Genomic DNA, 144,179 nt, shown 5'->3' on the forward strand with positions numbered 1-144,179 from the left:
AAGAGCTATAGGTGTGGACTGGGAGAAGAGTTTGCACACTGGAACATAAAAGGGAGCTGAAGACACTGGGGTAGAGCACCAAATCCCAAGATAGAACTAGCGAGGAACAACATGCAGGTGGGCATGGATACAAATCCTGTTTCTTCCTTTTCCTAGCTAACCAGACATGGATACTTGATTGAGAATCTCTGACTATCTGTTTCACCATTTGAGGAGATGGATGGTGCTATATACTTCAAAGAGTAACTTCAAAGAGAGAAAAGGGAAGTTCACATAAACTGACTCTCCAAGAACTGTTAGTCCCAGGCTGAGTTCAGCAAATATTTGTTCTCTCTAATCCTTGCAAGGTACACAAAGAATGCACTGTATGAACAGAAGTTAGCCGCTCTTCAGACAAGCCCTACTTAAGGCAAGTTTGTTCTAAGGGTAGATCTTAGCGTCTTTTCATTCTCCCAATTATATGAAAAGATTTTAAGAGTCATTAGCAACCACTGAGTTTACAGCGTCTAAGAAGAAATGGGCCCCCAGTGCTCAAGGGACAGCAGCAGAGAAGCCAGGGAGGGTCTGGGGAAGTGAAGACCTGATAGTCAACAACAACAAAAACATAAAACGGGGTCCCCCTGGGATAAAAGGCAGGGTCTCCAATCTGCTTCATCACTAAGTCAACCATGGCTCTTTGCACATCAGTGTTCTCAACTACAAATCAGTTATAGTTGTACTACCTGCTCTCTAAGGAGCTTTCCAGCACTACCTTTTTGCTGCGTGCATCTCCAGCCTCATTCAAATCCTTTTTGCTGGTATGGGAAAAACAAGCAAACCTCCCTTTCTCATACAAAGGGTAGAGAAATACAGAGAAGAAAAATGGCAGGCTGGTTGCTCAGGAAAGGTTTCACAACAACACAGAACCTATATCAGAAGTAAATGAGAAAACCATTAAAGAAATGAATGTGTTCAGGGCTGAAGAGGTGGCTCAGCAGTTAGGCAAACTAGCTCATCTTGTGGAGGACCTAGGTTCAGTGCCCAGGCCTCACACAGACATTCACAGCCATCTGCAATCTCTATTTCAGGAGATCCAACAGCCTTCTCTGACCCCTGCAGGAGTCAGGCATACATACACATTCAAGCAAAACATTCGTACACATAAAATAAAAATAAGTAATTCGTTTTCGAAGTGCATTTAAGGGAATAATAATGACAAAAGCTACTTTTCATAAAATGTAAATAAACTATTTCAACAGGAAGAAACTTTTTCTTATTGGCAATATTAGGGAATAAGACTAGACATTGTGAGACTAGAACCAGACTGCAACGAGTTCAGAGTATGTGCATGTGCCAAGCCAAACTGAAGAGAAGCTCTTGATGAAAGAGAAAGAAAAAATGATACTCTAAAAAGGTAACTTATTAAAGGGTAGGACCAAAAGATATGCCACCCCACCTAATTATATACACGAAAAAGACCTTGCAGATTGTGTGTGTGTGTGTGTGTGCATGTGCGTGTGTATGTGCATGTGTGTGTGCCACTCCACTGACACACTGCAGAAAACAGTTGACCGGCGCACAGAGCTTTAACAGGAAGAGACGATGCAATCACCTCCAGCACTCCATCCTCTCTCAGACTTGTAGGAACCGAGTTTCCCTGTGCTGGCATCAGACTCCAGAGCTCCAGACACGCGTCCCCTTCACCTTGGTGGAACTGAGTTTGAATGAAGTGTGGGTTTGAATGAAAGATCAAGAGAGAAGTTCCGTACTGCCTCATAGCAGAGAAAATCCTTGGTGTTTCAGGAACTTGAAAATTCAACAAAGAGAGAGGAGATGAGGAGAAAGTGAAGAGGGGGGGTCAGTCTGGATGTTACATAAAAGGAGGGAGCAGCATTTTCATGTTAACTTCTTAGTGAGGAAGGTAAGCCTCCCACAATAAAGCCCCACCTATTTATGGCCCAAATTATGAGTTAATATGATTAAGTAATGATAACTGAAAAAAAAAATGTCTCCCAGGAAATAAAAATGAAACCAAGAGACCTAACCTATAATTCAAAATCTCTGTTCACACACACACACACACACACACAAAAGAAATTGCTGTTACTCTTTACTTCTTTATTCATTCATTCATACATTCATTCATTCACTTTACAACTTGATCAAAGTCCCCCACCCTCCTCTCCAGCCTCACCCTTACACCCTCTCCCCATTCCCCCATCCCATTATCCTCAGAGAAGGGGAGGGCACACATGCACACCAACCCACCCTGGTGCATAAAATCACAGCAGGACGAGGAGCATCCTCTCCTACTCAGGCCAGACAAGGCAGCTAAGTGAAAGGAATCCAAAGGCAAACAACAGAGTCAGAACCAGCCCCCTCACTAACTGAAGAACATTTATTTGACCCACATAAAGAACAAGCAGCTCATCTGCTATACATGTGTAGGGGGCCTGGGTCCAACCCAGTCTAATGACTGTCCAACCTGAGACCCAGCTCTTAAGAGAGAGCCAACCCTTGACACTGTTAATGATAGTCTGCTATACGTGCAGACAGGAGCCTAGCATAACTTTCTTCTGAGAAGCTTCATCCAGCAGCTAACAGACACAGATGCAGAGATGCTCAGCCAAACAATAGGAGGAGCTCGAGGTGTCTTGTAAAAGAGAGGGGAGAAGGATTGAGAGAGCCAGAGGGATTGAAGACACCACAGGAAGACCTACAGAGTAAACTAAGGTGGGTCCATGGGAGCTCACAGAGACTGAACCACTAACCAAAGAGCTGTTACTTTTTTATTTTTGTATTTATTAATCTTTAAATTTAATTTTATTTATGTATTTATTTATTACAGTTTATTCACTTTGTATCCCCTCTGCAGCCCCTTTCCTCGTCTCTTCCCAGTCCCACCCACCCACCTCCTTCTCCCCCTATGATCTTTCCCCAGTCCACTGATGGGGGGGGACCTCCTCCCTTACTATCTGACCCTATCTTATCAGGTCTAATCAAGGCTGGTTGCATCATCTTTCCTCTGTGGCCTGGCAAGGCTGCATCCCCCCAGGGGGAGGTGATCAAAGAGCTGGCCACTGAGTTCATGTCAGAGACAGCCCATGTACCCCTTACTAGGAATTCCATTTGGAAACTAAGTAGCCAACGGGCTTCCTTTGAACAGGGGGTCTAGGTCCTCTTCATGCATGGTCCTTAGTTGAAGTAGCAGTCTCTGTCAGCCCCCTTGGGCCTGGGTTTTTTGGCTTTTTTTGTTCTTGTGGAGTTCCTGGCCCTTATAGGTCTTTCTATCCCCCTCTTGTTCCATAAGGATTCCAGCACTCTGCCCAAAGTTTGACTATGAGTCTCAATATCTCCTTCAATACCATGCTGGGTGTATTCTTTCAGAAGTCCTCTGTGGAAGGCTCCTTTCCTATTCCTTGTCTTCTCCTACTTCCAATGTCTATCTTGTTTGCCCTTCTGAATAAAGATTAAGCATCTTCCCTAGATTAGCATCTTCCCTTGTTGTTTAGCTTCTTTAGGACTATAGATACATACTAATATATATAGGACTATAGATACATACATACTATAGAACATATCAGTGTTCATACTATATTAAATAGCTAATATCCACTTATAAGTGAATATATATCATATGTGTCTTTCTGCTTCTGGGTTACTTCACTCAGGATGATCTTTTCTAGTTCCCACCATTTGCCTGCAAATTTCATTATTTCCTTGTTTTTAATTTTTGAGTAGAACATTTGCTCAGCTGTGTTCATAGCAGCTTTATTTGTAATCACCAGAATGTGGAAACAACCAAAGAGTTGTTACTTTCTTTAAGATGTGACTAACCTTTTAGCTTTAAAAGTCCACGAGGGACATTCTCTACACAAACACGGCAATCAGCAATTCTGTGTATCCCTCAAGAATTCCAAGTTAACAAAAAATACCAAACTGTAACAAACAGACAAACACACACATACACACATACATGCACACAAGAACAGGCACACGCCCTTACGATCTGTTTTGGGTGTTGAGCAAGTTTGTTTTGATTTTCATGTTTTGAGAGAGTGAGAGAAAGAGAGAGAACATAAAGTTGGTGGGGGAGGAAGTGAGGAGAATCTGGGAGAAATTGGGGGAGGGAGAAGAATATGACCAAATATACTGTATAAAGTAAATTTTATGAAAAAATAGGTAGAACTTGACATTGCTCACCTGAAGTACCAATGAAAAACCTAAAATGGAATGTTAAAAAAAAATTTTTAAGACTTATACCCTATTGTATTGTTAAACCTACAAACTGCAAGGAGAAAGACCAAATCCACCATTGTCCAATTAAAGCAAGCTTTATTTAATACTAGCCATAAAGATGGGCACTGCCCAGATCCCTACCCAGGATTCCCAGAGAATGGTACTGAATTATGTTAGTCAGGTGCTCATAAGGTCAGAACCACAAAGCTAAGGCACTTCCTGCTGTTGTCCAGTTGGGGTGCACATACATCCTGATATCTTCTTGCCTGTCTGCCTCCCACCTTCATGCGATCAAGCATTTCCTGTGCAGTTGGGATGACCAACCTTGCTTACTGAAGTGAAAATACATGCCTTGATATCTTACACAAACAACAGCATTCCAGGAAGTTATCTGTCCTTGAACAAGACAGGTTTAGGGGTTAAACTTAACTCTCACGTTATGTTCCTGGCTTTTTTTTTTCTATAAGGAAGACATAAGGAAATTTTAAGATAAAATAGACATGGGAAAGTACAAATCCGTTTCTTTTATGGTTTCTTCAAAGAAAATTATTATTGATCCAATAAAATGTCTGAGATACAAATGAGCAGAAAAGAAAATTTTTAACAAAGTAAAGATAAGCTGTTTATGTAAATTGGCATAGCATCAAGCTGCCTTCTAACTATCCACGCATGCCTATGGACAAAGGCTGCTCTGAGCATTAGTCAGAGAAGCCCCCGCTTGCAGCGAATGGAAAGAATGCAGGGCTCATGGCTCCTTAATGTGCTGACCATACACAGTGGTTGAGGAGTCACATGCAAATAAGATATTTATGCTGTCCCCACAAAGGGTCAAGGAACATCACAAGAGGGAACAAAAGGAATGAAACAGTGGGAAGATAGGGAAACTAGCTAAGAAATAATACCTTCAGAGTATAACACAGCCATTGCAACCACGATCTAATAGCATACGTAGCTGCCTGCATGGTACCATACAAGAATAGTCCTGCCAATCAGGGAGGGGTTCAAGTAGCCCTAAACTTCCTGGCCTAACTACAGTGCTGTGCTAGTGCTGCATTCCCAGGGAGGGGCAACTGTTGTCTTCCGCTGTATTCCACAGATGAGCTCACCAGCCCTAGTTTCAAAGCCATAGATGGCCCTGATTAAATTTAGCAAGTCACAAAACAACAAAAACCACGCATGTGGCAAAGACACTTGTGGGGAGATGGGGAGGAAGGGTTGACAGGAATGGAGGAGAGATAAATGAAGACACAGTGAGAGTAAACGAAATATATTATGAACATGTGTGAAAATTTCAAAGAAAAAATTTAATTAATTAAAAATTTGTAGTTTATTCTTCCTCAACAGTGACCAGTAGCAAAATATGATGCGGAAAAACAATTTTTATTCTTTTTTTTTTTTTTTTTACTAGGAATGGTTTTTTACTCTAATAACTTGACTTCATCAAATCTTCTTAAATGTATCAATCTCATTACAGTCTTGAGTTTCAAGCTCATTTTACCTAGCCTTTCATTTGTGCCATTATTGTTTAGATGATAGTATGGATAATGATTAAGTCACCCTTTAAAGTGCAGGGAGAGCTTTAGCCCTCCTGTTCACTTTCTTATGGCTTTATTTTCTGACCCTATTCTATAAGAAGCACAAAGTCTATGTGTATATTTAGGAAACTGACCAAAAATGGGAAGCAATATATTATGTCTCAAGAAAGGATGCTGTGTATTTCTTAATACTTCTAATCACTTTAACCATTACCAAACAATAAAACTATTCTATAGCCTGGCTTGTGTTTTCCCTGACGTGAACATTGACCTTTAGACAGTTAGCAACTCTCATTCAGCCAGCAGGTGATTTTAGGAGTATATATAGACCTTGTAAATGACATAGGGAAAGAAGGTCTTTGAGTGAGCAGATGGGAGTGATGGCATCCTCCAGGGGCTTTGTTTTCTTCCTACTCCTGTACCTGCTCCAGGGGTCAGAATCGTCCTTGGTGAAGCTGAGTGAGAATGGTTATGAAGACGTAATTATTGCCATTGATCCTGCTGTGCCAGAAAATGAAATAATAATCGAAAGAATAAAGGTATGAAAAGTAGGGCCTTCTTCTGTTTTGAGTTATGAAGACAAATGGTTAACAGTAATAGTAAGAGTTACTATGGGAACCTCTGAATGTTTGAAAATAAAAGTGGACAGTTTGGGAAGTTTAAAAACACAGTGGACAATTCTAAAATGCACAGATGGAGATGAAAGCTCTAAAACATGCTAGCTGGCAGTTCTAGAGGTTCTAGAAGGTATGGTACCTTCCAACCTTAAGGTCAAAAGCAAAGCGGAGGGCCTCTCTGGTCTTCAGGTTCCTTGTCTGTGATTTGGAAGTTGGACTTGTTCTGTTTGGGTAATTTCTTTATTTATTGTGAGTGCATCCACATGCTCTTGTGGTACCCTTGAGGAGAGAGTAGTAAATTGAAAGAGAATTTTTAGGGAATGTGTGCTTTTTCAGAGTCATCGCCAATGTCAAAGTGCGTGGGTAGCAGATGCGATGTTGGTAGGTAGCTGTGGAACATGCTGAGTCAGGAAAGGGAGACAGCAGAGGACGGCTGTATTGGGCAGCAGCAAGTCATTGTCTCCTGCACGGAAGCCCTCAGAGAAAGCCCCACTCATGATGTGACATCTGAGCGGACAAAAGCCTCATGGGGGTGATAGCCGCTCATGTAGTCAAGGGATCAGGGAACAAGCCAGAGGAAGGCGACTTAAACCGAAGCTGGGAGGTCACATGCCGTGGCAGAGCTCAGACCACTGGATGGGTCACTTTTACTCTCCTTCTGAGTGATAGGAGACTCCATGAAAGACATCTTAGCAGAGGTTATGCACACTTTGGTCTCTAGTCTAGGACCACTCTGACCACCTAACACTATAGAAAGCTTGCAATTAGCACATCCACTGTATGAATGTAGCATATGGTGCAGGAGGACCCAGTCTGTAGTTAATGAACGTTAGGACAAGGAGGTGGCAGTGGTGTTTTAAATCATTAAAGTGATTCTGAATATATTTTGAAAGTATCGGAAACCACATTTTTGTTGATTTAAATGTGTGTGGGCAAAGGCAGGTAGGGAGGAAATGTTAAGAGGCAAAGCAAACTTCACAACTTCGGCTTAAATGCTTGGGTAGAGCTTTCATCATCTGGGAAGGGAACTGTAAGTAAGAAAGAGCTGGACCTGGGCAGGAGGAGTGTTAGCTCATTGTAGTTTTCAGGGAGAAGAGACAGAAACCTGAATCCAGAGTGAAGGGTAAAATGTGTACCTAGATAAAAAATCAGAGTCGATCAGTGAGGATATGAGTCCACCAGATGCCTGCAAACAGAGGAAAGGCCCAGTCACTAAACCTAGGACTTCAGTTTGCTAGTTTCTTCCAACTCCAACGTTCCATGTAAAGAATGACATTACAGCAAAAATTGGCATTACAGACAAAAAAGAATTCTCAGCATGGTCTTCTACTGAACATTACAAACAGAATTCATCCTTTGCCATCATGTCTGCAGTTTAGTGGGCTTTTTTGACACTTAATCTTTTACAAAGCCCTATATCATCAGTCACTTTTGTGACCTGCTATCATCTACTTTATACACAATGGTTATGCAAAACTGTCATAATTCATGGCCTGATAGTCTCCATTTTCAAGTATTCTTTGTAGTCTGTATTCATGTTTCTTCTATGTTTGAAACTTGACCACTTTTCACTTTTTACTTTTTTATTATATATATATATATATTTTTTACAATTTATTCACTTTATATTTCAGCTGTAGCCCCCTGTCATCTCCTCCCAGTCCCATCCTCCCTCCCTCTTCCTCTCCTCTCCCTTTTCCCTAGTCCTCTGATAGAGAAGTTCTCAATTTCACTTTTTTTTAAATCTAAAACTTTATAGGAATTCTGGGGAGACTCTTATAAAGAATACTATAGGACTTCTGCTGAGAAAACTTTGAGGAACTAATATTAGGCACCTGGAGCATCCCTGGAGACGATAGCTACCTGCAGGATCTCTGACACCTCTCCATGGCCTAAGAACCGCTGCTGTTGAAGACAGATGGTTGGGCCATGGAGACTCTCAAGGAAATGCAGTCCCTTGGAGTTACACAATACACAACCTACACAGCTGTACACAGCAAGCTCAACTTCAACCACCAAAACATTCATTGTTGTCACGCATGTACAGAGAGCCCTCTCTTCCCGAAGAACATGACAGCCAAATATCTCTCATTTTGGAAAAAACAAGGGTATCCAGGTAAAAAGAGAATTCCTTTATCCTCCCCCCTTGTGGGCTGAACAACTTCCAACCTGCTTTAGACTTCTTCAAAGCCTTCCTACACTGGATCTTCGTTTCTCTGGACTCTGACATTCTGACAAATCTCATGACTACTCACTAATCAGTTTGCTGACTCTTTGAAATACATGTGAGTCAGAACACATGACTCAGAGTGGAGGCGAGGGGGAGACCGAGGCCTTGAGGAGAAGTTCCAATGCGGGCTTATGTTATAGCACCAGAAGGGTCTGCCCTGATAGACACAGCTAGTCAGATAGCACCTGTGAAATAAAAGTGCTTTCTTCGTTTGCTTCTTTTCTTTTATATTTATTCATAAAATATGTTATAAATATATTAGATATTACCTCTGATATCTAATATGTCATATATAGAATATATTATATGACATATAATGTAACACATATTACTTACCTCTGAGAGACCTGGGTGTAAGGAACAGGTTGCCTTAAGTGCTTTTCACCCATTGTTTCCATTTATTAGACAGTAACTCTGTAGAGTGATAAATTCTCTTATAAATCACAGTAACTTTGGATTCAAGATACTGGAAAAAATGGGTATTTTCACACTGACAGCAGAACAATGGTTCTGTGGTCAAATTTTTACCTGCTATGGATTTTTTCATTGCACTACCCACGAACCTTCCCACCTCTTCCAGGAGGATGGGAAGAAAGCCCCATCCGGACACTGGCTCCTGAGGGCTCTTCTCCTTAGCTTGCACCTGCTAACCCTGTTTTGACTCATTTCTTGAAACCAGGGCTGATGTCAGTCTTAGAATACTTCCTAGTTCACTCCAGCTTTATGTCCATTAAGTGGTGAGGTAACTGGGCTTCCGATAGTCCATAAGTCAACCAAAAAGTGTTAATAGCTATTAGAAACAAATAAATGATTCTAAAGTCCAAATATACAGTCATATAAGTCAATTACCATAATCACCAAGTACAAGCGGTCTTTTGAGGTAAGACGATAGAGCTCTCCAGGTGCAGAGTGAAGCACGTTTTGGATTGATGGAGGCCAGGTTAGAAGTGTGGGCAAAGACCACCTAGGAATAGTCTTGATGAATGGTTCTGTTTGTGGTGACAACTTAAGGGGGGCTGCCTGAGACACGACAGCACGTCATGGCCATTTTTGCATTATTCTTTTTCCCTTTAATGACAGGAAATGGTGACTACAGCCTCTACATACCTGTTTGAAGCTACAGAAAAAAGATTTTTCTTCAAAAATGTATCTATATTAATTCCTGAGAGCTGGGAAAACAGACCACAGTACAGGAAGCCAAAACAAGAGAGCTACAAACACGTAAGTATCGTTCTTATCTCTCACAACAGAGCGAGCAAGAGTGAGAGAGAGAGAATGGTTTCTGGTGCTTGCTAGTTTTACCACAGATTGATTGATTCGGAGCTTTTCTAACTGTTGTCTTTTCTGTTCTTCAAACTTTAATGATCTTTTTAAATTTAATTTAATTTTATTTTTAATTACACTTTATTTACTTTGTATCCCCCCTCTAGTTCCCTCCCTCCTCCCCTCCCAACCCCTCCCTTCCTCCCCTTTCTCCACGCATGCCCCTCCCCAAGTCCACTGGTAGGGGAAGATTTCTTTTTCTTCCTTCTGATCCTAGTCTATTAGGCCTCATCAGGAGTGGCTACATTGTCTTCCTTTGTGGCCTGGTAAGGCTGCTCCCCCCTCAGGGAGAGGTGATCAAAGAGCAGGCCAATCAGTTCTTGTCAGAGACAGTCCCTGTTCCCATTACTATGGAACCCACTTGGACACTGAACTGCCATGGGCTACATCTGCACAGGGGTTCTAGGTTATCTCCCTGCATGGTACTTGGTTGAAGTATGAGTCTCAGGAAAGACCCTTGTGTTTTAATTTTTTGGTTCTGTTGCTCTCCTTGTGGACCTCCTGTCCTCTCCAGATCTTACTATTTCCCACTTCTTTCATAAGATTCCCTGCATTCTACCCAAAGTTTGGCCATAAGTCTCAGCATCTGCTTTGACAGTCTGCAGGGCAGAGCCTTTCAGAGGCCCTCTGTGGGAGGCTCCTAACTTGTTTCCTGTTTTCTTCTTCTTCTTCTGAGCAACAATCAATAAATGGGACCTCATGAAACTGAAAAGTTTCTGTAAAGCAATGGACACCGTCATCAAAACAAAACGAATGCCTACAGATTGGGAAAAAAATCTTCACCAACCCTTTATCTGACAGAGGGCTAATATCAAGTGTATATAAAGAACTAAAGAAGTTGAAAAGCAGCAAATCAAGTAATTCAATTAAAAATTGGGGAACAGAGCTAAACAGAGAATTCTCGACAGAGGAATATCGAATGGCAGAGAGACACTTAAAGAAATGCTCAACGGCATTAGCCATCAGGGAAATGCAAATCAAAACGACCCCGAGATTTAATGATCTTTTTAAACATCCTCAGGCAGATGTGAAAGTCGCGCCTCCTGCTCTGCCGGGCAGCGATGAGCCTTACACCCGGCAGTTCACGAAGTGCGGAGAGAAGGCCGAGTACATCCATCTCACCCCTGACTTTGTCCTGGGGAAAAAGCAGACCGAGTACGGAGATTCAGGTGGGGAATTTGTTAAAATACTACCTGTTTGCAACAAGCAACTCTGTGCTCGGATTACATAAGCAGACTGTCAGAGAAGTTCTTGGACCCAAGCCTTGATTCCTCTGTTATCCCTGTGTGACATTAAACAAGAAACCTACTGTGTGCTTATTGTAAACCCTAACAGTTCCAGAAAAGCTAGGCCTAAATGTAAAATCTCTCTCTCTCTCTCTCTCTCTCTCTCTCTCTCTCTCTCTCTCTCTCTCTCTCTCGGAGGGGGAAGAATACCTTGTGAGTCAGTTCTCCCCCCCACCACCACATGGAGTCCAAGGACTGACTGAACTTGCATGGTGGCAAGCACCTTCACACCCTGAGCCATCTCAGTGGCCTAGAAATTTGCCATTTGAATTATGATTATGATTATGTATTTGAAAAATATTTCTTGCAGGAAGACTGTTTGTCCATGAGTGGGCCCATCTTCGCTGGGGCGTATTCGATGAGTACAGCAAAGACCAGCCATTCTACAGCGGCTCATCAAAGAAAATTGAAGCTACAAGGCATGGCTCTTAAGGACCTTCAAGTGACCTAAGGCTTTTAACTGCCTTCTGCTACTTTCCAATGCCAAGTGTTCATTTCTGTCTCAATGCAGATAACAGATGCACTAGCACAAGCCTGTTTTATGCTTATTTTAGATGGTGACAGTCTGTGTAAAGTATACATAGCTTCAATACCAAGCCTTTGTTTGGCAATCTAACAGGTTTTGTTTACATGTCTCTCCCATAGATGCCAGCACTCATTCAGGGTAGGTAGATGTTGAGCAACAAGGCTATTCACATAGCGTAATGAGTGGAGGTGGCTAAGCACTGTTAAATGAAGGCTGGTAAGAAACCAGGCGGCCGAAAGGAGTCAACTCAGAACTTCTTGAGGTTTATAAAGATCACTTTAAAATATCAGCGGAGCATTGTAGTTAGTAACAGACCAGTATCTTGATTCTGAAATTGAGAGATCAGAATAGTTCAGAGAAATTAATTTAAAAACTTGGTGTCAGCAGCCTCCTCAGTGTTCAATCCCACTGATTTAGGGTACTTGTCGCTGGGGGGGAGGGGTGAAGTCAATGCTACAGAGAGCCACACAAGCCTCACTGCCAAGTTTCAAAATGTAATATGTGCATTCTATTTTTTTTTTTACATGCTGCTGCTAAATTTCATTTTTGGTACAGAAAATCATTGCGACTGATTGGATAGATAACATCATTATGTTCATCAAGTCTGGAAATACAGAGTCATGGATGCATTCACGAGCTTCCTTAAATGACTAGATCACATCTAGAATTCCCTTGCTGAATCTGAACTGCAAGCCGATGAGGCGAGTTATGGCTAAAGCCTGGTGTATCTGTTATAATCACTGCCACCTATGCCAGGCTCATACAATAACGCAAATATCTGCCATTCCCTACTCCATCGCCTTTCTCGGCAGCCTCTCACTCTCTGATTCTAGTCACACTTTCCTCTGGATAAAAAGATGCTCCTTCAATAATCAAAGCACATGTAGCTAATGTGATGCCATGCTCTACAGAGGATGTCTTCTTGGAGAAGAAGTCTATATAGAACACCAAGGATAAATGGTTCACAGGTTCTCGCATCCAGGTGCCTACAGAGCAGTCAGTACAAGGCCTGCGGGGAAATGTCTCCGAAAAGACCCGCACCTGCTGAGAACCCCCTGTGTATAATGGAGTTCCCCCTTACTTTTTTTTTTTTTCATCACAATTTCTTGAACAACAAATGATTGCCTTAATTGGTCCCCTTAGCCTTTGCCATCAGCCCGGGAAGGTTGTGGCTTGTATACAAGAAACACCAAGCCACAAAGCTCACTTTCAAATGAATGACTAACTTGCCTCTTAGATTCACTTCTGTGTTTTCAGGTGCTCCACAGGCATCACCGGTATGAATAGAGTATATGCATGCCAAGGAGGCAGCTGTACAACCAGAAGGTGCAGAACTAACTCCACTACGAAATTATATGAGAAAGATTGCCAATTCTTCCCCGATAAGGTTCAATCAGAAAAGGCATCCATAATGTTCATGCAAAGTATCGATTCTGTAAGTATGCCAGTCACTGTGTCCAGAATCTATCATCAAAGGATTTGTCTAATATCATTAATTTTAAAATGATGATGATGATGATAATGATGGAGATGAAAGCAATGCACTACACAGTGCTAGGTGCCTAAGCACTCTAGCACCTGAGACATCTCATCTTAAATATGACATGAGGATTAAATATGTTAATGTAGTTCATTGAACACTGACAGACAGTAAATACTAATCTACTATTATATATTATTAACACTGTTGTATTTAATAACTAGATAATTATTGTTAACTGTTATAATAAAAATGAATCCACTTTAGTATTAATTATATTTCACTTAAGCAATGCATATTTGCTAAATACAATATATCTCTCCCTTCAGTTTTTTTAAAATAGGTTTTTAATTGAAATTGAACCCTCCCAGTTAACCTCCTTCAGACCACTCCCATGTCCTCCACTCTCTTTTTTTTTTTCTTTTTTATTTTATTTTTTTTATCAGTTACATTTTATTAACTCTGTATCCCAGCCGTGTCCCGATCCCTCATTCCCTCCCAGTCCCTCCCTCCCTCCCTCCCTCATCTCCAACAGCCCCCTTTCCTCTTATTACCATATTACCATACATGCATATGTGAGTATGCATTATATTTAAATTTATTTAAATTTATTTAAATTATATTTAAATTTAACCTGCTGAATCTGTTTTCATTGGTGATATGTATATGGTTCAAGGAGGCCAATTCTGCATTGAAAAACCAATTATGTGTTTCATCTCAAGGAGAGGCTAATTTCTCTTCTCCCAGCAATCATTGGTTGCCTGTGGTTCTTTGTCTAGGGGTAGGACCCCTTGAAAGTCTACTCTTCCGCGTTACCATGTCCATTGACAATGCCACTGTTTAAGTCTATGCAGCCATTTCTCATACAGAATATGTCACAGAAGACTTCCTGGTATTCTGGCTCTTAGATTCTTTCCACCCCCTCTGAATGATGGTCCCTAAGTCATAGATATAGGAACTATAATGTAGAGGTATCTGTTGGGGCTAGGCTCCACATGGTCTGTTGATCTCTGCACTGTATCTAGTTGTGGTTTTCTGCGATGGCCCCCATTTGCGATAAACAGAGGCTTCTTGGATGAGGGTGATAGTTACACTTATCTGAAGATGTAAGGAAGAGGGACAAGGCACAAATAACATCAAGGTGGTTTAATCAAGCCTCAAGAAATTATATTATTTTATATTTTATTTGCATAAGATTTAACACAGAGAGAGAAGGGCGAAGGGAGACAGAAAAAGAGAGAGAGAAAGAAAGAGAGAAAGAGAGAGAGAGGAGAGACATTAAGACACTTGAGCTAATAGTGTCCCCACACAAGAACCATATATACATATATATATATGTATGTATGTATGTATGTATGTATGTATTTGGTGTAGCCCTCGATTGCCTTTCAGGGCTTGAGAGTTAGCCCCTACTGCTGAATACACTGCACATTTAGGACATGGGACTCACATGACTCAAGCATGTGATCTGATCTGAAAGCCTCCTTTCTGAGGTCTAGCTTCCATGGTTCCAGAAAATATCATGCACGTGCTAAGGGAGAAAAGCAATTAAGCATCTCTCCAGCTGCCACACATATAAGCCATGACAATGACCAGCATGGCAAAGGTATTCATAAAAGTGCCATTTATGGCACTCGCACATTGGTGGCTATCAATGCCTGTGTAATTAAACTTCAGGTCCACTCAAAAGGAGGAAAACTGAGCCTGGTACTGTCAACCGAGCCAGAATCCATGGCTAGTGAGGTCATGGACCTTCTCAAAAAATCAACTATGGCCGCTTTGCTAGACCAGCATAATGACTTTTACATTCCGATACCGGACATATTTTGGCTCTGTTTTTCAGATCATTTTAAATACCTGGAATAGTAATTTTCTACGTTTTACTACACTTCAGGTGACCGGCTTCTGTAAAGAAGAAAACCATAATCGAGAGGCTCCCACTCCCCATAATCTGCAGTGCGATTACAGAAGCACGTGGGAAGTAATCAGCAGCTCTGAGGATTTTAGAGACAGTGTGCCCATGGGGATACTACCCTCCCCACCCATCTTCTCGTTGCTGAAGATCAGTGAAAGAATCGTGTGCCTGGTTCTTGATGTGTCTGGGAGTATGTCTGTAAGTTCATGGGCGGTTTTTCTATTTGATTTTGTTTTTATTTTGAGTATAGAAATAGGAATAACTGAACCGTGAAAATGCATCCTAAGCAGGACTTGTTATGTGGATTTTTTTTAATTCCATGAGGTCATAAAGTACTACTACTTCCTGAGACCATGACCTGAAACATACTGAAAAGATATATTGTACTTAGAGAAAGATATCTCAGAACAGCTAAACTAAGGGTATCCACTTTGTTCCAGAAACTGTGTAGCTGAATGAGGAGAACTTTGATAGCCTTTAGCCAGAAAAAGATATTGAAATGAAATCCTTTTAACCATGGACCTTCCACATGAAATGCTTAAGAGAATGAGAGTGGGACATTCTATCAGCGAGTACATGCGCTCCATTTTAACTCAGGCAGCAGGACCAATTAGCAGAATGCCTACATGATGTTATCTTATTTCTCAAGTGTTCAAGTGCTCTCAAACATAAAAAGAAAAGCATCACCACGAGGAACAAATGGCTGCATGTGGTCATTCCTTCCTTCTAGCACCATGCAGTGAGTGGCAGGTGTTGTGCTAGACTTTGAAAACAGAGCTGTATGAGTTTGAGGAGTTTGGAGTTCATTTAGGCTGAGCCATGGAAGCATGTTCTTGTAATCCCAGCGTTTGGGAGACAAAGCAAGTTCACAGCCAGCTGGGTTGCATGGCGAGACCTTCTCTCCTAAAACAAAAGAAAAAAAAGGAGATATTTTTATAGTTCAGTAATGTTTTCTTTCCTTCTGAGCCTTGCCTACTTGCCCAAGTCATTCCTGTCCTCCACAGTCTAGAAGAGATGCTTATTTCCACCAAGAGAAGGGCTGGACTCCTGAGGTGCTGTTTAGGTTCTAATCCTTTTGCCAATTCCAAAACTGCCCTCTGCACACCCCTGCTTCTGTGTATTTTTTTATACTGCCTGTGCTCCTCCCGACAAGATTAAGAGTTCCACTGGGAACCAGAACCTCATCAGATTCAGAGTTCATAACATATGTGTGACCAATCGGTAGCTGTTGAAATGAATATGAGCTGCAAACAAGCAGGTGTAGTATAATAAAGCACTCAGAACAGCTGCTCAGTGAGGGTGAGACAGACAGGCCAAAGCAGAAATTAAAGTGTCAGCAAATGAGGGAAGGTGATTAGTGAAAGGGCAAAGAATGATAGACTGATGCAGTAAACCACAACAACACAAGATCCCATAGAAGACAGGAGAACGCTCAAAATTTCTACCCACAAGTAGCCTGAGAAATGTCACTGAGGAGCAAAGGGACTGTTGATTCAGAGATGAACAGCCTACCCCAGACAGGGTACGGGTAGATCCATGCTTAAAGGCAAAGCAGGGCTGGTGAGGTGGCTCAACACCTCAATCATTTGCCACACTAACCGAACAACATGAGTTCAATTATCAGAAGAAAATGGACTCTACAGAACTATCTTCTGACTGCCCTATGGACACCATGGCATACACACACACTAGATGATTCAAACTCCAGAATTCAAATAGTGGAAGGCAAGAACTGACTCCCATAGTTGTCCTCTCACGTCTACACGTATGCCATGACATGTGTTCTGTGGAACAAGTATCCTTGCATACCCACAAACTCAACACACAAAAGAGATGTAATAAAAATCAGAACAGAGGATGAAAGACAAGCAGACAAAGTAAAATTGTAGATACATGGGAGTTTCTGTTGTGACTTGGTTCAAGAAGTTCACGAGCAAATTTGGGTATGGGTTGCAGGGAGGAGCTAGAGAAAGTAAATGTATAAAGGGGACTTTCCTAGCGCGCATCTAGTTAAGACAGACATGCTTGCTGGTGAACTACCAAAAGGCAATCAGTCAGCCCAGTGATGGAGAAGTGGGGGAAGGCTAGAAGTAGAAGGGGCTGGGTAGGCTGTTCTTCTCAGGTACTTAACTGTACCTCAGCAAGTGTCACTCCTCCTTACTGAATTCCTCTGCTATGTTTGGAGACCAAGGGAGTCTGGTTGGGTTTTGAACCTTGGGTTATGAGTTTATCTTAACAGGAGTGATTAGGATGTGAATTGTGTTACAAAGGTGTGAAGCCTTAGCTTCAATGCAAGCTCCGCTCTTAACTTGGGCACTTAGCAACTGGGAATTGGCTCTAGTGGAAAGCTATGAGTTTCTTCATATGTGTCCCATATTGCATATAACCACACTTATTAATTTACCAGTAAAAAATTATAATTGCTTTCTTTAAAGTACAAAGTAATAGTCGTACAATTCTTGCTAATAAACTTCATGCACTTCTTTTATGAGATCTGCTCTTATCTTCCAGTTGAAAATCGCTCAGGTTTTTGTTTTTTGTTTTCCTTATCCATTTTCACACAGCTGTATGACCGTCTCAATCGAATGAACCAAGCAGCAAAGTACTTTCTGGTGCAGATCATTGAAAATGGCTCCTGGGTAGGGATGGTACACTTTAATAGCCAGGCCACAATTAGAAGTGAGCTGATCCAAATGAAGAGTGACACCGAGAGAAAGCAGCTTGTGGAAACCTTACCTACAGTTGCCAGTGGAGGGACTTCCATCTGCTCTGGAATCAAAGCTGCATTTCAGGTGAAAATCCTACTCCACATGTATCTTGTTCTTTGTTTGCTTTTAGGGCATTTTAACATGAAGGGCTACTGCTCTTACTTGCCTCATAGTTTTAACATAATCTCCAAAGACTCAGGACAAAACACACAGGAAAACAAACCTTTGATACATGCTATCTTAGCACTTGGGAGATAAAGCTACAAGGATTCAAAATGTCAAGATCATCTATGGTTAGACATCTGAGCGAGCATGTCTCATCTCTATCTTCAACACGCTTAGACCATTAGCCCCCGTTATTTCAGTATTTAAGGGTTTTCTACTTTGGAGTTCATTACCTTTTAATGCTGTCACGGATGCTTACTGCATCTGGCTGTCTATACAACTGATTTTGTGTCCTGTAGGCTTGTCAGAGGATAACAGGGGAAGAAAATGCATTCCATACTTTAAGTATCTATTTGTTTGGGCTTTTCAGGGTCAGATGTCACTGTCATTTAGTCCATGTGAGTTTTTTCTAATTCCTGATCACACCTATCTTTCATTTGAACAAATAGCCCCTGCATTTAGCGGACAGAAAAATAATACATTTATGTTCTTCAAAAATTATTGAGCATAAACTATCTTGTAGAACAGAAATTATCTCTGTCCTACACATTTTCTATATAGTTTCTTTTTCTAATTTTCTATCAGGATAGCTGATCTAGTATGATAATGAAATTCTGAATTATGCTTGCAGGTATTTGAAAGAAAAGGTTTTCAAGCAGATGGAACTGACATCCTGCTGTTGAGTGATGGGGAGGACAACACTGCCAAAACCTGTATTAATGACGTGAAAAACAGTGGGTCCATAATTCATTTCATTGCGTTGGGACCAGTTGCTGATATGGCTGTAGTAAACATGAGCGCATTAACAGGTGAAAAATGATCACTATATGACAGACTTTCAATCGCTGTGTCTAAATGTAGGGCTGACACTCAAGTACTTCTCCCTAGCTCCATCCTGCAAAATCCAGGCCAGAAATTGAAGGACAAAAGCAAACAGACCCAACCTCTTTGTCCAATTGGCTGGAAAAGACACATAAAATGGTCAGTCTAAACACCAAACACATAGATTACATTCCTTCATATCAGGAAGAGTCTAGACAGTAATTTAATTGAAACAGAGAAGCCTTCCATGCTCCCAAAATGTTGTAGCAGGAAAGAGAAAGGAGGTATATGAAATCAAGTGGCTCCTGAGATGGGCCTTGAACAAAGTCTGGGTTTCTGCAGGAGTAAAAGACAATGAAAAAAACACAAAATTTATTAATATGCATTAACTACAGTAACTTATTTTAGTATACAGATATGATGAAAAGTGATTTCACATTTCTAGTATCTTCTTAAACATTGCAGAGAATACAGAGCCAATAACCCAAGTATCAATTATTATACTAATTTGGCTTTCATGGTACAAGATATATATACTTGCTTTTTTGTGGCTGGCTAGACAAACTCCTATAATTTCAAACTCCTTTATGGCCATTTGTACAATTTACTTTTGTCTTGAATATTCTAACCGATATTTAGTTATTGTCAAGATACCTCAATAGAGCAGTTCTTTCAAATTTCCAATTTCTGCTTCTAATCTAAGTTAAATAATTCCCCTAAAGGGCTGTACAAAACCTGTGAACTTAAATATGTAGAATCATAATACCTTTCATATCTATGACCAAATGACACACCTCGTGCCACTGGGGTTTCTATGCTGAGGTAATAAGGCAGTTTTTGCTTCACAGTTATGATGTATTAAACTATCATTTCAGCGATGATCTTAACAGCTTTCTGACCATTTAATTTAACCCACATGGAGATTTTGACTTTATTTGAACTGTTACCTTGTTAATCATTAAAATACGATAAGTACTCCTTCCTGTTCTACAAAACAACGTGGCCTGCTTATTCACATCCTAGGTGGAAAGCATCTCTTCGTTTCAGATGAAGCCCAGAACAATGGTCTCATTGACGCTTTTGGGGCCCTTACTTCAGAAAATGCCGACATCACCCAGAAGCCACTTCAGGTCAGCAGTTTTCCATCTCTGTAGGTTTTGTGGTTACTGTTGCTATAACCAAGAAAAGGAATAAGGGAAGCATAAATGAAATCAGACCAAAAGGAGACATTTATGTGTAAGAGACGTTCGAGACCTTAGGTTGGTTTGGTTTCTTTTGTTTTAATGTGTGGAAAGAGTAGAAATAAAATTCTGTTTTTCTCGTTTAAGATACATGTGGTAAGGTCTAAAATAGAGAAAAAAAAAACAAAACAAAAGAAAGCACAAATTTTCAAAGTTGATCTGTTTTCATATTCATGATGGATGGAAATTATGGAGGTAAATAGTGACCAGTTAGAGGCATGGCACAATAATCTGAGCTGATAAGGAATGGGGCTTAGGGGTAGCATCTGGAATTCAAAGGAAAAGCTGTACCCCACATTTATTTCTCCTTCTACCATTGTGGGACCAAAGTGACCTTGTTTCCTGAGACTCTGCTGGTGAAGAGACAAAAAGTGTGGGTGGCATTCTCATTCAGGCTTACTCTGCACCCATTTAAAGACTTGCCAGCTTATCTGGGACCAAGATTTTAGACAACAGAGAGAGACTCTTTAAATAATTGTGTTGCTCCTATCAGGGTGGAAATTGTTGGGGTTGGAGTAGAAACGGTACATTCTATTGTTCCTAGAGTGGCACCGCTAGGAAACACCCTCATGGATAAAGCTGGGCATCCTAGGGCTTCCTGTTAAGTGAAATAAATCAAGCACACAAAGATGATCTCATGTACACATGAAATCCTAAAGAGCTGAATTCACATGGTAAAAAATAGAACCATAATCAGCATCTGTCCAGATGTGAGGGGTGGGGGATGCTGGGAAATAAACACAAGTGTTCAGTTAAATAATATGTGAGTTCAAGAGATGTATGTCATAAACATAGTAATGACTATAATCAATAGCGTGTGTACCATATTTGGGGCAATTGATTAGAAAGTAGATTTAATTATCTTTGTCGTAAAATAAGAAGATGGGTAGTGTAGAAATGCTTATATTACTTAGCTTAATTTAGCCCATTTATAATGTTTCAAAACAGGGGCTGGAGAGGTGGCTCAGCAGCTAAGAGCATTCTCTGCTCTTCCAAATGTCCGGAGTTCAATTCCCAGAACCCACATGGTGGCTCATAGCCATAATGTTTCAAAACAACATGTTTTCAGATAAACATGCAACTTTGTAACTTTCAAAAAATAATTTAATATGCTGGCTCTTCTCAACTAAGAACTACCCACAAAGATGAATAGTTCCTCTACTGCTCCTCTCAGAGAAGGCCCTATATTTTGTTTTCTTTCTTTTCAGGAGTCTAGTCTCCACAATCAGTTTTTCCTCTTTTAAGACAGACTCCATTTCTAAAGCTTCACTTTCAATCCTGTGTGAAAAATTACTTAAAGATTCCTCATTAGCAATCTCCTCGAGGATGCTTGTCTCAGTTCTTTCCTGTGTTCATAGGGACTGAGCCTAGAGCCTCCGAATGCTAGGCAAGTGTCCTACTGCTGAGCTGAGTCCCAGCTCAGCTTTGTTTTACTATGGAAGCTTTTGCCTCTGCCTCAATTAAACTACCCTAATCACCCCAAGTTTTACCTTTTAGGTCATCAGCAAGATGAGTATGTCACATACACACATACCCTCTACTAATTCTCTGTGGGTTTTAGCATCCTTTAATGCCAACACTCAGATCCAGCATTTTCCCAGAAAACTAAGAATGTAGAGCAGGATCAGTCTCAGTTTTCAACTGATGTCTCTATTTTAAATCTCCTGTTATGCCCTACCCTTTCTTAAGACTGTGTATTGCCAACCTTGCCACTGTCATATTGCAAGAAGTCTTCAGAAAGATAGCAAATCTCTTGGTAGGGAGAGGCAGGAAGATTGCCAGGAGTTTGAAGCCACTCCAGAGTACATAAGCAGGAGACCAGACCAACCACGACTGCATAACAAGAACCCTGTACAGGACAGAGGGAGGGAGAAAGGGGAGAGAGGGGGTGGGGAATCTAAGGTAGTTCAACATATGTAAGACTATTTCAGATCAAATATAAAGAATTGTCTTTATAAGTTAAAAAAAATTTCTTCTATGTTTGTTTGTTTTACATTTAAACAGCTTGAAAGTAAGGGTGCCATACTGAGCCAAGATCTCTGGCTGAATGACACTGTAGTCATTGACAGCACAGTGGGAAAGGACACGTTCTTTCTTATTACCTGGATAAATCAAGCTCCTGACATTTATCTCAGGGATCCCAAAGGAACACAAATCACAAATTTCACAGTGGACACACCTTCTAAAATGGCCTATCTCACTATCCCAGGGACAGCTCAGGTAAGCCACTAGCCTTTTCATTTCCCCGAAAAGAATTATTTTTTCCAAAAAGGCTCTAAAGTCATCATGAATGTGAGTGCCAATGATTTTACCATCTCCAAAATGAAAGCAAAATATATGTACTTTCATTACCTGTGTGTTCCTGAACTATGAAGTCTGGGTAAAGGTAAAAAGAGTTTATGGATTGATGGAAAAGAGAAGGTGTCTGAGAACACTAAGGAAGAAACATGAAGAGTCTGTGTGGCTTAGGGTGCCATCTTTTCTCATTGTTCCAGCCAGAGTCACAATATATGAGACTGAGGCCAAAGAATAAGGCCAAAGCAAAGGCATGCTTATCAAAACAATATTTTCCAATTGAGATATCACAAAATGTAAATATCATGCATAACACTAGCCATGCTCCCTGCCCGTCTCCACTTCAGTGCCTAAAGAATTAAGACCTTTCAAAGAGCACACAAAACTCAAGTTGTTTTTGTTGTTGTTGTTGTTTTGTTTTGTTTTGTTTTTACTTCTATGCTCTATTTTTAAATTACATCATGGAAAACGATGGAGTTGGACTCTAAATACTTGCTGTATGTTTCAATTGAAAATTTTAGGTGGGCATTTGGACTTACAACCTTGAAGCCAAAGTAAAGCAAGAAATACTAACAATTACAGTAACCTCTCGGGCAGCAAATTCTTCTGTGCCACCAATCACTATAAATGCTAAAATGGACAAAGACACAGGCAGCTTCCCCAACCCAATGATCATTTATGCAGAAGTTCTACAAGGGTACACTCCCATCATTGGAGCCCATGTGACAGCTATTATAGAATCAAATAGTGGAAAAACAACAGAGCTACAACTGCTGGATAATGGTGCAGGTAACTCACAGACATTTATGGATAAGCCTATGTTCTTATATTCAAAATGTGCCATGGTTTCCTGGGGCCATGGGTACAGCAAGATGGGTACCTGAAGAATTAACACAGATTATGAAGGAATAGCAAGAGCAGAAGAAAATTGAATCAGGTAAGTTAGGTAAATCCCAAGTGCTTAGCAAGCATCTTGTACATGGTAAGCATTCTGTCTGTGCCACCTACTGCCAAAATCATGTCTGTAATCTTGAAAGGCAGTTCCTGTCTCCAGCTAAGACAGGCTCAGTCAGAAGAATGAGAACATAAGCAAGAATTCTTGAAACGTGCTTCTTAGGGGAGCATCACCAAGAAAACATGGTCAAAACAGGTGATTCACAAATTGTCAGATGGGAGAGGGTAGCAGAACCTGGGACCCTGACAGAAAAAGAGAGAGAAGCAAGAGTGATTCCCCACAGCTGAAACCAAGCACAAAGAGAGCCCCGAGGCTGGGACCCAGAAGATGCTACAGATGCCACAGAGAGGAGGGACCAGGAGTGCAGCCTCAGGTGCCAGGTCTGACTGGCAGGAAGCTAGCTGTACTGGCTGCTCTCTGCCCCTGCTCTATAAGGTGTGTGGAGTATGCGGCCCTTCCACTGCACTCTCTGTTACTCTGTGCCTGCAATCTTCGGCTGAAGTCAGTGAATAAAATAACATGCGGATAAGTAAAGGAGCATATCAGTGCATTTTACAATGTCATGTTACATCATTCTACAAACTTGTCTTCAGCTATATTTGGCTGTTCTTGGATTGACTTCCATGTTTTCTTTAATTGCAAAGATAATTCCACAACTACCCTTTGCCTCTTCTCAGGACCACACCCCATCTACACTGCATATAACTTCATGCTTCTCGCTTCATTTCTTGGTGTTTTACCAGATAAGCATTTAGTTCTTTGAAGGGAATAAACTAATTTGAAATGCCTTTACTGGAAAAAGAAAGAAAGAAAGAGAGAGGGGGGGAGGAAAGGAAGGAAAGGAAAAAGGCAAGGCAAGGCAAGGCAAAGCAAGGCAAGGCAAGGCAAAAGGGAAAAAAGGAAAAGGAAAGGGAAAGGGAAAGGAAAGGAAAGGAAAGGAAAGGAAAGGAAAGGAAAGGAAAGGAAAGGAAAGGAAAGGAAAGGAAAGGAAAGGAAAGGAAAGGAAAGGAAAAAGGGAAAAAAGGAAAAGAAAGGAAAAGGAAATGAAATGAAAGGAAAGGAAAGGAAAGAAAAGAAAAGAAAAGAAAAGAAAAGAAAAGAAAAGAAAAGAAAAGAAAAGAAAATGACTGATAAAACTGGCTGAGGCAGACATCTTTCTTTTGTGTACAGAGGCATCCCCTGGAGGACTTGATAAAGCTAGAGTGCTGAGCCACTTTCCTAGTTAGTCTGAGAAATTTCCATGTCTAGAAGTCCCCAGACTTTTAGAGGAAGACAGATACAGCTAAGCCAGAACCATGGCCTTCTCTTCTGAGCAGAATGGGAATACATTTTTGCAACTTATCAGGTGACTCCAGTGTTCCTGATTTCAAGAGTGGAGTTGCAATACAGCATCCTGAGATCCCCCAAGCAATACTAAATTGGGCTTTTCTCTGTGGGACTAGAGAGATAACTGAATGGGAGAACAATAACAAAACCAACAAAAAACAAAAAAAGAAATGAAAGAAGCAGAAGTTGTTAACTATAAAGCAAAATAAGTTAATTTAGTTGTTAATGGTGAATGGATGATTAAATCTTACCTAAAGATACATCTATCATAATAGAGACCTTACTTATATAAACAGAAGATACCACAATAAGATTAATTTAGAGAACTGAAAGTCAACAAATTGGCAGAAAAATGATAAGAAGAGTCTTTTGACCTCTGAATAAATCAGTAGGACACAGAGGGATCAAGTGTTAAAGAATGTATGATACATGTGCAATTATCAGTGTGGTTAAAACTGTGCTATATGAATGCAGATACATACCAAAGTGAGTTGAGGGTACATGGCTCAATAATGTATTATTTTGGCAGAACGTAATGGAAATGTACTCCATTCAAGTGTGAAACAGTAAACACAGGTAGAGAGTGTGTGTAGAGAAGGCGATGCCTGTGTTAGAAAGCACACCACCTTCTCATTTGTTACAATGATTGTAACAATTGTAATTTGTTCCTTGTGTTTTTAACAAGGGGCTGATGCTTCCAAGGACGATGGGGTCTACTCCAGGTACTTCATAGCTTATTCAGAAAATGGCAGATACAGCTTGAAAGTACGTGCTAATGGAGGAACAAACTCAACCAGGCGAAGTTTGCGGCGTCCGTCGAGCAGAGCCGCATACATTCCAGGCTGGGTGGTGGACGGTGAGTGGCTCCCAGTATCAGAGACACAGGGAATAATGTTTGTGATTGGATATGAGGGAGGCTGCAAACATTTTTATAATTCAAAATAAAGCCGTCCCCATTTCTAGACTCAGATCGTTATATAATTGTCTCTAAATTAAACCAGTCTAAGCCTGGCATCCAGGAGACCCTGAAAAGCGATCAGCTGGTGTTACCTTAGTGTAGCACGCCCTTACACTATGAGCAACAACTCAGGACAAAGGAAAGAGCCCCCTGTGCTACGAACACAAGCGCGAGCCAGAGGGGGAATCTGTGCTCTGAGCTACATGTGTTTTGGTGATTTTAAGCCTTCCTTTCCTTGCTCAAGAGTTATTCCTTACCACTTTCGGCCTGGAGGGAAGAATGTCTTCTGAGTGTTAAGGAGAGAACTGGCATAGAACACTCTGAGTGTTAAGGATAGACGCATTTCTAGTCAGAAATAACGAGAAATAAAGCAATACTTTTCTTAAGGCCTATAATAGTGAGGAGTGGTGACACACACCTGTGATCCCAGCACTTAGGGGACAGAATCAGGAGGATATCCTTGGCTACATAAGTGTATTTGAGGCCAGCCTAGCCTCAAATAGGCCACCATGTTTGATTTTGGATTTGTTTTGTTTCGTTTTGTTAATTCATATAACAAATCACATAACATTCTCATTCAGTGCAGCTTTCATTTCAAAGCAAGCTGCTGTCCAATTTGATTTGATAACATCCTGGAAATGATTCTGGAAGAATAATTTTCCAACAAATTGAATGCTTATAATTGTAGCACATAACAAGAATGAAACTGTTGTAAAGGAAAAGAGAAAAAAGAAAGGAAAAACGAGTAGGGTTAGGAAGCTGAGGAACTGAGTTCCAAAAACAGTCATACAGTTTCATCCAGTTTAAACTAGAGAATTTTGAATGCAGGAGAAATTGAAGCGAACCCACCCAGACCAGAAATGACTGAGGCTGCTCAGCCAATCCTGGAGAACTTCAGCAGGACAGCATCTGGAGATGCATTTGTGGTGTCCGGTGTTCCAAATGTTCCATTGCCTGACGTGTACCCGCCAGGTCAAATCACCGACCTTCAGGCCACACTCGATGGAGAAGAGATCAGTCTAACATGGACAGCCCCTGGAGAGGATTTCGATGTCGGGAGAGGTAAGAACAAAGAACCGTGAGAAACGTGTGGCTCTCACTTAAGTGAGAGATGGTCACTGTGAGGCAAGAGCAGATGGGTGAGCTGGAGGGAAGGGTTTTTAACTGAGAACTCAGCCAAGTAGGAATTTAATGATCTCGTGTTTTAGAATTTATCAAACAGGTCATGCTTTTCATGCAAACCTTGTAGCATTTGGCTGCGTTTAAGAGTCAGAACTCAGTTTATATTGAGAAACGAATAAGACTTTAGAGATTGCATGAGTAAACGTTTTTGAAAATAACTAGGAAGAGATTTACTGTGGTATGATGCAGTAACTAACCATCACGTAACATTTTTCTCAGTTCAACAGTATATCATAAGAACAAGTGAAAATATCACTGACTTAAGAGACAACTTTGATGGGGCTCTTCAAGTTAATACGACTAACCTGATACCGAAAGAAGCCAACTCCAAGGAAATCTTTGCCTTTAAACCAGAAAACATCTCAGAAGAAAATGCAACCCACATATTCATTGCCATTAAAAGTGTTGATAAAGACAATTTGAGATCAGGACTGTCCAACATTGCACAAGCAGCGCTGTTTACCCCTCAGGCAGAGCCGGGGCCTGATGGGCCTGCCGGGCCTGATGGGCCTGCCGGGCCTGATGGGCCTGATGGGCCTGATGGGCCTGCCGGGCCTGATGGGCCTGCCGGAAGTTCACATTCTGGAGTTAATGTTTCTACCATTGTGCTGTCCGTGGTGGGTTCTGTTGTTCTTGTTTGTATTATTGCAAGTGCCACTATTTGTATCTTAAAAGGAAGAAGGTCCTCACCAAATCCTATAACAACATTTTGAAAAGCAACATGGATAAAAGGGTATTTCTGAGTTTTTAAGTATATCCCATGTGATCATGAACACAAAAATAGTTTCAAGAAGGTCTAAAAGAATACCTCAAGCACACCAATTCAGTGAAAAGCTACCAATATTAATGTCTGTCATTTTACTCACTTATAAATAATGATAAATAAAGCTGTTTTTTTATATTGATCTCTAGTTTAACTTTTTTTGTGATGCCAAAGTTTTCTGAAATGATACTTCACATTTCCTGAAGAAATTAAAAGTGTCTATTTAAGTAGCCAAGATATAATATAAAAGGGTAAATCAAAAATATTTAGAGGGGAAAAAAAAGGAATGTGGTTTTGCTGTTATCAATATAAGTTAATGACATTACAGCAACTCAAAATCCCCAAATGCACATTATCATAGTGAAAGTCATACTTACTGTAACTTGTGGGTATGGAAGATACTATTTTGATTATTTTACTTCCATTTTTTTGTGTGTGCGCATGTGTATGTGTGTATATATACATACGTATGAGTATGTGTGTGTGTATGTATATGTGCATTGTGCATGTACGTGTGTGAGCATGTGCATGTAGAGATCAGAAGACAGTTTGTGGGAGTGGGTTCTCTCCTTCTGTCATGTGGGTTCTGGGGCCCAAACTCAGGTTGTCACGCTTGGCAGCAAGAGTCTTTACTCTCAGCCATCACACTAGGCTCAGGAAGGTAATATTTTTTTGAAGATCAGATACCACCTGTTCATCTTTCAATTCAATCTAAACACCTCTTTTCTCTTGAAAGCCCACCTACCTATGTACTTTTTCATTCATATTAAGAAAGAATTGTTAAAGCTACAGTCTACTGACTTTTTTTTTCCAGAGAAAAGAAAGCAAATATATGTTAAATGTTGCTTTAAACCATCACTCAGAGGCAAAACCTAGGGTGGATAAGAGATAGGGGAGAAAGAAAGTAGGTTGAGAAGAGTAAATTCGCATTTACAGGCAGTATTTACAAACCTTTCATGAGACTGAGTTAACACAAATATGGCTAACCTCATACAAGAACAAGGGCAGTTGAGGATGTGAAGAAAGGAACCCTTATCATGCTTGGTGGGTATGAAAATTGGTGAATTTAAAGCAAAAAGTGCTATGTGACCCAGCTGAATCTTTTCTGGGCGTACACTTAAAAGCCTACATCCCATCACGGAAGCACTTGCACATCCACAGCGCTATTTGCAGCGCTATTCACAATGGCTAAGAAATGGAATAGCCTAGCAGTCCATCCACAGGAAACCCGGCAAGAAAAATGTGTGCGTGTACACTTCACATGTTATATAACCAGCCATGAGGAAAAAGAAAATCATGACATCTTAGGAGAATGGATAAAAATGGAAAGGACCATGTAAGGAAAAACCCCAGACTCATAGAGATAAATCTCTACCGTTTTTTCTCATGTCAATTCCATGTTTTAATATGTATTTTAATATATATATGTGTGTTTCTATAATACTTCTTGCCTCTTCAAATTAAATTTCCTTTAACCATATTTTACTTTAAATCTCTACTAGTTTATCCTGTGTTTCACTGAAATGATTTAAACAATTACGTGTACATATTTTCTGCTTGCTTATTCTTCATTCTTTCTTTCTTAAAATGAATCCTGTTAAAGTCGTTAACAAAGATGTTGTTATGTTCAGAGGCCATCTTTGCTTCTGAAGCACAGGTTTGTGAGAAATATAGACAAAATATAGAAACCTGGTAGGGACTACAGTTTCTAAATAACAAGTTAGTAATTCCAGCTCTAGCCATTCTCCTAAGCATGTCATGATTTTATTTTTCTTATGGCTGGTTATATAAAATTTGATGTGCATTTGCACCACATTTTTCTTGCCTGTTTGTCTGTCGACAGGCATCTGGGCTCTGAATGACAGGTGAATGTCATAAGACCCATCCTGTCCAGTCAGTGCTACCTGATTTTATAAAGCTAGGGCAGGATGCCAAGCTTCATAGAGCAGTCCCTTGCTATGACTTGGTGAGTCACCTTTGCATGTTTCCACAGCTGTGGTGCCCTCTTCCGTGCAATTACATAAAGTCGGAACTACATCTCCCAGAAACAGTATAACCAGGTCATTTGATTGGAGGTTGGTCAAATGATTGATTAGCATAATCACTTTTTAACAAAAGTAGATATATAAATTTAGGGACACAGTCCAGAAAGTTGTTTGGATGTCACCTTGGTTTGGCTTAGTTTTGTCAGTGTTGGTGGCAAAATAATATAATTCTAAAACAATAAATTTGCTGTGTTCGTTCATACCTTGCAAATGTCTGTCTCGCTATGAGAGAAGCATCTCACACACCACGATCACCATCACCACCACCACCACCCAAGTCAGAGACCACAAGCCAATCCTTTTCTCTGCCAATTTCTTCACCACTTACATTCAGTCACTGAACAACTGGTACCCTCACATCCCCTTCCACTGGCTCCTGCACACACGTGATGCTCATATATACACTCAAGCACACACTTCCTCATGAAATGAATAAGTTTTTTAAAAAATGATACCTGTTCTCCTCTTTTCTTCCTACTGTCTCAATAACCTGCTAATAGAAACTGTTGTCCCTGCCTGGTCTTTCTATATTTCATCTAACCTCCTCGTCTATACCCCTCACTGATCTGAATATGTGATACACCCCATACTACTCCTAGATACAAATCTAAGGGTGTCAATGTGCCTCTGTGGCAGCAAGGATGCCTGTCTCATTCATCCCTTCTTTGTGTGTGTACCCAGCACAGGAGCACATGGCTGGCAAATAAAGGAGCCTCCTTTCACTGGGCCTTGCCTCATCCTCTTACAGAGCTCTTCTCTGTGGTACCACAGGAAGCCAGATATTTCCACTTCTGCCCAAAGTCTGCACTGTTCTGTTTTTAAGCTCCAGGCCTATGTTACAAACATCATATTCTCTGCTTCTTCCTAAGTCCTTAATCATTTTCAAACTTCCTATTCTGCCCTCTGACCACATGCCCCTCCTGTTTTCCTCAGCACACTCCCAAAAAGAATGGACCAGTCTCTTTCTGAGTCTTCATATAGTGTTCTAACATGCAAGAACATTTTATTTTTTTACTACCCAACAGATGCTGTCCTGGGCCTCCTCAACTGTAGAGTGAGTTCTTTGGAGGAGAAAGGGTTGCATCATTAGAAAGAGTTAAAGAAAAAGAGGACAGACGACTGAACAGGTAAAACACTCACAAAAATGGAGAATCCTATTCTTCCTTCCTTTCCCCATGGATCTTGTAAACCACCAAGCCCTACAAATGCTTACTAGCTCAATGAGCCTCCAACCAGCTTCCCTGGACTGCAGCCCCAGCATTTCCATAGTCACTGCAAAAACTCTTCTCCAAAGAGAAGCTTTGTGAACCACTGCACGAGTACAAAGAGTGGGAGCTGAATCCAATCCAGCTCCTAGGATAAGGCTGAGGGAGCACGATTCCATCACTTCTGTGAGGAGCAGTGGCATATTTTCTAATTTCCAAGTGGTTTTTCCTAATTCACCCAAGACAGACATTGGCACCAGCTACTAGACCTGTTGACAATGGAACTGACTGACACAGCCCTTTCTAAAACTGGACTCCATAGCCAAACTTGGAGCAGAGTGCAGGGAATCTTATCAAAGAAGTGGGAGATAGAAAGGCCTGTAGGGGACAGGAGCTCCACAAGGAAAGCAACAGAACCAAAATATCTGGGCACAGGGGTCTTTTCTGAGACTGACACTCCAACCAAGGACCATGCATGGAGATAACCAAAACCCCATCAGAGATGTAGCCCATGGCAGCTCAATATCCAAGTGGGGTTCCTAGTAAGGGAAATAGGGACTGTCTCTGACATGAACTGATTGGCCTGCTCTTTGATCACCTCCCCCTGAGGGGGGGAGCAGCCTTACCAGGCCACAGAGGAGGACAATGCAGCAGTCCTGATGAGACCTGATAGGCTAGGGTCAGACGGAAGGGGAGGAAGACCTCCTCTATTAGTGGACTTGGGGATGGGCATGGGAGGAGATGAGGGAGGTAGGGTCTGGTTGGAAGGGAATGAAGAAGGGAGCTACAGCTTGGACACAAAGTGAATAAACAGTAATTAATATAAAAATAATTTAAAAATTAAAGCAAAAAAAATAAAAATAAAACCAGACTCCCTGCTGCACTAAGAATAAGAGACCTGCTCCTGTAACTGATGATGCCTGCCTTTTAATCTCTGTTCTCATAGTTCCTCTTGCCTTGCAGAGGGCTCTAACCTCCAGCTCCATGGACTGCTGTTAATTCTCTATGTCGCAGTTACTGTCACCGGAACCTGAGCTTCATTTGTCATGAACTTTCCTTCCATTATCCCCAATTCCAAATCCTATATTCACCTGGTACGCCATGTTCGCTTTTATGTCTAAAGGTAAGCACTAAATTTCCTGGGAAGAATGCTCTACCTCTTCCAACCTCCCTTCCCAAAGGAGGTAACTTCATGCTGGCCTCAGGTTCACTCTAGCTCTGACTGTATCTGCTATTCATGTGTGCTTGTTTCTCTCCAGATGGCGAGGTCCTTAAAGGCAGGAGAGAATCCCTTATTCATCGTTGTAGCTGCAATACCTATCACCATGCTCACTAAATATTTGTTCATCTTTCTCTTGGGTATCAGTTGAAATGAGTCAGTCCCTGGGCTGACAAAAGGACAACAAAGGAACCAGTATTCACCTGATGCTTGGTGCATAAGCTACAAGGAGGAAATACAAATTCCTCTGGAGGGAAATGTTGAATCACCCCACTTAAATAAGGAAAAACAACAGATAACTGAACTATGTCCTCAATGTTTCTGCAATAACACACTTGGACCTATTTCCTCTTAGTTGTCCAATAAGCCTTCATCTGGTATTTAGGCTGATTCAAATCTTACATGAATCTCCTTCTGCCTAACGTAGTGTTTCAAATGTGTTTATGGCACCACACACCACATAGTTTGAAGTCACTTTGGGGGAAAAACACCCTTACTTCACACCTGAGAAATGCAGCCCCAGCCCCCTTACCCTGTTGTACCCTGTGCAAACAAGAGCACTGGGATGCTTGGCAGCTGCTGCTCGATCTACTTTTCTAACCCTGGGGAGGCCTTTCCTAACACCCCAGTTTTAAGCAACAGCAAAGTCACCATGATACTTTAATTATAAAATTATCTAGCTGATATTTTAGAATATTTATTGTTTCTCTTTTCCACTCAACATTAGTTACATGAGCGTGGTGGTCAGGCATAACTCACGAGGAAGAATTGAATCTATGATAAATGCTCAGCAGCCAACTGTCAAATGAGTGAGGACATAAGGACAGTCTGGACATTTTTCATCTATGGGGGCACAGAACCAGGCCAGGGAGGGTAACTAAAAATATTTATGCTATGTGATACTTTGTTCACTCGTTTTTCTATTCTCTCCTTTGGAACTTACTAAATGGAAACCTTGACCCTGGTTATATATGATATGTTTTCATACCAATGTCAAGACCAATATGAAAAGAAGATTGTTCAACAGCATTCCAGACACCACATTCATGGCCTCTTCAGGGTTGCCTTCCTATCCAATAGCATGGAGTAATCATTGTTCATGTGTTTCGCCCATGTGAAGCCATCCACTAGCTTCACTTTGGTGACGGGCTTCTCTCAAATAGATATGTGAGGTGCGGCTACGTTGTTGTAGAGGGTCAGATGTGATAGTCATTTCAGTAGGTTACAAACTTTCAAAACTGGACACTGTCATTAACCTTGAAAGTTGTTTTTGTTTACAGTAAGTGCTACTGGCAAAGTTCATGTTATAAGAGTTTTCAAATAAATACCTGTGTACCAATGAGTGAGTTCACAAGAAGCAATGATCCATGCATCCACTCACAGAACATGTGATCACTTCCATTTAATTTGTAATCAGAAATGTCAATTTGAATCTTGGAGAGAATATGTCAGGATTGCACAGCAAAGTTACACGGTGGTTTCACAGGTTTCACAAATCACAACACACGACTGCTTCCACATGGGAGGTTTATTAAGAGAAGGGAGAGGGGGTCACAGAGACCATTTCCGGGTAGGGCCAGAGAGAGGGGTGCGAGTTCTCTTATGAGATGACCCAGAGCAGGTGGTTTCAGGTGGTTTCTGTGAGTAGGTGGACTCACAGATGCCTGATGTCCCATTTGTCAGGTCCCTCAGGGCTGGCCGTAGAGATGCCTGCTCCAGATCCCAACATTCCTCCCTTTTTGTTTTATTAAAAAGTGAGGAGGAGCCAGAAAAGGGGTGATGGTGGGGAGGGCATGGGGCAATCTTTGTTCTTCAAGCTACTTCCTGCTGATTAGGAAGGCATAGCTGGTCCCCACCATCAGGGTAGATTGGAAGGTCATTGTCATCTGGTTCCATGGGCAGAGGTTGATAATCCTGTAAGAGTAATTGATTAATGGTTTGGTTAGAGAATTTTTGCATTTGTTGTTGGAAGAATGTAGAGAGGAAGTTAATAAAGAAAGGTGCAAAAAGCAAAAGCAGAATGATGAACAGAAGAGGTATGAGGAAGGGCAGAATCCATTCCCATATGGGGTTCTCGAAGGCCCAAGAGCTAGAGGCCTTGAGTTGTTCCCTTTGTTTTTGTAGAATTGTCTGGAGTTGTTGGATTTTGTCTTTTACTATACCTGACTGGTTCACATAAAAGCAGCATTCCTCCTGGAGGAAGATGCAAAAGCCACCTTCTTTAGCTGTTAGGAGATCTAATCCACATCGGTTTTGAAATACTACTGCTGCCAGGGAGTCAATCTGTCCTTGGAGAGTTAGTATTGTCTGAGCCACTTGCCAGAGGTCCTGGATGAACTGGGAAGAAAGCTGATAATACAAAGTCAGTGAAGTGGCTAGTCCTGTTGTCCCGGTCCTGACAGCTGCTGTGATTCTTGCAACAGCCAAGAGGGGCAAGATTAGAATTGCCCTCTCATCCTGTTGGGCAGCTATTGAGTCCACACCTGGGCTTGTTAGTGGCTCTTTTTTATTTATCACCCCCAGCTCGGGGAAGAGGAGCATCAGCATGCAAACTCCTGACCAACCAGCAAGCAGAAAATGGTAGACCTGAGTGCCACAAAGAATCGAGATATTATTAGCAGTAGGGCCTTGGGGTTGAGATGAGGTATCAAGGTTTTAGTTTTATTACAGTCTAAGGAACTTAGTATTCCTACAGAGTGTGTCCCAGATGTCTTGAAACAGCTTGCCATGCCAAAGAGGGTGATACGAGAAAGGTAGGGGGTTGTGGCAACATCAGAGTCAGGGCAGTTAGTGAGTAGTGAAATAAGGTTACTTGACAGGGTCACCCAAGAAGCTGTCGGCAGTAGTTCTGAGTTGGTCCCAGGTGGGACACACAGCCAGCAAGCTTTAAAAAGGTCCGGTTGGGTCACATTAAGGAGCTTGTAGGCCAAGGTCAGAGTCTGAAGTAAGAGATGAAATGACAGGTTTGTATTATTTAGAAGGGGGGATGTCAGAGAGGCAATGACCTTAGAGGAATGTTTAGTTACCTTCTCTATTTCTCCCATCCCCAGGAATTGGGTAATCTACCAGGTGGAATCCTGAAGCTGAATGATCACAGGGGAATGGTGCCTAGTGACAGAGGGGTTTTGGACATCCCAGACTTGGGAGTCCAGTTGAGAAGCTAGTAAAGGAAGAGAGGAGTCATAACTGGTAGGTAGAGTAGTTAGGAGAAGGAGGAGAAAGGACGCTGGAGAGCTTGGGGTCAGGGGAATGGGTGGAGTAAAGGAGATAGAGGTTCCCAATTTGGTTAAAAAGATTCTTCCCAGTAAGGGAACTGGACAGGTTGGCATTACTAAAAAGGAATGAGTCAAGGGAACACCCCTGAAAATACAATTAAGTGGTAGAGTCTTGCAAGGCTGGCAAGGCTGGCTCCCTACCGCAACAATAGGGGAACCAGAAGGAGAGGTTGGTCCCCAATACTCAATCAGGACTGAGTAAGTGGCTCTGGTGTCCACAAGAAGGAGATGGGCAGGCCCGATACCATGATAATTACCTGTGGCTCCCTGCTAGTGATGGCAGTGGTAGGGTCAAGGGAACCTGAGTACCTTCAGTCATCTGTAGCCAGGCCTAGAATATTGGCCAGAGGGTGATCTGGGAGTGGTGTCCCCATATCATGGAAGAAATGGTGGCAGTCAACACCCCAATGTCTCTCTTGGTGTCATTTTGGACATGGCCCTGGTGCCTTGAAGGGGTTAGGACAAAACCAGGCCCAGTAACCTTCTTGACCACATTTGAAATAGGAACCCCGTGATCCTGTGCGTTAGGCAGCAAGGGAGCCTGGGTAGTCGCTGAGGCCAGTTAGATGGCCTTGGCCAGCATTTGATATTTTTGCTTGTGGGCTGTCTCATCTCTCCCAAGGTATACCTTGGGGGCCAGCACTAAGACTTCTGCCTGTGAAATCAGAGGTTCTCTCTCCAGGCATTTAAGCTTAGCTCTGATGTTGGGGTAAGTCTGGGATTAAAAATAGGTCATCAGGAGTTGCCTACCCTCTGTACTTTCACGGTCTAGATTAGTATGTTGTAAGGGGGCCTTTGTAATGCATAGGAGTTGAGTCAGGTTTTCATTCTTATTCTGAATGATCTCCTAGAGTTTCTCATAATTAACTGACTTAAGGGAAGCCTTGAGGAGACCAGCCAGGAGGCAGGTCATGAACTGATCTCTAGCTAAAATGCCTTCCGGGGTATTATAATCCCATTATGGATCCTGGTCGGGCACCACCTCAGCCCCAACCAGGTGTGCTGCATTTGTTTCGTGAACCTCATCTGCTTGTGTTCTAGCTTGTTCCTAAACTCACCTGCACTCCTCAGGTAATAGGTTGTTGGTAAGAATCATATATATATCATGGAAGGTAAGACTATGAAATTGAGTGAGATATTGAAATTCTTTAATGAAAGTAGAAGGATTAGAGGTATGGGATCCTAGTCTCTTTGCTATTTGAGAAAGTTCAGTTAACAAGGAGGGAACATGCACCCTATCTAAGCCATTCACACCAGCCACCTCCTGCAAGGGAAGAATGAAGGTTGGTTTATGCTGAGTAGAAGAAGGGGACTTTGCTATAGAGCAAGAGTGGGTGGCAGGGGGGCTAATAGCTGTTGGTGGGGTGAAAGTAGGTGCCAAAGTAGGATGACTAGGGCAGCCCATTGCTGGGGAGGGGGCTGGAAAGGTGGGTGAGGAGAAACCAAAGAGGAAGAGGAAGAAGCAGAGGAGGAGGGGGAAGATGGAGGTTGAGAAGAAGCCAGAGGTTGAGAAGAAGCCGGAGGTTGAGAACAGCAAGGTGGAGGTTCATCTACAGGGTCAAAGACAGAGAACTCTTGAGGTTGAGACTTTATAACTAGAAGAAGTTGGATAGGAGAACAAGAAGAACAGAAAGAAGGTTTAGAATGGAGAAGAGAGAAAACATGAACATAAGATACCTCCTTCCATTTACCAGATTGCTGACAATAATTAAAAAGATCCCATAATATATACTCACTTTTAAGTGGATACTAGACCTATAAGATAGGATAAACATACTAAAATTTGTACACCTAAAGAAGATAAACAAGAAAGAGGACCCTGGGTAAGAAGATCAATCCTCACTTAGAAAGACAAATGGAATGGACAATGGAAGTAGGAGAAAACAAGTTAACAGGACAGGAGCCTACCATAGAGGGCCTCTGAAAGACTCTACCTAGCAGTGTATTAAAGCAGGTGCTGAGACTCATAACCAAACCTTCAGCAGAGTGCAGGGAATCATATGAAAGAAAGGGAAGTTAGACCTGGAGAAGACAGGAGCATCACAAGGACCAAATATATCTGGGCACAGGGGTCCTTTATGAGACTGTATCTCCAACCAAGGACCATGAATAGATATAACCTAGAACCCCTGCTTGGATATAGCCCATGGCATTTCAGTATCCAAGTGTGTTCTCCAGTAAGGGGAACAGGGACTATTTCTGACATGAACTCAATGGCTGGCTCTTTGACCTCCCTCTCCCCCGAGGAAGGAGGAGCCTTGCTAGGCCACAGAAGTGAACATTGCAGCCAGTCCTGAAGATACCTGATAAGCTAGGGTCAGATGGAAGGGGAGGAGGACCTCCCCTAGCAGTGGACTTAGAAAGGGACAGGGAGGAGATAAGGGAGGGAGGTTGAGATTGGGAGGGAATGAGGGAGCAGGCTACAGCTGGGATACAAAGTTAATAAACTGTAACTAATATTTAAAAAATAAAAATTTAAAAAAAGAATATATTGGGATTTAATGTGCCATTAAATCCCAGTTTGAACCATTAACTAAGGAATTTGTAGGACAAGTTTTATTACAGAGGTGTGTGAGCTAAGAGGACTTTAATTCAGGCTTCATGCATAGGGTTTTAAAATTCTCAAGAAGACATCCCAGTGAGGATGCTAGGGGAACGGATAAATGGGCAGTTTCTATTGAAGCGGGGGTAGGAGTCAGTGACCTGCCAGAGGCATCCCAAAGGCAAGGATTGACTCAGTAGAGTAGTATGGCCCTACCTGATCCAACAGCTCATCAGTGTTGGCCAGAGACCAAAGGCACAGCTGCCTGTAGGAGACATGGTTTACCTAGCACTAGGATTTTCATAGACAAGCAAGAGCAGAGGAAACCATACAGGTAGTGGGGGGCGGGAGAGGGAACTCACAGGAAGCCCTAAATGGAGATCAGCAAAAAGGGTCAACTGTAGCCAGTGAAGACCATGGTTGGGGGTTCCTCAATCTCAAAAGATACCAGGAAGTTGCCGGACTCTCAACGGTCAATCTTCCCCTACCAAGAGAGGCATTTATACTGACCAATGAGGGGAAATCACCAATCCAGCTAGTGTTGCATGCAGGAGCTAGCAATCTGGTTGCCAGAAAGTGGGTCTCGGGAGGATTTGAAATGAAATAGGTTTCCAGCAGCTCTGGTGGGGTGCTGGCACCAAAAGCAACCACCACGTGGTGGTGTGGCTGCTGGAAGTGCCTATTCCCTGCCAAGCGCACCAATGTTAGGATTGTGCAGCAAAATTACAAGGTGGTTTCACAAATCACACCACGCAACTGGTTCCGCATGGGAGGTTCATTAGGAGAAGGTGCATGGGGTCACAGAGACCATCTCTGGGTAGGGCAAGAGAGAGGGGGGCATGCAAGTTCTCTTATAAGGTGATCCAGAGCATGCGTAGATGGTTTCAGGTGGTCTGCAGGTGGTCCATAGGTGGACTCACAGATGCCTGATGTCCCATTTGTCAGGTCCCTCGAGGCTGGCCATAGAGATGCCTGCTTATAGATCCCAACACAATAAACATTAAGTATATGCCAGCTTTTTTCTTCTTAGTTTATAAGGTAAGAATAAAATCACTTATTTTATGTTATCTGAGGATTTATAGATACAATGTATACAAACTTCCTAACATTGGGTCCAGCAGATGCTAAATATTCAAGCATGTAAGCTGTGTTTTCCAGTGTTCTTAACTTAACATTACAATAGTATATTTCCTTCAGAGTTGTGCTGAGCAATAAGTGTGGAACAGCTACTGTAATATAGAGATGTCTATCAACTGCCAGCATTCCAGGGATGCAGAGAGCGCTCCGCAGTTTAAGGCATCAAATGCTCTTCTGGAAGACCCAAGTTCAGTCCTCAGCACCCATGTCAGAAGCTACAACCTTCCTGGAACTCCCGCTCCAAAAGATCCCATGCTGTCTTCAAGTTCTGGGGGCAGCCATGCATGTAACATACTCACACAGAAACACATAAATTAAAATAACAAAAATACATCTTTTTTAAAAAAAAAATCTAGTATCAGTCATTCTTTCCTAACTGTGGGCCGTAAGTTGACGTTCCATAAGTCAAATGTTGTCCCTTTCCTTAAATACAACAGTCGCTTGACATGGTCAAGAAACTGGAAAGAAAAGAAGAGTGAAAGCAGGTAAGTTTGACAGCCTGTAAAACCATATGCAAGTTAACCTCAAAACTGGCTAAATACTAAAATTACCTAATAAATAATGAATAAATAAATATTTCCTAGAAGGCCTAACAACATTACTACAGACATTCACTTAAAATAATGCTGACTTATTTATTCAGAACACTCTTGCCTCTTTCATTTCTGATTCAACTGGAGATTCTGGCAGCATCTAAACCAATACGAGGGAACAGGAGGAGTAGAACATTGTAAACAGCATACTTATCTGTGTAAAAAGAATCTAACCAACAAAACTGTGAAAATTGACATGCGAGTTTGAAAATGCTGAAGTTTTCAAGAGTAATGTGCAAAAATACTAGCTCCACTTCTATATGGAAGCAAAACGAAGTGGGAAATTAAAATTTTCAAATATTATTTACAATAACATCAGAAAAAATTTCATAAGAGGTTGGGTAGATAGCTTAGTCAGCAGTTTGTCTTACAAGCTTGTCAACCTGAGTTTGATTCTCCAGAAACTCATGTTTTAAAAAAGAAACAGCTGGGAATGATTTTTTCAGCTCTTTTCATGTATCTGTGAATTTCACAATTCATAATTCCATATCTTGACTGTATAGATTATCCATTCATCAGTTGACAGATGTGTAAGCCATTTACATGGCTATTATGACTAAACCACAAACCAAAGAGCATGCATGGGGCTGGACCTAGACCCCTACTCATATGTAGTAGATGTGAAGCTTGGTCATCATGTGGGTCTCCTAACATTTGGAGATAGATAGATAGATAAATAAATAAATGGGAAAACATATTTGACACTAGATATGAATTCAAACTGCATAGAGCTGAAACTTGTCCCTGACACAGCCTGACTTTTGACACAGTCATTTTTTTCTAGAGATTTGTTTATTTGGTTTATTTGATTGTATGTGCGTGCTGATGTGTGTGTGTGTGTGTGTGTGTGTGTGTGTGTATGTGTTCTGTGTATGGTGCCTGTGGAGATAAAGGCATCAGATCCCCTGACGCTGGAGTCACACTCAGCTGCCAGCTCCTGGTGGGAGCTGGGAACTGAACATGTGAACCCCTGGAAGAGCAGCAAATGCTTTACATCGCTTAATTCTTTCCCCAGCACCACAAAGCTCAACCACTGAGACACACTGAGCAGAGAGCATTTAACGGTGCACCCTTCCCTACCTTTTGTATTTCTTCTGTTCAAAAAAAGCTATTCCTGTGTCATCCAGAAACGTGATTAACAGGTATAACAAGTTTCCTGGCTACTGAGAAACGCCTATCTACAACACAAACAAAATTTACTCTCTGCCAATAGTTTCTTCCGTGAGTTTTAATGGGAAGTTATTTGGGTGGCCTATTTTCACATTAAATTTTTTCAAATTAAATTAAATTTTTATTTTATGCTGTTACGGTTTGAATATGAAATGCTTCCTCTCCAGGCTCCTGAAGTAGAGCTAGATCTCCAGCTGCTGGCACTCTTTTGTGATGACCTGAAAGTCAGGAAGTTGAGCCTCGCTGGAGGAAATAGTGTCTCAGAGGCTGCCATTCTGGCCTTTTCCAGTCTCCTCTCGGTTTCTATCTGCCCCCTCACCCCCACACTTGATGTTCTGCTCTGACACATGGACAAAGCGATCACACATTAAACCCTAAAAGCCGTGTGCCAGAGTGACTATTCTCCTTTAGGTTGTTTCCCCAGGTATCTGGGTCCCAGAGTCGCAAACACTGTCACTAATACAGAGGTGTAGATAAAACTCTAGAATAGATGTCCGGGTGCCATAGCAGATGAACCTATAAAGAAAATGAGGCAGTGTAGAATATCACTAGACCATTATAAAAAAAAAAAAAAAAGAAAAGAGAAAGAACGATATTTTCGGGGAAACTGAGAGCGTTAGAGATCACCATGTTAAAAAGCAAGCCAGATTCGGAAAGACAAGTATTACACACATGGAGCCAAAGGATAATTATCTGAAAACAGACTGGGCACAACAGACAAATAGAAATGGAACCAACAGTGGAGAAGAGGGATAAGTGTGGGTAATAGGAATAATATGGCCTTATTGTCTTACACACATGTGTGAAAATGTCATGTCATGCTAAATGCACTATTTTATACAGCCAATACACACTGATTAACATTCCTGTTCTAACATAGAAAAAAAGAGACATTTTAAACATTCGCTAGTTACAATCTCTTCAATAAATAGTCTCAGGTCTACCCTGAACTTTGAAGAATAACTTATTTATAAATATTTTAAAACATCAATGCTTTGATTATTTCAAACTATTGCTTCTCTGAGGTATGTAGTTTTCCAAAGCTTGGCATTTTTAAATACACAATGCCAAAAATACAATGAACTCAGCAATTGCATCAGAAAAGTGTTGGAAGTATATCACACTTACAGTGAAAGAAAAAAGTATTGATTTTTATTTGTACCCGTGTGCTCATGTGTACGCCGTTGCTCTTGCTTGTGCGTGCACCCGTTGAGGTCAGAGGCCTGCTTCGATGTCTTTCTCTGTCACTGTCCACCACATTTTTTGACACAAGGTGTCTTATTTGAAACTGCCACTCACAGCTTTAACTACGCTGACGGCCAGGTAGCCCCTGGCATTCATCCACTGCTGGGATTAGAGGCAGTCACACTCCACTTGGACGGTGCTGGGGATATGAACTCGGGTCCTCATGCTTGCACGGCAACGACCTTACCCTCTCTGCCATGTCCCCGGCTCGGTTATCATTTTTGACAAGATCACCCTCTTCCCTCCACTTCGAGACAATCCCTGCCAGGAACCTCAGCCTGAGGAGTCATAACCTGCTGGTCAATAGTTCATTTAGGTAGGGGTGGCACTCATGAAAAAAAGTGTGACTCATTCAGCTCACACCCTTAACCAGGTGGTTTTCCTTAGTTCAGACAGCACACAGTGAGGCGAGCATGTCCTTGGCTCACAGAGGACATCAAAATAACATATAATAAAATCGGTTGTTATCACTTCACCGTGACATGTTTACATGCGAAAGGCATTATGTCGTATTTTAAGCACTTGTCAGTTAACAACACCCTTAGGCACGGTTTCCTTCCACGGCTTAGATTTGTGCTCATTTGTCAGTGTTCCATATGCTACTCTCCTGTATCGTTATCAGACGGCAAATACTAAATGTAAATGACTTTTAAGGCAGGATCCCATTTATCCCGAACTACCTAGCAGAGAATGACCTCTAACTGCTGAGGCTTCTGCCTCCCCATCTCAACTGCTGACATTAGAGACAGGCCTGAGCATTCCTCTGGGAACCAAGCCTAGGGCTCATGCATGCGAGGCTACTTACTGTGCTATATCCCCAGCCATGAATAACTACATAATTCTCAAAGTAGTTTTAATTTTGCAGATCCTCAGACAGGATCTTGGAGACCTTCAATGAGCAATAAACTACATTTTGAGGACCATGATTCCAGGAGAAGCTAGGTTTACCAGTGAGCTTGGGCTAGCAGCAACTTTCTTTTGAGTCATAGTAAAGTTGAAGATGTCAGAAAAAAAGATTTTCTGAAGTATAAATAGCCAGAGGCAACTTACAGGCTATGACATTGAATGTAAAAGTTAACAAAGTTGGTTTCAGATAATGCTGACTATAAAAATCACAGCATTCATTTACACAATGATCAAGTAGAATGTTCTCATTGAAATAAAGTCCAGTCGTGTATTAAGATGAACAGAGAAAAAGGGAGAAATAGAAAGATCTGGAGGGGTCGGAAGCTCCACAAGGAGAGAAAAAAAAAATCTGGACACAGTGGTCCTTTCTGAGACTCATACTCCAACCAAGGACCATGCATGGAGATAACCTAGAACCCCTGCACAGATGTAGCCCATAACAGGTCAGTGTCCAAGAAGATACCCTAGTAAGGGGAACAGGGACTGTCTCTAACATGAATTCACTGGCTGGGTCTTTGATCACCTCCTCCTGAGGGGGGAGCAGCCTTACCAGGCCACAGAAGAAGACAATGCAGCCAGTCCTGATGAGAACTGATAGGCTAGGGTCAGATGGAGGGGGAGGAGGACCTCCTCTATCAGTGGACTTGGGGAGGGGCATGGGAGGAGATGAGAAAGGAAAGGTGGGGTTAGGAGGGGACTAAGGAGGGGCTACAGCTTGGATACAAAGTGAACAAATTGTAATTAATAAAACAATAAATAATTTTTTTAAAGATAAACAGAAAAGCAACCTGCTACACCCACGCCAGTGTCACCATAATAGCATAAGCTACAGGGCGGGGGGATATGATTTCCCCGGAAATAAGCCCCCTGGAAGGTCCCTGGAAAACTCATCCCACTTGGAAAAGAGACGTGTTCTGAGATTTCTACGCTTCTTCAGTTGTGGCTCTGGGGCTGGAATAGTGAATTCTTTGATCTTTCTCTGTGACACCTAAAACAGCACAACTAACTTTATAAAGAAATTTATTATTAGTAGATTGTTAAAGGCTTTAATAAAAATAATAAGTTAAAGAAAAGTAATAAATTAGATTTAGGATTAATAAACATTAAAAATAGTAAAATAATAATAGGCTCCTTCTTAAGAAATAATAGCATGAGAGGTGCAGCTGGTGAAAGTTTCCCCCTCCCTTCAGTGCCTTGTTCCTAAGGAAGATCATAAATCTTGGGCTGGACATATGGGAGGAGGGTTAACAAAGGTGTAGTTAGATTTTGATATAGAGAGGGACTTTGGCAGGCATCTGACTTAGCTCCTGACTTTCCTCTTCATTGGTTAGCAATAATGAAACTATATTTGAGGTTTCTTTTCCTTTGTTTACTCTGATCAAAAAGTTTTTAGGCCAAGATTACTTGTGGGTACTGCTTTATGTTTGACTGCATTTTGAGTTAAAATGTAAACTTTGTATTCTTGGTAAAAGTCTAAATGTTCTGGAAAGCATGCCAATTTTAAGGTGCTTCCTTGTGAGATCACTATAAAAATATTAGCTTGATTTCAGTAAAGTTGCAACAGAGTCAAAACCATCAAGGTGTCTCTGTCTGTCAATTCTTCGCCGAAACCGTGTCTTCCTGTCTAAAGCCTTGTTCTCTCCTGGACGACAGGAGCCCGACTGGGCCGGTCCGTGGCACAACCAAAAATAATTATCAGTGGCTAAGACCCCATACAGGATCCTAAGTAGTTGAAAAAGACAAAGACCATAACTTCATAGTATTGTATGCCCTGTGTCAAATGTGTTTGCTATACTGTAAGTGCCCGTTAAACTGAAATTAAATTGAATAAGTGGGTAAATATTCTTGAATTCATGACAATTGGCAGCAAACAGTAAAAATAAATTAACAACAACATAAACAAAAGAAATAGCAAAAAAAAAAAAAAAAACAATAAAAGAAATAGCAAAGGAGGAAAAGCTAATGCACAGACTTCAGGAGCTGTCCACATGGAAACCAAAATGACAAACTCACGGCATTCTTCAGTTTCCTGGTTGTGAGAAGGTGATTCCAGCACCAAGAGAATGGGCGTTAACTATAGCATCTGAGAATGATGATATTGGCACATCTGTGGGTGTGTGGTGCCGTGTGGTCTCACAGACCTCCGAACCTGTGTGCCGTATCCGTGGCTGAAATAGTACTATCTCCTTCTTTAGACTTCACATCACAAAGACTACACCTCATATTACAAAACCTAGCATTGACTTTTAATCATTTTTACTTGCCTCTTTGAAGGACAGCAGGGGCCAGGTGTGCACACCTGTAAATCCATCCCTTGGGAGGCAGCAGGAGCAGCAGGAATTCAAAGGCAGCCTGGGATGCATAGCAAGTTAGAGAGCAACCTAGGCTATAGGAGGCTTATCACATAAGTGAATGAATGAGGGTGGGGAAAGAGGAAGGGAAAGAGGGAAGAAAGGAGGAACAAAAAGAGGGAGGGACGGAAGGAAGGTGGAAAGGAGGAAGGGACCATTTTTAAAATCTGGTTTACTGTTACTCAGTACTTAGACTCTTAGGACTTTGAGGAAGAGCCAGGATAAAAAGAAAAAGAACACAGAGACCATTTTAATAAAGACCACCTAAAGAAATAGCGAAATGATGGTTCTAGAATTTTCTAACAATGATCTTTATTGTTGTCCACTTTAATTTCAGATCCAGTTGAAAGAGGCATGGGAAGAATTTTCTGCCTTGCATTTGTCAAAAACAAGTAAATAAGTACTGAAGGAATCCTAAGCTTAAGTTTTTAGGTTAATCTGCCTACGGAAATTCTATTGCACAGCCTGAGACTATGCAAAGTTAAGCATAGTACTCCACAGTCTCTTGACTCTTCTACTGACAAGTACTGTTTATAACACAAGCAAATAAACTCTCAAAAAATAATGCAGATGAATTCCTTTCCAGCCATCCTTCCAAAAATAGCTTATGTCTCATATTTTTTCAAACTATAGACTATAGGCTAATGGCCAAGATTAGAGACCACAGTTGTCCCTTTCTGAAACTGTAACCTAGGTGACTGAGCTTCTCCATGCTTCTTCTGTTTTGTGAAGAATGACTCACAACAAGTGCTTTTGTGATTACTTTCATCGTAAGAGGCCATTCCCAATTTCGCTTCCGTGTGCTCAGCAATGTTCCCTCTGTCTTGCGTTTGCATTGTCTATTAGTCCAATCTGATTCAAGCAACAAGTTCTTTGGACAGAGTTTTCTCACTTCGGTACTTGAAGACAGACAGTGGACGAGGCACACGAAGCAGTCACTTTTCTCACATGAATTAAAAAGTAAGGAAAATCAGGGAATACACATGAATTTATTGAGGGTTACTATGTACCAGCATAGGTTGACAGTCTTTCATAGATTTTTTTTCTTTTATCAATTTTTTTTATTTGCCTGCTTGCAACAGGACTTACTAAATAAGGCAGAGTGCCTGCCCTAAACCCTGCTCCACACATTGTCTCATTTAACAGTCACAGAATTCCTTTTACAGGGATTACTGTTCTCACATTCCAGGTAAGAAAACTGAGGCTGAGAGATAAAAAAAAAAAAAAAAAAAAAAACTCTTACCTCCAAGCCAATTTACAATCTAGGAAGGAAAAAATACTATGTATATCAAATAGCAAAAGCAATGCTGATAGTACATAATAACAATGATTCAAGTAAGCTCAAAGAAAAGAAAAATATTTCTTTAGGAAGATTTTACAGCTGACCCCACATCTTGGCTGGACTAACAAGGGTAAGATAATGACAATAGTTAAAGATAAATAGTTAAAGATAAATGCACTACAAGAAGCTATAACTTTTACTCTGACACCCACAGTTTTTTTCTCTAGTGTTAGGCAGGCTCTTCATTCCCTCACTTCAACCCTATATATCTACAGTAAATTTTACAAAATTTACTCATGAAAACAGAGAAGCTGATTAGCACAACAGCCTATACTGTGTAATGTATCCTATTAACGTTATTAGGGGTCAGGACACTTGAATGAAATATTTTCCATGGATTAGTTCATTTAGCATGTCCAACATCTCATAATAATTTGGCCATTTCAGAAATGACAAAGCTTAAAAAGAAGAGTCACACAACCCTAAAAAAGAACTCTGTGACTGCTAAGTGGCCAAGACAAGAAGGAGCAGGGTTCACATTCAGATGTCTCCCGAGCCAACTCACAGTGACCTTGTACAACTGTTTCAAGCTATAAGGCACTTTAATCAATTAAAAAAAAAAGAAATCTTAGGTGAAGTATATTAAGCTCTCAAGTTACAAAGGGACTTGGAACATTCAATACCATTTGAAAGCTCAAACAAACAGGTAGCTATCACAGACAGTAATAAAAGAAAATTTTCACTTGATCCACCGCTGTTTTTGAAGCATTGTGCTTCCAGCTTACCTATCTCAAGAACGATTACAAAGTCATAAATCACTGCCACTCCCACTTTAATCCTCTTTCTTATTTGCTCTTCAATACGAGTCATTTCTTCTGCTCTTTCCTGGTGCTTTTTTTTTTTTTTTCTTCAGCTGCTTACTTCTCCCTATAAACAGACCCTGAAGATTTAGCCCTCCACCGCTATAGGATGATGGTGGTGGTGGTGATGATGATAAAGGTGCTGGCAGTGTTAAATACCCACAACTGTGAGGATGACTACACAAGCAACCCGAAAGGATAGCTCACTTCAGTAAATACTTGTGGCCTTAGCTGTCTTAGAAAGTATGATGAATGCATTTAATATAATCCCTATTGAAATTTACCCTCTAAGTCTGTAGAATGAATGCAATACGGAAGGTCACCAAGAAATATGAGTGTTTCACTCTACAACTATATGCAAATATTCTGGTCGTGATTCAAATCGCTGAGTGGAGCAGACACATAAATACCCTTCTTGTGTTGCCATTATCTCACTGTCACATGCGCAAACATGGTGCTGGCTCTGAAGGTCCTTCTGCTCCTCACCCTGAATCTCTTGTGGGATGTGAAAAGTTCCAGGGTCCATCTGAACAACAATGGGTACGAGGGTGTGGTCATTGCAATTAACCCCAGTGTACCAGAAGATGAAAGACTCATCCAAAGCATAAAGGTAAAGAAGGATTTCCATTATCTGCATATTTCATGTCCATAATTCTTTTTACCTAGGTATCTAAACTGTATACACACACACACACACACACACACACACACAGAGTTACATTTTCCCAGAGCTACTTTGACTGTATTCATCATATATATATGGATTATCTACAGTCAAAATGAGTATCTGCTTATCATCATATTTTTATTGTACATTAAAACGTATAATAAATGTATAGTGTTCAAGCTCTTAAATTATTACCTAGCTAAGGTAATAGACTTCGGAGCAAATGGAGAAATGTTCTCATATTTTGTCCTAATGATGTTGCTTTTACAAAGCCTAAAAAGCAAATGGGCACTGGAGCTCAGGCAGCTTGTGGTCTTACACACTCCTGGACAACCTGAGAACCTTACCTATCTTACCCTAAAGAAACACTACACATTTTTGAAGTTGATTTGTTTCTAATTGTACTTGTAGCAGTATAATAAGAGTTTAGCATATAGCACTTTAGTATGTACTCTAGCCTTGGGTCCACTCCGTATCACTAAAATGTAACTAAAAGCAAGGACTTTCTTCTGCAAATGTGAAATGAAGTGATTTTAGTCATACAATAAAAGACAAAACTGAAATGTAACTGGAGGCTTAAAAAATCTGAGCTTCAGAAAGTGAGAATATTTTGTCACTCCTGCAAAACATTCTATGCACGATACGTTAGCTCCCAGGGCACTAGGGGAACCAAAACATAAAGAATAAATCTCCATAGCTTAACTTTCCCCCATTGTCTTGAGTACTAACCCAGGCCACCTTTGCCCACTTGCAGAGGTGTCTTTTCCTCTTTATTCTCAGTATCTGCACTTGCTCCTCGGTCACCAGCAGCAGCCTTGCTCACCAGGACCCTCTGTCCTGATCACAGGCTGAAGTGTGTCTTGGGCATTTGTGGATACTCTTGAAGTGCAGAGAAGCATGACTTGCCTTCAGCTGCTCTCTGCGGGGGCTGGTAAGGTGGATTCAGTGCTGCTCCTCATAATGGTGTTTAGCATCTGAACGCGGGGCAGCGCCGCCTGCTCACATCATGACAGACATCCCAGCTTGCTCGTCAAAGCTGCACAAAAGACGGCGTGCAGCCATTTTGATAGACGGCATTCACTTACTCATCTTTTCTCCAAAGACTTTTAATATTACCCAGGCCAAGAGAAGCAGCAACCTGAGGCAAACAACCAACTTCCTATTTATCGTTCATTGGTACTCCAAGCTGCAGCAAGAATTCATAATTTCTGCATGTGGAGCTTGAGAATGCCCAGTGCCGTGCAGATCTGCTGTCCTGGTCAGCTGTAGGAGCCAGGGATGTTAGCCATGATGCTTTTTACTCAACTCCTCCCTTCCACTGTAGGCGAGGCTACCGACTGATAAGTTAGACTCGGCACCCTCCATCTCATTTTCCCAGTATCTTCCACAGACTTCCAGTTTGAATTATTGTTATAACTGACCCAGTGTTTCCATTCCTGTCTCCAACCTAAACTCCTGAATACATGAGTCTGCAGGTAAAAACACGCATGAAAAGAAACTTGCAGATTTAAGAGACTTTGGTAAACTTATTCTATCTGAAGGAAAGGAGCTTTGATTTGCTTGTAGTTTGTGTTCGTGTTTTAATGCTAATTTTGTTGCGTGACATTGTTACCTCAATGCACTTTTAATTCTCTCAGGAAATGGTAACTCAAGCCTCTACTTACCTGTTTGAAGCCACCAAAAGAAGATTTTATTTCAGGAGCGTAAGCATTCTAGTTCCCATGACCTGGAAGTCAAAATCCAAGTACTTAACACCAAAACAAGAATCATATGACCAAGTAGGTGCCACCTGCATCTCCTAACCTTCTCCCTGTGCCTTTTACAGAGGGATACTTGTACATGATTTACTTGTAAATCATTTACTTTTGGTAAATGATAATCCTGTTGGGAATGAAACTAGTAATATCGCTTTCAAAAGTGTAAAGGAGACAGTCCTTGTAGAATCTCTTGTTTCTAACGCTCCTGGATTCTGACTGGGTTTGTTCTTCTGCATTTTAGGCAGATGTCATAGTTGCTGAGCCACATCTGAAATACGGAGATGATCCCTACACACTTCAATATGGACAATGCGGAGACAGAGGACAGTACATCCATTTTACACCAAACTTCCTACTAACTGATAATTTGTCTATCTATGGACCCCGCGGTAAAAATACCTATTATACAGCTCTTATTTTCAGTGGGGAGGAGCAAACCACTACCATCAATGTGGTTTTTTAAAACTCAGAAAAGTAAGCGTTAAATAATGCCTTCATTTAGAAATTTGCACACTGTAATTTGTACACCTGTTATTGTACAAATCTAATAATTAAGTGAGCCACATGTTGGTTTCATTCCATTTCACCTTTTCTGAGCTAACGAAAAATGTTGATTTCTAGAGTTGTCTAGCTCAGGCTAGCAGATGAGCAAGAAGTTTAAAGTAGAAGGGAACCGTATTAAATTATTTCAACTCCAGCTTTATAGATGACAATCTTCTCTTGCAGGCAGGGTCTTTGTCCACGAGTGGGCCCATCTCCGGTGGGGAGTATTTGATGAGTATAACACAGACCGGCCCTTCTACATGTCCACAAAGAACACGATTGAAGCAACAAGGTACGTCCGTGTGAACTAATCTGATTCTACAATTTCTTACTTGTTTTTCATCTCTCTCTATTGGGAAGTGCAAAGACAACCTAGAGGCTAGATCTACTAAAAGCCTATGTATCAACTGATAGGATGTTTCATTTGACTTTTAGATTAAAAGTAGAAAACACTTAGAATATTGGAAACGTATTAAGAACACTAGGAGTCTGTGTCTTGAGAAAATAATTCTATGAAAGAATGTCAGTTGGGTGAAGGAGGGGCTAGAGAAATGTCTGCTCCAATCCTCTGTGATGTGCGATCTGCAGAGCCGCCTGGAGCCTGGCACACAGCCTGAGCTGCCTGGAGCCTGGCACATGAGCTGGTACATGGGCAGAGCTGCCTGGAGCCTGGCACACAGGCTCAGCAGCTCCCAGCACTGGCCTCCTCCAACGTTCCACCACACAACCTTCCCTTGCCCAGACAACGTGTATTCAACCTTTAGTTGTTTCTCCTCTCGATCTTTCCACTCCTCCCATTTGAGGTTAGAGGCCCTGACAGGAGTCCCAGAGAGCCTGTGTGCGCCTCTCTCAAACTAACCAGCGTTAACTATCCGGGTGTCTTGTTTTCTTCCAATAGAATTTAAGATCCTTAAAGACTGTGGGTTGTTTGGTTGGTTGGTTGGTTGTTTTTTTTTTTTTTTTTTTTCAGTTTTTTGTGTTTTTTTTTTTGTTTTTAGTGTTTTGTTTTAATAATTCTCTAACAAAAAAAAATCAAACAAAAAATATCAAATGATAAATATTTAAAGCATTAAACAAGTGAATGAGTTTTGTTATGATCTTCATAAAAAGATATATAGTGGTGAAGACAAATCTCTAAAACCCCATTCATTGAGTTCCTATACTGTGCTCAGAAACTTTGAGTTTCATTGCCTGTAAGTTTTGGGGCCAACCCTAGAGCTACCTCTCTTAAAAGATGTTACAGTCTCCATTGTCCTTGCAATACAAATAAATTTATGAAATGAACTAATGTCATGAAGTATTAATAGGAAGGATATATATATATATTCTAAAAGCACATATATATGTTATTCTAAAAGTATATGGATATATATATATATATATCCATATGCTTTTAGAATCCCTTTTCAAAGGATTTTATCCCACTCCCAATTCTCTGACCAGGATTTGGCAATTATTTTTGTCATGAAGCTCAATGGTTTAATGCATGTGTTTTTCTGATTCTTCCTTTAGTCTAGCTCATTGGTCATAAAAATGTAAGCTGCAAATTACTATACATTTAAAACCATGTAATTTAAAACCATGGAAATTAAAGAGGATTTTAAACATATCTTGATCTTCTTCTCCTCATTAAAAATCCAATTCATCTGTAACTCAGCTAATTTAATCTTATAACATCCATGTAAGTTTGAAATTACTATCTTTAGCCCATAACCACAGAGAAAATAGATGTATTGATTAGATAAGGAAGCTAATGGATGTTTAAAAGTGTGCATTAAAAATACAGCTTTTTACTAAAGCCAAGCTTATGTAGAGGTAAACATTATGTCTACTCTTGTCAAAATGAAATGTTTAGTGCGTGAGCAAAGGAGTTGTCACTGAGAAAAAGATTTCAGGGCATTGGTCTTTATTCCTAACTTGCCTAGGTTCGATGTAAAAGCATGAGACAGAGAGTGTGGGAGCTTGAGAACGGAGGCTGAGAGTGTAGTGGGGAGGGGTGCTTGCCTGTCATTGGCTGGCCCACAAAACCAACCCAGTTCTTTTACCGCAGATGCTCCACTGGCATCACTGGCGTAAATGTGGTCCACAAATGTCAAGGAGGCAGCTGTATAACAAGGAAATGTCGGCGAGATTCAAAGACAGGATTGCATGAACCCAAATGTACATTCATCCCAAACAAATCCCAGACTGCCAGGGACTCCATAATGTTCATGCAAAGTCTTGATTCTGTAAGTACTCGCCGTTTCTCTCACAAAGGAATCCTTGCAGAGAGTTACGCAGTGAAGCTTTGTTTCAACTGTGATACCATATGCATTCACAAAGGGGAAGAAAATGACTCATTCCACTGATTGAGCCTACTTTCTCCGGACAATGCGGGATGCTATTCCTTCTTATTAACCTTTCATTATCTTCAGGTGTAGCGCTGGGCCCTTCTTAGCAGTCGTGTAACTTCTTAGACGACTTCCCTCACTGATGCCTGTTGGACTTGAGTGTAGGGTAACAACCTCACACTCATTCTCCCAGGCTGTGGGTCATATCGCCCACTAAAGGAACCTACAATAGAGCTTCCAGGTGCTTTCTATGTTTTCCACTAACTTCTCACTAAAGCTTACAAAACCATTATCAAATGCTAATATTTGGAAAATATAGATGGCCCTGTCAGATATAAGAGCAGAAGTTCACAAAGACAGGGGTTTGAATACATAGTTTGATGGGTATCAATAGATGTGTTGGAATCATGGACTTGACACAGAAACCTTAACCTGTCATTTTCAAGATGTCATTGAGAGAGCACTAAATCTGATATTCAGTTCCCTCATTTTAAAAATGGGAATTAAATTTCATGTTTCCAATTGTTATCATTATGCTTATAAGTGTAATATAAACAAGTATAAGCTCAGTGCTTAATGCAAGGTGGGTACAAAGCAAGCCTTAAACTTTTCATTTTAAAATGTATACTATATTTTGCAAATATCTAGTTGTCTCTCTAGGCATGTCCAGTATTTTTAAATTTTTACTTGACACATAACAAATTTATGGAATACAGTGTGGTGTATCGATAGACAGACAAAATGCCTGATGATAATTTCACTGCTGCAAAGATTTCTGCTCTTTTTTGAGATAAAAACATTCAAAATTCTCTCATCATGCTAGTTTGAAATACAAATTATTGTTAACTAAAGTCACCCTATTGTACTATCAAACACTAGAATTTACTCCAGTAATCTAACTCTAACGTTACACTATGGACCAAGCTTTCTGTGTATCTTCCTCACTTGGATTTCCAGTTGCAGATAACCAACATTCTACTCTAGTTCTACTATATCCACATGTTTTAGCTTCCGTGTATGAGTGACATCACACAGCATCTGTGTTCTTGTGCCTCACTTGTTTCACTTAGCGCAGTGTTCTGTAGATTCATTTCTACTGAAGTAGATAATAGCGCTCTATTCTTGTCTACGAGTGAACAGCGTCATGAGTGTGTGTGTGTGTGTGTGTGTGTGTGTGTGTGTAGCACATTTTATCAATCCATTCATCCACTGATGAACACTTAGGTTGAGTCTACATTTTGAACACCGTGACTAACAGGACTAACACGGATGTGCAGTTCTTGGGTAATCGGTGAAACATACTGGTTTTCTTTTTTCCTCTTTTTTCTTTCTATATCTAGTAGTGAGGTTGCTTGGTCATAAGGTGTTTCCGTTTTAAGTGCGCTTACAAACTCCCATTTTATTTTCCCTAATAAATATGTGATGGCTCACATTCCTATCAAGCATGAGCATTCATTCCCCTTCTCTAGCATCCTCTCTTGCAATTTACTTTTTTTTTTTTTTTTTTTTTTTTTTTGCTTTTTTATTACTCCCCTCTGACGGGAGTGAGATTATCTCTCACTTTCCTCATGGTTAGTGATGACAAGCAAGTTCTCGTGACACCAGTCGCTTGCATGTATTTTCTTGAGAAATGTCTATTTAAGTCATCTGGCCATCTTTAATCATGTTATTTCTGGGAGATTTTTGCTATTGAATTCTTTGAGTTCCTTATAAATTCATATTTTCTTGTTGGGGACCATTTGCTAGTGTTTTCTGCCATTGCAAAGGTTGTCCACTTACTACTGGTCATTTCCTTTGCTGCACTATACAATCTTAACTCATATAAACATATTATATTTACCTAATAAAATTTTATGCAAATGTAAGAATATCTTAAATAAGAAAGTATTGTAAAAACAAATCAAATTTACATCTCTAAATAATAAAACCAACTTAATTAAAATGAGCAATTTCTCACATGCTAATTCACTAGCAACAAACACTACCACAAGCATAAGTTTCTGACAGAATTAAAAATTGTTGTGGCACAGCGTAATGCAGCCATAACCATTCAGGTCTTTACAACCATTGAAGCAGGACAGTCTCCCCAAGCATGGTTGGCTACCATAAAAAGCTAAAATGTTACGCTCAGGATGTGAGGCTAAGCACTGCACTCAGGGTCAGCCACTTTCGACCCAGAGAAGAGCATGTCTGATTGCATGTGGGTTGATGCCCCAGGTCCCCCCTCTGAGAAAAAGGTATCGGACGGGTCTAATGCTCTTTGGGTGGATGACACCTAAATGAATATCAGTACAAAGTCCCAATTTATTTCTAATATCAGAGATCAGACCTCTACTCTTGCCTGATGTGTCTAAAACAAAAAGGGGGAACTGTAGAGAGCTGCGCCCTAAAGATGGAGCTGGTTTCCGCCTTCCACCTTCCAGATGGTGAGTGCTCTCTGTCACAAACAACTCCATATTTGGCTAAGGCTGAGGATCTGGTTTGCTTCCATGTATGTGGACCTATCTGCATTGCCCACGTGGCACGCTGGGGTTGGCTACCCAGAGGCTATTTAAGCTGTGGGCTGGCTTTCCCCAGGGTCAGATGATTGTTTAAGGTTCCTGAATAAACTGCATTGAAAAAAAAATTGTTGTGGCACTGAGACAAGGGTGAAAGCTCAAGAAAAATAATATATTCAAAGTTTTCTTCTGAAATTGGAAATTAGCCCAGGTTTTAAGTGGACCTCCCTTCTGGAAATATCTGGCATGATTAAGGATAGTTTACTTTAGTGGGCTGAGATCAGCAAATAGTTCAGCATCCAACCAGACAGGAAATCACCTGATACAAGAGGATAATCAGAACACACAGTGCCTGTTCCAAATCCTATACCACAAAGCATTTGACTGTCAGGACGTAGCTCCTGCGGCCCATGTGGAATATGAATAGTAAGCAGGGCCCCTACATGCCTGAAACACGCAGGGAAGCTAATTACACAAGACATTGTTCAGTCACAAATACTGTATTTCAACCACGTATCTTATCCAACATAGGACTAATCCTAATTATCATGCTATAGGTTAAATATACTCCATACCAGAAGATAAGCTCAAACTCAGGACATACATGACATGAAATACTGAATGTTCTCTTCCATTCATTCACTACTTTAAACATCATTCACTCCATTTTAAGGTCAGTTCTGTGTTAGAAGCTGACACCAAGTAAATAATTTAAAAATCATTTTTTAAAAATTAATTTTGGTGATATATTTATTTATTAAAATTTATTCACTTTGTATCCCCACTGCAGCCCCCTCCCTCATCTCCTCCCACTCCCACCTACCCTTCCTCTTCTCCCTCTATTTCCTTTTCCTAGTTCACTGATAGGGGAGGTCCTCCTCCCTTTCTATCTGACCCTATTTTATCAGGTCTCATCAGGACTGGCTGCATTATCTTCCTCCGTGGCCTGGCAAGACTGCATTCCCCCAGAGAGAGGTGATCAAAGAGCCAGCCACTGAGTTCATGTCAGAGACAGCCCCTGTATCCCTTACTAGGGAACCCCCCCCCATTTGGAAACTGAGTAGCCTATGGGCTTCCTTTGAACAGGGGGTCTAGGTCCTCTCCATGCATGGTCCTTGGTTGGAGTATCGGTCTCTGCAGGAACCCCTAGGCCCAGGTATATCTTGGTTCTGTTGTTCTCCTTGTAGAGTTCCTGTTCCCTCCAAATCTTTCCACCTCCCTCTTCTTCCAAAAAATCATTTTTTGCCAATGACATATTTTAGGGATAACAGTAAAAGTAATGAAAAAAATTTTAAACAAGGTCGGAAGAAACACAGATACATGAATCAGTGTTATACTACAGTCAAACTATGGCTTCTGAATGGATGCGTTTTTGGCTGGGATTTGAAAATGAGTATGAATTTGGCAAAGTAGTAAGAGAGAATTCTATGCAATGAAATAGACTGACAAAAAGCAGAACAAGGCAGAATTGCTACATGCGACGGCACAAGTTGAGAACTATCTAAATATTTCCATGACAGTCATTAAGGATTCTATCACTCATTAGAATAATTTTAGGAAGACAGGAGCTTGTAATAAAATGTCATTTTCCTAATTCATACAAAATTACCATTAGGGCGAGTAGGAATCCAGGTGAAGGTTTATGGCATATTCTAGAAACTAAAAGAAATTCCATAGTAGAATCACAAAACACATTCTGAACGGGAGAGGGGAAATGGGACTGAGCCTACAAACAGAAAACTAGAAAGCTGGGATGTTTGGCTTTCCTCTTCTCAGCTTCAGACTAGCGCTGAGATGGCTGCTTACTTCTCCCAGGAATGGAAGGATACTACTGTGAAGGCAAGAATGGGATGGGATGAGACTGAGTGAGGCAGGGAGATCAGCTGGAACACAGCAATAGGCAGGTGACAAACTTGATTCAGAGACTGTGGGGGGGGAAGGGAGGGTGTGACAGGCATCACCTCACACCAAGAAGCCATGTGAAGCATGGCTTTGTTGGCATCCATATTTTCCTCCCATCCAACAGAACCCCATGTGAAAGATTTGAGCCTGGGCCATGTCAGAAAAGGAGCCCGCTCTTACAATGCAAATGTGAGAGATTTAGATGTGAGGTAGTTCTGAATCTGAGCTTTGACCTGCAGATGTGGGAGGAGGACACTAAAATAACAAAATTACACTATTACAAACTGTTTCTGCGAGCTTACTGTAGAATGTTTCCTTCCTGGACACTGCACTAGTTTATAAGGACACTTTTCCTTCTTTCTCCTGGTTTTCAAAACCTGGAGGATTTTCAGAGTTTATAGTAATAAAACCTCCACTGTCAGAATTATCAGATACAATTCAACACTAATAGAAATAACTACATCTCTTTCTTACACTTTTATTATCTTTCAAGGGTATCGTTTCTATGTATCAAAATTTGTACGCACTAATAACAAGCCAGATTCCTAGAGCATCTGTCCTCAAGTCTCTGGGCCCACTGTGAAGATGAGCATAGACAGTAAAAGACAGCCAGTCTCTCCTAGTCCACTTTTAGGGGCAGAAATTACCAGAAAACACAGCACTCCTCTCTCAAATTTAATTCAGGATGGGAGATCCTCAAAAGTTTAGATGAGGAATTGAGAAGCTAACTTAATCACATGAGCAGTGACCATTCTTCACTGACGATATAACTTTAAAACCTCCGAAAAGCCTTGGCTGTAAATGCTAATGGCATTACTCACTTTCACTGCAAGCATGGAGTATGGATGTCCAAACATTTGATCATAAAGTGATTCTTGTAGGACACAAATCTTGTTCAGGATGCATGTGGAAGCTAACTTCCTGCCTGGAAAAAATAAAAAAAAAAGGTGACTGCTTACAAGTTATTACAGATTTTGTATTAACTTATTTTTTTTTCAGGTGGTTGAATTTTGCACAAAAGAAACTCACAATACAGAAGCCCCAAACCTACAAAACAAAATGTGCAATCGCAGAAGCACGTGGGACATAATCAAGAAGTCTGCTGACTTCCAGAATGCCTCTCCCATGATTGGGACAGAAGCACCGCCTCCACCTACATTTTCATTGCTGAGGTCCAAACAGCGAGTGGTCTGCCTGGTGCTGGATAAATCTGGAAGCATGAGCTGGGTGAGACACCTCTTGCTGGATTTCTTAAAATATATTTAAGTTGAATATAGAATTATAATTTTATTTTATTTTAGTTCTAACAAACCAACACACATATGTTTATGCCAATGAAACAGTGAGATAAAAAATAATGGTTAAAGATTACAGATAATTTTTATCCCATAACTTTTAGTTCTAACTAGGGCAATTTTAACTGCACAGAGAGAGAGAAAGAAAGAGAGGGAGAGAAATTAAGTGAAATGCAATGGTGCCTGCCTATAATCATAGCTACTCAGGAGGCTAAGACAGGAAGATGACTTGTGACCATTAGTTTTAGGCTAGCCTCGGCAACCTAACAAGAGCTCACCTCAAAGAAAAGTAAGGACAAAAATAAATGATGAATAAAAGAAGAAAAAGAAAAAAAGAATAAATGAAAATTACCCAAGTTTCCACCATTGAACATATCACTTTATCCTTTTCTTATTCTTAATGTTTATTTTTTCTTCAAACATTTAATTATATTTTGTATGTTTTATAACCTGATATTTTACGTGTGCCTTAAAAACTCCCCATCTAAAAAAAGCATTCTGTGAAACATTTTAACAATTGTCTTGTATTTGCTGAAGCAGCAAGCCCGGGGCCTACATGGGTCTTCACCAGGTCCCCTGTGTGGTTCTCCTCTTGCCTGAGGACAGGAGGGAAGCTGTTTCCCACCAGCCCACAAAGGCAGTAGGGGCAGGGGACCAAAGTTTGGAAGGCCTGGGAGCACCAGGGAGATCAGACACTCTGGGAACCATTTCAGGGTGTTAGTTCAACTTTAATTCCAGAGTACAAAGGCTATATACCCCTTGGGGGGGGGGCTCCAAGGATAGATGTACGTAATTGGTTAAAACTAGGCACTTCACAGATACTTGATTTGCATTAATCAGCATGCTCCTATCATATGAATGGAAACACAGTGCCTAACTATCCTATAGGGGCATGGAGGGGAGAGCTAGCAGGGAGCTGTGTCAAAGGCCATGTATCGGATGTGGTTGGAGGCATCTATGTCTAGAGACACTCTCCAGATAAAGTCAGGCAGAGAACTGGAGGTCCTGCTGGGGAGAGGGAGTCCTGCACCTTAATGCTGCTGAGCTCAGAATGGCTATCTGGACTGGAAGGACTGCAACCTCAAACAGCAGGGGCCTTCCAACACGCTGCATATATATTAGAGCTGTGAGCTTAGTGTTTTTATGGGGCTCTTGGCTATGAGAATGAATGGGTCTCTGACTCTTGTGCCTGCTCTTGGGACTCTTTCTCCTGTTGAGTTGCCATGTCCAACTTTGATATGATATCTTTTGCTTCATCTTATTATCATTTTGAAGCCTGTTCTTTTCTAACAAGAGACAGAAAGGAAGTGGATCTTGAGGGGAGAAGAGAGGAGGAAAAGGGAAGGGAGATGGCAAGGAACTGGAAGGGGAAACTATAATCAGTATATACTGTTTAAGAAAAGACTCTATTTTCAAGTAAAGAGAAATGGAAAAATAATTATATTATATTTAATAATTATGTCATATGTACATACAATAATTTAGTCAGTTCCCTATAGATGGACATCTTTGACACTTTTCTACTTGGTATTTATTTAAAAATACATTTTAAAATAGTTTCATTCAGAGAAATTATTGAATAGATTATTAGATAAAAAGATAAGATTTTTACAAATATAATAGCTAGCAGTTTTAAGGTTTGTTTATTTTTATTTTATTTCATTTTACGAATTGCCTAAAGTATGTGTTTGCACCAATGTGTCTCTCGTGCCTGCCAAGGCCACAAGAGAACATCAGATCCTCTGGAAGTGGAGGTACAGACAGCTGAGAGCCAAACCTGGGTTCTGGGAACTGAACCCAAATCCTCTCAAGGACAGAAAGAATGCTTAACTGTTAAGCTAATTCTCAAACATCTAAACTGGTTTTTTTTTTTTAGATATTATTTTTTTAATGAAATGAAGAAGCTAAAATATACCAGTGAGTTATTATCAATACCTATGGCCCTTGCAATTTTTGTCTTTCACTAATCTGACAAGGTTTAAAAAGACTCCAGAGTTGTTCATAGATACATGTTTATCTATATCTATATCTGTATCTGTATCTGTATCTATATCTGTATGCATTTTTAAACAGGGAAACCCTATCACTCGTCTCACCAAAATGAATCAAGCAGCAGAGCTGTACTTACTTCAGATTATTGAAAAGGAATCCTTGGTTGGCATGGTCACATTTGATAGCACTGCTAAAATCCAAAATAACCTAACAAGAATGACCAGTGACAGCTCCTACCTAGAGATCACTGCAAAGCTGCCTCAAGAAGCTGGTGGTGGAACTTCAATTTGCAACGGACTCAGGGAAGGATTCCAGGTTAAAAAAGAAAATTAATTACTATCACTTGCCATTGACAACTTCTTTATCTTTCAGCAAGGGTCATGAGTTCATGGGTTCCTCATTTAATAATATTCTGATCTGAGAAGACAAATCCCCCGTGAAGAGTAAAAGGTAGCCCGTCCTTCTCTCTGTGGCCAGCTGCAGCCTCGTGTAACATTGAAGGGTTGAGTGGCACTGAGGATGGATATGAAAGGGAAAATAGTCAAGGGAGGTCATATTGGGAGTCCCACTGTCTGGATTTCTGAGTAGAAAAAAACACCATTGAGGAAAGTGTGGAAAAACAAAAAGGACGTTAGTATCATCTTATATTGTGGGTAAGGAAATCCCTGGCTCATCAAATCTGTCATTTAAAATCACCCAGCCAGAAATGCCCCTCAGGCAGCAAAGGACCAAGCACAATGAACACAGGTGAGGGTTTAAAGTGTTTCATTTGTAAACTAAAAAGTCAGAAACACTCGTTGAGTGCTGTATCCAACTGTGTATAAATAAATCTTGATATTCACATATTCAAACTTCAGCCAGCCTCCCCCTGAGGCTCTTTATCAATATTATTAATATTTATCAATATTAAGTAACAACACAGAAAGCCACTTCCTTCGCCAGTCTTGCCTCCAAGTGGTCACTGCTGCCCTGAACACGTTAGCTTTAGAAGCATGTGATCACGGCTGGGTTATGCTCTGAAAGTTTTGGGGTAGCTCAACCCGGAAAGTCAGTTTTCTCAACCCAGGCCTAGCTCTATCGGCACAGCTTATCCGGCAGCCTCCCCTGAGGAGTCTATCTTCGCCAGCCCACACGGCCAGGCTGAGCTCCGGGTGATCAGCCTTCCAGATTGTCTGGGTCACTTCTCTGTACTCACTGTGTGTCAGGACTTATGCTTCGCTTGTGAGTAGTGGGAGTTGGTAATAATGTGACTTTTCCCCTTCAGGCAATTACCTCCAGTAACCAGAGTACTTCCGGTTCTGAGATCATATTGCTAACCGATGGGGAAGATGATAATATACGTTCCTGCTTTGAGCAGGTCAGAAACAGCGGCGCCATCATCCACACCATCGCTCTGGGGCCCTCCGCTGCCCAAGAGCTGGAGACTCTGTCAAACATGACAGGTAGCACTTCAGAATAAAGTTTGGATAGAAACATTCTGCAGTCTTTTCTGCTGTCCGTGCTCTTTCTCCATAGGCTGAAACTGCTCAGAAACTCCCTGTCTGAAAGTTAATCTCCGTTTCTTGGTACTCAGGCTCTTTTCTCCTCCCCGCCACGCTTCCCCATGGCAGCTTCTCGTGCTCTTCATCAGGTGCTGTCACCGTCCGTCCGTTCTTCACCTAAGCTCGGGCTACCACTAAGCAGAACCTTATTTCTCTGGCTTCTCAGCTGCATCCAAAATCGTTTCCCCGTTTGAGAATACCACTCGATTTCACAGAAAACGTTTAGACATCCCAATTTTACGGAAGAGCAGATGGAAACCCGGAGGCTATGAACAATCAGCCTAAGAGTCCTGACTACCACTCAGCACTCACTCCACCGTGGAGGGTGCCTATCAAGTCCCAACACACTCTAAGCCTGCCCACGCCGCCCCCGTGTGGTGCTGCAGTGGCCTTCCAGTTGGGTTTTCTGCCGTGTATTAGTTACAAAAGTGTGTAATGAATATCATATTTCATGCAATCATTTCTCCTCCTCTTTCTCATTTTTCAGTTTTCAACCTTTCTCAGCTTCTTCCATGCAAGTAATCTCCCTCTTCCTTTAATGTCTCCATTATCTATTTTCTACGGTTCATCAATTTTTACTTTATTCTAAACAGTCAATAGCTAATTATCATTAATGCAGTTTTGGTCCAACTAGAAAATAAGCCATTTACTTATAAGAACTGGCTTCAGTTTCACTTCTGTAGTATTATATTATATCTGGGCTTTGCTAAGATAACTTACACTCCCTTTTGGTGACTGATTAATCTAAAAGCAATTAAAGTTCTTTAGATTCCCCCTTTGCTCTTATCACACTTACTTTGAGCAAGTTTCAGTAATTATTAAAGTCTACTTGGGACACTACAACCCTGAGGATCTTGAAGAATAATCTTTCGTGGGGTGTAAAGAAAATCCTAAGTAGACTGTTAAACAGATCAATGACAGCACAGAGTAAGTAAGACTTTCCCATTTCAAACTCCCCTTTAGGAGGGTTTCGCTTCTATGCTGCTGAAGAAGACATAAACGGCCTTGTCAACGCTTTCAGCGGGATTTCATCTAGAAGCGGCAACATCGCTCAGCAGGCTCTGCAGGTCAGCAAAACCCTTCACCTTCTCGCTGCTGGAACAAACTCCCGTCATGCTAATTATTAACTGTTCGTTATTGCTGTGAAGAGACACCATGACCACGGCAACTCTTATAAAGGAAGCATTTCGTTGAGGGCTGGCTTACTGATTCAGAGGTTTACAGTCCATTATTATCATGGCGGGAAACATGGTGGCACGCAGGCAGACATAGCGCTGGAGAGGTAGCTGAGAGTTCCACATCTTGATCTGTGGGCAGCAGCAGGAGACTGGGTACAGTGTGAGCGCAGGAGACCTCAAAGCCCGCCCCCTCGTGACAGTCTTCTTCCAACAAGGGTACACCTCCTAAGAGTGCCACGCCCTATCCTATGGCCAACCACTCAAACAAATGAGTCTATGGGGGCCATTCCTACCCAAACCGCCACATGAACACATACCTCTTCCTTAAAAATGGCTCTTCCACACTGAAGTTAGTCTCCCACGGCTTACACATGCCTCCTCTCCTGCAGTTCTTTACCCCTTACAATATTATTTTTAATCTTTATAATTTTTGTAAGTTTAATTTTAAGAATTTAATTTATTCCTTATGGATTATTTTTACTGAAAAAGTCTTTAATGCTCAATTGTTTTAATTTAATTTTTTTTAAAGCCAAAATCACACTGAACTAACTAAACTTTAAAATTTCATAGTCATAACATACAGGTTTTTGCATTTTTTTTTAATTTCTGTAACAGTTGGAGAGCAAAGCCTTGAACATTACAGGGAGGAAATGGGTCAACGGTACAGTGCCGGTGGACAGCACCGTCGGCAACGACACTTTCTTTGTTGTCACCTGGACAGTACAACAGCCAGAAATTATTCTTCAAGATCCAAATGGGAAAAAATACACAACCTCAGATTTCAAAAACGATATACTAAATATTCACTCTGCTCGACTTCAAATACCAGGTATCGCAGAGGTGAGTCTAATCTCTTGTTTTCATCAATTATCAATTTATGTTTAAAATAAATAAAGGCATCTTCTACGTTTTCAGCACTAAAGCAGTGACAGATAATTCATCTTAGAAACAGGTTTAATAGAATACATAAGAAATCATACCCACATTATCGGTTTGTAAAGTCATATAAGTCATTACTTAGGCTGGGGCAGTCTCTCACTAGAACACCAGTTTAACTTGCGTGAGGTCCTTCCTGACTCCATCGCAAACATCAAAAAAGTGATCCTTCCTCTTCTTACATTTCTAAGTAATTCTATCTTTTAAGCACAGAGTTAAAAAAAAAAAAAAACACTATCAACACTCTTAAAGACATGTTGTTGTTATTGTTGTTGTTGTTGTTGTTGTTTCCAGACAGGTACTTGGACTTACAGCCTCTTAAATAAGGATGCCAATTCTCAGTTGCTGACGGTGACAGTGACCACTCGAGCAAAAAGTCCTACCACGCTCCCAGTAATCGCCACTGCTCACATGAGTCAAAACACAGCGCAGTACCCTAGCCCAATGATTGTGTATGCACGAGTCAGCCAAGGGTTTCTGCCTGTTCTGGGGGCCAACGTCACCGCCGTTATAGAAGCTGAAGGTGGACATCAAGTCAGCCTGGAGCTCTGGGACAACGGGGCAGGTAATGGCACTTGCACTGACACAATGGCATTTAACATTTCCCTCACTGCTTCCTCTGCGCACTCTAGAACTCTATTTCAGAGTGCAGGAAATCCGGCCGCAGTGTGTTAAGCCTTGGCACAGCCGCAAATACCCTTGTCGTCTCCAAACTCCATGAGCAGCTTCGCTCTAACCACGGAAGGAACCTGAGTACAGTTTCTCTCCAGCTCCATTGTCCGTGGTTTTTTGTTTTTTGGTTTTTTTCCATCTGTGCTCATGAGTTTAATGAGTTTTGGCAAGAACATAGCTGCAGTCTTTGGAGGCTGTTGAAGACAGGTTCTGAGGCCTGTTATTCAAGTTATGAAGTGAACATACCATGTTGGGTATTACTGATCTGTTGTGCAAATCAGCAGTGTGTTTATAATACACTTAAACTTATTATCTCAGTAGGTAATTTATTTTCTGAGCACTACTGTTTTAGCTATAAAACCTACAATTTCATTTCATTGTCCGTGTTTTAATGCATTTTGTCTGCTTCATATTAATGCACTTTGTCAGCTTTATATTTTCTTTTTTTGATAAGTTTCTTAATTAAATGAGCTCCACAAAAGGACTGAACACCTACTGTGAATTAGTCCAAAACTGTAGGCTTATCATGTGAGCAAGCCAAGCTTCAAGGCAAAATATTGTGACTCTAGGATTCATGTACTTGACCTGTGCTACCTTATCTATGAAAGCACTGACGTCATCTGTGCTCACAGTTACCACTGTCATTTTGACTTGACTGGATGGCTAATTCTTTTGTTCCGATGCCAAGGTGCTGATACACTCAAAAATGACGGTGTCTACTCAAGATATTTCACAGAGTATCATGGAAATGGGAGATACAGCTTAAAAGTCAGTGCCCAAGCGAGGAAAAACATCACTAAACTAAATTTAAAACAACAGAATAAGGCTCTATATGTACCGGGCTATCTTGAAAATGGTAAGTCACATTCCAATAGAAATATGTCTGCCTTAGGTCAAATGAATGTAGCAAACATCAAAAAACATAATGGGCTACAGAAAATCTAGGCCTGTAATTCCTTGTAGATCCACAGACTACATTTCTTCATGTTTGGTTAATATCCCCCTGAATTCATTCCACTTACATTTTGAACACTTCACTCAGAGAAACTTCTGTGAGGCAAGCTACAAATACGAACAAAATAATTCTTGTCCGCAAATAAAAAAAAAAAAAAAATGTACAGGCAAGTATCAGGTAAAGATAGGCTGGAATACAGTTTAACTAAAATGTCATGTTCTGTTGTCTATTTCAAAATGGTGTTTATAAAAGGGTTTCTGTCACTACAAGTTGTCACTTTTCATTATCTCCTTTTAATCAACACTAGCACTGAAAGATCAGCTTACAAAAACAAACATGACGACATAGAAAGCTACTTTTTTTTTTTCTGGGGTTTAGATCAACTTATACTGAATCCACCCAGACCTGAAGTCCCAGAAGAAACAGCAGAAACCAAAATGGAAAACTTCAACAGAGTAACATCTGGAGGGTCGTTTACTGTGTCGGGAGCGTCCCCTGATGGTGACCACACTCCTGTGTTCCCACCCAGTAAAGTCACAGACCTGGAGGCTGTTTTTATAGGTGATCATATTCACCTTACATGGACGGCCCCTGGCAGGGTCCTCGATACAGGAAGAGGTAAGTTTGACAGTGAGTTTTAAAATCTTTTGAAAGAAAACACGTTACCTTTCATTTGCTAAAAATTTCTCCAATGTCTTATTTATGGGTTACATTTATGTAGTGGTTACACCAGCCCAAAAGATACAAATTGACCCAAGTTATTCCCATTTTAATAACTTAAAATCCCAACGTGGTCTTTTCATATGTTTTTATTAAATTGCCAGTCTCAATTTGAACTATTTTTAAATTAAATGAGAAGACAAAATAACACCATTCTCTTGCATTCTTTTGTCTCAAACAAGGGGAATTTGCTAAGCATTTCTATCTTTGCTCAATTTTATTCAATTACTGTTGAGCTTGAAAACACCACGAGATTCTGTGGAGCACGGTTTACTCTTAAAATTAATTAGGTACAAAATATACACAGGTAAACAAATAGTTCCAGACAGATAGATAGGCAGAAAGATAGATAGATTATTGATAGATAGATAGTGAGTGATGACATATTGATAGAGAAACAAACATGAGTAATAGATAGAAGATATATGGGATAGATGGATGGATGGATAGATGAAGGTAGATATATGATAGATAGATAGATAGATAGATAGATAGATAGATAGATAGATAGATAGATAATACATAGATCCACCTAAATGAAAAACAAGGCTTGTATAAAGAATGGTAGAATTGATAAGACTTATCAGTGGAGAAACTAAATATTAATCAGAGGGCTTTAATAAAGGGAGAAAAAAACAAAGGTATTTACCATATTTTAAGTATCTCTAACATTATGTAAAAACACAAAAAATAAAGTCATCATACAAGTAAGGGTTACAAATATTTTATTCTCACATTTCATAAGATATTTAATGTCCATTTCTCTGTTAGATTTCCAAAATCAGGAGTTCAATACTCAGGCTGGCATCCTCCTTTCCTTTCTTGATAAAATAATAGTTACAACAGCTAACATTTCATTCATCCATTCACTAAATACTTACAAAATTGTTCTAAACACATTTTATTCATTATCCTTTACAAATATCCCCATCAGAATATCAACAGCCAAATCTGTTTATTGAATCAATCAAATGACTAAATCACTATTTTTTGCTTTTAAAAATGGAGATGAGAGAGATGGCAATATAAAACTAAGCTGCGAGTCGAGGTCAGGCTAGGTCCTGAGCACATGCTCAATTCTGCTCCTCCAACTTCTGGGTCCTCTGACTCTTCCTCAGCTGTTCTGCTCCCACCTGTCTTTCCCTGACTGCTCTCACCTTGCTCCTTCTTTCAACTTATATTTTTTTAAAAATAGAGGATACTATGGTCTCTACTGCACATGAACATTATGTGTTCCTTGTTCTAATTTAAACCTACGTTCTGCCCTTTCTGTCTTTCTGAAGGGAAACCTGGATTCTGGTGGAGGGCTGGTAATAGATGATGCTGAATTAAGTTTCCTGTGATTTTGAAACTGTTTTGAAATAACTGTTCACATGCTTGTCTTTAAAGTCAGTGCGGAGGGATAGCCAGACACAAACTGTACCAGGGCTCTCATGCGCTAAAGCTCGCATGCTCTGCTCATACCTCCTGCACAGGCGCAGTGCAGTGGCGGAGACTGGTCCTGGCTAATGAACATGATGTCTCTCTTTTCCAGCACATAGATACATCATCAGAATGAGTCAGCATCCTCTGGACCTCCAAGAAGATTCTAACAATGCTACCTTCGTGAATACTTCTGATCTGATACCTAAAGAGGCTGGCTCTAAAGAAACATTTGAATTCAGGCCAGAAAGTTTTAAAATAGGAAATGGCACCAAAGTCTACATTGTAATTCAGGCCAACAGCGATGCCGGCCTCACCTCCGATGTCTCCAACATCGCACAGGCTGTCAAGTTTATCCCTCCAGAGGAACCCAGCTTCCCTGATCTGAGTGTCAAAGTGTCCACACCCAGTTCAACAATTGTTTTATTTATTGCAATTTTATTCATATTTTAAACTAGAAATTGCAGTGGAACTAAAATTCAGTCTTATTTAGGATTAATTTACTCTCCTCATTGTCTACTATACAATTCTTTGTAACATATAAGTAAATGTTCTATAATATAGGATAAACCTACTAAAATCTGTACACCTAAAGAAACTAATCAAGAGGGATGACTCTTGCTAAAATGCTCAATTCCTATCCAGAAAGGCAAAGAGGATGGACATCAGAAGAAGGAGAAAAGAGGGAACAAGTCAGGAGCCTGACACAGAGGACCTCTAAAAAGCTCTGCCCTACATGTAGATGCTGAGACTTATGGGCAACCTTTGGGCAGAGTGCAGGGAATCTTAGGAAAGAAGTGGAAAACAGTAAGATCTGGAGAGGACAGGAGCTCCACAAGGAGAGCAACAGAACCAAAAAATCTGAGCACAGGGGTCTTTCCTGAGACTGATACTCCAACCAAGTACCATGCATGGGGATAACCTAAGACCCCTGCACAGATATAGCCCATGGCAGCTCAGTCTCCAAGTGGGTTCCATTGTAATAGCAACAGGGACTGTCTCTGACATGAATTGATTGGCCTGCTCTTTAATTACCTCCCCCTGAGGGTGAAGCAGCATTACCAGGCCACAGAAGAAGACAATGCAGCCACTCCTGATGAGACCTAATTGACTAGGATCAGAAGAAAGGAAAAGAAGTCCTCCCCTATCAGTGGACTTGGGGCATGCATGCAGAGGGTGGAAGAAGGGAGGGGTTGGGACGGGAGGAGGGAGAGAACCACAGGGGGGATACAAAGTGAATAAAGTGTAATTAATAAAAATAAATAAGTAAATGTTCAATGTTTTAAATTTCCTATTTGAATATATTAAAATCAAAGGTTGGTATATATAAATCAGAGCATTTCTTTTATCTACTTTTTAAAAGGATGAGTTAAATTGAACAATTCATTTTCTAAATATTAATATCTATAAAGCTATTATAATAAATATAACATAATTTTATAGAAATAAATTCACAAGGAAACAATATAAAGCTCAGAAAGAGAAAATGATGTCTGTTTTCAGTGTAAATAAGAAAAAAAAAAAGAAACACGGACTGATTTCCAGAGAGCTCTGGGAAATTAACTCAGTATTCAGATAAGAAAAAAGCAGTATTCTGTAGGCAGGACACACAAGTGAATTCAAACTAGAAAAATCCTCCAATTTAAAGAACAAATTTTTTTTTAATTCAGTTTATATCCTTGCTGTAGCCCTTCTCCCCTCCTAGCCTTACCTTACCTTCCTCCCGCCTCCCCTTTTCCTCAGAAAAAGAGTTTCCCTTTTCCATCCAGCCCTGCTTATCAAGTTCTACCAGGACTGAGCCTATCCTCTTCCCCTGAGGCCTGGCAAGGCTGTCCCACCAGGGCGGAGTGATCAAAAAGCTGGCAAGTGAGTCCATGTTTGATGCAGTTCCCTTACTAGAGAACCCACATGAGACCTAAGCTGTCCATCTGCTCTATCTTTGTAGGGGGCCTAGGTCCAGTTAATGCATGGTCCTTGGTTGATACTTCAGTCTCAGCAAGACCCTCTGGGCCCTAGTTAGTTGGTTCTGTTGGTCTTCATGTGGTGCTCCTATCCCTCCAGATTCTTTTCTCTTTCCTCCCATTTTTTTTTTCACATGACTCCCTACACATCATCCAATGTTTGGCTGTGAGTCTCAGCATCTGTTTTGAGGCGCTGCTGGGTAGAGCCTCTCAGAGGAGAACTCTGTCAGGCTAAAGGATAAATCTTAAAACTAATCTTTAAAATGAAAGAAATATCAAGCTGGCCTTCAGATTGTAAGGATCTTTCAAGAAAAACCTGGCTAGATGTGGAGGAATATGACTGTGATTGCAGCAATTAGGTACCAAAGTAGGAGGATTATAAGTTAGCCTAAGCTACAGAGCCTAGTTTTGGGCTAGCCTGAACTACAATGCAAGATCCTGTCTCCAAAAAGCAAACTTTCAAAATCTGCTAAGGCATTATTACATGTTCTCTGCAATTTGCTCAAAATGAGAAAGCAAAAGACAAACAGGCAAAATCCATAAGTAGGCAAATTTTTTTGTTGTAATAATCTCTTTCCTGTTACACAAGAGAACGCTTGAGAATGGAGACATATAAAGGCAGGTGGTGTTGGAGGCTAACTGATTTAAGATTAAGCGGTAGCTTCTGCCAAGGGCCCACGAAGCTTCGCCTCTTGATGCAGATGAAGGATAAACAGGAGCCTGTGGAAGAAGCTGACACTCCCTCCTGATAATCCGCCTTCACAGTAGCTAACTGATTTCCGCAAGAAATGGCTTTGGCTTTCCGAAAGAATGGCCAATGGCTTTGTGATCACCCAGAGCAGCACAACCTCCCAGCATAATTTCAAGCTGGGTTTTAGAGAAAGCAAGCCATTTTCAAGCCAGATCAAAGGCTTAGTGACCAGTGAGTACTGCCTAATGTTTAAACAAGAGAGAATCTTGTTCTCAGACAAAATCTATCAAAGCTTTACCTCGAATCTTTATCTAAGAACTGTTCTCAGATAATTTCCAAGATTAATGTCCAGTTATCCTTTTGAAACAAACCACCTGTCATATCTAATTTTCAAACAGACTGAAGGCTCAGGTATGGTGACACAAGCCTTTAATGCCAGCCCTTGGGAGTTCCAGGAATGTCAGGACTACTTAGCAAGACCCTGTCTCAAAGGAGAAAATGTAACAGAAGGTGAATGGCCTGAGATGAGGCACCAAGGTTGCCCTGTCTGCAACTTTAACCTAAAACAAATTCTCTCCCTTGGGCCTTCCTGGCTCTCTTCCCCTTGAGAAATTATTCTCTGATTCCAGGTTCCCTGGTGCTGTCTTGTAGCTCTCGATAGACCTTTTCTCACTCTCTCTTGTATTTTGAATATTACTTTTGTTCTAGTATAAGAAGAGCCGCACAGATCACTCAGACTCCGGTCTCTGATATGGATGGTTCACTGGAATGCCTTTTCCAAGCTGATCAAGCAGGGCCACAGCAAGGTCTCGGGAGCCTAACTGTGACATTGACTAGGGTTTTTACAGAAAGAACTGAAGGCAAAGACATGGGGAGGGCATTTACACATTTTGGGTAACCACACAAAACAATATAACATTTTTGGCTAACTAGACAAAATATTATCTAACCTAATATTATCTAACCAATCAGCTAACCTTTAAGCTGATTGTTCCAAGTGAGGTAAGTGAGGCAGGGCTTAGGGTCTTCTAGAGAACCTCCAAAGTGTAGCGAGGTGTGTAGATAAGAAGGGTGCAACCAGAGTGAAGCCAAATATGTAGATAACAAATATGAGTTATGACACTATTGAATCACAGTAAAATATAAGATCAGCTATGAACAACCGCTTCCAGGAAGCAGAGTTGAAAAGTTTAAAACTTTGAATGTAATTTCACCTTAGAAACAAAATGGAAGCTGAACGCAAAGATGGCTGCAGCTTCGTCTCAAGTAACAGGCTACAATGATTTTATTCCAACCTAATCCATGAAACAAGTCTTCCAGTCCTTTAGAGGCAAGCCCACATGGACTCCATCCTGTACTGGTGAGAGTGCTGGGAGGTGGCACAGATCTCAGAGAAGTGTGCGTATCTCCTTTCATGTGGGTGAAAGGCAATGAGAGATTCACTGGGTGTTTGAGTGTCACATGCTGTCTCACGCGCTCTTTTTTCATTATTTATTTATTTACATTAGTTTTGTTTTTTTTTTTTAGATGATCTTGCTACATATGTAACCCACCAGTGTAGAATACCAAAGGCCTCAGGCATTATTTTATTTAACTTTTGCAACATTCCTTTTAGAAAGAGAGTACTTTGCTCGCTTTACAGCTAAGGAAACTGTTAAAGTTATAAGAGGGAATTTTCTTGCCAGAAGGAGAATGTATGAGCCATTAAGGTGATATGTTATGTTTGTCTAAATTAGGCCAAGATAAACAGGTGCGGTGCATAAGAGTGACTCAAGAAGACGGAAAGAAAAACTGCTACTAGTGAAGATGGTGTGGGAAGATTTCATAGATGAGGTTTTACCAAGCCTGGACTGGAAAGCTGGGAAACTCCCAACATGCAGAAAAGCTTTTGTTTTGTGACTATAGCTGGTTTTTCCCATGGTTTCAGGTGGGCTCGGGGACTTTTCATCCCTCATGTGAGCCCTGGAAGGCTCTATTTACAGTTTTACAAATAAAGGCATGAATAAAATTTTAATTTGCAAATTTTTGTGTCAACATTCATACTTACAATAGTATATGATATATAATAATGGTGTGTGATATTAACTGAGGATTTTTTCCGTGTCAGGGTCCTGTTTGAGATATTTTCCCTATGTTATCTCATGAGTGCTTCCAATAGTCTGCAGGTCTTTCACAGAGGAAATGAGTGTCTCTGTTCTAGACTAGTGAATGGATTTCCCTTTCTCTGCATTTTTTAAGATCCTTTTTAATTGCTGTTAATTGCATGCATGTGTGTAAGTCTGTTTAGGGTGCAAATATGAATTCAGGTGCCCAAAGAAGCCAGAGACATTGGAATCCATGGAATTAGGGTAACAAATGGATGGGAGGGCCTGACATGAGTACTGCGACCAAACCCAGGCCCTCTGCAAGAGCAGTATGTGCTCCGAAGTGCTGAGCCATCACTCCTGCCTGTTTTTCCAGCATTTTTGTCTTCTGTAGATTCTCAAGACACTGGAGGAGGAAAGATAATCTTCGCTCAGTTCTGCAGATCCAAATGTTAACCTCTTCCAGAGACAGCCTCACCTATGTCCCCAGGAATAACATTTCAGCACTCACCTGGACATCCCTTAGCCTAGGAAAGCATCACCTCAAATTAGCTATTTCAAAATGAAGTTTCAAGCACATGAATAAAATCTTCACAAAGAACCAAAGAGGGATCCAAAAAATAGAGTATAAAAGGTTTTCATTAAAATAAGACTTTGACCTCCCCCTCCACCCCACCCCCAGGGAGGTGCAGCCTTGCTAGGCCACAGAGGAGGACTTTGCAGCCAGTCCTGAAGACACCTGTATCAGATGTAAGGGGAGAAGGTTCTCCCTTATCAGTGGACTTGAAAAGGTTCAGGGAGATGAGGGTGGGAAAGTGGGATTGGGAGGGAAAGAGGGAGTGGGATACAGCAGGGATACAAAATTAACAAACTGTAGCTAATATTAAAAAAAATTTAAAAAATAAAAATAAATAAAATAAGTCTTTAAATTTTCAGTGAATAAATTTGGTTATGACCTGGAAAATACCTATAATTCATGCTCACCTCTTTGGAGGACAGACTGCAGGCATAGAGATGCTGGCCAGGAATCCAGCACTTAGAAAGTGGAGGAGAAAGACCATGACTTCAAAGACATCCTGAGCTGCATGACAAGTAAGAGGCCAGCTTGGGCTACACAAAAGCTTGTCTCAAAAAGCAAATTCATGAAGAATTTCCCAATTCTGGGCTCCCTAGTGGTGTAATATAGCTCCCTTATAGAAGCTTGCCTGCTCTATTTTGCATTTAAATCTCACTGTGTTCCAATCTAACCCAAAGAACAAGCCTCCAGGTTCTTTGGAGCCAATGCCTGCAATACTCAGTTCTACATTGCTCAATAACAGAGCACTGACTGGCATGGGGGCATAGAACATAAAGAAACACTCATCTTTTTCACAATATTAAAGAGGAATGAGGAAAAACAACCAGCACACATTTATTGGAGTGTTCAGGATCTTGCTTGGAGAGAACTTTTACATAAAGCTGCTTCCATACACATTTTTCTTTATATACATATGTGTGTGTGTATATATTAATTAAACATACCCCTTGCTCTTTCTAACATCATGATTTCTTTTTTTTTGTTATTAATATGTGTTATTAATATATGCATACATGCATATATATGTTTAAATATGTAAATAAAACCTGCTTCACCAATTTAGTGTTACTTGTATGTATACATTTTTAAAAATGACCACTTGATACTGGATAACTCCCAAAGTATCCGGACTTCTGGCTACTTTGTAGGTTCTTTCTTCCACCCTTTCAACCCCCCTAGCACTAGATAGGAGAGAAAAAAAGATAGAGGGGAAAGGGAACGTCATTATCCTTAGACTATTTCCTGCTGATTAGGAATATCGAGTTCCCTGAGGCAAGTACGTTTGCTGTCAGGATATCTAATTTCTTCTTGTTGTTTCTTCTTTGCACACAACTACTTAATAAACTGCAACCAACAGCCCCCAACCAACAACAGCCCCGCCTCTTGGGTTCCTAGCTTTATATACCCTCTAAAGAGTCCCTCAGAATTCCAAATATCACACACCCATAGAAACTTTGCAGGTGGCAAAATCATGTGTCTGCTGGAGTATGAGGCAAATCGTAGTCAGCTGCTATGTAGAATCTGAAGCAGCCCCATATCCCACACCCCGGGTTAAAACAAAAACGTATTCTTTAATATTCTGTGTTTTCAAAGAGACCACTATTCTTGCTACAGATAGTCCTAGGAACTCGTCTTTTGTCATCTGTTGTTTCTGGCTTTAAAATACAGCGTCTACTCCATGTGTAACCCAGAAATATGCAGCCCAAGCCCTGATTCATGTTATTCCGTTTAATCATCACAACATTCTTTTTAAAAGACCTCATTGTCCTCATTTTGAGTTAGGGAAGTTGAGGCTGAGCGAGAAGTCAAACTCAGAAAAAAGAACCTCTTGCTAACAGGAGCATTTAAAATATATTATGTTGGTGAAGATGAGTCTAAGCAATGAAAGAGAACACGATAACAATGACTCAGGCAAGCTGAAAAACACATTAAAATGTTCCAGGAAAGATAATGTGGAAAGATTTTACAGGTAAGGCTGCATCAAGCCTGGGCTGGCAAATTGGAATACTGTCAAAAGGGACATACCAAAAAAGCTGTGGTTTCCATCCAACAGACCTTTCTGGTAGTCTTTGGCAGGTTCAGGGGCTCATTGTTCCCCACTCAAGACTGGAAGACTTACAGATTTGCAAAATCAACCTATGCAAACAGAATTCAGTTAGCAAAATTTTGTAGCAGCTCCACACTGTCTTAGAAACTACAATCAATGTATTTACCAAAATACCCATGTCACTTAACAAGTAAGTTTAAATTAGATAAGGGAGGTCCCAAAAGATATCAGCATTTCTCTCTATCAAATATATGCAAATATTCTGGTCGTGATTCAAATCGCTGAGTGGAGCAGACACATAAATACCCTTCTTGTGTTGCCATTATCTCACTGTCACATGCGCAAACATGGTGCCAGCTCTGAAGGTCCTTCTCCTCTTCACCCTGCATCTCTTGTGGGATGTGAAAAGCTCCAGGGTCCATCTGAACAACAATGGGTATGAGGGTGTGGTCATTGCAATTAACCCCAGTGTACCAGAAGATGAAAGACTCATCCAAAGCATAAAGGTAAGAAGGATTTCCATTATCTGCATATTTCATGTCCATAATTCTTTTTACCTAGGTATCTAAACTGTACACACACACACACAGTTATACTTTCCCAGAGCTGCTTTGACTATGGTCATCATATATGTAGATTATCTACAGTCAAGGCGAGTATCTGCTTAGCATCATATTTTTATTATACATTAAAATACATGTTCAAGTTCTTAAATTATTAACTAGCTAAGGTAATAGACTTTAGAGCAAATGGAGAAATGTTCTGCCATTTTATCTTAACGATGCTGCTTTTACAAAGTCTAAAAACCAAATGGGCACTGGAGGTCAGGCAGCTTGTTATCTTACACATTCTTCCAATGGCTCCTACGTGTTCAGCTTTGCACAACCTAAGAACCTTGCCTGCCTTACCTTAAAGAAAACCTTAGACACGTCTAAAGTGGCTTTGCTCCTAATTGCATTTGTTTAACAGAAACGACTGTGTAATGTGTACTTTGTCCTTCGATCCCCTGAACCTCTCCACCCGGTGGTTAGGAGCAGAGGGCCTCGCTCCTCTGTAAACTGAATGACTGGTTTGCAGGATCGTAGCAAGTTACAAGCTGAACAAGCCAGTCTTATCTTTATTGTTAGCACTTGAGCAATGCTAGAGTGACTCGGCAGGTCATAAATACAGCTGTATATGCAGAAATACATACATCCACGCAAGAATAATAATTAAAGGCAAGGTTGTAAATTTGTTAGGGAGCGTGAGGGTTATGGGGAAAATTGTGGGGTAAGAAGGAGGGGAGCGATATAGATTCATATTCATATATGAAGTTTTCAAAAAAATTTTTTTTTATATAATCTGGTCATTTATTTATACACTCTGCTTGGGAAATAACTCAAAATAAAACAGAAGCAATTCTACTTGACATCAAATACAATAATGACCAGACTTTAAAATCCCAGTCTGTTTGTTTAAACAGTGCAATTATAAGAAAATTGATTAAATAAACAACTTGCCCACAGACTTCTGGTCTTAATTATTTTTATACCTCACTGAGAGTCTTCATTCCCATCTCCAGGCTAACTGCCAACTGGAGGGGTTGGCAAGTGAAAGTCACAAATGATTTGTGCATATGGAAATGAGTTTATAGGTTGGAGAAAATTAGTAAAATTCATCCCACTTTTTCAGTTACTCTGTGCAAACATATCTGAGAAAGGGGAGCCCGTTTGCTTCTCTTGGCTTGGGTATAGACATCTAGGCTCAGTTTGCTTTGACATTGTTATCTCAACACACTTCTCATTCCCTCAGGAAATGGTAACTCAAGCCTCTACTTACCTGTTTGAAGCCAGCAAAGGAAGATTTTATTTCAGGAACGTAAGCATTTTAGTCCCGATGACCTGGAAGTCAAAATCTGAGTACTTAATGCCAAAACAAGAAACATATGACAAAGTAGGTGCCATATCCTAAACTGTTTCTGTGCCTTTTCCAAATGAATATTTACAAGGTTGGATAATTATTCACCATTAAGTTAGTAATTAGTAACATAGCTTTTTGTTGTTTGTGTTCCTGTGTGTGTGTGTGTGTGTGTGTGTGTCCACATGTTTGTGGACTATTTGTGTCTATGCGTTTATGCATATATGTGTGGGTGTATATATACCCCCATGTGTGTTTGTGTGTGTGTATGTGTGTGTGTGTGTGTGCGCACGCACACGCACTCACATAGGAGTCAGAGGTCAATATTGGATGTCTTCCTCTATTTGCTTTTGCTCTTTAATTTTTTGAGAAGCAGTCTGTTCCAGAATCTTTGGCTATGCTGTCTCTACCACCTCACCACTGGGGTTACCACACCCAGACACGTGAGTGGGTGTTGGGACTGGAACTCACATTCTTATACATAAACAGAAAGCACTTAACCCACAGAGCCTTTGCTCAGGCCCAACTTTCATCAGTGTAAAGGAGACAGTCCTTGTTTGTAAAATCTCTTGTTTCTAACGCTCCTGGAATCTGACTGGGTTTGTTCTTCTGCATTTTAGGCAGATGTCATAGTTGCTGAGCCTCATCTGAAATATGGAGATGATCCCTACACACTTCAATATGGACAATGCGGAGACAGAGGACAGTACATCCATTTTACACCAAACTTCCTACTAACCGATAATTTGCCTATCTATGGACCCCGAGGTAATAATACCTATTATACAGCTCTTATTTTCATTGGGGAAGAGCAAACCACTACCATCAATGTGGATTTTTAAGACGTTAAGAAAAGTAATCGTTAAGTAATACCTTTGTTTAAAAATATAATAGTTACATTCCACCCATTTGTGCATTTAAACTTATACATAAAATAGGTCACTTGTTATAACTAGCACATTCAAGATTTTTAAGCTATTAAAAAGTATCCATTTCTAAGAGTTTGCAACAACTTCAATTTGGGCAATAGACAAAGCAACTGAAAACAAAAGAAAACTGTGTTCAGATATTTTAACTACAGTTTAATAGATGACAATCTTCTCTCGAAGGCAGGGTCTTTGTCCATGAGTGGGCCCATCTCCGGTGGGGAGTCTTTGAGGAGTATAACACAGACCGGCCCTTCTACATGTCCACAAAGAACAGGATGGAAGCAACAAGGTACGCCCTGATTACTAATCTGATTCTACAACTTCTTGCCGATGGGTCTTAGGCTCTCTGTACTAGGAAGTTCAGGTGGCTGGGTGTTCAGACAGTCCACCACCACATTCAAACTGCACCTGCTGTAGATAATTTAATAACGCTTACTGTCAGCCCTATAATTATCATCACAGTGTTATCTAACCCACTACTATAATCAATAAAGACACCGACACCAGATAGATTTGAGAACAGCCTTATTTCACCTGGGGCGTGACCGATACCACCTCCTAAGCTGCCTTTGCCTCCCAAGCCCACGTCATCTGCTCTACTGATTTCTATCTGGGCTACTTCTCATCCAGAATCTCAAAATGGTTGCTAATGTTCTTCATCTGGGCTGCTTTCCTCCACCCATGCCGGTCCAACTACGTGCTCCCCCCAACCACGCTAACCCATCACAGCTCTCTGCTTCCTTCCTCCTCTGGTACCTGTCTGCCTCCCTCATGATTCCTCTGTCCCCAAAGCCTGCGAACCTCAGCCACACCTACCTCATCTCTGCCCTGCCTAGCTGTAGGGCTTTTATTGGTCAAATAGGGAGGCAAGGTTATACATGTGGTACATGATAGTTTGTTCATAAGCAGACCTCGGAGCAACCTAGGCAACAATCAAATACAAAGCACCAGGCCATGCCGTTACAAGTGGCATTATACACTCACACATGTTCCACTAATTCTGGTGTCCCCACCTCGGAGTGAAGGTAGTCAGGTATCGGGACCTATTTCAGTACTCACTGAAATTGTACAAACATTGTTTATTAGTAGCAGCAAAATGAAATAGGTAAACCCAAAGACATCAACAAATCGCTACTCGAGCTTACACACATTTTCAGTATTATTTTACACTTTTATTTCCTTACATGTATTTTATACTAATTCTGGGTAAAGACGTGTGACATTTGTTTTTTTTTTTTCTCCCTCCTTTACCTTCTCTTATGCCCTCCTCCTACCCCCATTCTACGAATCTTTTGTTCTACTTCTTTCAAAACTTTTTAGGGTACAGCTGCTTAATTGAAGCCAACTTAGTTCCTAGAGAGCTTTGTGATAAATATATTTTGCTTTCAAATTAGTGAAAAATCATATCATGAGAATAAGTGAATAAGTTGATTTTTTTAAATGCAATTCTGGGGAAAATCTAGCCAAACCCTATGTATAAAATGGTAAGCTATTTAAGCGTTTGAACTAAAAGCAACAAAAACTTAGAATATTGCGGAAAAAAGTATTGAGAGGAGCTGGAGAGATGGCTCAGAGGTTGAGAGCACTGGCGCTCTTACAAAGGTCCTGAGTTCAATTCCTAGCACCCACATGGTGGCTCACCACCATCTTTAACAGGATCTGATACTGCCCTCCTTTGGTGTGCACCATATATGCACACAGAACACTCATAAATAAATAAAAAATTTTTAAATGTATTGAGAAAAATAGAAGTTGATGTCAACAGGCAATCAGTCTTTGAAAGAGCATCTTTCAGATAAAGGAGAGTTCTAGAAACACCTGCCTCTGTCCCCTCCATGGTGTGTGGTCTGCAGAACTGCCTGGAGCTTGCACGAAGGCTCAGTGGCTCTCAGAGCTGCCCTCTACCCCACCTTCACACCACAAAACTATCTCTAGATCTCTCTCCTCCTCCCATTTGATATTGATGGAGAATACTGGGTCTGTCTCACTCTTTTATCAGCCAACCCTAATTATCCAGGAGATTTTTTTCTCTCTCTCTCTCAATAGACATTAAAACCCTTGAGGACTGTGTCCCATATATATATCTCCTGGTATTGAGCCTGGCACAAAGTCAAAACAAAGGATTATCAAAAAATAAATGCTTTATAAACTAAGGAATAGCCAATGAGTTTCTTTATAACCAATCATTGAAAGAAGATACACTGAGTCCCCACAACATGTCAGAAACTATGGGTTCCATGACATGCGGCTAGCCCTTAAAGCTAACTCTCTTGAAGGATATTATCTGCCCTTTCCATTCTTGAAACAAAACTCATCTATGGAGGTGAACTAATACCACAAAGTTTAAAATGGGAAGAAATCCTTCGTATAAATGGAAACTCTTTAGAATCCTTTTCTCGTGTTCTGCTGCCTACTCCCATGCCCTTTTGGGGACTTGACAGTTAGCTTTATCACGAAGTCCAAATGGCTTGAATTCATTACTTTTACTTCTTCCTTCAGAGTAGGTCAAAATGTAAAGTGAAGAATACTATAAAGTCAAAGCGGTGTACATCAGACATAGAAATTTGAAAGAATTTCAAGCATAATTTTGGCTCCACCAGAAAAAAATTCTTCTGTAAATTTTAATTTAATATTTACAACAGCATTATAATATAGTAACTACTATCTTTACCTCAAAGTAACAATGACAATAGACTTATTGATCATATTATTAAGCAATGAATGCTTAAGGGATATGAACTAAAAATCCTGTTCTTAGCAAGGAATCTGGCTCATTCTACAAAGCATTTGCTTACAAGCATGAGAACCTAAAAATGATGCCCAGAACTCATGCCAAAAATGCTGGCATGGTGGTGGTGCCTGTCTGTAACCCCAGTACCAGGGAAGGACAGAAAGGAAGATTCCTGGGGGCCGGGGGGGGTGGAATGCTGGCTAGTCATTCCAGCCTAATTGGTGGTTCCAGGACAAGGAGAGATCCTGCCTCAAGGAGGTGAATAGAATGACTGAGAATAACAGCTGAGGTTGTCCTCTGTCCTCCACATACATACACACATACAGCAAACACATATATAAAACATGCACAAACATTAAAAATAGCAATAGAAGCTCAGAAACACGGTTTCTACTGAACTCCACGGTGAGGATGAGTAAAGGCCCGTATCCACTCTTGTCAAAATGGAGTGCTTGGTAGATGACCAACACTGGGAAAGATGTTAGGACGTTGACCTGACTTCTAGTACTGAAAATCAGAGGGATTTTAAAAATACTGTGGGGCTGAGGAAGCAGCAATGTGACCGAGGGCTTGCCTAGCACGCACCAGTCCTGAAGTCAGTACCTAGACCACCAAGGTAATCCAATTCTTTCATCACAGATGTTCCATTGGCATCACCGGCAAAAACATGGTCCATGATTGTCAGAGAGGCAGCTGTGTGATAAGGCCATGCCGACGTGACTCGAGGACAGGGCTGTATGAACCCAAATGCACATTCTTCCCAGACAAATTTCAAACAGCCTGGGACTCCATAATGTTCATGCAAAATCTCAGCTCCGTAAGTACTTTCCATTTATTAAAAAAAAAAAAATTTAATCCTTAGAGGAAAATTAACTAAGGAAGCTGGCCTTCTGTTATATGTCCAAACAGAGTGGGAAGAAATTAATCTTAGACTTGATCAAGGCCATTTTCGCCACTCCATGTCATGGTGTGTCTGGAAGTTGCCTTGCCCTTTCTCCTTAGCCCGAGTCTTTGCTCCAGATGGAGCAGGCACCCTTCCATCCTTCTCACTGAGTCACATGCCACCACCCTAGGGTGCCTCTCCCTTTGTTTCTGTCTATTGAACTCGTGTCTGGAGTAACAACCTCATTTTTTAATTCTTTCCGGTATGTTATTCATTTTACTTTTCTAATCTACCAGGTAGCTTTCAACATTCTAAAATTTCTACTGTCTTCTCACTAAAGCATACCAAACAACTACAAAATGTTGATATTATAAAATATGTTCAATATTGCCTCCACAGAATAGATGTAATCACAAGAAGTTCACTGAGTACTGTTTGACTTAAACTATCTTTAAGTTATAAAGTCTGGTGAGAAACAAGAAGCACTTGGGAAACAGCTGGACACAATAGAGAAACCCTTCTGACATCTTCAATCTGTCATGAGGGGAAACTTAATAATCAGAGATTTATTTCTATCTATTTTCAAGATGTTTCAGTTCTGTCTATGTGTCTGTGTGTGTGCATGTGCGTGTGTGTGTGTGTGTGTGATTGCTGGAGCCTGCAGTGGCCACAGTTGTCCAGAGCTCTGGAGCTGGAGTTACAGACAGGCAGTTAGGACCCATCACATGGGTTCTGGGACTTGAACCTGAGTCCCCTGCTGGAGCTTATGTGTTCTTTATGCTGAGCCATCTCTTCTGCCCCTTGTTCTCTTGTCTTTATTTAAAAACTAAAATACACAATCTGCATTGATGTTGTTATTGGTCTATAAAGGTTAATATAAACAAAGAATTAACAGTCCTTGACACAAGGTGCCTACAAAATAAACCAGGGTTTTAATTGTAAAACTCATAATACAGGTGGAAAATAACTACTTGCCTGTTTCTCAGGATTAGCCTAGGCTTTCTCTTTCCTAGTTTTTAACTGATACACAGTAAGTAATTTTGATAGACATATAATAAATTTAATGGGATAAAGTGTGATGTTTCAATAGCTGTATCCAGTGTGCAGTGATCATTTAGAACTAATTATCATATCCATCACTACAAACACATAGAAATACAAATGTTCAAAATCCTCGTTTCGAAACTCAGAATTATGGTTAAGAGTAATCACCCCACTGTGCACACTCTCACCCTATAGATCACTACAACTTACTCCTGCTCTCTAGGGGAAGTGTTATACCTATCCACCAACCTCTTTTCATCTCCCGTTTTCCCCCCACTGCACAGGTGCAGTGAACTCATGTTGGATTCTACTCCTATTCTATCTTTTTAGCCTCAACATTATTTGTAAAATATTTGCCTTCCTATACCTAACTTATTTCAGTTAGCACAATGGCCCCAAGAATCATCAATGATGGGACACGTGATAGTACTTTATTTTTCAATATGGTATTCCATTGTGGACATACTCATTCTATTAATCCAGTCATCCATGGATGGACACTCACCTTGACTTTCTATTTCTATATTTGGACTAGCATGGCCAGTATGGGCACACAACTACATGGGAGGAACATACTGATTTCCACAAATTGACTACAATATATATATTATATATACCCAGTAGGAAGATTTCTGGGTCATATAGTATTTCTATTTTTGGTGTTTGGAGGAACTTCTATAGCTATTGCCCTAAAAATGGGAGTTCATTTCACATCTATAACCAACAATGGAGGTTTATCTTTCCAGTATTCTCTTTTTTGTCTTTTTTTTATTATAATCATCTAACTAAAGTGAGGTACTGTCTCACTGTGGCCATAGTTTGTACTTCTTAACAGTGTTGAATTGTTTTTTATATATCTATCATTCATTGTTATGTCTTTGCTTGAAAATATCCCTTCATATCATCTGCCCATTGTCAACCAAATTATTTGTGGATTTTTCTGCTCAGTTATTCCCTCAAATAATAAATTTTGAATATTAATCACTTGTCAGGTGAATAGTTTACACGTTTTCTGCTACCATGAAGACTGTATATTTACTGTTATTTAGCCTGCTGTGAACCCCAGTGTTAATGCAAAGAAAAGTTTCAATACAGGTAAAATATAGTTTAAAATATGAAGTTTATAAAAGTATTCAGAGCAACTAATCAAAATAGCATATCTACAAACTGTAAGATCAGTTAAGTAAAAGAAGCAAATTATTGGCAACAAGGACTTACAAGGCAGAGATTTATAAAGACTTGTAGTTTCTGATAATTAAAATTTTTAATGCAACCTAGAAAATGATGAAAATTCAAGTAAAAATGGAGATGTGAAATTTTCTTTTAAATTGTTTTAAATGTGTCTGTTTTATGAGAATGGGTGTTTTGTCTGAAGGCATCACTGTGCTCCATGACTGGTGCCCACGGATGACAGAGAGGGTGTCAGAGCCCCTGGGACTATAGTGACAGACAGTTGTGAACCACCATGTGGGTGCTGGGAATTGAACTCACATCCTCTGTAAGAGCAGCCAGTATTTTTAACTGCCAAGCTATCTCTCCAGCCCCTTCTTACTTCCCAAGTTTTAAGTGGATGTGTGTCAGGGCCACATTTAACACATGATGGAGGGAACTTCACTTTGATCAGCTGAAATGGAGACAACAAAAGAATTCAACACCCAAACAGACATGAAATCATGTGGCACAAGAGGAAACCTGTCCCTCGTCACACACCAGCAAGGCACATGACTCAGGAGGCAACTCCTGCTGCTTACCAGAGGCATGACTAGTAAGGAGGATTGCTTACGTGCCTGAAATACACAGGGAATATACATATATACAAATATACATTGTTCAGAGACAAAGACTTTATGCTATACGTGTATCTTATCTAAAATAACAATAACTTCTAATTATCATAAAAATAGATTAAATATATTATATAAAGTCAAACCCCAGGAGACAAATTATGTGAAATAGTGAATAAGCCTATCATTTCCTTCCTTTAACCTACATTCTTTCTATTTCAAGCCCAGCACTGTGATAGAAACTGAAAATAAAGAAGTAACTACAAGATAAACTGTGCTTGGGGAATCCGGCTTGACGACAAAGGCAGAAATACCAGAAAACTTTGACTACAGATTAGGGAAAGATATAGAGATAACGCCAGTGTGTCTGAAGGTCAGATGGCTTCTGTCCATGGCCAAACTACCCTGAGGGTAGCTAAGCTCCTATGATCCGGGAAGCAAAGCACGGATGGGCTGGCTTGGTGCTTGAACTGGAAGCAAAGATTTCCCAAGGGATGCTCTATAAATGGGGTTTGAGACAAATAACTATAATGTACCAAAGCAAGAATTATATGCAAAGAAACAAACCTGACAGAAGCAGAGTGTGTGCGGCAGAGGTGCCACGTGACTGCACAAGTTGAGCATTCTTCAACTTTTTTATTAGCAAAGGCTTAAATGCTTACAAGAACATCTTCAGGCAGATGACAATAGGAAAGCAAAAAGAGGAATTTGCCTTTTCTAGTTTTCTAAATGCCATTCGGGCGAATGGAAACTCTGGGAAATTTTTCTGACATTCTTTGGACAAGAAGTTCTGTGACAGAAGCAAAGGAGACAGGCAAAGGAGTCAGGAATGGGGCTGAGACAAGAAACAGACACCCACAAAGCTAGGGTGTTTGGCTTTCATCTTCTCAGCTTCAGACTAGTGCTGAGATGGCTGCCTACTTCTCCCAAGAATGGACAGATACTACTGTGAAGGCAAGGATGGGATGAAATGAGACTGAGTGAGGCAGGGAGATCAGCTGGAACACAGCAATAGGCAGGTGACAAACTTGATTCAGAGACTGTGGTGGGGGAAGGGAGGGTGTGACAGGCATCACCTCACACATGTGAAGCATGGCTTTGTTGGCATCCATATTTTCCTCCCATCCAATAGAACCGCCTGTGGGAGATTTGAGCCTGGGCCCTGTCAGAAAGGAAGCCCGCTCTTATAATGCAAATGTGAGAGATTTAGATGTGAAGTAGTTCTGAATCTGAGCTTTGACCTGCAGATGTGGGAGGAGGACACTAAAATAACAAAATTACACTGTTACAAACTGTTTCTGCAAGCTTACTATAGAATGTTTCCTCCCTGGACACAGAGCTAGCTTACAAAGACATTTTTCCATCTTTCCCCGGGTTTCCAAAACCTGGAGGATTTTCAAAGTTTCTGAAACACCCACTGGCAGAAAGAATTATTAGATGCAATTCATCACTTGGAGAAATAACTACATTTCTTAATTTTTCTCCCTGACTTTTACTAATTTTTTTAGGTATACTGTTTTTGTGAACCAGAGTTCCTCAGCACTGATAACAGCTAGATTGTTAGTATCCATCCTCAAATTTCTGGGCCCACTGTGGAGATCAGGAGCCTGGATGACTAAAGAACATTTCTCCTGTTCCACGTTTAGGAGACCATTAGGAATTAGCACAAGCCCTAACTCCCTTTTCTTGGTTTAAGACATAAACTCCTTAAAAGTCCAGAAGAGAAAGCTAGACGCTGATTCAAGCAGCTGAGTGAGCACCTGAGTGAGCAGCCATCCTCCTTACCTATGCAATTCGATTGTCCCAAAAGAACCTCCCAAAAGCACCAGCTTTGCCTCTGTGCATGTAAAAATACATCCAAGCGTGTAAAATGAATGGCTAAACATCTGAACACAAACAGGGTTGTCAAGAGACAAATCCTGTTCAGGAAACATGTGACACTAACTTTAAGAGGAAAAAAAAGATGATCTCTTATAAATTATTACAATATCATGTTTTGATTTTTTTTTCAGGTGGTTGAATTTTGCACAGAAAAAACCCACAATACACAAGCCCCAAACCTACAAAATAAAATGTGCGATCACAGAAGCACGTGGGACATAATCAAGAAGTCTGCTGACTTCCAGAATGCCTCTCCCATGATTGGGATAGAAGCGCCGCCTCCACCTACATTTTCATTGCTGAGGTCCAAACAGCGAGTGGTCTGCCTGGTGCTGGATAAATCTAGAAGCATGAGCGCGGTGAGACACCTCTTGCTGGGTTTCTTAAAAAGTATTTAAGTTAAATATAGAATTATAATTTATTCTTAGGTTTAGATCTAGTAAACTAACATATATATTCATGTTCAAATATAAATATATATATTCATGATCAGATAAATACCTGCCCAATGATTTTATGTAAGAAAGTACCTAGAATAAGTTGAAAAAAGAAAACAAGTTATTGAGCCTACTACTCTGTCAAGAAAGATGAATCCCTTCCCCCAGCAGCCATTGGCTGCCCATAGCTCCACGTGAGCCCTCCCCATCCTTACAGCGATGTTGGTGGACTTGGTCTGGTGCAGGTAACCACAGCTGCTGTCAGGTCATGAGTGCAACGGCCACGTCATGCCCAGAAGACAGCGTCTCACGGCTCCAGCTCTTACGTTCCTTCCACTTCATCTCCTGCCATGTCCCCTGCTCTGGGCAGAACGGGATACAGATGTCCCGTTTAGGGTTTATCCCTCACTCAAAATTCATTTATTCTCTGCATGGTGAGCAGTTCTGTGTCCCTGAATCAGCCACTGCCAAAAGACGATTCTGTGAAGGCCCCGGAACCTAAGACCTGAAAGCAGCACCGACCTGTAGCTATAAGCGTATTTAGAAGGCAAAATGCACATATTTGATAACACGGACAACCTGGCAAACCAGTAGTAGGCTCCCCACGGCATCCTCGGACCCCCCAGCCTGGGGCTCAGGACCATTTTTGCAGCATGAGGCTTGACTTCTCTCTCTTCAGTTCCAATCAGAAAGCAGTTGATTACATCTTTCACGGAGGTGCGGCAGTTAGGCCAGTGCACACATTTTGTTGGCAGGTGGGTGTTGTAGTGCCCAGGCTCGACCATTGACTGTAGCACCATTAATGATTTTTTTTATTTCCAGAGGCCTATATAGCACATTCTGGCAGCATGAAAGCTTCTGTCAGGGAGGAGGATTTTTGCTTATCTCCAGCTTGATTCCTCTGTATCCTACAACCAAAGTGTGATGCCTTACTGACTAGTTCTGGCAGGGCCCACCAAAGGCAATGATAGTGATCTATATTTTTTTAGAGGGCTTGGAACCTCTTTGGTCAGCAACTTGTAAGGGGATATCCCATACTTATTTCTGGAGTTACTGTTTAGTAACCTAGGCCTTCTGAGGAGAGTAATATCCCATCAAGAACACAGACATAATTTTTAATGGTTATATCATATAAAAAAATGTTCTATGATCTCAAATAATTCCTCATTAATGGATATTTTGGAGATAATCATTGTGTTCCTTTTTAAAAATATGTTCCACTGAGCATCTTTTTACGCACTTTAAAAATAATTTCCTCAACCCAAACTTCCAAATAGATAACTGCTGGATAAAACAGCATAGACGTTGAAGGCTTTCACAACCATAACAACTAATGTTTAAACATTTTAAACTTTTTAATAAGATGAAGGAGGTAATTTTTAATGTCCATTAATTATCACCATATTCTACAGCCCATGGATGACTCTGCTGTTCATTAATCCGTCAAGATTTGAAGAGATTCTGCAGTTGTTCACAAATCTTTTTCTTCCAGGAAGACCGTCTTATTCGAATGACTCAGGCAGCAGAACTTTATTTAACTCAAATTGTTGAAAAGAATTCTATGGTTGGATTAGTCACATTTGACAGTGTCGCCAAAATCCAAAATTATCTAATAAAAATAACCGATAGTAGTGACTACGCAAGGATCACTGCAAACCTCCCTCAAGAAGCTTCTGGTGGAACTTCAATTTGCAGGGGACTTGAAGCAGGATTCCAGGTAATCTTTCCAACTTAATATAATTTGCCATTTGATTGTTGCTTTCCATCCTATTCATTTGCCTTCGAATAAGGGTCATGAATTCAGATTTCCCTCATTTAATAACATTCTGATCCAAATGAGACAAAGCATCTATAAAAGAAAAAAAAAAAAAAAAAAGCAGCTTCACCAACTATTATTTCTAGCCACAGCCTCTCTGTGTCCAGTTGCTCCACTGATAAATTCGTGAGATGCTGCCGGGCGCAGTCCTCTAATCCCAGCACTCAGGAAGGCAGAGGCAGGTGGATCTAAATGAGTTTGAGGCCAGCCTGGTCTACCAAAAATGTCTAGGACAGCCAGGGCTACACAGAGAAACAAATAGTTAATAAATAAATAATAGTGAGATGCTGAATGGCACTGGGGAGTTGATAAGGTGAAATCTCCTTGGTCAGATGATCATCAAAACCTCATTGAGGATCTACACATTTCTCTGGGACTTTCATAGATAGAATTTCTATGCATAGAAGATAATGCCATTGAAAGGATAGAAAGAAATTAGTAACAACCATGTGGTAGGGATAAAAGTCATTACACAGTACATTTAAAAATCCAGAGACAGGCAGCTCCGGAAGCTATGATCAAGGAACACAGGTGGATATAAAATGAAGTCATGATCTGAACCTAAAAACGAGGACTTCCTTCTGCCCACTGGACCAGAGGTGACAGCATTCGTCTGATTGTCTTCCACCCCGTCAGCCTCCCCTTTAGTGTGTTTATGGGCAGGTTTTGAGGCGCTGCACAGGACAGCATTTCCTTCGCCCCTCCTCTTGTGCCAGCCGTCCCTGCCGTCTCTGCAGACCACTGGTTCATGCTGTCCCTCAGCTTTCTTGTGGTGCCCATTTGTCAGACACCAGATGGGTTTTGAAAACCCGTGGGGCTCTCTCTCCTGTGCCTTATCTAAAACATCTTGGGAAAACAACTCAACAATGAAAATCTCTTTCCTGAAACCAGATGACATGGGTATTGATAGCGTTTACATCATTTAACTGTAGCAATTATGTAAGATAAGTAAATGTTCACAAAGGTTTGCTATTATGAAACTAATTATCGTGTCTATTTTGTTCTAAACTCTAATGAGTACTATATGTCAGAAATACACTCAAATGATTGTACAAATTGGTTTATGTGTTTTTCTTAGTAAATTTTATTATATCTTATATTTTGGTCACAAAGTTTATTGCTGAACAGATTCTGGCAAATCACTTTGAACATTATAAACAGCTTTTACTTAATGAAATCATATCAATATGTAAGTGTAATACTTTCAGAATCATTAAAAGTAGCTATGTGTTGACTGTATACTGCATTACTGTCTGTGCTAAATGCTTTAGATGCATGATCTTTGTCATTTTAGGAGTTGTGTAACATTACTATAGCCATTCTGCACAAAATAAAGCTGAACTGTAGAATAACTAATCTATCTCAAGGTCATAAGACAATTGCCAAATCTAGGATTGAGAACCTTATCTCTAGAGTCTATACACTTGATCATTATACTAACAATACGTAATGTGTGTGTGTGTGTGTGTGTGTGTGTGTGTGTGTGTGTGTGTTTGGGCAAATCTCAGGAAAGACTAAACATGATTAGAAAATAGAATTTCTTCTCAAGGTACCTAAAACCAGGGTATCTAACACCAAAACTCTTGGTAGAAGTCAGAAAAACATGAAAACCAACTGTAATTAAAATTTTATCAAAAAAATAACAATAAAATAAAAATTATCAACTACTTCCTGCATGATAAGCCAAAATTGTTTTGTTTTAGGAAAATCATGAAATTCTTTAGTAATAAATAAATAAAATACATGGAAAAGTTAAATATCAAATAATTCAGTCTTGCTCACCCAACTTTAATCATGATTTTGCAAATGTTATTGAGTCTGAAGCCTTCTACAACTGTCTGGAAATCTTTCATCTTCACCAAGTATTCCATGGGGAGATATAACAGCAGTTATTTATATTCAGTCTTATTTATATTCTTTAAGTAGCTATGTCAGTATGTCAGGAACTTTTATACGAGATTTGTTCTTCCTCAATTGAGTAGCCAAGATGTGCATATCTAGAGGACTAAAAATACTGAGAGTCTAGTGTTTTACTCACTTCCATGTATCACCTCAGCTAAGAAAGAGAATGTAGAAAATACGTACGTTCTTAAATTTATTCAGAAGTGACATTCTGTAATTAACTTTTCACAGACAATTACTTCCAGTGACCAGAGTACTTCCGGTTCTGAGATCATATTGCTAACCGATGGGGAAGATGATAAAATACGTTCCTGCTTTGAGCAGGTCAGAAACAGCGGCGCCATCATCCACACCATCGCTCTGGGGCCCTCCGCTGCCCAAGAGCTGGAGACTCTGTCAAGCATGACAGGTACAAGTTTGGAACAGAGTTCAGACCGATGTTCATCAAGCGAGAAACTGTCCAACCAAATCTGCCTTAAAGTTACTTTTTGTCTCTTCCTGAACTTCAATTTAAGTTCCTCTTTCTCCACTTATGCACATAATAACTTCTTAAATTATTCAGTACCTGCTGCTTTCATTCATCCTTTTTCCATTTTCTATTCAGCTCACTAAATAGAACTTCTGTCTTTATGGTTACTCAAATACAATTCCAAAGTGTTTGCTCAATTCTAAAATACCATTCAATCCCACAGCAAAGATTTAGACGTCTCATTTTTTAAGTGTGGAAGTGGAAATCTGGAAACTACAAATGATTTTCTCAAGACCACAATTAAAACCCTGGTCACCAGCTCAGGACTTCCCATCTATCCACTCTGCTCCCGCAAAATCCGAGTTTGGAATCTTTCTGTATCTTCCCTTCCTATCCAGTGTTCCTGTCGCACGCTAGCCCAGCACTCACAGCCCCCGCCTGGCTTCAAGAATATTCCAGTTGGCCTTTCTGACATTTGTTGGTTTAGTTAGTATGCCCTGGTTGGTGTGTTTCTGGTGGCCATTAGTGTAATTCTTATTCTTTATGAGCTATTCTTTCCTAATTTTTCATACCCCAAAAAATAATCTCTATTGTACTCACACCATTTATTTTCTGCATTTTGCTGACGTTCATTCTGTTGTAAACTGTCATCCTCTAATAATCTAAGTGTGTTTTGACCTAACAAAGAAACAAGCATTTGGTTCATACAAGCAGTCTTAAGTCTCACCTTTTATAGAACCACTGGATATTTAGGCCAATTTTACTTATATACTTACATTTGATGATTAGGTCACATAAATTATGAAATTTGTCTTATGCTTACATTTTTCATTTAACTGTATCTTACCTATTTTGAGTAAGATTTCGGTTAATATAGGTTTATAGTAAGTTCAGAGATACTCTGGAAGTCCATGAGATCCTTAGAAACTCATCTTTGGTGGAATTTAAAAAGAAATGTTGACTATAGGCTGGTGAGACAGCTTCATGAGTAAAGGTGCTGACCTTCAAATTCACAACCCAAGTTCAACCTCCGGACCAGTGTGGTGGAAGGAGAGAAGCAAGTCCAACAAGCTGTCCTCTAACTTCCATGCATGCACAGGCACACACACACACAAACACACACTAAAATAATGTAATCTTTATTTAACAGTAAAATGGAAATGTCAAGTGGATTTTAAAGTAAATTGCTGATAGCACATCTGACTTTCCCATTTAAAACTCCACTTTAGGAGGGCTTCGCTTTTATGCCAACAAAGACGTAAGTGGCCTTATCGACGTATTCAGTAGAATCTCAGCTATGAGTGGCAGCATCTTGCAGCAGGCTCTGCAGGTCAGTACTCAGATACTCAGGATTTTCTCAAATACTCTGCAATATTTTCTCACAGTTGCAATAAATTTCTATTATGCTACTTACTACCTGTTCTTTCTCTAATAATCATTCTCTTGCCAAAAAAAATTTCCCATTGTGAAAAAGAAAAACACCATTAGAAATTTTTCTTTTTCTTTCTTCCCCCTCCCCCTCTTTTCCTCCCCCTGAGACAGGGTTGCTCTGTGTAGCCTTGGCTGTCCTGGACTCAATTTGTAGACCAGGCTAGCCTCGAATTCAAAGAGATCCACCTGCCTCTGCCTCCCAGAGTACAGGGATTACAGGCATGTGCCACCGTGCCTGGTTGGAAATTTTCTTTTATATGACATATAAAAAGTGGTCTTTCCCTTGCACTCTTCTCTTCTTAGTTTTACGTGTGTGTGTGTGTGTGTGTGTGTACTAGAGAACGAGAGACAGAGAGAGCTATTCAAAAATTCCCTGTCTTTTTTTAATTTATTATTTTTTATATTAACCACAGGTTATTTACTTTGTATCCCAGCCATAGCCCCCTCCCTCCTTCCCTCCCTATCCCACCCTCCCTCCCTCATCTTCTCCCTGCCTCTTTCCAAGTCCACTAACAAAGGAGGACCTCCTCCTCTTCCATCTGACCCTACCTTATCAAGTCTCTTCAGGCCTGGCTGCAATGTCCTCTTCTGTGGCCTAGAAAGGCTGCTCCTCCCTTGGGGAAGGGGGGGGGAGTCGAAGAGCTCGCCGCTGAGTTCATGTCAGGAATAGTCCCTGTTCCCCTTATTAGAGAATACATTTGGACACTGAGCTACCATGGGCTATATCGGAGCAGGCGTTCTGAGTTATATCCATACATGGTCCTTGGTTGGAAAAACAGTCTCATGAAAGATCCCTCTGCCCTGATATATTTGGTCCTTGTGGTGCTCCTGTACTCTCCTGGTCTTACTAACTCCCCCTTCTTTCATATGATTCCCTGCACTCTGTCGAAGGTTTGGTTATGAGTCTTAACATCTGTTTTGATACACTGCTAGGTAGAGTCTTTCAGAGGCCCTATGCTGTAGGCTCCTGTCCTGTTACTTGTTTTATCCTACATCCAATGTCCATCCCATTTGTCTTTCTAAGTGAGGATTGGTCATCTTACCCCGAGTCCTCTTTCTTATTTATCTTCTTTAGGTGTATAGATTTCAATATATTTATCCTATCTTATAGGTCTACATAAGAGAGTATATACCATGTGTGTCTTTCTGCTTTTGGGATACCTCACTCAGGATGATCAATTCTAGGTCCCATCATTTGCCTGCAAATTTCATGATTTCCTCATTTTTAATTGCTGAGTAGTATTCCATTGTGTAAAAGTAGCTCAATTTCTGTATCCATTCCTCAACTGAGGGACATCTGCGTTGTTTCCAGGTTCTGGCTATTACAAATAAAACTGCTGCAAACATGGTTGAGCAAATGTCCTTGTTGTGTACTTGGGCATATTTTGGATATATACCTAAAAGTGGTATAGCTGGATCTTGAGGAAGCACTATTCCTAATTGTCTGAGAAAGTGCCAGATTGATTTCCAAAGTGGTTGTACAAGTGTACATTCCTACCAGCAATGGAGGAGGGTTCCCCTTTCTCCACAACCTCTCCACCATGTGTTGTCACTTGAGTTTTTGATCTTAGCCATTCTGATGGGTGTAAGGTGAAATCTCAGGGTCGTTTTGATTTGCATTTCCCTCATGGCTAAGGACATTGAGCATTTCTTTAAGTGTTTCTCTGCCATTCTACAATCCTCTACAGAGAGTTCTCTGTTTAGCTCTGTACTCCATTTTTTAATTGGATTACTTGACTTTCTGCTTTTTAACTTCTTGAGTTCTTTATATATACTGAATATTAGTCCTCTGTTAGATATAGGTTTGGTGAAGATCCTTTCCTAGTCTGTAGGTTGTTGTTTTGTTTTGGCGACAGTGTCTTTTGCTTTACAGAAGCTTTTCAGTTGCATGAGGTCCCATTTATTGATTGTTGATATTAGAGCCTGTGCTGTTGGTGTTCTGTTGAGGAAGTAGTCTCCTGTGCCAATGAATTAATTCTAGGCTCTTCCCCAATTTTTCCTGTAACCAATTTAATGTGTCTGTTTTTATATTGAGGTCGTTGATCCACTTGGACTTTGTCAAAAATCAAGTATCCATAGGTGTGTGGGTTTATTTCTGGGTCTTCTATTCAGTTCCATTGATCCACTATTCTGTTTCTGTGCCAATACCATGCATTTTTTATTACTATTGCTCTTGAGATTAGGGATAGAGATGCCTCCAGATGATTGGTTGTTATACAGGATCGTTTTGGAGATTCTGGGTTTTTTATTTCTCCATATGAAGTTGAGAATTTTTCTTTCATGGTCTGTAAAGAATTGTGTTGGTATTTTGATGGGAATTGCATTGAATCTGTAGATTGCTTTTGGCAGAATGGCCATTTTCACTATATTAATCTTACCAATCCATGGGCACAGGAGATCTTTCCATCTTCTGATATCTTCTTCAATTTCTTTCTTCAGAGACTTGAAGTTTTTCTCAAACAGGTCTTTCACTTGCTTGGTTAGGGTCACGTCAAGGTACTCTATGTTATTAGTGGCTATTAAGGAGGGTGTTGTTTCCCTAATTTCTTTCTCAGTCCTTTTGTCTTTGGTATACAAGAGGGGTTCTGATTTTTTGAGTTCATTTTGTATCCAGCCACTTTGCTGAAGGTGTTTATCAGCTGAAGGAGTTCTCTGGTTGAATTTCTGGGGTCGCTCATGTATACTATCATATCATCTGCAAATAGTGATACTTTGACTACTTCCTTTCTGATTTGTATCCTCTTGATCGCCTTTAGTTGTCTTATTGCTCTAGCTAAGACTTCAAGTGCTATGTTGAAGAGATAGGGAGACAGTGGACAGCCTTGATTTTTCCCTGATTTCAGTGGGATTGGTTTAAGTTTCTCTCCGTTCAGTTTGATGTTGGCTATAGGCTTGCTGTATATTGCCTTTACTATGTTTAGATATGTGCCTTGCATTCCTGATCTCTCCAAGACTTTAAACATGAATGGGTGTTGGATTTTGTCAAATGTTTTTTCAGCATCTAAGGAGATTATCATGTGGTTTTTCTCCTTCAGTTTGTTTATATAGTGGATTACATTGATGGATTTCTGTATATTGAACCACCCTTGCATGCCTGGGTTGAAGCCTACTTGGTCATGGTGGATGATATCTTTGATGTGTTCTTGGATTCAGTTTGCAAGTATTTTATTGAGTATTTTTGCATCAATGTTCATAATAGAGATAGGTCTGAAGTTCTCTTTTTTTTTTTTGTTGGGTCTTTGTGTGGTTTAGGTATCAAGGTGACTGTGGCTTCATAGAATGAGTTTGGTAATGTTCCTTCCATTTCTATTTTGTGGAATAGTTTGAAGAGAATGGGAGTTAGCTCTTCTCTGAAGGTCTGGTACAATTCTGTACTGAAACCATCTGGCCCAGGGCTTTTTTTTGGAAGGGAGACTTTTGATGACCACTTCTGTTTCCTTGGGGGATATGGGACTATTCAATCTTTCTACCAGATCTTGACTTAATTTTGGTAGATGGAATCTATCAAGAAAATTGTCCATTTCCTTTAGATTTTCAGATTTTTGTAGCTTATAGGCTTTTGTAGTACAACCTAATGATTCTTTGGATTTCCTCAGTGTCTGTAGTTATGTCACCCTTTTCATTTCTGATTTTGCTGACTTAGATAGTTTCTCTCTGCCTTTTAGTTAATTTGGCTAAGGGCTTGTTATCTTATTGATTTTTCTCAAAGAACCAGTTTTTGGTTTCATTGATTCTTTGAATTGTTTTGTTTCTAATTTATTGATTTCTGCCCTGAGCTTGAATATTTCCAGCCATCTACTCCTCTTGGGTGTGTCTGCTTCTTTTTTTCTAGGGCTTTCAGGTGAGCTATTAAGTTGCTTGTATGCGATGTTTCAAATTTCTTCTTGAAGGCACTTAGTGCTGTGAATTTTCCTCTTAGCACTGCTTTCATTGTGTCCTGTAAGTTTGGGTATGTTGTGCCTTCATTTTCATTGAATTCTAGGAAGGCTTTAATTTCTTTCTTTCTTTCTTCCCTAACCCAGCTGTCATTGAGTAGCGAGTTGTTCAGTTTCCATGTATGTGCAGGCTTTTTGCTGTTTCTGTTGTGGTTGAGGTCCAGCTTTAGACTATGATGGTCAGATAGGATACAAGGGATTATTTCAATCTTCTTGTATCTGCTGAGGCTTGCTTTGTGACCAACTATGTGGTCTATTTTGGAGAAGGTTCCATTAGGTGCTGAAAAGAAGGTATATTCTTTTGAATTTGGGTGAGAAGTTCTGTAAACATTTATTAGGTCCATTTGATTTAGGGCCTCTGTAAGTGCCCTTATTTCCCTTTTTTGCTTCTGACTGGATGTTCTGTCCCTTGGTGAAAGTCGAGTGTTGAAGTCGCCCACTATTAAGGTGTTGGGATCAATGTGTGTTTTCAGCTTTAATAATGTTTCATTTACAAATGTAGGTGGTCTTGTATTTGGGGCATAGATGTTCAAAATTGTGATGTCGTCCTGTTGGAATTTTCCTTTGATGAGAAGGAAGTGCCCCTCCTCATCTTTTTTGATTAATTTTGGTTGAAAGTCTATTTTATTAGATATTAGGATAGCTACCCCAGCTTGTTTTCTGGGTCCATTTGCTTGAAAAACATTTATTCCAACTCTTTTCTCTGAGGTAGTGTTTATCTTTGTTGCAGAGGTGTGTTTCTTGGATGCAGCAGAATGTTGGATCCTGTTTCTGCAAACATTCTGTTAGTCTGTGTCTTTTTATTGGAGAGTTGAGTCTATTGATGTTGATAAATAATAGTGACCAATGAGTGTTAGTTCCTTTTATTGTGGACTTGGTGGTCTTGCTGTGATTCATTGCTTGTTTTCTTTTAATTTTTGTTGGGAAATTATCTGTATCCTATGTTTTCTCTTGTGTAGTTGTTTACGTTTGATTGGAGTTTTCCTTCTAGCATCTTCTGTAGGGCTGGTTTGCTGTGTAGAAATTGCTTAAATTTAGTTTTGTCATGGAATATTTTGTTTTCTCTATGTATGTTGATTGAAAGCTTTGCTGGGTATGATAGTCTGGGTTGGCATCTGTGGTCCCTTAATGTCTGCATGACATCTGCCCAGGCACTCTGGCTTTCACAGTTTCTGATGAGAAGTCTGGTGTGATTCTGATAGGTCTACCTTCATATGTTACTTGGCCTTTTTCCCTTGCTGCCTTTAATATTTTTTTGTTTTGTAGGTTTAGTATTTTGAGTATGATGTGACATGAAGAGTTTCTTTTCTGGTCTAGTTTATTTGGTGTTCTGTAGGCTTCTAGTATGTTTATGGACATTTCTTTCTTTAAGTTGGAAAATTTTTCTTCTATGATTTTCTTAAAAATATTTTCCGGACCTTGGAGCATGGAATCTTCTTTTTCATCTATTCCTATTACTCTTAGGTTTCATCTTTTCATGGCGTCCTTGATCTCTTGAATGTTTTGTGTTTGGGACTTTTCCGATTTTACTTTTTCTTAGAGAGAGGTATCAATTTCAGCAAGTGTGTCTTCAGCACCTGAGATTCTCTCTTCCATCTCTTGTATTCTATTGGTGATGCTTACCTTGGTGGTTTCTCTAAGTTCTTCAGCTCCAGGGTTTTCTCTGTTTGTATTTTCTTTATAGATTCTAATTCTGTTTTTATGCTTTGCACCATTTCCTTCATCTGTTTGAATGTGGATTCTTGTCTTTCTATAATGGCTCCTATTGTTCTGTTTGTTTCCTCCTTATATGCCACTAATTGTACCACTACTTGGGAAGTTATATTTTTCTGTATTTTTTTTTTAGAGCTTTGTTCATTCCCTCTTTATTTGCTTCCACTTGGGTGGCCATTATTCTAAGAGATTTGTTCATTTCTTCTTTTTGTTCCTCTAATAACTGCATAAGCATAGCTTTAAAGTCATTTTCTTGTGTTTCCGCTGAACTAAAATATCCATTGATTTGGGGGTTTGCTGGTGGAGTCATGATATCCTGATTTTTGTTGGGTGTGTTCTTACACTGACCTCTGGCCATCTGCTTATCCATGACCTTCACTGTTTGTTCCTGGAATCTGTACTTCAGACTGGAACCATCTTTCTCTGGTGTCTGGAGTATTCTTCAGGAAGATGAGAGAGGTCCAGTGTTTTGAGAGTGTGAGTTGTTGCTTCAGCTGTACCTGAGGAAGAGCTGCTGGTGCAGAATCGCTATTGTGGGGGAATAAGCGCGTGTGCGCACGCGTGGAAGTGTGTCTTGAAGGAGAGAGTGCTAAACAGTGTCCGTGCTTGGGATATGGGGTGTGGGAGCAAGCGCAGGAGGGGATGTGGATGTTTGCACTGTTCACAAGCACAGATTGCGGGCACAATACGCCTGCCCAGATTTCCTGAATACCCAGTGGTCCACAGTCTGTGGCTGGCTCTGTGAGCTGAACTCTGAACTCTGTGGCTGATGTTGCAGGCAGGACCTGCACACTGTTGCGGGTTCTGTGAGCCTAGGACTGCTCTGTGCTAGAAGCTGTAGGCACAGCAGGATGGGTTCTGCTCTCTGAGTTGGAAAGCGCTGTGGGCTTCCTCTGCCACCTCTGCCTCCGCCAAGGAGGGATGACGGAGGCCTGTTGTGCGTGGGGAAATGCCCGGGGTTTGAGTGTTCTCTGTCTCAAATATCAAGCAGGGAGATCTGTGCTTGGAGCAGCCAGCACTGTGCTCTTTGCAAGTTGCTGCATGCACTGCAGGCTGCCTCCTCTGCCTCCACTGCTGGCTGCAGTACCTCCGCTGCTGACGCTGTCCGTTATGGGGAAGTGCCTGGGAATTGAGTCCCCAGGAGGAGTCCACAGAGATGTCCCCGGTTGACCTGTATCCTATTGGTGTCAGTTCAGGGTTTGTCCCCCTTCTCCCTAGAAGCCTCGGTGCCGTTGTTTTGGCTTCCGCTGCCCCTCCACTCACCAATTCGGTGTTTCAGCTCCTCAGCCCCTCAAATACGGTGTGTGCTGGCTGCCGCCATCTTGGATCCCCTATGTATTTCTTCACCATTGTAATTGAATCTTTAATGAATTTCAATTACTGTGAACTGCTTAAATTTAAAATTCAGCTACTTAAAATAACTAGTTTTTATGTGTTTGTTTGTTATTTCTGTTACAGTTGGAGAGCAAAACCTTGAATATCACAGGGAGGAAATGGATCAATGGTACAGTGCAAGTGGACAGTACCATTGGCAATGATACTTTCTTTGTTGTCACCTGGACAGTACAAAAGCCAAAAATTATTCTTCAAGATCCAAAAGGAAAAAAGTACATAACCTCAGATTTCAAAGATAATGAACTAAATATTCGCTCTGCTCGCCTTCAAATACCAGGCATCGCAGAGGTGAGTCTAATCTTTTCACTGTATTTTATTATTCTATCTTGTGTTTAAAGAAAGTAAAAACACATTACATTGTCAGTATTAGAACAATACAGAGTATTTTTCATTAAAAAAATAAGTATTATATGTGAGCACTCAAATCTATATTATCAGTTTCTAATAATCACATATTAAAAATTATTGAGGTCAATAATGTCTCTACTATTAACAGACTTGCTTAGTATGCATGAAGCCTGTGTTCTGTAGACAGCTCCCTATTTATTTTTCCAAGTAATTGTATATCCCAAGTATCAGGAAAATATCAGAAAAGCTCTTAAAGAGATTTGTTTTGTTTGGTTTGGTTTTCTTGAGACAGGGTTTCTCTCTGTAGCTTTGGCTGCCCTGGACTCACTTTCTAGACCTCGAATTCACAGCAATCCGCCTGCCTCTGCCTCCCCAAGTTCTAGGATTACAGGCGTGCACCACCACGCCCAGCTTAAAGAGAGTTTTTCCAGACAGGTACTTGGACCTACAGCCTCTTAAATAAGGATGCCAATTCTCAGTTGCTGACGGTGACAGTGACCACTCGAGCAAGAAGTCCTACCACGCCCCCGGTAACAGCGATGGCTCACATGAGTCAAAACACAGCGCAGTACCCTAGCCCGATGATTGTGTATGCACGAGTCAGCCAAGGGTTTCTGCCTGTTCTGGGGGCCAACGTCACCGCCGTTATAGAAGCTGAACGTGGACGTCAAGTCAGCCTGGAGCTCTGGGACAACGGGGCAGGTAATGGCACCTGCACTGACACCATGGCATTTAAATTCTCCTATCGGATTCTTTCATTTAGAAGTCAACATTTTTTAAAAATACTTACAAATCTATCCCAGTAATAATGTCTTTAAAATTTTGTACTTGGTTATCTTGACAAAGCAAGCATTGACTAAAGCACATTTGTTTTGGTTAAATTCCATTATCAATTTCATATTTCCCATGGAACTTAAGAGTACAATTTTTCCACTTTCACTAATGTTAGTTCCATTTTCTTTGTTTTAGAACGCTTCTTTTTTAATATCCATCGCGTATACTTCCTGGTTTTCCACATGGCAGCCCATATTCACCCTCTTATGCCACCTGCTTTCTCCCTCTTGCTCCTCTCACTAGTGCCCTTCATTGTCTTGGTCTCACTCCTGCTTTCAAATATAATTTTATTTATCTATGTAAATTCCAATGTCTACAAATATGTTATTAAAGAAAATATGTAGTTTTGTCTGTATATGCTTCATTGGCTACAATACTGTCATGCACAGAAGTTGGCTACTAATTTTTTACATTGGTTTTATATCCTGTTTCTTTGCTAAATGTCTTTGTTTATCCTGAGAAATTTTTGGATAAGTTTCTATCATGAAATAAAAGTAACTGCTAATGTTAATTGAATGTCTAAATAAATTATATTTCCTAAAACAACAGCATTTGCATGTAATCAAGCCAGGCTTTATATCAAAACATTATCATCTAGGGTTTAAATTGTGCTATACTTTCTGTTAAGCTCATATCATCTGTTATGTTCAAAAACAGTGTCAACGTTCCTTTTAACTTACTACATGACTAATTACTGTGTTTCATTATCAAGGTGTTGATACTGTTAAAAATGATGGCATCTACACAAGATATTTTACAGATTATAATGGAAATGGTAGATACAGCTTAAAAGTACGTGTCCAGGCAAGAAAAAAAACAGCCAGACTGAGCTTAAGACAACAGAACAATGCTCTATATATACCTGGCTATGTTGAAGATGGTAAGTGGCACTAAATATATATATTTCATGCTTCCATATAAATACATATATGTGTGTATGAATTATGTATCATGTAGTATATGTACATATCAAACACTGAAAAGGGTAACATACATGGAAAAGTCACATATAAAATTATGGAGTCATCCTTGTGATTCAAAATAATATTCATGCTAGCAGACCCAGCAAAAAACACATTTCCATATATTTTGTTAACATCTCCCTCAAGTTTGTTTCATTCCCAATGAAAAATACATTTCCTGACCTCGTAGAACACGCCCTGTGGTAAAAGCTAGGGAGCTGGATGAAACGCAGTCACTGTCACCACAGAACCCCCACGAAGGTGCTGGGTTAAGCTGAGTTAAAAGATAGTGTTAACTTACCACATTTCAAAACAATGCCTCTCAATATCAAAGGCAAGCTTTTCTTCCATTTCCCAATGTCTGCTATCAAGCTACATGAGCCCTGAGTAGCTGTAAGGTCAGCAAAAGATACAGACTACATGAGAGTTATTGATACCTGATGGTGTTTTTATAGGTAAAATTATACTGAATCCACCCAGATCAGGAATCCAAGAAACAGCAGCAGAAGTGACTGTGGATAACTTCTGCAGAGTAGCCTCTGGAGGGTCGTTTACTGTGTTTGGAGCGCCCCCTGATGGTAATCGCGCTAAGCACCCACCCAATAAAGTCACAGACCTAGAGGCTGTGTTTATAGAGGATCATATTCACCTTACATGGACGGCCCCTGGCAGGGTCCTCGATACAGGAAGAGGTAAGTTTGACAGTGAGTTTTAAAGTGTTCTAAATAAAATTGAATTGGCATTTTCCTAAAGTTTTTCTAGTGTCTCACTACAGTGTCTACTGTAAGCCAGGATTCATTTATTTTTATAAGTAAATTTCTAAATCTGTCTCTAAGATTAAGGCCCCCCAATCTCCGCTCCCAGTCTAAGTGAGCTTGAAATTACTTTGAGAACTAACACTAACAGCTTCCTGTTATAGTCTTTGTTTCCTAAGAACAATTTTTCTTAGTATTCCTGTACTTACAATTCTATTCATTGCTGGGAGCAATTGTATGCTGGATTGGCAAAAGGAAGCAAGAGAGCTTCCTAGAGGCCACCCACTCGTTTTTGGCTGACGAATGGATGTCTCCCTGGCTTAGGCAAAGCCCCAAGGGATTTTGCCTCAAGACTGCTAATTGGTGCTCTATTGCCTCCCTGCCCTTGTCTCATCTGCCTGGCATATTGAAACTGAGCATGAATAGACTCTCATTGCCTAGAGCACAGTATCCCTCCAAAGGTGCAGATTTCCTACAGATGGTTTTGTAATTCCTGATATTGATTCAAGTAATTTAAAAACCCTCCTTTAGTATAGCATAAACTTCTAGAAACTCTGTGAAGCTCCGTGTGAATTACACCAAAAAGGAAAATCAGATGAAACAAATTAATGATCAAGGCAATACATTCATTCTAGGTTGAGTCCAAGGATAGGGACCAGGTGTACACCACAATAAGAAAGACTATATTGATATAGAAACAAAGAATAAATAGTTAGTTATACGAAACAAGACAGACACCTGTTTCTTGGAAAAACCTTGACATAAAAGAAAAACTGCTTTGAACATACAATGTACATTTAAATAAAAACAGGATAAAACTTCTCCTTTAAATTCATAATGAGCATATAGATAAAACCACTGCTTTAAACTTATAATAAACAAAAGTATATAGTTAGATACAGTTCTAAGGAAAGAACTCAGAATCAATAGTCACTGTAAACTCCCTTTTAGCTTCATTCAAATGTGATGCCTGATTGTCTATGTATGTATGTATGTATGTATACATGTACGAAATTGTGAAGCCTGTTAAAATTTGTTTGTTGAAGCCATTGACACTTGTTTGCTTCATCCAAAAATCTGTCCATCTGTCTGATGGTCTATGTTTTCATGAATGGTCTCTGAGAGCTCCCTAGGTTTGTGTGAATGTACGGTTTTTCTTTCTTCTCGACAACCAGCAGCCCTGAAGGCATACTTTTTAAAACTCCTTTGTTTACATTTCTTTTATCTTTTTCTCCCCACTCCACCCCAATCCCTTCCAACACCCCAATATCAAGCAGGAGAGAGAAAGGGTTGGTGGGAGAGGAGGCCCAGTTCTCTTAACTGCTTTTTGCTGGTTAGGGTGATCAAGTTTCTTAAAGCCAGTCCAATCCTTGTTTCTGGAGATCTCTAACTTATTGTCTCACAACAGCAACGAGGAACAGCAAGGCGGGAGCAGGAGCAGGCTTGTTCTTTCTCAGAGCTCCTCATTCTCTGAGACTGGCATTTATTCTCTCTCCAGAATCCTCAGATTCAATTATCTGCAGCTGGCAAAGAGCTCCTCTCTGAACCAGCATGAGGCAAATAGTCTGATGTTGTGGACAATCTGAATCAGTCTCACATCCCATACCTGAGACCAAAACAAAAACACGTTTATATCACAACAGCAGCCCCAAACAGCAAGGCCACCAGCCTGAGAGTTTAAGAGTCAAAGTATAGACAGAGAGTTTCTCACTGTGACCAGCAGCCCCAAATAGCAAGGCTATCAGGCTAAGAGTTTAAGGGTTAAACTATAGACAGAGAGGGTATATCTCAACGCAATCAGTGGCCCCAAATAACAAGGCCTGAAAGATGAAGAGTTAAAATACAGCAGCCAGAGTCATCAGCTGAGAGTCAAGAGTTAAGAAAGTTCAGTGTTTCTCACCATGACCAGTGGCCCCAAATAGCCAGAAAGCTTGAGAATTAAAGAACAGAGAGAAACACTGGAAACACCAGCTTCTAGCCAGGATAGGTCTAGAGCAAAAGCCTTCGGACCCTCTTTATCATCAACGCTGCTGTACCCCCTCAGCCATCTCTGGACCCCAGGGATGTAGAAGCTTGTTTTTCATAACTCGTTGATTTGTTGGGTTTTCAAACACAATCAAGTTTCCAGAGGGGTGCAGATTGACACAAAAATTAAAGCTTTTCATCACATATCTGAAATATCTTCACATTTCCTGACAGCATAAAAAATATGGAAAGGGTGTATCTCAGTGGTAGAGTGCTTGCCTAGCATGCACAAGGCTCTGAGTTCAATTCTCAGCACCACATACAGGCATTAAATAACCAAACAAACTTATTTAAATAATTAAGTCCATACCAAGAGAGGGCATCAGATGTTTTCCTCTCACATTTCAAAACTTAGAAGATATTTTTATATCAATGACTTTGGTAGATTGCTAAAATTAGTGTGTGAGTCAACACTCGAATAGACCCCCCTCCTTTCCTTTCCTGATAAAAAAAATAGTAAAGGGGGGGACATTTCAGACAGCCATTAACACTAACTACTAAATAGTGATAACCACTTTTATATTTATAATTATAGCTAAAATAGCTACTTCTAGGTACAAATATTTTTAATCCAAACCAGAAACTTTTAAAATAGAAAATGCACCAAGTTCTGCCTTGCAATTCAAGCCAACAAATTTTCAAGGACTGTTTCTTGAGAAGTGGAGAGCAATGGAGGAAGATATCCAAAGTCAGTCTCTTGTGTTCATACATACACACTAAAACTAGAATTGAGAGCCATTAAAGAGTAGTAGAGGGGCTGTGGAGATGGCTCAACACTCAAGAGCATTGGTTGTTCTTCCAGAGGATCCAAGTTCAATTCCCAGCACCCACAAAGCAGCTGACAATCATGTTACTCCCATAGGGGACTATCTTCTGGCCTCTGTCACAGCAGACACAAACATGGTGCACAGACATACATGCAAGCAAAATAACAGACACATAATAAAATAAAATATTAAAAATAAATTTCAAAAAGAATAGAGTAGAACTAAGTGCGAGTCGAGGTCAGGCTAGGTCCTGAGCACATGCTCAATTCTGCTCCTCCAACTTCTGGGTCCTCTGACTCCTCCTCAGCTGTTCTGCTCCCACCTGTCTTTCCCTGACTGCTCTCACCTTGCTCTTCTTTCAACTTATTTTTTAAAAATAGAGGATACTATGGTCTCTACTGCACATGAACATTATGTGTTCCTTGTTCTAATTTAAACCTACGTTCTGCCCTTTCTGTCTTTCTGAAGGGAAACCTGGATTCTGGTGGAGAGCTGGTAATAGATGATGCTGAATTAAGTTTCCTGTGATTTTGAAACTGTTTTGAAATAACTGTTCACATGCTTGTCTTTAAAGTCAGTGCGGTGGGATAGCCTGACACAAACTGTACCCGGGCTCTCATGCGCTAAAGCTCGCATGCTCTGCTCATACCTCCTGCACAGGCGCAATGCAGTGGCGGAGACTGGTCCTGGCTAATGAACACGATGTCTCTCTTTTCCAGCACATAGATACATCATCAGAATGAGTCTGGATTTCCAAGATTTTAACAATCATACTTTAGTGAATACTTCTGGTCTGATACCTAAAGAGGCTGGCTCAAAAGAAACATTTAAATTCAAACCAGAAACTTTGGAAATACGAAACGGCACCAATGTCTACATTGTGCTTCTGGCTGACAATGTAGACGGCCTCACTTCGGATATCTCCAACATCGCACAGGCTGTCAAGTTCATTCCTCCAGAACCTGATATCTCTGCAATGGGTCCTAATATTTCTGCAATCTGTCTAACAGTCTGGGGGTTAACTGTGATTTTTAACTATATTTTAAACTAGAAAATATACTAGAACTAATCCAGTCTTGTATACACCCGTTAAGCACTTCTTTAGAGTTTATTAAACTCAATGTCTGCCGATCAACAATTATAACATAGACGTTTATATTCAAAGTTGAAAATTTCCTATCTGAGCTAACTAACACCAATTCTTTTGCTATATATAAATCAAGAATAATATTTCCTCAATCGGTTTGTTGTTCCGTTTATTATGAAAATAAGATACCTGTTCTGTTTCACAGTGTGATGCAAATTCATTTTGTATATTAACAAAATAAAAATTCATGCAAGCCTCTTGAAAGAAATTACACATACATAATAGCAAATGACTTTATAGTTTAATTATTTGTAAGATAGTTGAACAGTTTTTGTTTACACAACTGAAATCAAAATGGACTATGGGAGTAATTTGTAAAGAAAAATGGTCAAAAGTGGTCATAAAATCAAATGTCTTTTGTCATTTTCTAAAGGTGTTTCATCAGTACTAGGCACAAAATGATGAGCAAGAAAGCCTTTGCCTATGAATTAATTGTAAGCATCACAAATGATACTCTCTTTCTGTCCTGGGACTATCATTTGATCTTAAGAGCATCACCAAGATGTACAATTAAAACAGAAATTTTTGTCACTGTTGTAACCTTTGCATATAGAGCAAAACTTGGTATGTAGTAGATATTCAATAAATACTTGCTAAATAATTAACTCTTTTACACTCTCAAAGGAAAAACAAATTGGCCCAATCACACCAACAATATCCATACCATATATATGCATGTGATAATATGAGAACTTAAAGAAATAAAAATGATCTACTTTATAACATTAATCTTAAAGCACAGTTTCAGAAATTACATATACACACATAGGTGTAGATATGTGTGTGTATAGATAGATAGATAGATAGATATAAATCCTCAACAAAATGTGTACTCTAATCCAATGAAAATTAAGATAGTAGTGCTGCTATCTTATAAAAGAGCTGGTATGCTCTTCCTGAGAAAGAAAGTTTTATGCCTTCTTTTTAGGTAAGATTTCAAGAACTTTTTAAATATCTAAAAGGAAGAAGAGTCATGAAATCATGAAACATCAACAAACCAAATTCAAAATAACAAGTGAAAAACAGTATTACCAAGTTGGCTTCATGCCAGTAATCCAAAGATGAGCTAATATAAAATAACATCTGTATGTAACCACATTAATAACTGAAAAATGTATCAAGTTTCGATGAAAAGGGAAGGAATGGGAATTTCTGATAGAGGCAGTTTGGTTGTATTTGGTAACTATAAAAACATGCACACTGCTTACATGGATATATATAAGTGTGTGTGTGTGAGAGAGAGAGAGAGAGAGAGAGAGTGCACACTGTGTGTGTGTGCATGTGTCTGTGCACATGCGAGTGTGTCTGTGTGTGTGCACACACGTACACGTACGCATGTGCATTTGTGTTCCAGACTCTGTAAAGGAAAGTACTCAATAGATCTGGATATAAGGTTAGATGCTTGTAATCCTGTAATGGAAGTGTTGGGGTCCTTGTAAACTCAGTTATGCTTTTTGTTTTAATCCCAAGTGTGGGATTTTAGTGTGGGCTTTAGTTTGTAGGCAGCTGATAGATGTCTCGCGCTGGGTGTGGTCTTTGCCAGCTGGTAACCGCCTGCCTCATGTAGCATGGAGAGGGGCGTGGTGTAGGACTCTGAGAGATATAAAGATGAGAGCCCAGAGAGAGAAGGTGTGGCAGACGCTGTGGCATGTGGTGACTGGCAGTTTGGAGAGATCAGAAAAGTGGATAGTGTGGCGAGAAACACTTCTGGTGCAGCAGCTTGGAGGAGACTGCCTGCTGCATTGCTGTTAATGGAGAGCTGGCATCGCTCCAAAAGAACCCACAGACCCTAAGCAGCCAGGAGAAATAAAGAAGTAAAGAGAGGGTCTGCGGCCCCTCTCCCCACTAACCTTCTCTCTCCTACCTAGGGTTGAGGGGTGGAAAGAGAGAAGCTTTAAGGAACCGCTAATAAAATAGAGTTTAAAAATGAGCACAACATAATCTCACTACTCAAGAGGCTGAGGCAGGAGGATCACAAGATTGAGACCAGTGTGGGCTACATGGCAAAACATCATTTCAAAATACCTAAGAAACAAACTGTGGATTGGTTTTAAGAATTAGAACCGGAAGCCTAGTGGGATGCCTCTGCAGCTAAAAGCATGGGAAGCCTTTCCAGAGGACCAAGTTCACTTTGCAGCACCCACTGGAGGCTCCTAGCCATAGGTAACTCCAGCCCTAGGGAATACAGCACTCTCTTCTCACTGCTGTAGGTACATGTGATCCACAGACATTCATGAAGGCAAAGCATCGATGCATGTGACATTTTAAAATTAAGAATTAAAACCAAAAAAGCTCTAAATATTCAGAAGGAACTCAACAAGAAAGATGTAAGACATTCATTGCTCGACTCTTACATGGACCTGGTTACTTTCTGTGGCTAAACACTGACTAAAACCAATTCAGAGGGAAGAATGGGTTATTTGGCTGACATGTCCCTGTCCCAGTCTCTCACTGAAAGAACCGGGGCTGGAACCATGAAGAAAAGCTACTTACTGGTTTGCTCACTCTGACATGCTCCACTATACAATCCAGAACCTCCTGCGTATGAGTGAGAGCTCCCGCAGTGGACTGGGCCCTCCCACATTTATCATCAGTCAAGAAAATGTCTGCAAAGACAGGCCCAAAGGCCAATCTGATGGGGGCAATTCTTCAGTTGAGGCCTCCCTTCCCAGGGAACACTAGTTTGTATCAAGTTGACAATAAACAAAACAAAAGCAAACAAACAAACAAACAAACAAAAAGCTTACCAGCAAGTACAAAGCTGAAGGAACTGCATTAAACATATTTCAAACACATATTTCTGAGTAAGGAAAACTTCAGAAAGACAGGTAAGGTGTTATATAATGTATACAAATGCTTCTATATTTGTGAATATAAGTAGGCAAGAAATACACTAAACTTCATGAAGATGCTTTGGATAGGGACAAGAAGGTAATTTAAGCTAATGGTATTGAATTAAAGATGTATTTTATTTTTAAATTATGTGAGTGAGGGATGGGGTTATATAAATTAGAGTTCAGGTGTCATCAAAAGCCAGAGGAGGATGTCTGATCCCTTGAAGCTGGACTTGCAGGAGACTGGAAATCACCTGATGGGGGAGCTGAGATCTGAACTCTGGTCCTCTGTAAGAGCAGCAAATGCTTTTAACTGCTGAGCCATCTCTCCAGCCCATGATGGGATTGGTTTTGTTTTCTTCACTTAAACAATAATATTTTAACTCTAGATGTTGGTTGAGTGCAAAATAAGTTATTGTAATTCTTAGCTTTTCAATGAAAGCATAGTTGTTCGTTTTTAAAAATTAAACATTAGTCTTTACATGTGAACAGTCTATTGATACATTCAGACATACATGGGCACAAACTTTGGGTCATCGATCATGACTCAAACATCAGAGATTTTAAACCATGTTAATTGTGCTTTGCTCTCAGATTTATTGAACCATAAATGGCCACTACACTAAGTAACACACATTTTCTTGTTTAATTTTCATCTCATCATCACAGGGCAGATGTTATGATATATTTCCACTTTATTAATAAAAGAACTAAAGTTTAGGGATACGAAGTGACTTGCCCATGATCAGACTATGGCTACAAATGGTGTTGCTGACAACAGAGGTCTGTCTAATTACAAACATTATTCTCATTCCATGACCATCCTAATCCATTCCACAAGTCAACATCACCTGCCTGACATCAGAAAAATCCTCAGTATTAACAAGTCTCTCATTATTAAGACATTCTTAGTTTTTAGAAATGTGGTTTTTTTTATAAATAACCACAAATAATTAATTGGTTAAAGTTTTTAAAGAATAGTTATTTAACATCTTTAAAATCTAGTTTTCAAAATAAATTATCTCACTCAGAATATTTTATAGAGATGTATTCTGTGTGTGTATATGTGCACATGTGTTTGTCTACAAGTGAATATAAAAGTTAGAGGTCATCTTACAAAAACTGGTTCTTTCCTTCCACCCATGTGGGTCTTAGGAATCAAAGTCAGGTCATGAGGCACGGCAGCAAGTACCCTTACCCACTGAGCCATCCTTTGAGATGGTTTTATTTACTGCCATAATTTGAGGATACAACATTAAAATACTAGTAAAGTATCTGGCTTGTATTTGGCACTCAATGAAATGTTAATAGCGTTTATGTCTCTTAGATATTTTACAGTTGACAAAGTTCAAGGCTTAATGAAAAAACTAAAAAGAGAATTCTAACTTTCATACTCAATATACAACCACAAAACATCTACAACCTCAGTTTCAAAGTTATTGAAAAAGCATTCCCTCTTTATTAAACTAACATAAAAACATACTATAGCTTAACTGCAATTTTACTCAACACTTTAATTGTATAGCAATTAACTTTTTAGGCTACTCTGACATCTAGTGGAATAATTATAGCCATTCAAAATATATAAAATACACGCTTTCATTACTTTAACAACTAATAGCAGTTATAAATTTCAATTAATATTTACAATTGGTTTATCTTTTATTAACACTGCTGTTAATCCTAAACAGCTGTATACCCAAAACACCACACAGAGACTGGGTTTATTTAATTAACCTAGAACACAATGCTGGGCAATAGTTGTTCCATCCTAAACCTCCAAGCCCTCATAGGTTCCTAACATTTAGATTTCCCACATTATACTTGCTTTTAATGAAATCTTAGGTCCGGTTCATTGTCCACGTCGCTCCAAGATCTCTGCTCCTGCCTCTGTTCTCCCAACTCTCATCCCTTCTCCCTCTTCTGCCTCCCCACCTTTCTGTCCTCCCTCTCTTCCTGCTTCCTTTCCCTTGCTCAACATTGTGGCTAGTTGCTTTATTTTGGCATGTTTACACAAAGTTGAGACAGGTGATGAGATGCTTAGAATAAATAGCACAATGCAATGTCCAGATTGAAACCAGAAGTGGGGGAGAGAAATCAGCATTTGAATGAACAAGGGTAAAGTGTATATATTCCAAAAGAACATTATACCAACAAATAGCATTCTAAGTAAAAGGCAAATCATGTAATCACTAATGGTTTTTTATGTGCGTGATTGGCTGTTTGTTGTTGCTGCCGCTGTTGTTGTCGTTGTTGTTCCTGTTTGAGATGGAGTCTCACTAAGTATGTCACCCTGGCTAGCCTGGAACTTTCTATGTAGACCAGGGCCACCTTAAACAGACAGAGATCTACCTGCCTCTGCCACTCAAGTGCTAAAATTAAAGGCATGCACCACCACACCTGGCACTATGAGATTTTTCATATTAGAAATATATACCAACTCAAGATAACATGAAATATCACTTCAGATTTCTTTATCCCATTCCACTGATCTGGGTGACTGGCTAGCCATTAAATAAAATACACATGGTCTTCAGGCAGGTGGTAGATTTTGTTCTTTATCCTAAGACTACTAAAGAGACATTAATGGTTGAAAGCAAAAGATTTAACTTGATGAGAACATCAATTTTTAAATTTGGAAGATTTTATAGTTATGAGATCATTGGAAAGTTGCCTTTTGATGGGCTATTTGCTATTACTGAGGAAATATTGTTCATTTTACTTTAGGCGTGTTAATGGCATTACGGTAATACTTAACAAGAAACTTCATACCTTTTAACGATTTAGTAGATAAGATGAAAGAAAATTTTATGACATGTATGTATAAGCAGACCCTTGAACAGAGGCAACAGTTACAGAAAAGAATAAAGAAGTGGGGGGCTGGAGAGATGGCTCAGCAGTCAAGAGCAGGGTCTGCTCTTCCTAAAGGAACTGGGTTCAATTCTCAGCACCCACATGGCAGCTCACAACTGTCTGTAACACCAATTCTGATGGATCTGACACCTTCACACTAATGCACATAAAATTAAATAAATTATTTTTAAAAAAAAGAATAAAGAAATGACAAGTGAGACCTTGAGAAATCTCCATTGAAGTCCAAGAAAAGGAGGATGTAGGAGAAAGAAGCATTAGAAGTCCTACTTGAGAGGTAGCTGGACTATCAGAAGACTGATCTTTGCTGGATGACAGAGGCAGTTTTTATTGCAACAGAAGAGGAGAAGTGATGGGATCAAGTGGAAACAGGATGGAGAATGGTGGTCTGGATTGAGACGATAAAAACTTGCTGCACAAGTCCTGAGTCCTGATCCCAGAATGCTTGCCAATGCTAGGCATGGCTGCTTGCACCTGTAAGCTCAGCACTGGGTACAGAGACAGGAGGATCCCTGCAGCTCACTGCATACTCCTCTGACCTTGTCATGCAAGTGCATGGGCACATGTACCCACACATACACAGGAACACACATGCCTAAGCCACATACACAAAAAGTTAATTAATCTTTTAAGAAAGAACGCTTGTGGCCTGGAGAAACGGCTCAGAAGTTGGAAACACTGGCTGGTCTTCCAAAGATCCTGAGCTCAATTCCCAGCAACCACATGGTGGCTGATAATCATCTATAGTGAGAGCTGGTGCCCTCTTCTGGTGCACAGGCACAATGCAGGCAGAATACGGTATAAATAACAAATAAAATTTTTTAAAAAAACAAAGAATGCTTGTTTCTCTATATTTTCTAGTAACATTGGACATTACTGTTAACTCCATTTTACTCTCTACCAATAATAAAAACAATTTTAAAAACCAATACAAGTCAGCAGAGAGGAAAACAAAGGAAAGATGAATAAATACAATAGTTCCTTTTACTTCATTCTAATATGTAATTAAAATGAATAAAATGGATATGTCTAAGACTAAAACAAGTAGTTTGGAAAAGAGTCAGAAATGGTGTAGAAAAATGCATACCTGAATCCCAGCACTCAGGAGCCTAAGCAGGAAGATTACAAGTTCAAGACCAGCCTAAGCTACAGAAAGACCTTGATTCCAAAACAAATAATAAAGAGGAAAAAAGAAATTCTCATACAAAGTAACTGTGTGTCCTCCCTCGCCCTCCCTCTCTCTGTCCCTCCATCCCTTATTCTCTTACTCTGTTGTTCTCATTGTCAGACATGAGGGATGCACGGCCAAGTCTTGGCGCCCCAAAACTTGGGCGCGTATCACCCATGTTTCATCTATATTTACAGAGAAAGACAATAACCAAAATGTCAACACTGGCTAACCCTGAGAATTTGAGTTACTAGTTGCTTTCATGGCTGTTCGTTTCTATGCCGTTTGAATATTTTAACACCCATGGATTGTATTCATTAAATCAGTAATTTCTTGTGATCAGTAAAGTATTTGTTTTAAAATACAAAACTAAACATAAACAAGAAGTGGTATGTGAGTGTAGGCATGCACACACCCATTAGACACACCCATCTTAGACATACCTATACAAGGAGAGAAACTTAAGATAAAAGCAGTATAAAAAGATACAAATGCAAAGTCAAGGCTTCCTCCCCTTTCTGCTCCACAGCACACATAACCTTCCTACCTTTCTTCCTCCCTCCCTTCCTTCCTGCCTTCCTGCCTTCCTGCCTTCCTCTCTTTTTTTCATTCATTCATTAAAAGAAGCTGGAGAGTTGGCTCAGGACCAAAGTTCAGTTCTCAGTTCTCCAGTGCAGGAAGTTACAGTGTCTGTAACTCCAGGGGATTTCCCTTCCGGCTTCTGAGTACACCAGCCATGTGGTGCATGGACATACAAGCAGGCAAAACACCCACATACATGTTTTTAAAAAATCTCTTCTCACTGTAACTTACCAGATGCTCTTGTCTGCTTATTAATATATAGCAAAATTCACCCAAATAATTTAACTTTTCAGTTTTTGTTTAAAACAGCATTAAATGGCAAATTTTAGAGATATTATCACAAGTAAAAAAAAAAAATAGACCACAAGAAATTACTGTTTGTTTTATCACCTTTTAACAGGGTTCCCTTGCAACCACACACCACACCTACCTTTTTTCCTATAAGTTTTGTGTTAGTTAAGTTGGGAATGGAACCCATGGCCTAACACGGTACTCTTGGAAAAGTCAACCCACTGAACTACAGCCTCAGAATTTTCTCTTGATTTTTTTTCAATTATATAACTGACCTAAAACCTAAAGAGAGGTTCCAGGAGCATAAGACCCCTTTAGTTCTTGCACAACAACAGCAGAGCAAATGTTAACAGTTGCCTGTCCTATAACTATTCTCTCCTTCTTTGCTAACACAAGCTCTTTTTTGTTCAAGATAACAATATTTACTGTTAAAAAATAAGTGCTACTGTTCTCTCACAAACGCCCTTAGTTTTTTAACGGAGCGCATTACATTTATTAGATTGAATTGCCATTGTGAGGAACTAAATGGAGCAGTCCTAGCTAATGACATGAAAATCAACACTTACTAGCTGGGGGATATGGAAACGCTTGATTTCAAAAGGAGAAAGAACACTTAAGTCGGTGTGTACTTTTGCCTTTAGCCTTCATCTTCTTCTTAAGTTGGGAATACATTTGATACCTAGAGGTTCCAAAGGTATCTTGAGACATCAAAATGAAAGATACATGCTAAGAATAATAAAAGAGAATTTAGCATATACAGTGGTATGGTCCCCAGCATAAGGGGAGGGAGATGGAAAAGGAGGAACAAGAAAGAAAAAACAGAAACGGAGATAGTAGAATTATGAGTTTGAAGCCATCCTCAGGTACCTGCAGCCAGTCTATGTTACATGAGGCCTTTTCCCAAAAAACAGAAACTAAATTAGCTGAGTGCAGGGGGGGGGGAGGGGTGGCTCACTCCTTTATCCCAGCACCAGGAAGTGGAAGGCTGAGGCCCTGCCAGACAGTAGTTACTCGAGGGTAAAAGAATGAATATAGAGTGAATGAACCTAGCAGGGTGGAAACCTTGTCTTTCTTCCTCTACTGTCTCTCTGAAATGTTCTCACATGCCTTTCCAGGGGCTCCTAGATATTTCTAAACACCACAAGCCATCACAGGGACCGACCTCTTCAGCACCCGCTCAATGCCTGACACTCAGTAAGTCCTCAACGGTGAATGAAAGTAGAATAGGGCAGGAGAAAATAACGACAATCCCAGCAAAGCTTGGCTCGGTGACCACGCAAGCCACAGGTAGCCCTGGACACAGGACCCCATACAGGAAATCCGGGCCAATGATTCCATGGCTTCGGTTCTCTGTTTCCTCCTACGGAACATTTGTCCGCGCCTTTCTGTCAGAGATGCTCACTGAGGCTTCCTGGGAGAACCAGGGTGGGGTGAACCGCGGCACCGGGGGCTCCGGGTCCTGTTCAAGAACTTCCACGGATGCTCTGACCGAGCCTCAGCAGGGACTCCACCCGCCCTCCAGGGGTCGCTGTTCCCCGAGAGCCTCGGCGGCGACTCCACCCAGCGCTGACTCCGCGGTGACCCTCCAGGGGTCGCTGTTTCCGCGCGAGGTCCTCCCCGCCCCCACCCGCCCCCACCCCGCTCCGAGGCCACGCCCCCCTCCCCAGCCGGCTGTTTCCGCCGCTGGCGAGCCGGGCCTCGGCGGCTGGTCCCCGGACGCGACCTGCCTCCCGGTGGCCGCGGCTCCGCCAGCGCGTGCTCGGCGAGGCGCGCGCGCCCGGCGGCGCCGGCTCCCCTCCCGGCCTCCCCGGCCCCCGCCACGCCCTCCGCCTCCCCCTCAGGAAACGACAGCTGCGCGGGGCTGGCGCCGCCTCCCGCCACCTTCCACGTCCGCCCCGCCGCCCGCCCGGCGCCCGCCCTCCGCCGCTAGCGCAGCCGGCGGCCCTGCCCGCCCGCCGCCCGGCATGAACATCATGGATTTCAACGTGAAGAAGCTGGCGGCCGACGCGGGCACCTTCCTCAGCCGGGCCGTGCAGGTAGGACGGCGGCGGCGCCCGGGGACGCCGAGGGAAGGGCGGGCCCGCGACCGCGGCGCCCCGGGGGGGACCCCGGCCTGCCGATGGGCGCGGCCCGACGCCCCTCGGCCCCGCCGGCCGTTTCCGCGTCGCTCCGCCCAACCGCCGCTCGGGCGCCGGGCGCGGCGAGTCGGGACGCGGCCCGGGGCGGAGGCCTCGGTGGCCCGGCGCGGGAGGCGGGCGACGCTGAGCACCTCTGCGCCACCCCCACCCTTCCCCGCGGTCGCAGTCGCCCTCCGGGCCGCGTCGCAGAAGGGAGTTTCCCTTTCCTGCCCCTCAGCCCGGAGGAGCCGCCAGCTCTGCCCCCACCCGCCGTCTCTGCCCCTGGAGCTGAGCAAGCCGTGGGGGTCATGGAGCTCCCCCGTCCCTGTGGGTGTCCAGACTTGGCCACGGACGCGGGCCACCTGGGATGAGGGGTTCTCTGACCCGCTCCCCGGCCGGGCTGCAGAGCCGCGGTGAGGGGAGGACAAGATCGGTGGTGTTGCAACCGTGCTCCCATTGGTATGCGTCAGGCACACTTGGAGGGGAAAAGTTCACTGCGTCTCTGTATTCTGTAATCAAGGAAGTGTCAGCAATAGGGAACTTGGGCAGATTTTTACAGTCCACACCCGCGTTATGCAAACTCAGTTAAGTCTATGAACAGATGTAAACTTCACAACACGGTTTATAAACAATCTGCTGTTTAAGTTAGTGACATAGGGTAGCAACAGCATTCTCTTCTGTACAGAGAAAACAAAAGTAATGTCCCATGTGCCAGATTTACGCTGAACTACAGAAATCCCCTGTGTTGCTTCATCTCTGGTTTCCTTTACTCTAATTTTATTGGCACCGCTGATACCATATTGCATTTTCCTTGGCACAAAAAAGAATGGAGAGTTGCCCAAGGTAATGACTGCCTGTCTTATGAAAAAAACTAGTGTGGTGGGCAGTCTGCTGTAAATTTCACATTTGCTGCAGCCCTCTCTCACTTTGCCAGAGAGGCATTGTCAGCCCTCATATAAAAGGAAGCAGCCTCAGCGAGGGAAAATAACTCGACTGGCTTGCTAGTATGCAACCAGTTGCCCTCTGACCTACTACTACACTAAAAGCTGATTTTTCTCCCAGAATGAGCATTGCGGTCTTAAGGTATGTAGAACAGCAGTATGATGTGGCCCGAAAAGAACCATGGAAAAATCTGAACGTTTTATTATCAACATCAAGTATTATCCCATCTCAGAGATGGGAAATTCCATCCAGAATGTGGTTTTCTGGACAGACGTGAGGAGTGACACGCTAACTGCCATACTTAACCCCTTACTCTCCTTCCTCCCCAGAAATGTGTGGTTCAATAATTGGGGGGTGAAATACAAAATTTTTAGACTTGACATTGACTTCAGTAGAGGACCACAAAGGCTGTGGTAATTTTTTGTTTAGTGCTGTTTACCTCTTCCTCTGGGTATTTAGTGAAGACGTGACACTGCCTAATGCCACAGTTTAATACAACTAACTATGTTTCAGACACATAATGCGTTCTGCCTCAACAGGGCACATTTACAAAATCCAGTCTAAACTATTGAAAGACTCAACTTTAAAATGTAAATCTAGAAAACTTGGTAAAAGTTGCACTTCCCAAATGAATTTTAATTGCTCGTTGTTTGCAGTGCTTTTTAAAAAGGCTTTTAAGTTGTATCGTATGTGAGGTGGCAAATAATTGTCTCTCCATTCGTAGTCAAGCGCATATTCCAGGTTTAGCTTCAGTGTTAGGAACAGCACTGATTGACAGCGAATAAAATCAGCAAAGTGTTTCTCCTCATGAAGCTTGAGTCCAGCAGGATGCAGACTGGGTGTGTGGGTGGGGGGAGCCACTGGGGAGAGTGGCGGTGGCAGTTGTCATTGCTGCAGCTTTGAGTAGGATGCCGAGCCAGGACACCTTCGTGGAGCAGTGGAGACACAGGGAGATGTACTGTCTGTTGTTTGGTTCTTATTTTGGAAGAAAGGTATTTCAGATAAGAGAAACAAGTTGGAACACTCTGGGCGCTAGGGATACAGGGGAGACCAGCTGGGAGAAAGCTGTGACCGTGGGGCCACATGTGACTTAGCTGACAATGTCAGCTGTCAGAGTAGCCCTGGAGTAGGAGACAAAGATGTGAAAAATGACTCCACGGAGTGTTCAACCATTTATTAAGGAGGGAGTTAAAACTGAGATTTTGATTGTGTCTTTTAATGTTAAGACTGTCAACATTACATACTGAAAACTTATGGTGAAAACTTAGAAAGTTTGAGGTTCGCTTTACAGCTTTTCAGAAGACAAGACCAGGTAGTTGAAAGCAGATTAGCAGAGTGTTGATAGTTGTTGAATTCTGGGTAAGGGCTTATGAAGTTTCATTATACTGTTTTTCACCATACTGTTAGTCTTTTGTTTGTTTAACACATTCCATGGTATTTTTTTAAATTAAATCTATAAGGAAAAGAGGGTATTTTTTAAAATGCAGCATGAAATCAGGAATGCTAGCATATTAGTTACGACAAAACACTGTTTTCTTATTCCAGCATTTAGTCAGTAACTGAGTTATTACTCTGAGCTATGGTGATATCTGTACAATACCAAAGTGCCAGGTTTCACGCTAAGAATAGTTTAAGAGCTGCACCAGTGACTCTTTATAAGCAAGAATAGTAGAAGTAAGCTTTCTCACTGCTAAACAATTTCCTTTCAAATCAAATTGCACTTTTTTTGTCCTTAAATCTATTCTTTTAAATTTTATTTTATTTTTATTAATTAGTTTATTCACTTTGTATCACAGCTGTAGCTCGTTTTTACTGTTGCTGCCAATTCATGAATTCGAGAATATTTACCCATTTATTCAATTTAATTTCAGTTTAACGGGCACTTACAGTATAGCAAACACATTTGACACAGGGTATACAATACTATGAAGTTATGGTCTTTTTCTTTTTCAAGTACTTATGATCCTGTATGGGGTCTTAGCCACTGATAATTACTTTTGATTGCTTTTCTGTTCATTTTTTTAATTATTTATTGTTTTATTAATTATAGTTTATTCACTTTGTATCCAAGCTGTAGCCCCTCCTTAGTTCCCTCCCAACCCCACCCTTCCTCCCTCATCTCCCATGCCCCTCACCAAGTCCACTGATAGAGTAGGTCCTCCTCCCCCTCCATCTGACCCTAGCCTATCAGTTCTCATCAGGACTGGCTGCATTGTCTTCCTCTGTGGCCTGATAAGGCTGCTCCTCCCTCAGGGAGAGTTGATCAAAGAGCAAGGCACTGAGTTCATGTCAGAGACAGTCCCTGTTCCCCTTACTAGGGTATCCACTTGGAGACTGAGCTGCCATGGGCTACATCTCTACAGGGGTTTTGGTTATCTCCATGCATGGTCCTTGTTTGGAGTATCATTCTCAGAAAAGACCCCTGGGCCCAGATTTTTTGGTTCTGTTGCTCTCCTTGTGGAGCACCTGTCCCCTCCAGGTCTTTCTATCTCCCCCTTCAAATTGCACTTTTAAAAGGATCATTCTCTGGTCAACTTCTGTAGGTGCTTTCATTTTACTTAGACATTTTTATTAAAAATTATTTTTTGTTGTAAAAAGAAACATGAGTTCAAAACTATTCATGTATATAATAGGCAAGTCTTGGTACTTAAAAACCTGTTAGGGTAGAATATATAAGTGACTGAATTTTATTAATTCATTTAATGCTCTCAGCTCAGACAATTCTTAAAGCTATGTTCAGAGAGAATATGTAAAGAATTACACTTTCTATCCCCGTGCCATTTTACTGTGCTGTAGCTGAAACTATGAAAAACTGCATCAGCTCATACTTTTTGAGAAGTTCAGTTCCTAAATATAAGATCACGGGAAATACTCTATTTTTTTATTTCTGGTAAAGAAATTTAAATTATTTCAAGTTAGAAACATTAGCAGTGTTACATCCCCTTCCTGCCTCTTTTTTTTTCCAAGATAGCAATTAAGCCATCCTTAATTCAGTAATTAGCTGAGTATCCTGTAAGAAGCAGAGATAGGTCTACAATACTGTAAGCTAGTACACAGCACAAGGACACAGACTTATGGTATATTTGGATCAAGGGAGTAAAATAAAATTGCTAAACAAGTAAATTATTCAACCCCAATACTTAAACCTTAGACATAGTTTGAATCACTCCAATCCTATTCATCACTAGAATTATTGTTCTTACCTGTGTGATTTCTTTAAATATCTGATATAAATAAGATACATAACTAAGTATATGGAATTTTTGAACACAGACTAAGTCCTGACATTAGGAAATTCAGAAGCATGACAAAGATGCATTATCTTATTGGGTGAAGAAAGGAAAATATTTTACAAATAAGCTGGGCATGGTTGCACATAGCACAGCTGTCTGCCTCTCAATAGTGGTGGTGGTGGTGGTAGTAGATAGATTTCTTAAAACTTTGAAAACTAAATAACAGAACTGTGTTTACTGAAATGTGAAGCGTAGATGTGAGTATAGTGAGAACAGAGAATGAATGTGAGCATGGTACCTAAGTACCTTGGTCATGTGGACCTTCCCTGAGAACTGTTTTTCTAAACAGATTTCTACATTCAGACTCTTAAGGAAAGTTTCCTGTTACCCATGAGGAGTTTGCTGTTACTGCCTTTGAGAGTTTGTTATTTTGTTCATTGTAACTGAACTACAAAGTAAAACCTGCTCATTTTTGCATCTTCTTACTGTCTAAGTCACTGTTGTAGTTTGCTCTCTTTTGCTGTGATAAGCACCCTAATGAAAACCAATGTGGGAGAGAAGGGGTTTCTTAATCTTACAGCTCCTACCTTCTGATCATTTTAGCTCTGAAATACTATCCCAAAACTTGCTTGAATCCTAACTTGTCTCAGTAAACTCAGTGATTATTACAGTCACTATCATAAACACCACAATCAGAGTTTCTAATCTGCTCCTTTAAATATAGTACGTCTAAATATGTTAGACAAAACTGACATTTTGCATACTAGAAAGGGAGCCTGTATTTTCATAATTCTTAGATAATTCATTTCAGTTCTACCCTTTAACAGAGACTAAATGTTGTTATTAGAAGGATACCTTACACAAGACTGACCTAATAATGATTTTAAATTAATGATGTTATTAATCTATTCTTTGAAAGTCTATTCTTGGTTATAATAGAGATTTCTATAAGGAAATTATGTTTACTGTACATTAAAGTGGTAATAATAAACCTGTAGAAAGAGCAACTGGAAATCATCAAAAGAACACTGTGTGCCTCCCCCTCCTTAAGTCTTTGCTGAGCTCATCTCAGTGGCAGATGAGCTGTTCATTTCTCAGGGTTGCTGTTCCCTCTAGACTCCCCTGCTTCTTCCAGGCTCATTTCTTCCCCGGTGAAGATGTCCCCAAGTCTCCTGATTTCTCCTCTTCCAAATCATTATATTCTTCTAGATGGAAATTTATTATGTCACTCAAAAAAAAAAAAATAGAATCACCCACGTTGGTCTTCTGTGCAGCATCTTTACATCCTTATTCTTGAATATTTAGGGGTTTTTTTTTCTTCTCTATAAAAAATATTAGATTCTTAAGAACAGATACTTTGCCTGGTTTGTTGGAAACCTGAATGCTTACCCTAGTACCAGCACACATATAGGTTCTTAATACTGTTGAAGACCAGGGAAATGGATCAGTCAGGAAAGCCCTTTTCAGCATGCCTGATAACTGAGTTCCCCAGGGCCAACATGACTAAAGGTGAGAGCAAGTTGTCTTCTGACTGCCACTTGTGAGCATTTGTGTATGCACACATACACACATTAAATAAAACGGAATTTTACATTTTTAAAGAGAAGCTCGATATTTGTTGAAGGAACAAATGGCATATATTTTAAAAGATAAGATCATCTCTTAAGGTCCACCTAAGTGTGTTTCTTGTGCTTTCTGAGTTTTACCTAACCATTGAAGGGAAAGCTTTAACATGTAAAATTCTAACATATTCCTCTACAAAAGGTCTACTAGTTAAAATCCTTTAGAATAAGAATGCCAGGCTCTCTGCTAAAAATGAGATTGCAGTTTACATGGCTGACCTCGGGATCAGGGTTTGCCATTGTTGCTGCCCAGTCCTTAGTCATAGTGTGCTGCCTGTGTATGGTGTATGGCAAGTTTGGGAGTCTTGAGAAAGTAGCTCTGAAACCGCTGTTACTCACTGACTTGGTCTCTGGCCCTAGATAGGGTTGTTGGTGAAGAATATGATGAAGGACCTTCAGCAAAGAGTGCTGATAGTCCTTTGAAAGCATTAAGCTGAGAAGAATGAGGCCCAAAGAGATGGATATAAAACTACATTTTCCTACATTAAAGGAGAAAAGCCATATATTCTAGAAGAAAATTACATGTGACATAAGAGCCTCAGATATCACATCTGTTGTTTAACTGAAAGTATCCAGAAGGCTCCATATGATCAGCAAGAACACTTCCACTGTGGTCTCCACTGTGTGCCTCAGCAGATAAAGATGCACATACTCCTGCAGACAGAGGACCTGAGTTCAGTTCCCAACACCTGCATCTTGTGGCTGACAACCCTCTGTAACTCCAACTACAAGGGGTCCAGTGCCCTCTTCTGGAATCTATGTGCACCTACACTCTCAGACACACAAACACATACTTTAAAAAAAAAAAAACAAAAAACTTCTACTGTATGAAAGTAGCCTACGAACACAATGATGGAACATACCCTGGAGAAACAACCAAAATGATGCTTGCTCAGAAGACCCCATAAATGTATAACTTGGGTATGGTTATAGAACAATTAAAATATTTTAAATTTTAATAATAATTACCAAGCTCTAGGCAGAGAGATTTGTTTCTATAGACACTCTTACTTAATCCTTAAAACATGTATTGTTTGGGAAGCCAAGGCAGAAAAAAAGAGCCATTCTACAGTAAACCCCATCTGAGAAGGATATATCCAAAAGGAAAAAAAGCCTGCAAAGCTTGCCCATGTCAGTAAGCATACAGTTAGGATATCCAAACCTCAGGATTTATGTGAGGAATATTTATGTGCCATGAAATACAGAGTCCACATCATGCAGTTTAGCAGAGGGTATAGTCATCACAGGTACTATGGTAGGAGTAGGAGGATGGATTGACACAGGCACAGAACAGCGCTCATAAGCAGTGACTGAAAAACAAGAGTGGAGTGTAATCATAGGTTTACGATTGCTTGGATTTGAATTTGATTTTTACTCATTGATAGTTTTCTGTGTATTTGAGGTGTGTTTACATATTTATATGTGTGTTTTGTATAATCACAGTTCACAGAAGAAAAACTTGGCCAAGCAGAGAAGACAGAATTGGATGCTCACTTGGAAAACCTCCTTAGCAAAGCTGAATGTACCAAAGTATGGACAGAAAAAATAATGAAACAGACTGAAGTGTTATTGCAGCCAAATCCAAGTAAGACATTTTACTTCTCCTCTGCCCTAAGTATTGCTAGTCAGTGGTTTCCAGGTTGAAAGTATTTGTGTCTTCAGAGTCTATGGTTTTTTTATGTATGTGTGATTTGGGGTAGAGGAGATGATGAATGCTTCTGCATACCTCCTAATACATTTACAAATAACATTATGCAGGACTTTTTAAAGACTTGACTTTATATTTTCCCATAAGTCATTACCCTTAGACAACCTCAAAGTGTTGAGGATCAGTGCCTTGCAGATGAGGTGTGCACTCTTCTTACAGAATGGAACTACTAAGTGAGCCTGTCATGCAACGTAGCAAGCTAACTGGAAGTGGAGCTTCAGCTAGCACCAAACGTGTTGACATGTAGTCCTTTAAAGGTACTCTTGAGGTACCAAACTGAAGGGGAAGGGCATCAGTGCATGTTGTCCTTTCCTCAGTGCTACTGTGAGCACATTGTGAAGTTCCGTAGTCTAAAATTCAAGTGTTATAAAAATAGTAATAATTGTGTGCCCCTGCACTTAGCCTGTCGAAACCTCTAAAAGTACGAGAGTGAGCCTTGAGTGAGGCGTCTTGTCTGGGCATCCTGGGCACAGTGCAGAAACACTTAAATTATCATACAAGATATGACTCTTAGACCTCAGATACTTTGAATCCATATTTCTCTAGCTGAATATTTCTGATTTTAAAATCAGAAATATAACTTCAGAGTAGATTAAAGGCAATTTCAGTAGATACTAAGTTTATAATTTCTCTTCTGAAACTTAAAATCTCAAAGAATACCCAAATGTCAAGTTTAACTTTAGAATGTTTTTGTGCCTAGATACGTTACCAGGTTTCTGAATTGTAAGCCTTTAGCGATTATAGAATAGTCAGCATATAATTATATAGAGCTATACTTAAAGATACATGCTAGAATAAATTCTAGTTTTGTGTTTTTAAGAGGTAGTCAGTGACTGGAAGGTGAACAGTCTCTTAAATTTTGCTCTTTTGAAATAATTGCTAACTCATTTAAAATTATTTTCATTGGCTTTGGTTTGTGGAGTAAAGGTCTTCAAGGGTAATGGCGGCTGGCCTTGGATTCCTCTAGAGCCAGAGTCTCAGGGATGTGTTACCATGCCTGGCTCTTTTGCTCTTGTGAACACTGATGTTTCTAACTTCTCTTCTAGATGCCAGGATAGAAGAATTTGTGTATGAGAAACTGGATAGAAAAGCACCAAGTCGTATAAACAACCCGGAGCTTTTGGGACAATATATGATTGATGCGGGGACTGAGTTTGGCCCGGGGACAGCTTATGGTAAGTGAAAGCGAAAGGTTCTGAACAGAAATATTCCCACATTTAGATTTTTACTATTAAAATATGATAGAATCAGTGTTAACATCAAGTTTATTATGTTAAATTTAATGAAAAAATACATAATTATTTAGAGCAGTCACATCTTTTTTACATCTAAAAATTAATACTTCTGTTGTAGTACTCATTGTTATAGTGACTTACATTAAAACTTTGAGTGTTTATTTATTTTATATTAGAAGTACTTCACACCTAGTAAGTATTTGGACAGACCACATTGCTTTTGTTTAACTTTTGCGACATCAGCACCCAGAGGTTGTCAGTAGTCACCATCTCTGGAAATGCAGAATGCATTGCATTTCTAGCTCATGTTTTCTGTCATGTGTTTACAGGTAACCTGGCTTCATTAGTTGCTGTAGTAACATATTCCTTTGGGGGGGTTGTTTTTTGTTTTGATTGTTTGATTTTGCTTTGTGTACATGTGTGTGAATGTGTGTTCCTATATGAATGTGTCTGCACGTGCCACAGTGCTCATGCAGAGGTCAGAGGACAACTTGAAGGAATTAGGTCTCTTCTTCTGTCCTGTGGGTCCCAGGGATCAGACTCAGGCTGTCAGGCTGTGTAACAAACACCTTTACCTATTAAGCTATCTCTGGCCCTATACAGACCTCAACATGGTTCTATTATCAGACCTAATTTTCTATGACTAGGACTACTTCAGATTTCTATAGCTAATAGACTCTGTGTCAGAAGGTAATAAACCTAAATATCATTTAATGCCATAAATCAATTGAATTGCTGAGTGTGTATGTGTGTAACATTGAACTATTTACAGTGTAATCTTTATAATTCTAAGTCTGAGAATCTGAAATGGTTAAATTTGAAATTAAACTGTAACTGGTAATTTTAGAGAAACTTCTTGCTTTATGTATGATGTATTGCTTGTTCTGGACCACTGTCTTTGCCTATCAGAAACCTAGTATAATAGGAATATTAAAATATTTTAGATTGTCTTTTTTTTCTTAATCTGTTTGCACTTTTAGTAATTCTGCTGAACGTATCTGGTAATTGGAACTAGACTCTGAGGATACATTACTAGAAAATAGTGGCTAAAAAATGGATATCCCAGGCATTGGTCTAAGCACAATTATTTTGGTGAATCCTCATTTTTTATACCTTTTGGAATCTTGAGACAGGATCTTGCCGTGTAACATTTTTAATAGTAGAAATTCTATAGTGCCCATTTTAAAAACGAGGAAATTTAGGTTTGAAGAGCCTAAATAATCTGTGACCATACTGCTAACAGATGTCTGTACCCAGAGACAGGAGTTCTTAGCTCCTTACTAAGCTGGATCTAATCTCATTTTAACTAAGAGGATTAAGCTAAGAGTCCAAGCTAGCTGGAGGTAGGACTGGAAATGGAATCCCAATTGCAGCATTCCATTTCTGTCTGCTCTGCTCTCTAACTCTGTTTTGCTACTTTAAATGTTTACGTGTTAGGGTTTACCTTTTGTTAAACATGAGCTTATTTGTCTGTCCCTCCTTCCTTCCCAGGGACAAAGGGTTTCTTTTGGCTCACACGTCCAGATTACAGTGGGGTCACGGCAGGAAGTCACAGAGCAGACACCTAAAAGAGAGAGATCATTGCTTCTGCATTAAAAGCAGAGATGAAGCCTTGTGCTCGCCTCATCCTGGTTCAAGTCAGAAGTCTCTGCCCAGAGAAGAGTTCCACCCACAATGAAGATGTGTGCTCCTACCTCAGTTAACAGCCCCCCCTCCCCGCCGAGGCATGCCCAGAGGCCCCCTCCTAGGCAATTGTAGATTCTGTCATGTTGACAATTAATACTATCCATCACTCCTAGCATATGATAACAAAAATGAATGGATTTCACATAAAGCTTTTTAAATGTCTTCAAGCTTTCCAGGTTTGATGTATAGGCTGTCCTTTGAACCATGTGACAACCTAGGGAGTCCAAAGAGGTAGAAGGAAGCCCTTGTTTTGAGAAAAGGTCCATGGGTGCTGATTGCCCCTGGACATATGCCTAGTGAATGCGGCCCCTGAGAGTTCCCATTGTCCAACACCTCAGGCTGCCCCTGGTGCCTCCGCAGGAGCTCTTCATATAACTCTTACTTATAGAATTTGAGGTGTGAATAGATATATATAGAATCTGATAATGTAGATTGCAACTTGACCTACTTGTTGAAACACTTTATTTTGTACTGGACTATGTCTCCAGGCCAGCTATGTCTTCCATGTATCTGTCCTCTTTAATCTCATTGTTAGAAATCATAGTTACGATAGGCAGTTAATTCATATTTATCTTTTTTGTTTAGATATTTACCTTAAATTTACTTTCGAATAACCTGTTTTATTCTGCTGAGGTAAACAGGCTGGCAACTAACTTTTAAGCAGATCAAGTAGGTAAGTTATATGATTAATTTTCTGATATTACTAGACCACTAAATACACACAATTTTTTGTTCTTTTGCAGGCAATGCCCTTATTAAATGTGGAGAAACACAGAAGCGAATCGGAACAGCTGACAGAGAGCTGATCCAAACATCAGCCTTAAATTTCCTCACTCCTTTAAGAAACTTTATAGAAGGGGATTACAAAACAATCGCAGTGAGTTGGAAAACATTCCCTTTTCACATAGTTTAGATTTATGCTTCATTTTAAATGAATAATCTACCCTCTTAGGAATGATAAATGTTGAAGATTAAAATGCTTAAATATTCTATACAGTGCATATTCACCAGAACACAAACTAAACCTCAAGAAAGGGCTGTTAGTAACATAAGCCCCATTTTTTACTCCTACCATGTTGTTTATATGCCTGTACATTGATTATTCATGCATTGCCAACACTCAGATCTATGGAGAAATTCCTGAAATAATTATGAAAATAAAATATCACTATAGTATACTTGTATGTTAATTTAAACTGGAACTGGAAACCTAATTATTAAAAATTATATTTTTGTTCCTATACTTTAGCTATATATTCCAAGAACTGTATTGTTTTAAAATGCTGTTTACTGCTGAAGCATAAATATTTATGTTGTTACTTTCTTTCTAAACTTAGTCTGTTAATCCAGAAATCTTTTCTTATAACTGACAGAGAATGAAGCTCTTCGTGAATAATTCTCCATAAGACTTTCTCAGTGTTACTCATTGTTGTATATATGACCCCAAACTTTAATTTGCATATTACATGCTCAGAATGTCCTGGAAGGTTTCAGTATGTTTACCATGGTTTCTGTGTACATAAGTGGATTGAGCTTTGCTTGAATTGAAGTAACTAGCTTAAGCCAAGACTATGGCCTAGTGGTAGAGTGCTTGCCTAGCATGATGAATGCAGGTTCAGTCCCCTCCATTAAAAAATAATAATACCATGTCAATAGAATAAAATCTGATATGTGGATTATAAAAATTAAGAAAACAGACTCCGTTGCAGTTAGTATAAAGCATTATATAGTAACTTGAGTTATTATAACAATATATTGTTTATATATTATTCGCCTGTATATTTGAAATTCTGTTTTGGAGGAGTTGAGTACATTTGCTGCTGTGACATATTAAGAACACCCTGCCCAGTCTGTAAGGGAGATCACATAGGACTCCACAAAATCGAGCCCTAGGCCTCTCTAACAGCCTGGAACAGCTTGTCAGCCTCCGACACTGTAGGCCAGATGACTCTTGGTTGTGGGAGCTGGACTGCACTGTAGGCTGGTTCACAGCCTCCCTGCCTTCTGCCCAGTAAATGCTTTTGATACCCTCTAGTGTGACAACGACGATACTGTCAGAAGTTCCCCAGAGGGAAACCTGGTGGGAGGGAAACATAGCAGGATACTAAAACCTTTGTTTCTGGAACATCTTTTCCAGATTCCTCAGAATCGGGAATGTTTTGAAGTAGTTTTAAAAGAGAAAGGGGGAAATGCTAGGTATAATATGCCTGTAACTTTGGCATTTGGAGAGCAGAGGCAGGAGGGTTGCCACAAGTTCAGGGACAGCCTGGTCTGATCTAGGTAGTGAGTATCCCATTTAAAACAAGCAAACAAGGCTGTGGGGTCACTGCACAGCCTTTGTCAGCTAGCACACACACTCCTTAAGTGTGGATGGTCTTACAGATTTTAGCATCCTTAGCTTCACTTTGTGCTTTTTGCTTATTTGTAGAAAGAAAGGAAACTGTTACAGAATAAGAGACTGGATTTGGATGCTGCAAAAACAAGACTAAGAAAGGCAAAAGCTGCAGAAACAAAAAGTTCAGTAAGTAGTACCTGTTTATCTGCCTAACACAGAAACACTTCAGCTTACTAACCTCAGAGGTTGAGATGCATTTCACGAATGCACTGTGTAAGATACAGGTTACAGAGCAGAGCACGGCGTTCAGGGCAGATTCCCGTTTAGAAACAGGCTGACCAGAACTTAATGCATGCAAGTCAGTACAACGAAGTCAATAAGAGGCCTTGTCACCAACACGGAGGTAGCTCCTAAAGCTACTTGTGCTTTATTCTTAGTGTGCATGGCTAATATGCTTTTTTTTTTTTTTTTAACAAGATAGATTTATTATAGTGAAAAATGAAAAAAAAAGATTTTCTTAATTAAGGTGAAAATGAATCAAGTTTGAGAATATTTGCCTATGGCTTAAAAAGTAAATGAATTTTCTTTCTGTATCTAACTCAATTAAAATAATTATCACCAAGAATAGTTCCAAAAAGATTGAATAATGTTAGCATGGTCTCACATGCTAACAAAAGGTAGCTCTTTTGAAGAGAAACTCATCTGGATAAATAAGTTTTACAAAATTTTATAAAACCAGCCTTAAAATATTTTTTCCAATTGTCTATGTATTAAATGTGATAGTACAGTGCTTTTATGTATAACTTTTGTTAAAAGGTTTTAGTTTTAAACTTTAATTGATATGTTGTCAATATTTTCATTTCATCACATACAATACTTAAATTGGATTTGAATGTTAACAGTTTGAAAAATAGTATAATATAAACAAGTATGATTTTGTTCAAGGAAGCTAACATTTTAATTTGAGCATAGAGATGTGTGTTATTAAAAAGCATGATATCAGGACTCCCCACCACAACTACAACCATTGCATAATAAGCATATATAACTTACAGTTGGTGATGTCCTAGAATTTTCTTTGGAAAAAGAAAGGTTGAGAATTACTGTGTAGTGAAATTGATACTTTGTATGAGCTTCTGCTAGAGAAGGGCTGGCTTTAATAAAATATTAATTGCAAATTTACTTTCATTTTCACTTCTCATTATCATGACGTAATTTCCATTAAGCAAACTCTATAAAATTAAAGTTTTATAAATGAATGCTGTAGATACCAAGAGACCCTAAATTAATTTACTGATTTCTAGTTGTTTTAGGGATTGACTTTTAAGATACTAATTTTTTAATTAAGAAAATCTTAACAAGGCTCATTATTCCCTTAAGAAGGGAAAAAAATATCTAGAGTAGAAAAAAATCTTTGATGATTGTGGAATAACAGTATTTCCAGGTTCCAATACAAATATTTATTAAGCTAGCATTAGGAGGATGCTCTGCTTTTTAACTAGAAAAGTGCCAGGCAGCACAGTCTAATGATAACTACCCTCTGATTATACTAAAATATTAATAGTATTGCTTTTAGGATACATAGGAGCTAAATGTAGTAGACACCTGAAAAATGATTCTTCTTGATACATCTGGGAAAGCTGTTGGCAGGTGTCACATAAGCAAAATTCCTGCTACCCTCAAACCCTCAATTTACAAATTAGTAGACTAGACATTTTGATGATTTAGCCCTATCAGTTAAAAAAGAAAAAAATCTACCTGTATCCAGTATTGACTAACTTCTGTTTACTTATTGGTGTACTGTAGAATACTAAATAACATCAAAGGCATTTCTCAAAAATGTACCAGCTCAGTGAAATAGAGAAAAAGAGACTGTGTTTCACAGTGAATAAGAGAAAAATTGTAGTAGATTGTTGATACAGTAAGACTTCTGCGAAGAATGTGGCTCAGCCATAAAATACTTGCCCTGTTCTGTTCCCAGTACCACAAAATAAAGAAATAATGATGAAAAAAAAAAAAAAAAACAAGCACAGATACACCTGTAATTATAGCACTTGAGAGTTAAAAGTTTCTCTGCTGCATAGTGAGTTTGAGGCTAGCATGGGGTGAATGAAAAACTGTTTCAAAAAAACAAAACAAAAAAATCGGTAAACAATTATGTCAGAGAATGAAGGAAAAAATTGAATGAATACATCTAAATTATAAGGCACCTATGTTTGGTTACTTAAACATAGTATGTTGTAGTAAATAAAAATGCGTGTTGGACTACATAATGTTTATTATTCTTTGCCCTATGATTATTGCGGTGGTATTAATTAACTTGCTTTCACAAATAATAAGACACAGATACTTGTTAGATTTTACAACTGCCTTATTTATCTTGGGCTGGGCAGATATTTCTGTCTACTCTATCTCAGTAACCTCACCACCCACTTCTCAGCCCCATCCAATGCAATCCGCCTCAACCGTCTTTATCTGGACTACCTTCCATCCATAATCTTACAAATACTTGTTTATATTTGGTGCTTTTTCCATCCACGCCTTCCTTGGAGTCCTTTTTCCCAGCCCACGTGGTTTCTTCACCACACTAACCCATCATGGTATCCTCCTTCTCCATCTCTTCCTATGTGTTCCTTTCCCATCATTCTCCTGTCCTCAAAAGCTCCAGAACCATAGCTGTGCCTACCCCATTCTGCCCTGCCCAGGTATAGGCCTTAATCAACCAACCAGGTAAAATGTCAGGCAGGGTTACAAAACAAGGAGAGGTGTATCAGGGAAGTAGCCAGATGTTGAGAGCCCCTAATTTACATCAAAATAAAGCATCAGAACAACCTCCAACATATTAACTTTTTAAAAAACTTTTAATGAAAAGAAAAAAAAATGTTTTCTAGCATTTAAAGAAATCTGAGAAGAGAAGAAAAAAAAATGGTGTTTCAGACAGTTCCCATAGCCTAAGTTCTGTCTGTGGACTTCAGCGTATCCACAGCAGTCTAAGTCTAACCCACAGTCCCAGTAGAGGAGCATTGTCATGTAACCTAACTATACCTGTAAACGTTTGCATGCACGGTTTATTAGAAATATGGGGATTGCATGCCTTCAGTGTGTATAAGCAAGATCTGGCCGAGAACGGAACCAGAAAATGGTTGGAAGTGCCAAAAATTCACAGAATAAAAAAGAGCTTTTAAATAGTAAATTTTGTTGGTATGAAAGGCCTTCCCAGATGAAAATTTAAATTGTGTTTCATAATTTGTAATTTTAAAAGAGGTAATTTTTAAAAAGGTATGTTTTCCCTGAATAAGTCCGATTTAAAATTAAATACCAACTGGTTTTTGTTTTGAAAATTCTTTATCTTTGGGTAGGCATCATTACATGAAGTACATAGAAGAACAAATGCAGTTTATTTTTTAAATAGAAGGAACATCAGCTTTGGTGCCTGTTCAGCATGTGCTTTATTGTGCAGAAATGACTCCTTTCCGTGTGTTCATGGGTTTAATGTGTTCTTTGTCTCTCACCTGTGCTTAAGCAACTAAACTCCGCCCGCCCTGAAGGAGATAACATTATGGTAAATTTCTCTTACATGCTCAACTTCCTGCATGTAAAATGGCTGAAGGTTTGTTGGCCTACTGTGTTTTCTACATCTTAACATAAAATGCCTTCTCTTGCTATTAGCTTCGTCTAAATAGCTGAAGTTAAGCATGTATTATGTCTGGGCAAAATTGCTAGTTGAAGTGACACTGAAACTTGAAGAACATTTTACAGCCAAATTTATTGGTTGTGCCAAAAACAGATTTTAAAATCATAAGTATGTAATGCTTTTTAACATCTAGTACAAGATGTTCACTTAGTGTTAGTTTAGGCTGAAATTTCACATTGTTACTTTTAGCAATGAAAAATAACAAGATTTACTTTACTTGAAAAAAACTAAAAGTAAACAATTTTGTTTTGATTCTTCATTATTTACTGTATTGTTATTGAAATTCAACATAGAATTCTTTTTTCTGCTTTTCATAATAAAACAAATCTCAGTGGCAAGGCCTATTCCAATATCCAATGCTAACACACTTAAAATTTAAGAATAGTGATAGCCTGGAATATGATGATGAAAATTGTTTATTATAGCTAATATACATTCTGAGCTCAAATTGAAGAAATTTTTGAGATAGTAGGGTTTGTTTACTTTAATGAAATAAAATTGTATGAATACAGACAAACAGTTCATCCGTGTTAGCCTGTAGCAGTTAATAGTCATTGGGGCTGAGTAGAGGGTTCATTCAGTACATCACTTGTAAGAACATGATTTAAATTCCCTGGCACCCACATAAGCACCCAAGTGGTGCAGTGCATGCTGACAATCCCAACACTGGGTCAGGGTAGAGCCTGGAAGACCCTGGAGCCATCTGGTGAGCTGCAGGTTCAGTGAGAGTCCCTGGGCAAAGATAAGGTGGAAAGCAACCACGGAAGATACCTGAAGTCAATCTCTGCCCTCTACATGTATATACAGGCACACACAGGCACAGATACACACAAAAGTACATATACTTCACACACACACACGAAAATAATTCTTGGAATGGTATTCTAAGTAAATTGCTCCCATTAAAATTGGCAAGAAATCAATAGTATACTTAATTAATGGGTCATTGATTATTTTTATTCTATTAGCATTGAACTAAAAGCAGGAAAAAATAAACCTGAAGTTTTGGTATTAACTATTGTTTCCAGCTATTAATTTTTGAAGCCCTAGCTAAATTATAGCATTCTTTAGATAGCAAGAGAATGCAATTTTTAATTTCCATTGTCTTATCTGTAGGTAAATGAAAGTTTGAGACTATGTCAGTCACTTTTAATTTTGTATAAATCATAAGTTTCCTTTTGTCCATGGTAAAAAAAAAAAGTCCTAAACAATTAGCAAGACTTTGCTTTATTTCTTAAGAGCATTTGTTTTGCAGCTATTTATCACCTACTTATAATAAGATATTTAACTGGCAACCTTAAATTTATTACACTTCAAATTGTTTCTCAAAAAAATCATTGTTTTAATAGCATTCAGTGTTCCTTGTTTTGTTTCTATTTCCTAAAATTTTAGGATTTATACTTCAAAGAGAAGTTAAAAATCATTTAGTTCAAACCTCTCATTTTACATGGGAGACTGTACATTCTCTGTGATAGGTCAGATATTCTCAATTGGAGAAAGCTGTTCTTATTTGTAAAGTGATAGGATTTTTAATTTGGTGCTGTTGATGCATATAAAAGGCAGACCTCATAATATAATCAGCTGATTTAGTTTGTAAGGGAAAGAGTATGTCATTTAAATTAAAGCACTTTTTATACTAAGTTGTAGGAAATGTTAAATTCCAACTTTATTTCATGTTCTGTATTTCTCTCTGATTTTTAATGCTGGCTAGATTTGGGCAGAGGAAGTGACAAAAGTAAGTAAAATTTTAAACTGCTGGATCATGAAACAAGAATTAAGTTGTCATTCATTCAGCATCAGCCTTGTAGCCATTCATAATTATGACCTATGTTACAAATCTTTTAAATCTGAAAATTTAAGGAAATTACCAAGTTTGTTTACTAATAGCAGTTCCCTTCAGCAGTGGAATTATGCTCCAGAGAGTCTGTGTCCGCCGTGAGGAACCCTAGCCAACAATTAAGCAGGTGTTACTCACACAGCACCTTTCTAAGGACAGGTGAAATGCTTGGATTTATTCACTGACAGTTACTTTTTCAATGATATTTTAAGTGTAAAGAATACTGAATATTGTGACCTCTTGTCTTCAAAGAACTGGGTTTTAGGGAAATAAAGGTTTGGGTTCTCTTGAGCCCAAAATGAATTTTTCTGTCACTTTAATAGAAAATTTCCATGAAATTCCCTTGCAGTTTATACCTGCATGAAACACAGCATAGCAAATATATTGTTTATCGTCAATATCATAATTAAAAATATCCATCATTATACAATGTGACAGTTGGATCTTTGGATTTTTGCTCTTTCCCTTAGTATCAATACTGCTTGCTACTTGTAAAAGCTACCAATGTGCTTGTCGTCAGCTGTCCCTCTGCCTCTGTTACCATCTTTCACTTTGACTTGGCTGGAAATTTAGTTATAACTCAAGAATTTAAAGAAGAAAATTGTGGCTTTAGTGCAGACTCATTCCAAATGTTATTTTAGGTTCTTTTTAGACAGTTGTCGTTTACTCCCCATTCTCAGGCCTGTCAAAGTCTGCATTCCAGATGAGGACAATGTTAGTAACTGAGGGCAGGTTCAAACTATAGCTTCAGATATTTAAATAGCTTTTTAAGCCTTAACTTTTATAACTTAAAATTTGCTGATTCTACCGTGTGTTTCCTGCATAATTTATTGACTTATTGATTGTGTGGTTTGGCAGTGTGAGGTGGTTGACTTAAGGTCTCTTCCTCCTCTGTGCAATCGAAATCAACTTAGTGTGGTCCTACCCTGGTTTCTTTTATTTTTTATTTTTTTTAACTTCTAGCATGAACAGAACACAGAACAATGTGTGAGAAAGTATAAGTCCATAAAATCAAGATGTAATAATAAAAATATTACAGCCAAAAGCAGCTTAGGGGAGAAAGCTAGTTTTGGCTTACGGTTCTAGAGGGACAGTCTACCGTGGCAGGGTAGACAGGAACCAGAAGCTGGCTGACCACATTTTCATCAGTGCATAGAAAACGGAGAAAGGGAGCGGGGAAGTTGGACTGTTGACTGTGGGAGGTTATAGCAACTGATGGTGCATTTCTTTGTTAACTGGCTCTCAGGCCACTTTGTCACCAAAAGATAAAAGAGACTAAAAAAACTCACGAAAAGAGAGTGCTTGACTGTGCTTTATTACATCTTGGGAATGATGTCAGATTGTTGCTTATGAGTATTTATTTATGGTAAAGATTCTTACCAGCAGTGATTTCCAGTAGCGGGATTAAGCTCATTATTTCAAATAAGCTATTTTTTTCTCTTCATTTTCCTACTAAAGTTTTGAGTGTTTAAGGCTAGTATTTAGAATTTTTAGATTTTGTTAATTTTTCAGTGAAGTATTTTGTTCCAGCACTAAACAGAAGCCGATAGAGCTACAAACTTCTCATTTTCAAAGTCAGTGACTTCATCTTGGTAGCTTGAAACACACCACCATGAAAGTATTTATATCATGCAAATCAGGATGTGGGAGCACTTCCTTTTTCCTTTAAAAATGATATACTAGCACAACACTGAAGACCAGCTGTAACTGGTAGAAAAACTTTGAAGCCCTAATCTTAATGATGCTAATGTCTAAAGTCTACTATGCATGATTTAGGGAAAAAGTGTTAAAGAACGTTCAGGTGTAGGAGGAAACGTTCTTTGAAGGAAACCAAGACCCTGTTGTACCAACAAGTGTTAGTAACTGAGCAGAGCTGAACATCCTATGCCTTTACTCCTGCAATCTTTGATTTGAAATTGAAGACTGTTGTTAACTTAAATACAAAAGAAAAGCACAGGTAATAATATTACTTCATACTCATAAAACTGTGGTACTCCTAGGATTTTATAAAATACTCAATTTCATATACAGACATCTTAACTGTCATAGTATGTCTTTGGCATGAGTCAAGTGTTGGTAAGGAATCAATTCTGTCAGTTGTGTTTGGTGACACAGATAGGTGTAAAAACCAGCTAAGATATACACATAAAAGAATTAGGTTATCATCAGATTCTAATTTGGAGAACATTAAGGGTTATTTTGTATGTTTTGGTTTGTTTTTGTTTTGGTTTTGGTCTGAAAGTGGTCTGAATCTTTTAATGAGAACCTAAAAGTGTGTTCAAATTTAAGTCTGAACAGGAATTAAGAATAACTCAAAGTGAATTTGATCGTCAAGCAGAGATTACCCGACTTCTGCTGGAGGGAATCAGCAGTACACACGTGAGTATTAAATCATTTCCAAGAAAAGAGGCTGAGACAGCACTTAAGCAGCTGAGGAGGAGTTTGTGAAGTTGAAGGCACTCTGGGCTACTTAGCAGACACTGCCTTTAAACAGAGCCTCTGTGTCAGTTATCTGTCAAGGAATGTGGTAGTTCACAAGGGATCTGAAGAAATATTTTAAATTTCCTCTTATAGTTCATCACTCATTTTTCCCACTTCATAAATCTTCATGTTGGTTCCTGTTGGCTGAACAAAACTTGTCAATGTATTGTTCCCCGGAATTAGTCTTAGTAAGCCTGGTAGGAATACCATGCCAGTAAGCTTTACAGTAGCGTGTGTGAAGTCCCTCACGGCAGTGTATCCTTGGTTCTCCTTTGTTTGAACTCACTGTAACTTTTTCCACACAGGCCCACCATCTCCGCTGTCTGAATGACTTTGTGGAAGCCCAGATGACTTACTATGCACAATGCTACCAGTACATGTTAGACCTACAAAAACAACTGGGAAGGTAGCCATTTCCTTTTTCTATGTAAGAGTCATAATAAGGAAGGGTGGAGACTGAAGAGGAAGGCTCAGTGGGTAAGCACTGGGCACACCAGCATGGCAAACTGAGCAAGTCAGGCACAGTAGCCTGTGTCTATAATCACAGCTCTGCGGCAGCAAGTGGGAGCCAGGTAGCAGGGACATAAGGGAGGGCACACTTACAAAAACAATTATGATATATTTTTTTTAAGTCCTAATGAAGACGTTCAGGTGTTTTATGTGGGGCTGATGGTGTGGCTCCAGTGGATACAGGTGATGGGCCAAGCCTGATGACCTGAGTTTAATTCCTAAGATCCACATGGTGAAAGGAAAGAACTCACACCTGAAAGGTGTCCTCTGACCTCTGCATGCTCACCATGGCACAAGTACACACACACACACACACACACACACACACACACCCCACAGATAATAAATGAAATTTAAATTTTAAAAAAAATAAGATTTTTATGTGTAATCCAATAGCAGGTATAAAAATTAGAGTTAAGGGCTTTGTTAGATTGTACACAATTGCCTCTTTTTGTTACTGTCAGACTTACAAGGTACATTTTTAGTTTTTCTAGCACAAATGCATATTAGCAGAAATAAGATAATTAGGGGCATAGTTTTTTAGTGCCATATAAAGAAAGTGATAGATATATTGAGGCCTAACTTTTCTCTTACTACTAAATATTTTTTGCTCTGTGTTGAGGAAGATAGCTACAACTACATTAACAGTTGTGCCTTAAAAATAAGCTAATTTAGATTTGTTAATTTTGGAATAATCCAAAGACCTCAAGCCCCTTACATAATTATTTTGAATATGGTATTATACTCTAAAGCAAAAGCATATATAAAGCACATAACTGAATCATTTAATTACCAAATAACTTATGGAATACCTGCCTTAGGTCTCACGTATATTCCGGACTTACCACCAGCAGACAACATGCTAGGGTACTTCGCCTTGATGGAGCTCACATTTCAAGGTGACATTAGCAATAAAGCATGCAGCAGACATTTGAAGTCGTAAGTGTCAGCCATGGACAGACCAGCCATGTAGAAAAGTTGAAGGGGTAGGGTGTTGTGAGGACATCTAATTATGGCCCAGCTGAGATTCTAGCTGAGATTCCCAGATAGAGTTATTTTGGTGAGAGCCTTCTAGATGAAGAACAAGGCAAGCCTGAATGTTACGGGCAAACCAGGGTACAGAAGAAAGAGAAGCAGCAAGTTTGGGTAATTGACAGTATTTTATTCTAGTGAAAGCATAGTGTTTAGTGGAGAAAGAAATTGTTTGTGAGGCTAGAGGAGTTGGCTGGCCTTAAAGGTAAATTGTAATGAGTTTCTGGCATTTATGTAACCATTAAGTAAGAGGAGTGGTATGTGACATTTGAAGGGAAAACATCAAAATACTGTTTCAAGAAATACAGTTTAAAAAGAGTCACTGCAGAGTTCATTCTGCAAATTTATCCTTCAGATTTAGGCCTAGACTAAAGTTAGGCAACATCACAAAGCTAATTTTAGATCTTCAAAACAAACTGCAGCCTATTAGTTTTCTGGTAGATTTGCCTGGTTCACATTTCTTCATAGTTGGTGTTTTTTTAGTAGTATTCATATCTGAAGGCAGAACGGTTTAAGCCTGAAAAACCTTAACACTCTCTCTCCACTGTTCCCTGACACACTGCAAGTGTAGCAGCAGATGGGTTGTGTCCATTCGTCATTCATACTCAAGCCACACAGTCCTTGGCACTCAGCCATTCAAACAGAGCAGCATCACTAGTACTCAGTACTAGTACATATCGCTAGTACACAGTAAAGCCAGTGCTGTCTAGACAGGAAAGTCCATCTTGCCTCTCACCCTTCAAAGAATTGTGTTACTGCGCCAGGAATGGGGAAATGTTAACCTGTTAGTGAATTTCAAGATCCTTTTTCAAGACAGAGAGGGGCAGGAGTCATGGCACATGCCTGCCATCCTAGCACTCGGGTGTCCAGGCAGGAGGCCAGCGTGGCCTTCACAACGAAACACTTTATCCCTTTATGTGTTCACTTTTAGGTTTTTATATGCAGACCTTAACAGTGACAAATAACAAAGCATCCAGACCACACTAACCAACCAGAGCTACTTCTGAGAGGAGAGCCATGTTGTAATAGTGTTGTTGGAAGTAGTAAGTGAATAACACCTTTCACTTCTGTAGGGCATACGTTGTGCCAAACACTCTCCAGCCACCTCAGGTGTGTATTTCATAGACTTTGCAGTCCTTGCCACCACACAAGATGGGCAGGGTTAGTTCATAATATTCACATAAGCAAACAAGTACCAGACTCAAGATAGTAATTTTTTATTATTTATCTTTTAGTAATTAGAAGGCTTTCACATACTAATCTACAATGACCTGATTGGTGTTATTACAATTATTAATTTCTACATGTTTAAATGTAAAATTTCTTAGAAACATGGGCATCACCTTTCAGAGCTTTGTTTTAATAAAGGTATGTAAGTCAGGGCTTTGTGCTGAAGTGGTGAGTCAGAAAGGAATAGTAGCATCATAATCATATCACAAATTATTAAACCAATGAGACCAGCTGGCTAAACAGTGGACAAAGCTTGTTATGTGAAAAAAGAATTGTGACAGCAAATAAGTTTCCAAATAGTTCTTGTGTAAAGAACAGGAAGTAAAGTACAGACAAAGGGGAAAGGAGGGTCTGAAGTTTTGTTTTTTGGTTTGTTTTGTTTTGTTTTAATTAGAAATAACAGTAGATTTGCAGGTTGATGAGAATGACCAAGTAGCTTGAGAGCATGTGATTTTGTTGGACAGAAAGGAAGGGTTACTAGAGCAATGACCCTCAAAGATGCAGTTCTGTGTACCTCTAACAGGACTAGCCTCAAAATACGGGCGGCCACAGCAGCAGTAGGAAAGTCGCTGCCGCTTCCCTCACTATCAAACAGGACTAAGTCCCTCGGCCGAGGGTAGAGCTTCAGGGAGAATGGCTGACATTTTGAAGGAAGATGAATATAAAGTGGTCACCAGGAGAACAGAAGTGAATTTCCTAGAGCTAACATAAAATTGCCAGGTAACATTGTGGACCCATATAAGGGGTTCTACTCATAAATGTAAGACAAAGCAACAGAGGTTTTTCTTTTTCTCCTGACACAGTGGCTACGATAGTGCTGAGTCTGTGTGTTGGGGAGATGTTGCCAAGTGAATATTAGTGATGTAAAGAATATGCAAGCACAGTGTGGTTAGAATAATTAATTATAGACATGAAGAAAGAATAGTATGATATTGGCAAACTGCTTGAGTGGAATTATTAGAGGAAAGAGTGATGATAGAATAGGTTGTGGAAACTGCTTGTTCACCTTACAAATGCTGAAAGTGATGAGTTTGAGGATGAATAGCAACTAGGATCTGGTGTAAAAGCAACAGAGAAATTGATGGACATAAGAGGCTAACGTTCTGGAAGATTGTCTATGTGAGTATTAAAATCACCAAGAATTATGACATAGCATCATCAGTTTAGTCAGGAATTATGTTCTAAAAATGAAAACCCTTCATATGTGTGCAATAAAAGATGGTGGACAGTGTATAGTTGAGTAATGTGAAGGTCTGGAGAGTTGGTTAGGAAGAGTGGGAATGGGAAGTAGAGGGTTCCTTCACTGTTGGCCTCTAGATTCAGCCGGAAGAGCAGTATAGGACAGAAAGTGACAGAAGGAGGTAAGAGTAAGACAAGGGATGTTGCTGGTAGCTGGCTGGTTCTCGGTGGCACAGCAGTCATAAAAGAAAATTTCATCAGGCTATAGAGATGGCTCAGTGGTTAAGAGAACTTGCTTTTGGGCAGACCTGGGTACAATTCCTAGCACCCATGTGGTAGCTCACAACTATCTGTAACCTCAGTTCCAGTGGTCCAACAGGAATGTGTGGTGCACATACATGCATTCAGGTAAAACATCCTTTTACGTAATATAAAACAAATACGTTGAAAAGATTTAAAAACAAACGCTATTTTCCAGAGGTATGGATTTCATACAGCCTACCTGATAAAAGGTATTGTATGTTTTAGTGATGGATTCAAGCGGAACCTTGGGCAGGCTGTTTGGCTCAGTAGAAGAGCATGTGCTTAGCATGCTCGGGCCTGCTGTCTCTTTGTGTTGCTGCACAAAGAGTCTTCACATGCATCGGAAACGCTGTACTGTATCACTTGTTCATTCTAGGACTTTTATTTTTTCTTTAAAATAACAAAAAAATTAACTTGTGAAATTGGCTGTGTTCTGTTGAGTCTTACATTTCATCATAATTATCAATCATAATTAATTAATTTGAATCTTTTATCTCTAAGTCTGTGTCCCTTCCTTACAGTAATTATGACATCAATTCATCTAATATCTTGAGCTTAAAGTAGCAATGCTGGGCATGTTAGATAGTACATACTTTTTACATGGCTGATAGGAAAATGTGATATATTGGTTTTTTGACAAAGCTCTAGCAACCAAATACTTCCCAAAATATTAAGGAAATGTCATGTTTACAGTACTACTTACTATTTAGTTCTTTGTTTTTATTTAACAGTTCACAGAGAGGAAGAGATTAATATTATATACTATCTCATAATATGTACATGTGTGTATATTGGCATATATAGTCTGGACAGCATTTAAGAATAAAAATCCATATTCATACACCCCAAGGAGGAATGTTGGCCAAAATGTTCTCTAAATTTAAGTCACCAGAGAGAGGCAGCTCTGAAGCTGCCTTTATGGAGTTTACATTGGAGTGCCACCTAAGAGGGAAGTGGAAGACCACACACTTCCTCACTGAAATAGGAAGGTCTCTAAATCTTTCCAGTGGGGAAGTTGGTAAGTGGTGCCACCACATGGTGATAGTGAGGAACTTCAATCACTCAAAAGTAGATAATTGAGGTTTGGTTTTGGTTTTTGTTTTTGTTTTCAACAGTTTTCCATCCAATTATCTTTCTAACAACAATCAGACCTCCGGGACACCTGTGCCATCTGCTCTGTCAAATGCAATTGGTCCTTCTGCTGTGGCTCCAGCGGGTAGCCTAATAATGGCCTCCTCTTCCAACCTCAATGACCTTAAAGAATTAAGCGGCAGCAGGAAGGCCAGGGTTCTCTATGATTATGATGCTGCAAATAGTACTGAGTTGTCACTTCTAGCAGATGAGGTGAGTGATATCTGTATAGGAAAAATTTACATCACAGGCAGACATACTAAGTCGAATATTAGACTGAAGTGCAGATTCCTCACTACTGACTTGGAAATAATTTATTATGAAAGTTTCATGAATTTCAGTTGTTAATATTGACACTTTAACTTTTTCATTTTATATAGTAGATAATAGAAATAATGTTTAACATGTTTGTACAAATAAGTTTTATGTAAGTATAAAACTGCCACCACTGATAAAATGCATAATTTTTGAGCTAAATGTGATTTTTTTCAGCTGATGTTTAAAGTCCTTAAATGGTGATTAATTTAAACATTTAATACAAACCTGATTTGTATTGTAAAAGTAAGCATATGTATTTAATATAGTTAATAATTGGAAATATTATATTTTGTAGGTAATCACTGTGTTCAGTGTCGTTGGAATGGATTCAGACTGGCTAATGGGGGAAAGAGGAAATCAGAAGGGCAAGGTGCCAATTACCTACTTAGAACTTCTCAATTAAATAGGGAGACCCTTCGTGACACCATATTTATATTCAGTAACTCTTAAACAGGTTTAATGTCTTTCATGTTAATGTCATAGAGACTGAAAATGAAATATTACAAGCCATCAGAAACTGGCTATTCTGCCAATAAAATTGCATGGTTAATACTTCATTATAAAATTTATGTTAGCGATTTCATGACAAGAATGTTTTCTTATACAATTCTCTTTCTACTGAGGTTTCACTAACAAGCAACTTCTACTTTTGATCCCCAACTTAAAAACAAAAGGATTGTTTTCTACTGAATTTTTCATTAACAACAAGCTTTTTCTTTATGCAAAATAAATTTATTGTGCATGATCCCAGTGACTCATTTATTAGGTACAGTAGCCAAAGAATGAAGTAAAAAATCATTTTTACCTTGCTGTCCAATAGGAATCAAATGACTTAGATACTGTGCTGTAGCAGGGTCTCTTGGCTTTGGAGTTTTGGGTTGGGTTAGGTTCAGTTTATTTGTTTATACTTAAAACACTACTGGATAGTTTATTTTAAACTTGAGTCCTTGAAAAGTATTACCTTATTTCATAATGTTGTTAAGGTGCAGAACACTGGGGACAAGTTCATTCACCAAGAGTACTCTTAAGATTATTCAGTTGCCACACTTTGATGAATAATCAGAATTGCATCCACTAAGAACATACTACACTACAGTGAAGATTTGTTGTTGAACAACAAACGTGTGTGAAAATAAGGATTAGTGCAACAGCATTCATTATAGGGTAAATCATACGCAATGAATGTAGTTTATCAGGGTCTCTAGTTATGGAGTATACCCTCTGGAAATTACTAACGACGCATTTGGAACCAGAGAATTGCTATGAGGACCATGCTATACATCAGCAAAAGTTGCTGTAAATTGACAGTTGAGAATTTTTTTTTGTTAGGTCTTCAGCTCTCATTCATACATTCTTCATTCATCCATCCATTCAAAAGACATTTGTTGAGGACCAGGTACCTAGTTGATCAACCAAGTATACTATTAGGAATAAGATGCTCCTGAAGAAGACAAAAGAAGAAAGTTTAACCTGTAACAGGATTAATGTTATGATGGAAGAAATAGAAAGGACTGTGTTTAGGAATTACCTTGTTTGGATTTGAGAAGTCAGAAGCTGACCCAGGTAGAAGGAAAAAGTTGTACTAGGCTTGGAACCAAGAGAGCATAAGTTTA

General features: G+C 40.0%; 4 protein-coding genes and 1 long non-coding RNA gene across 9 annotated transcripts in view; 4 read left to right on the plus strand and 1 right to left on the minus strand.

The window, feature by feature from the left end:
• The first annotated feature begins 6,084 nt into the window (after nt 1-6,084).
• Clca4 (chloride channel accessory 4) lies at nt 6,085-27,687 on the plus strand. Its single transcript, XM_021658024.2, has 14 exons — nt 6,085-6,292; nt 9,681-9,821; nt 10,945-11,092; nt 11,520-11,628; nt 12,993-13,170; nt 15,110-15,328; nt 17,695-17,922; nt 18,635-18,812; nt 19,849-19,955; nt 22,071-22,286; nt 22,883-23,150; nt 25,328-25,498; nt 26,429-26,662; nt 27,002-27,687. Exons 1-14 carry the CDS (start codon nt 6,125-6,127, stop codon nt 27,493-27,495), a joined length of 2,859 nt encoding a protein of 952 aa, XP_021513699.2. The 5' UTR covers nt 6,085-6,124; the 3' UTR covers nt 27,496-27,687.
• Nucleotides 27,688-33,527: 5,840 nt separating this feature from the next.
• Nucleotides 33,528-57,991, minus strand: LOC132657038 (uncharacterized). The gene is made up of 2 exons (XR_009594879.1): nt 57,894-57,991; nt 33,528-33,928 (listed from the first exon to the last, which is right to left on the minus strand). It is a non-coding gene; the product is annotated as an uncharacterized LOC132657038 (long non-coding RNA).
• On the plus strand, nt 47,827-68,908 carry LOC110561560 (calcium-activated chloride channel regulator 3A-1-like). The gene is made up of 14 exons (XM_021658026.2): nt 47,827-47,985; nt 49,680-49,820; nt 50,041-50,188; nt 50,526-50,634; nt 52,393-52,570; nt 58,072-58,299; nt 60,441-60,674; nt 61,624-61,801; nt 62,864-62,967; nt 63,694-63,918; nt 64,309-64,579; nt 65,375-65,542; nt 66,020-66,259; nt 67,896-68,908. Exons 1-14 carry the CDS (start codon nt 47,827-47,829, stop codon nt 68,234-68,236), a joined length of 2,724 nt encoding a protein of 907 aa, XP_021513701.1. The 3' UTR covers nt 68,237-68,908.
• A 6,580-nt stretch (nt 68,909-75,488) lies between these two features.
• Nucleotides 75,489-106,371, plus strand: LOC110561558 (calcium-activated chloride channel regulator 3A-1-like). Its single transcript, XM_021658025.2, has 14 exons — nt 75,489-75,649; nt 76,935-77,075; nt 77,660-77,807; nt 78,149-78,257; nt 81,339-81,516; nt 86,423-86,650; nt 88,221-88,445; nt 90,678-90,855; nt 92,145-92,245; nt 99,453-99,677; nt 100,169-100,439; nt 101,284-101,451; nt 101,989-102,225; nt 105,800-106,371. Exons 1-14 carry the CDS (start codon nt 75,491-75,493, stop codon nt 106,129-106,131), a joined length of 2,700 nt encoding a protein of 899 aa, XP_021513700.1. The 5' UTR covers nt 75,489-75,490; the 3' UTR covers nt 106,132-106,371.
• Nucleotides 106,372-115,722: 9,351 nt separating this feature from the next.
• Sh3glb1 (SH3 domain containing GRB2 like, endophilin B1) overlaps nt 115,723-144,179 on the plus strand; it is a 37,860-nt gene continuing 9,403 nt past the window's right edge. Inside the window, exons 1-11 of one of the 5 annotated variants that reach the window (XM_021658029.2) lie at nt 115,723-116,009; nt 123,331-123,472; nt 124,642-124,770; nt 127,260-127,393; nt 128,945-129,037; nt 132,375-132,461; nt 134,257-134,280; nt 136,672-136,761; nt 137,169-137,269; nt 142,233-142,461; nt 142,862-144,179. The exon at nt 142,862-144,179 is cut by the window's right edge and continues 3,220 nt beyond it. In XM_021658029.2, the coding sequence (XP_021513704.1) occupies nt 115,938-116,009; nt 123,331-123,472; nt 124,642-124,770; nt 127,260-127,393; nt 128,945-129,037; nt 132,375-132,461; nt 134,257-134,280; nt 136,672-136,761; nt 137,169-137,269; nt 142,233-142,461; nt 142,862-142,969 (1,209 nt within the window). In that variant the 5' untranslated portion in view covers nt 115,723-115,937 and the 3' untranslated portion in view covers nt 142,970-144,179. The remainder of the gene's footprint in view (nt 116,010-123,330; nt 123,473-124,641; nt 124,771-127,259; nt 127,394-128,944; nt 129,038-132,374; nt 132,462-134,256; nt 134,281-136,671; nt 136,762-137,168; nt 137,270-142,232; nt 142,462-142,861) is intronic. The other 4 variants (XM_060392587.1, XM_060392588.1, XM_060392589.1 and 1 more) reach the window with 4 other exon arrangements.

This window comes from Meriones unguiculatus, chromosome 10 (assembly GCF_030254825.1).
Source record: "Meriones unguiculatus strain TT.TT164.6M chromosome 10, Bangor_MerUng_6.1, whole genome shotgun sequence".
Classification (NCBI taxonomy): domain Eukaryota; kingdom Metazoa; phylum Chordata; class Mammalia; order Rodentia; family Muridae; genus Meriones; species Meriones unguiculatus.

Bases quoted from the DNA above. Each gene is read 5' to 3' on its own strand.
- Clca4 (XM_021658024.2), top strand. From the start codon at position 6,125: ATGGGAGTGATGGCATCCTCCAGGGGCTTTGTTTTCTTCCTACTCCTG. The intron at 6,293-9,680 runs GTATGAAAAGTA...CTTTAATGACAG, and splicing joins TAATAATCGAAAGAATAAAG to GAAATGGTGACTACAGCCTC. The intron at 19,956-22,070 runs GTCAGCAGTTTT...ACATTTAAACAG, and splicing joins TCACCCAGAAGCCACTTCAG to CTTGAAAGTAAGGGTGCCAT.
- LOC110561560 (XM_021658026.2), top strand. From the start codon at position 47,827: ATGGTGCTGGCTCTGAAGGTCCTTCTGCTCCTCACCCTGAATCTCTTG. The intron at 58,300-60,440 runs GTGAGACACCTC...ATTTTTAAACAG, and splicing joins AATCTGGAAGCATGAGCTGG to GGAAACCCTATCACTCGTCT. The intron at 64,580-65,374 runs GTAATGGCACTT...TCCGATGCCAAG, and splicing joins GCTCTGGGACAACGGGGCAG to GTGCTGATACACTCAAAAAT.
- LOC110561558 (XM_021658025.2), top strand. From the start codon at position 75,491: ATGGTGCCAGCTCTGAAGGTCCTTCTCCTCTTCACCCTGCATCTCTTG. The intron at 77,076-77,659 runs GTAGGTGCCATA...TCTGCATTTTAG, and splicing joins AACAAGAAACATATGACAAA to GCAGATGTCATAGTTGCTGA. The intron at 78,258-81,338 runs GTACGCCCTGAT...CTTTCATCACAG, and splicing joins AACAGGATGGAAGCAACAAG to ATGTTCCATTGGCATCACCG.